This window comes from Schistocerca nitens, chromosome 5 (assembly GCF_023898315.1).
Source record: "Schistocerca nitens isolate TAMUIC-IGC-003100 chromosome 5, iqSchNite1.1, whole genome shotgun sequence".
NCBI lineage: Eukaryota > Metazoa > Arthropoda > Insecta > Orthoptera > Acrididae > Schistocerca > Schistocerca nitens.
The window spans coordinates 47,077,141-47,221,319 of NC_064618.1; the positions used below are offsets into that span (position 1 = coordinate 47,077,141).

Here is a 144,179-nt window from a genome sequence, read left to right on the forward strand (position 1 = left end):
AAAAGAAAATTAGATTAGATGACTTACCCACAAACCAAACAGTTTGTTAACTGTATGCCATGAATTAAAAACTGTGATGGAAGTTCAAACAGAAGTTTCTAAACTCCAAAAAATTTTGCAAATATCTTTCCAAAAAGATACAAAAACTATAGGAGGAGGTTAGATTAATAAAGCTTTAACAAAATTGCAAAGGAACTAGATGACCACGCATGCACAAGAATTGCTAATACAACATAAAACTTATGTTGACGAGGTAGAAAAATTGATGATGGGGAGTGAAAAGAAAATTGTTGACAAAGTAGACACCACTATCAAAATTGCAGTGTAAAAGGTATGTTCGGAATTGAACACTGAAAGGATCAGTTTGAGTGAACCAAAGTTAACACAGGAGACATAGTGGACAGTTTGCTAGGCAGATGAGAGGATAACTCTCTACTCTTACAGATTTACAACATTAACAAGAGAAATTCTGGCACATATAATCAATTGCCATTGTTGACAAATCAAACAAGTTACCACACACTACAACTGATGTCAATGTTACACACACCAGGAGCAAATTTGTATCTTTTGTCAATATCAACTGATGAAAGCCTACTAAAACACAAATTTCATTTTTTTACTGCTGGATCAAGAAAGGTACACTCAGTAATATTTATTAGACGATTTCATAATGAATTACCATGTAGCTGATCTGAAGAACAAAAAATATATTATGTGGTGAGGTGATGCCTTGACTTGGGCTGCAGATGTAGCACACAGATGTCAAATGTATGACTAATTTGAGCAAGCCTTTTTCGACAGATTTTGGTTGATATCTGTTCAAGACCTTTACAATTGGAAATATTTGATGACTGTTCAGTAGCAAATGGAGGGTTAAGAAAGTATTTTGAAAAATACATTAACAAAGGGGACATTTGAGAAAACCTCTATCCCATGTGGACATACTGAAAATTTTGAAATGTCAACTGCCGGCTCATACTTGAGAAGAGCTCACCATGCCAGAAACAGACCTGGAATACTTTTCCATATAGGACTTCATTGATTACATTTACAAGGATAGTCAAAGCCAAACAAATAACTTGTTTCTGCCACACGAACACAATACAAAACACATAGTCGGGGTAGTCAATAATGGTAACGCTGTTCCACTGTCACAGATGGAAAACAATGATCAGTTTTGTGCGGTAAGCCTCCCAGCAACAGCCAATAGATGCAGTGAGGGTATATAGAATGAACAAATACTTTTTTATACAAATATGACCAAGATGAAGATACAGAGATGAATTGCATTATTAGGAGACTTGTAACAGTAGTAATAAATGCAGAAGTAGGGAACGTATGTGCTTCATTATTGATGACACACATGCTTCAGGAAATGCAATGTCAGTTTGTTTCAAGGAAATCGGGAGAAATATTCATGTACCTAGCCTACTTGTGTAGAATTCTAACATCAGTGGGTAACAAATCACAAATAGTGAGAACACAAGCACATATACCTATTACGATAAACGATACTGAAATGGTGAACTGTACTTTAGGTATTAATTATTTTCAGCAGTATGAAGTGAAAATAGATTTAGGTAAAGGCAGGTGTCATTTTCAAGTTGAAGGTTGTACAGTCTCCCTTGATTTGGTCAAGAAGAGTACTAGTGAAGATACCATCAAATATGAAGTAGATGTAAAAGTCACTTTTCCCGGGATATTTTTCATAGATGAAATGTGTGCTAATCAGTCATCAGATACATGTATCGATGTGCAAACCATACAGGATAAGGTGCAAGAGACTTCTTACCTATCTGTACGCTAGAGAAATGAATTAAGTGAACTACTCCTACAATATAACTTTTTCAAAAGTGCTGGTAACATAAGGGTCACCCTTCATATACAATACCACGGGTGACAAGGAAAACAGTATGTAAAGAAATATCAAGAATGATAAACTGGGGAATAATGGGATCTTCAGTCACCATATTGTAGCCCCTCTTCTGGCAGTCATGAAACTGAATGTTGCTGCCCACCTAGTTTTAGATGCCAGATGAATCAACAAGATCATGTCCCCAGTTAGGATGAAGCCAGAAAATTTAGATGAGCAGTTACTGAAATTACAGAATGTAAAATACTTAGCTAGCATAGACTTGTGTACATTATAGTGGCAGGTAGCACCTCATCCTTAAAGTAGGAAATCTATGCGATTAGTCTGTACTGGTAGTAGTTACTAATTCCAACTATTTCCCTTTAGATTAACTGTCAGTGCAAGGGTATTCTTAGCAGCTCAGGATACAGTTTTGGGTCCAGAGTTACTAAGTAGACCGACATGCATGTATGTGTGTGACCTACTGGTTGCCATCACACGTGGAATTGCTTATGAAAGTGTTACATCAAATCAGAGAGCATAAAGTCACAATAATCTTATGAAGATCTGATTTTTGACATCAGGAAGTATAGTAGCAGACTAAGGAAAGATCAATGCTATAAAAAATTTTCCAGCACCACAAAACAGAAGAGAACTCTAAGCGCCCTTAGGATTAATGTTCTTTTTCAGAAAGTTCTTGCCAAATCAATTTCTGAATAATGATGCTCTCTTACACCCAAACAATACATGGTTGTGGACAGCACAATGACAAAAAGATTTTCATGCAGTTAAAGAGACCTTTGTTAACGCTAACTTGTTACATCAGCCAAGACTTTCTGTTCTTGTAAGAATTCAGTTTTGAAATAGTACACACAAAAGGAGAGCAGAGTAGTGTAGCAGATACATTTTCACATTTGAATTCAGTGAGTTGATGGAACAAACTCAAGACTATCGTGTTTTTCTAATGTATGTCAACACCTACTAACCACAATATCTAAGGATGTACCAAATGACGTGTAAATTACTGGAAGAAGCGGAATGCTGGTGAAATCTAAAGCAGAGACTACAAGATGAAAATAGTGAAGAACTGGGCAAGTTCTGTAATCTGCACCAAAGAGTGCCATGTCATCATAGCACACCAGAGTGCATATGTTTACCTGAGGCATACATCAGTGTTTTTATCAAATACACCCACCAAGCTTGGGAATATTGTGGGGTATCAAAGTGCACAAATAATCATTTCATATTATTTCTGTAATGACCAATGTAGAGTACACAGTCATAAGAAAATATCATCTGTCAAAAAAGGTGAAGCATCCAAATCGATCTAGTTTAACAGAAATATACCAAATTATTCATACTAAACCACTGGAGTCAGTCAGTGTCCCTAGAAGCAGCTGGCCCCTACCACAAGCTAGAGGTGGGATAAAATACATAATTGCATTATATGATGCTTTCACTAAGTACTGTAACATGTATGTTGTTAAAACAGTTACTTCTACATCTGTAATACCTTCGCCGCGCAGTGCCGATGGTACTGTTACCGACGACTGTGCCGCTAAAGCGGAGTTATTGAACGCAGGTTTCCAAAATTCCTTCACCAGGGAAGACGAATGGAATATTCCAGAAATTGAAACATGAACAGCTGCTAGCATGAGTTTCTTAGAAGTAGATACCTTAGGGGTTGTGAAGCAACTCAAATCGCTTGATACGGGCAACTCTTCAGGTCCAGATTGTATACCGATTAGGTTCCTTTCAGATTATGCTGATACAATAGCTCCCTACTTAGCAATCGTATACAACCGCTCGCTCACCGATAGATCTGTACCTACAGGTTGGAAAATTGCGCAGGTCGCACCAGTGTTTAAGAAAGGTAGTAGGAGTAATCCATCGAACTACAGACCTATATCATTGACGTCGGTTTGCAGTAGGGTTTTGGAGCATATACTGTATTCAAACATTATGAATCACCTCGAAGGAAACAATCTATTGATACGTAATCAGCGTGGTTTCAGAAAACATCGTTCACGTGCAACGCAGCTAGCTCTTTATTCGCACGAAGAAATGGCCGCTATCTACAGGGGGATCTCAAGTTGATACTGTATTTCTAGATTTCCGGAAAGCTTTTGACACTGTTCCTCACAAGCGACTTCTCATCAAGCTGCGGGCCAATGGGGTATCGTCTCAGTTGTGCGACTGGATTCATGATTTCCTGTCAGGAAGGTCGCAGTTCGTAGTAATAGATGACAAATCATCGAGTAAAACTGAAGTAATATCAGGTGTTCCCCAGGGAAGTGTCCTGGGACCTCCGCTGTTCCTGACATATATAAATGACATGGGTGACAATCTGAGCAGTTCTCTTAGGTTGTTCGCAGATGATGCTGTAATTTACCGTCTAGTAAGGTCATCCGAAGACCAGTATCAGTTGCAAAGCAATTTAGAAAAGATTTCTGTATGGTGTGGCAGATGGCATTTGATGCTAAATAACGAAAAGTGTGAGGTGATCCACATGAGTTCCAAAAGAAATCTGTTGGAATTCGATTATTCAATAAATAGTACAATTCTCAAGGCTGTCAATTCAACTAAGTACCTGGGTGTTAAAATTACGAACAACTTCAGTTGGAAAGACCACATAGATAATATTGTGGGAAGGCGAGCCAAAGGTTGCGTTTCATTGGCAGGACACTTAGATGATGCAACAAGTCCACTAAAGAGACAGCTTACACTACACTCGTTCGTCCTCTGTTAGAATATCGCTGCGCGGTGTGGGATCCTTACCAGGTGGGATTGACAGAGGACATCGAAAGGGTGCAAAAAAAAGGGCAGCTCGTTTTGTATTATCACGCAATAGGGGGTAGAGTGTGGCAGATATGATAGGCAAGTTGGGATGGAAGTCATTAAAGCAAAGACGTTTTTCGTTGCGGCGAGATCTATTTTCGAAATTTCGGTCACCAACTTTCTATTCTGAATGCGAAAATATTTTGTTGAGCCCAAACTACATAGATAGGAATGATAATCAAAATAAAATAAGAGAAATCAGAGCTGGAACAGAACGGTTTAGGTGTTCATTTTTCCCGCGCGCTGTTCGGTAATGGAATGCTAGAGAGATAGTGTGATGGTGGTTCGATGAACCCTCTGCCAAGCACTTAAATGTGAATTGCAGAGTAATCATGTAGATGTAATCAGATGAATTACAAATGATTATTTACTGAGAGTTGATCAGCCAGTAGCTTTACAAGCAACAAATAGAAAGACTTTTTTGAAGGAACAACACATTAAACATTCTAATTTCACACTTCCACCCAGAAACAATCTAGTAAAGAGAGTGTTAAGTGTGTGACAATTCATTGGGACATATGCTCCTCACAAACTAAATGGATAAAATGTGGCCCCATTTGAGCAATAAGCTTTGTGCCTCTACAGGATTCACACAGAGTTAATTTTGGAAAAACAAACTGACGAGTGGGTCAAACCACTACCATGATTGCTGCAAAATGAAATATTTGTAGAAGAAAAGATTTGGGCATAAATGCACTTTTCAAATCGGAGAGAAGATACTCTTATGCACGCACCCTAAATCCACCAAACTAAAAAAACTAAATTTCACGTGGCAGCTACTATATGCAGGGCAATACACAATAATCAATAACCCACACCCTGGATGCTATTGCTTGGGTCAATCCAGTTCAGGAGAAACACGGGGTTTATATTGACATAAAGAAATTTGTGAGATGAAGCCAACAGGAGTAGTACAAATTATCCTATTCCAGGTTCAAGTAATAATAAAAAAAATCTGTACATATGTCAATATTAATTTTAAGATTAGATTAAGGAACTAAACTAGAAATAAAGATGGAGGAAAAGCAACTATGTACAAAAGATTAACTATATTACACTAAAAGTTATCCAGAAGTATATTTACATAACCACTGCCATGAGTAACCACAAATAATGAAAAATGACTGAACACTACAATGCACCTAGGGAGAAAGAAATGAATTTTCTATCAGTAAACATTAATTTCTATTGAAACCATCATTAGGCTATTTGAAGAGTAAAGTGTCTAAAAGGTAAGTTTTTACTCTATATAAATGCAGTTTTGTTCCACAAAGCTGCCAACACATGAAAGATAGATGCATAACGTCACTACCCAGAATTTTGTCTAAACTCAATTTTAGTACATATGCACTGTAAGACATGAAAAATGTTTCGCAAAAAATGGAGAATAGTGCGGTCCTAAACCACTCTATAAATATTGTGCATAGGTATGAGTAATGAGCTGACTACATTTAGTTGAGCACTTAAGTTTTATTTAGTATTGATTATATGGAAATGAAGTGCATGTCCCAATGGAGAGAGGATATACGAATAGCAGTGGTAGGTACCAAGAAATGACTGCTGGTTGAGAATATTATTGTGTGTGAGTACGTATGATAATTAGTCCTGAACACAAGGTAAGAAAATGTTCTATTTCTGGTGCATGTACAATAAATTGCGTATGAACAACTACTTGTGCTTTTCCTGATTAGCATAAAATCTTTTGCAGAAAAGAGTTAACCTACACCTTTTCCCCCTGGTGATACAGTCTCAAAATGGCACAAAAGGTTATGCATATAACCTCTTGTAGATAGAGAAATGTTTACACAAAATTACTTTTTATTTTTGCAATACTGAAGTAAAATGACCAATGCTGTGTACTGCAAATAGTTGAAATCAGTGCATCAGTATCCTTGATACCATGGAGAGCTAGCAAATGAATATTCATAGTTACAAGAATATTTGGTACAGAGTAAATAAAACAGGCAAACATTTTTGTCATTATCTAAAAGATTGAATGATCCTTGCAGTGAGAATCACAGTCACACACATTGCAGTTCTGTGTAGCTCTGATAAGAAGAAAATTCACAAATCATTCACCATTTCCTATCCTCCAGTCTCATGATAAAGGATATTTCCCCAGACCGTCTATACACCTTACTTACAGTAATGAGTGTCCAAAGAAAATATGTATGCAAAATGTAAATTTGGGTAAACACAATAACAGCTGTTACTGTTTGCTATCACATTAAAGGACTGAAATATGCCCTTCCAGCAAACAGAGGCAGATGTGGTGTTGATAGATCATGAAAATTTCATAAGTAGAGTAGATTATTCTGCAAAGGTGTTTAAGAAAATAAGTATTTATTGGGGGTACATAGCTGTATCTGGTGTAACATATGCATTAGAATCATGGGAGTTGGCAGAGAATAGTTGTAAATGTGAAGATGAAGCTGTACAATGCTTTTTTGTCAGACTCATTATCCTGTTATATTCAGCTTGTTAGAGATGGTTTTCTTGTCCTTTGGATTCTAGCTAACCTAAGAAAAACAAAACTGATCTGCAGGAGTCAATGAATAAGTATATTGTTTACATATATATAATACAAAATTTGTTTGTCGTGAATGTATTTATTGAATAATAATACAGCAAGTCAATGCTAAACCAATGCGGTGTAAAATGAAAATGTGCGCTTTGCCTCCATTAAAGCCACATGGAAAATTGTTAAAAATAATTACTGACAACTTAGATGACCCCAGAGGGGGGGAAAAAAAGAAAACAAAAGGTAAAAGGTTGGAATTTACAATATTTATGGATGCTGGAGTAAATGAGTGCATCAAGAATTTTTGTGCATAGCTTAGCACTACGCAAACTAAGAAAATCCATCATCACAATATTTTATTCACTTGTATTAATACATTTATATTTTATCCTCTCTCTTTTTTTTTTAAATATCTTGTATAGGACAAAGAAGTATGACTGATTCATAAATGTGGTCTCTATGGCAGTTGTGGACGACGACCATGATGTGATATATAACACATGAGGTTGAAAGAAAAGCAAGACAGCAGTTTATGGCAGCCAGAGCTGTTGGACAGAGTACGCAATAGATAGCAACCATGAATGGCAGCCCCATAAGGCAGGAGATAGAGAATGTTGAAGAAAAGGTATATTAATCTTTAGCACCAATCTCTGCCACCACCCAAATATGCTAGGAATAATGGACTTGGCCAACTCAGATTAATGCCACAGGCATCAATCAATCACCCAGCAGCCAACCAATGCAGGTATGACCAACTCCTCTGTCAGGTATAACACCTAACAAGAAAGAAATTTGGAGGACATACAACAACCTGGTATGTTTCCACTGCAAACACATTGTATACTACTGCAGAGAAAAAGTTTTCGACTACTACACTGCTAGACATAGACTGTCGCAACCATGCTATTCATGCGAGTCAACTGTAGATGATTATGGTCAACCTGTGGGACAAAGCCTATTGCTGCACCATGGAAGGGGTGTGTCCCCCCCCCGTAACACACCATAGTTGTTCGGTGTCTCCCAACAGAGGGGATACAACTTCTTGTCTAGCTGCCGAATTTAAGAAAATTCACGCAAGGTGTCCATCTGTGGAACTGAAGTTGCCTCTAATGAGATTCCACCTTGACTGACAGACATCAAGATTTCAGGTGTCTTCATTGACTGCCAACTTGTTCAGGTGCTAATTGACTCAGGGACTTACTTTGCGTAATGTTGAATGTTTATTGTCCCAACTGAAGATGATTGTTCTGTGATACAAAAGTGATTGTGCTGAAAGTCACCAGGAAGATATATTGCAAGCATAACTATCAATAACAGAATAATCTTCCTTTGAATGTGTCATTTTGTTGGAATGTAATCATAATATTGTTCTTGGAAGGACTGCTTGTAGGCATCAGAAACAGTCATAGACTGTAGAAGATCGGAGCTCCAGACTTCCATGAGCAGCCACAATTCTTCCCTAAAGATATTTCTGTAGAAACAGCTGAAACAGTCCAAGAAGATTTGTGCTTTGCTACCCCCACAAACAACGCAGTGGAGGAAGCTGCCCATATGATATAGCCAGATTGAGGAACAATATTGGTGTATTTTAGCTGTTCTGCAACCATTTGCAGATGCTGTAAAACCTAAAGATGCCAAAAGGGTTCATGGTAAAACACCATGTTGTTGTTGTTGTCTTCAGTCCTGAGACTGGTTTGATGCAGCTCTCCATGCTACTCTATCATAAAACACCATATTAACACTGGAACTTGCCAGTTAGCCAGTGCCCATATAGGGTATCTCCAGCTGAACAACAGGTAATCTGGGTGGAAGTGCAGAAAATGCTACAAGAAGAGATTACTGAACTGACAGAAAGTTGCTTCCTGGGGTCCTTGTGAAGGAAGGTGGCATTTCTGCATAGACTGCTGACAACGGAACAAAATCACAAGAAAAGGTGTCTGTCCTCCGCTGTGCCTTGCACTTGACTACTTGAAAGAAGCAAATTATTTTTCAGCTATGGGCATGCAGACAGGATTCAGGAAATTTGAGTTTAATGTGGCTGACATGGAAAAAGATTGCATTCATAGTTCCTGACGGCCTGTTTGAGTTCTACGTTATGCTGTTTGTACTGTGTAACACTCTAGCCACCTTTGAGCATATGAACCTGCTTTGACACAAATGGACAAAATGTCTTTACTATCTGAAGGATATCTAAGATTCCTGACAATCACACTGAAGTGTGTTCAGACTACAGGCCTCTGCCAGAATCCAAAAAAACACCTTTTGGCCACCTAAGGAAAAATCTTGCAGAACATAATGAATGTTGATTAGTCCGTTGCAGTATATAGAAAATGAGAGCAATCACAGATTTTCTGACCCCTTGGCATATTTGTGATGGGAAAAGTTTTCTCAGAATGTGCACAGACGGACAATTCATAAAAGACTTCTGTACCAAGGCATGTCCCTTGCAAGAAATACTATAAAGTGATGCCAAATTTTACTTGAATGAGGTGCAAGAAAGATCTCGAATGAAATTTTCACTCTACAGCGGAGTGTGCGCTGATACGAAACTTCTTGGCAGATTAAAACTGTGTGCCGGACCGAGACTCGAACTCGGGACCTATGCCTTTTGCGGGCAAGTGCTCTACCAACTGAGCTACCCAAGCACGACTCGCGCCCCGTCCTCACAGCTTTACTTCTGCCAGTACCTCGTCTCCTACATTCCAAACTTTACAGAAGCTCTCCTGCGAACCTTGCAGAACTAGCACTCCTGAAAGAAAGGATATTGCGGCAACATGGCTTAGCCACAGCCTGGGGGATGTTTCTAGAATGAAATTTTCACTCTACAGCAGAGTGTGCGCTGATATGAAACTTCCTGGCAGATTAAAACTGTGTTTCGGACCGAGACTCAAACTCAAGTTCGAGTCTCGGTCCGGCACACAGTTTTAATCTGCCAGGAAGTTTCAAGATAGATCTTCACTTCTCCTGTAGGAGACGCTGTCATCATATCCTGGGCTAGCATTATATGGCCAGAAAGCCGAAACAGAACTTCACAACAGAACTTCACATCATGGGATGTGTGTAGTACAAATTCAGAAAGGTGCTGAAAAGGTGATAGCTTATGATTGAAGAGCACTCCCAAGTCTGAGAGCCAAGAAAGATTGCCTTGCAGTTATTTTGGGTCATCAAGTTCTGACCAACGATCCACCATTATTATGGTTCACCATTCTCTATGCCAGCTGACAAAAATGGATGCAAAGACAAGGATGGTGACTACCTTTCAAGGAAATCTTTTGCAGAACACAGCAGCATGGATGAATTTTCAGTCATCACTGCATTAAATGACACTGCTGCTGAATAGAGGGAAGATGCGACTTTACAGAAAACCATAAAGGTCATGAAGAAGAAGAAACAACCAAAAAAGCATTCCATTTAGTAAATAGAACATAGTATAAGAGGACTTGTAATCTGATGGGGCACAAATGGTTACTTGTCATCCCAGCTCATCTACAGGCAACTATCTTGAAGTTAGTCCACGACACTCCTACATCTGGTCACTTGGGATTTGTGAAGACTCCCAGACAGAATCAGATGCAGGTATCATTGGTGAGGTCTCTGCTGATACGTTAAGACACCAAGTAAGCCACTTTATAGAATGCCAATGACTGAAGCACCTGTCACAGTTATCCTCGTGGCATCTGATATCAGTTCTGCCTGCAGCAGTACTATTCCACCAATTTGGAATCGACCCCTTGGGGAGGCTCCCGAAGTTGACATATGGGAATCAACTGATAATAGTCTGTAATGACTGCCTCACAAGCTATACTTTCACCAAAGCTGAGGCAACTGCAGAAGCTCCGGAAGTGCATGGTTACTTGTAGAATGTGTCATTCTGAAGCAAGGAGCACCCCATATCATGATCTAACAAGAGCGCATAACTAAGGTGGTGAAGAATTCAAATTTGCCAAGGTGCCATCAATCCTTGAAAGGGGATAATTATCTGGTTTCATGACCTTATTGACTGCTCTCATGTTTATACAAATGTGGTAAGCCATTTGTCCATTACTGGTTTTCTTGGGGACAGTCCTTAAAGGTGAGGCCCAGGGACTGGAAGAACTTTGGATGACTCCTGCTTGTAGCAAATCTGAAATATTATTCCCTACTGCAGGCTGAAAATGATAGGGAAGTGATGTGGCTTGTGGGCTGTAGGCCTAGCATCACCTGTAAGAATCTCATCATACTTTAAGAAGGTTGCTGGAAGATCTTTCTTTTCTTCATGCAAAGTTGCAAATACTGTTTATACAGGTGTTCAAGCTCTTTTCAATTTTTGCTTTTATAGGTGATGTAACTGGAGTTCATGTAAACTGTTTTTGAGGCTGTTCATTTATTGGGTATGCTGTTATGTCATCGGCATTTATTATGTGCGCCTTGGTGAATACGGTACTCTGTAGAATTTTTATGTCTCTCCCAAAATTTAACTATGCCCATTGGTAAAACTGTGCCCTCTTCTGATACATTTGTTTACTGTCCAAAACTTATTTTTTTAATGGATCCATTAACAAGAAATTATCACCTATAAAAAATCTTTCTTCACCTCTATCCAAAAGATATCCTTGCACCGCCTATTATTTTCTCAGTTTTAACTTCAGTGCTATGGTACATGGCTTAATGGATTGTCTGAATGTAGGAATTCATTCTGGTCTCCCTTGCATCCTTACAGCGACAACCTGCCAAATTGGTGGACATTTCCTCCAACTTGGACTTCCTGTGTATGGAAGTTGACTATGACTCAAGGTCCTGTTTCTAAACCCCCTTGAATGTTAATCGGCGCTTCCTTCTGGCTATTTCCAGGTCCACATATTATGAACCTATTACCTTTTTTCCAATCCATTCAATCCACAATGTGGCTGTTTTACATCTAGACCAAGTGTAGATTTAACAACACTTATCTGTGTGCCTTTTATCAGTGACAAATGTAGACCGTGTATCACTGATTTTGTCTTGCAAAGTTACGTTTGCTACCTGAGTAAATTGTACCTCTGTTATAAAACCACTCCCATTTGCAAGCCCCATGTTCCCATTCCTTCGAGCACCTCAGTAACCTATCTCGTTGGAGTGAAGATATATGGATCTCAGGAAGCCCCCTTCCAAGCAACTAATGGAAAGGTTGGCATAGGAAGGAGCCATTCTGGTTTCTGTGGCTGTGCCCCTGATCTGTCTGTCTGCCCCTCAAAGGTAAAGCAGTTGGTTAAGTATAAAGTTGATTAAGGTGAGCAGGAAGAATGTTATAAGTTTGGAATCAGGTGTGTGCTAACTGAGGAAATGTTCAGCAGCAGACACACCATGTACAAGGCAGATGTTGGACAAGCAAGGTGTGTGGTGAGAATCAATCGGCACAGATTTCAGTCTTGGTTGGTGTCTTTAATACAGGATGGAAGTCTTTATACTATTGGTTGCAGGCACTGATATACGATCAGTGGGTGCTTTGATCTTAGGGAGAAGATAAAAGGTGGGGGTTGCATGGTTTGTGTGGGATAAGAATTTCTATGGACTGAGGAGTTAGTCTTTGTGGAGGGGTATGAGGTTTTAAGGAGGGACTGCAGGTCATTTTGAATCAAAGGGATGGCATCCTGATGAAAGATGCTATATCTCAACACCTGCAACCATAATAGAAAGCTTCCCTCCTTTATTAAAGATGTCAACCATTTCCTATATCATCTGAAATCCGTGCCCATCCAAATCCCACCACACATCTTGCTTGTCACCATCTCCCTCTATATCACGTCTCCCGTGTACACAGTCTGTCCGCTGCTGAACATTTCCTCACTGAACTCATTGCTTTTCTTGGGAGTCCCAGTATGTCCAGTACATCATTATATGAAGCTGTTTCTTATGTTCATATATCTAGTGCAGTGCAGTACTAATCATTGGAGATTAGTTAACCACAGTCAAGTGTGTCTGGGAACGATATTGGGGATATGAATTATGATTCCTCACCCAACGGTAATTTATGTAGTACATCTTAAGTCCACCCTCATACTGGCCAGCAGTTCGTGTATCCTGGAGCCATTGACAATAAAGGAGGAGGAGGAGGAGGAGGAGGAGGAGGAGGAGGAGGAGGAGATTAGTGTTTAACGTCCCGTCGACAATGAGGTCATTACAGACCGAGCGCAAGCTCGGGTGAGGGAAGGATGGGGAAGGAAATTGGCCGTGCCCTTTCAAAGGAACCATCCCGGCATTTGCCTGAAGCGATTTAGGGAAATCAGTGAAAACCTAAATCGGGACGGCCGGAGACGGGATTGAACTGTCGTCCTCCCGAATGCGAGTCCAGTGTGCTAACCACTGCACCACCTCGCTTGGTCATTGACAATAAAGTCCCAGACACACTGCTATATGTCTAAACAGCACTGATTTACATATACATGTACATACATACTTCACAAGCCACCATATGGTGCATGGTGGAGGGTACCATTACTAGTCATTTCTGTTCAAGTTCCATTTGCAAACTGAGCAGGGGAAAACAATGGTATGTATGTCTCCATAAGAGACCTAATTTATCAACTTCAAGATACTTACGTGAAATGTACATTGGCAAGCAGTAGAATCATTCTGCAGTCAGCTAAAATGTAAGCTCTGTAAATTTTTCTCAATAGTGTTCCACAAAAAGAATGTTGTCTTCCCTCCAGGAATTCCCACTTGAGTTCATGAAGCGTCTCTGTAAGTCACATGTTCATCAAATCTACCAGTAACAAATCTAGCTGCCCACCTCTGAATTCCTCCTGTCAATCTGATTGGGGGCATCCCAAACCCTCAAGCAGCATTCAAGAATGGGTCCATTAGCATACTATATGTGGTCTTCTTTACAGATGAACCATGCTTTCCTAAAATTCTCCCAATAAACCAAAGTTGACCACTCACCTTCCCGGCTACCACCCTTATGTGGTCAATCCGTTTCATATCGCTTTGCAACATTAACCTAGATATTTAATTGATATGACTGGATCAAGCAGTACTCAGCTAATGCTGTAGTTTAACATTACGTGATTGTTTTCCTACTATTGTGCAGTAACTTAAATTTCTCTACATTTAGAGCAAAATGCCATTCATCGCGCAAATTAGAAATTTTATCCAAGTCATCTTGTATCAACCTGCAGTCACTCAATTTGACACCTTTCCCTACACCACAGATGTGCTCTTACAGTATGCAATGGATGTCCGCAATTAGCACTGCCTATACTGATTAGACCATCAAGTCTCAATAGAGATGTGCCATGAAGCTCCTCTTCTCATTCAGTTGTGTTACTCTATTGGAAAGCAAAATCCTCATCAGAAGTAGACAGGTAATCTTATTAATCACTACTTGTAATTTGTCTGTGTACCACCTATCTTTCTGAGCACATACTTCACCTTCTCCAGACACCACAACAAAAAATCAGTGGAAGCAACAATGGCACAAACCAACAGCTCCTGCGAGGGTTTAGTGGCTAAGAATCAAATGATGAGGCCACTTATGGACCTTTTGGAAAACCATATGAGATTTTCTTCATTACAATGTTAGAAGCGTGGATCGTTATCTATGTACTTTATGACAAAACCAAAATACACAGATCAAACCTGTCCATCCTAGGAATTTTTCAGATACTTGTTGCTTCTTTCACCTACAGGAATGATCTGTTACTGTGAAAAATGCTAAGTAGCACTGTGGTTTGGATTCCACTCTAAATTTACTTCCTCCTATAATGGGCTGGGTCAATTCAAAGGAAAGCTAAATTGTGCACCCAGGAAGCATCGTGGTATCCAAACCAACTTTCAGGTTGGGGATAATTTTATCTTACTTTCTTAGAATGTGTGTGTTACTCAAGCCCCCACCTAATAAAATAATCAACAATACTGTCATATAGGGAAGATGGAATTTGGAGGTTATGTAACTGGGCAAACATAGCAATCCACAGTGGGTCACTGAGTGCTCATGCTGTGTCAGCCATAATGCCGACAGCATATTTCCTCAGTGAGCAGTCAGCAATATGGAGAGCTTCATTGATAGAATAAGCAGTACATCTTCCTACCCCAAAATCAGAATGCCTCTTTGGCTAATTCAGTGTGTGCTTGTAAACAGTCATGCAAGAGGTTCTCCTGGACATTCACCAAACATTCCAGACAGACGTTTTCGGCTCTGGAGGATCTTCGACTGAACTTTCCTTACTGTTGACAGTACATGTATTCTTTCCAGCACCAGTCAGTCATTAAGGGGGCAGTACATGTTTTCTTCCATACAACTGGTACTCTTCTTACCGCAAGACAGTCATTAAGGAGTTAGTCTGAACATGGGCAAACTTTTTTATGGTCTTTTGGAGTGATCCCTACTGCAAGAGAGGCTTTTTCAAACAAACTGACTTATTGCTTTCATTACCTCATCTGCAGAAAGGATTGTGATGTCATTCATTAGATACAGTTCAGTTGTCAGTATCCTTAGTTGTGTGTGTAGTTCAGGATCCATCTTGTCATTGTCATATGGGGGCAATGAAGCAGATACTTTGCAGAATCTCTCCTACTGTTTGTCATGATTTCTGTCTTTTTATTTGAAATGGTCAGGTCCAATATTTATTTGAATCTGGGGTTTCTTTATTTAGAAATCTCTCCCAGCAGTTTACAATCACAGAAAACAATTTTCATTTATACTACAGCTTCAAAATTATTTGTTATTTCCTCTACAGCCACGAGCTCTCTAGGGACCTCAAAGATTTGATAGATCATCAGTCCAGTGTACCAACTGTCAACATACAGTGTATGATATTAACCTAAGTAGTGTTCTACTAAAGTAAGAACAATACTTCCAGGCATTCTAGCATTTACACCAAACTTATTTTCTTTTTTATGTCCTTTGCTGCACCCATACAAATAATAAAGAAAAGAATATATCCAGTTTCACTATCACACAGCACAAAAGATTTTACACCAAATGTGTAATGTACTGTTTGAGGAAGACACAACCTTTGTGGAGAACTAAACTTTCGTCAGTGCACAAGTTTTTTATTTTTTATTTATTTATTTTTTTAAGGTATGGAATGCATCTGGAAATGATTTTCTTAGATGATCCACAATCTGCCTAATTTTCCAGATTTTGTCATCTCCAGAGTCCTCATTGTCATCAAAACAAAGCGTATCATTGTTAGTAACAGAAGATTGACAGTAAGGTCAATATTTGCACGAACACTGGAGTAGACAGTAATGGATCGTTGCCCCTGTAACTGTTTACTTCATTTTTTTTCCACTTTAGCTAGAAAACAGTAAATTTCATCACTGTTCACGTGTTTCCAACGTTGTAGTTATAAATTTTCACTGGAGTTGTCGCAAAGGTACTCATAATATAAATTACATCACTCAGCTACATAGTTTACAATTTTTTGCCTAAAAACTGGAAGTGGTCACATACAGTAGATGAAGTGTCTAAACTGGCATTTTGCAACCAGACTGACTGTTCTGGAGATTGTACACTTTGGGTTTCAAATCAGTCTTTCCATCTAATTTTTATTTATTTATTTATTTATTTATTTATTTATTTTTTTTTTTTGCTAGAAGATTTGTCAGGCATATGCTCAGACTCTTTGGAATTGGAGGAAGAAGCAATGTTTCCTCAAACTTGGCTCAGTCTTTGCCTTTGTACCAGCTCCAGCTAAAGGTGTTGAAAATTAACTTCTTGTTCTCATTCATTCCACACATAAATAAGAAGTGAGATGCAATTCACCTTCTTATATTATCTTGAAAATTACAGCTCAATGCATGATATATACTGCCTCTCTGTACTATTTAAATAACAAATCTGATACTCAACTTGAAATCAACAAGAACCATACATATATTATCTTTAATATTTTGTGTTCTTCGATTTCATGGAGCTCTTTCATCCACACCACCTGCTCCGTAGAGCTCCTATCTCCAGTTTAGCAGGTAGGGTTATCTGACTGCTACCCACTTCTGTACAGTCACCCGATCGCTAGCTCTAGTATCAGCACCTATGATTTAAATTAAGTGCATCACATAGGTTTTTTACTATTATTTTGAGTATTCCAGTTCTTCCTCATTCTGTTTTTCTTTTTCCTATCTCTACATCCCATACCAGACTTCTAGATACTTCCAATTTTCTCTGGACAGTTTACCTGCTTGACTGATCTTCCTATTGCTCCTCTCCTCCAAAACACTTTTCCTTCTACATGTTAGCTTGTCACTTTTATTTTTGGGTTATTCTGATATGTGGCCCCTTTATTACTCCCCTCAAAAAAGTGACAACAGTAACTCCTAGGAAAAACTATTTTTGCTGTGAATAAAATTAATTAAATCGCACTCCAACTGCTTGTGTTATACATAATCTCCATTTTAGTCTAACTTTCTTGATTCAAAATAACACATTCCTTAGGTCACATCATTGTTGTTTCAACCGTTCTCCCAGATATTCAGCCACTTGGCAATAATTTATTTCTCGTTTCTTTTGAAACTTTTGGTTAAACTTGCAATTTTCATTACCTGTATCTTTCTGATATAGACTATACTTTTCGTTATTTATAGTATCTAGATTTTCCACAAATGAAAATTCTTATACAGTAGCCCAACGCCGGTACAAAATTTCTTTATGTACATAATATGGTAACCATCTCACTAATACTTAAATAGCTAAATGAACTTCGTCCACTGGGTTATCTAAATATTTAGATCATGTTAAATGCCACTCAATATATTTTTAAAACTTCCCCAAGAACTATAATAGTGCTTTGGACCAAGTAATTCCAAAGTTAATTTTTTCTTGTATTGTTTGTGACCAGTGTTTGCATCTAAATTTCTCTCGAAAATCCTTCCATGAAGTAAATTCTTCTGAGTGAGAATACATCCACTCAGTAGCATCCCCTACTAGATAACTTAATGTAAAATCTTTTTTCTGAGAATCCTATCCTTTTAGAGGTACAGATCCTGAAAAAACTCTTAAGAAGTATGTTGGGTGTACATCTCCATCAGATTTAAACTTTGTGAAATGCTTGTAGAGGTTCATGCTATTGCCTAATTCTAGCTCTTCTAATGAATTATTTGTATCTAAAGATTTCCCTCTAAACAGACTTTCTGTGATTTCTTGTCTCATTTTAGCTAACTCATCCCACAATCATTTAAATTCATTATTTGGATGAGTTACTTCATCTCCGAAAAGCTGCACATTATTTAAAGTTTGTGCACTCTCTTCAAATTTTTGATCTAAGGCCAGGACTTTTTCCTCCAAAGCTATGTAACGTGTGAAGAAACTGAATATCCATTCTTCCTCGTTTTCTCTAAAAGTTCAATATGATTTTGTGCATTTGAGATCTGATCCTTAATAACTTTACAATCATTGACCACCAGTGGGAGATAACTTCATACGATTCATTTGCAGCACATCCACCAAGGTGCCACCCACTCCAAATGGGCGCTGTCTCCAGGAGCGCCACCCAGCCTCAGCAAAGGTTACTTGGCCAGCAATCCATTGCTTTGAGTCCCCATGCTCCAGTCACAATGAGCATGTACGCCTTCACATACTTGCAGAGTTTTCAGCTCAATAGGGCTATCCCTGTGTGGTCAGCAGGTCTATGCAGGTATTTGACGACTCCCTTCACAACGTGATGGCGAATGTGCTGGGTTTTGGGCATATTACTGTATTAAAGGGAAGGGTGCATAGATGAGAAGGCACAAAGGTGGAGCACACACCACATTTGGTGACCTTCCCTGCACGATCAACACTTCTGGAGAATTTTGAAAATCAGTGGCAGTTCAAACCCAAATAATGTGTTTATTTAATGAAAAGTTGTAGAAAACACCAGAAGTTGAAACTTTAGTCCCAAATCATAAGCCAGGTTCTAACAGGGTCTGCACCAAGTATACCATACGATAGAAGAGCAGAGGGGAAAAGGATGAATTAAAGTATAAGCTTGCAGTACAAAAAGGAAGTTATGCTGCAATGGCTGGGGCTCTGTGGTAGCCAAGCATGTGCTCACGGAGTGGTGAGGCTCTTGCTGTGGCCAATAAAGAAACTACTACCAAATGACCAAGTACATATGTCAAATATCCCACTAGGTGATCACATATCCATTCCCCCCATTAAATAAATAAAAAATGTGAGCGCACCCACCCACACAAATATGCAGATGAATAAATATAAATAAACGAGCCTGGGTAAGGCTAACATACATCAAGAGCAGGAAGGTAGCACTAGGGGAAAATACTAGAGTGCAAATTCCCACACTTCAGAGTTCAGGGAAACGAGTTCTGCACCACACGACAAAAATGGCTCAAGCTGTAAGGCTTGACAAATTAAGAGTAATCAATATGGCCAGCTTATTTGTGGGCGTTCATGCATTCTGCAAGTTTATTGAAGGACTGACAATGGAATCTGTGGATTTCAAAATATTCTGCTGTACTAATATTATCACTTGAAGCAGGTATTTGCACTTACATATTTGAACTGAAGTTGTTTGCATCTAAGAAAATTTGAATTGGGTTATTCCACATGAGGAGTGTGTAATATGGCTCGAGACCCTGCGTATTAAAAGTTTGGAATAACTGTATTCAAAGTGCCAAATGCAGAAGAATGCAAGATATTCCCTACTGCACTGAAGTATTTGCAATCCAGTATACACAGCGAACTGGACCTGCATCATATTAAATACACTACATGTTTGCATGGTTCTGTACAACACTGTGACTGTGCTTTTGAGTAACAGTGCTTAGCACATTGTTTGGAAACTTAGTCAGTGTTGGCAGCTACTGATTCACACGCAGCATGGTGCAAATAATGTCAGATGCAGGTGGCCTGTCAAATGCCGGACAAAAAAAGTGAAATTACTCCTCCTCAATACTTCGATGTGGCATGCAAATTCATTAGAAGCAAAACTTGCTCTATTTGCTAAAAATACTCAGTTTAACAACTTGTTATAAGTTGTATTATATTTGGGATTATTTCCAAAATGTTTTAAGCGGCTTTCATTTGCCAAAAATGAAACTAACCACTGCTGTAAATTTTATGTAACTCCTTAACAGAATATTAAAAAAATTTATACCAAAATGATTGTCATGAAAGAAAACACCAGTCAGCTCTTCAAACTTTTAACTTCTCTTTAGGAGTCCTTCCTACAACCTTCCATTAACAACATCTAAAACATGAAAACATTTCGTATGGGAATCATATGAAAGATCATATTCTCAAGCATTTCAACAAACTTCAAATATTAGCTAAAAACAAAGCAAATAACAAACCTGATAAATGTTTTAACTGGTATTTGCACTGAACACACATAGGTGCTAACTGTTTTATGGACACCAACAAACAACGTCTACTAGTCTCTCGTTTCACTATAATACTGTTACGGACAGGAGGCAAGAATGCAATGGTTTATATCTGAAGAACAAAAACATTAAAATTTTGCATAATGTGAATTTATAAAACATGCTCTGTATCAGTGGAGTGCAGTGTGACATAAACCTAATTCTTGGATATAGAAGAAAATTTAAAAAGGAATTTGATGAAAAAAAAAGGAAAAAAAAATGACCATTGAAGATGTTTAAAATAAAGTGAAATGCGTCTGGCCCAAATGAGATTTAATAGTCACGAAGGTGGAATACATTCCATATTTATTTATTGATTTTTTTTTTTTTGGAAAGGGGATAAAAAAACCACCATCAAAAAAGTCTCATTGCCCATATTCACCTGATTTATGACCTAATACAAAAAGAAAAAAACTTCAGATATAACAACCATTTGAATTGACCATATTATATACTGACCTTATAACCTTCACATTACACAATCTGCTTCAGTCCTGACATTAAATAAATTTATTTCATAACACGCAGCACCGACAGGTGTTGGTACTGCTACTGTAGTAACAGGGCTACACAAATATTAATCTCAGATTTTACTGTAATTCCTCTGATTTCTATTTTGCTACACAATGAAATACAACAAATCAGTCTGCATTAAGTAAAGGAGGACTAAAAAAATAAAAAATGCAAAACTTGTAATAGCAGTCCAGTCAATTTATAACATGTGTTAAAAATACAAACTTAAAGAAAACTTTCAAATTAAACAGTTATCAAATAATCGACATCGAAAGCATGATACAACACTGCGTTTTCCACCCTACAGCATCATTCTGTTTCTATTTTAACTACCATTAATATTTGTTTAAACAAAAGCTCTGTATACAAATACTTGAGAAACTCTAACAAGATAAAACATTAACTGCAAAAAACATTTAGCTAACTCATTTATCTATGTCTCCAAAATTAAACAAATTCCCATGAAATATGGGTGACAGGCCAGACTTTATAAACATTCCTGGGAACCAGCTGTATTTGAATTACAGAAAGATCTAATGTTGCACTTGAGAGTAACTTTTGAAAGAAGTTTTTCAGGAATGTCATGTCAGAAAGAAGCCTGTTACTCTAAACTTAATTCTTCTTCATTGTGTGTGTGTGCTGAAGAAGGGAAATTGGTATTCAAACCATCAACAATACACAATGAATAATAAAAACAAATACTAAAACAACCACTTGCCATATTAGTACATTAGATAATAAGAAATTATCTTACAATATATCAGATATGTTCCTACATAAGACATAGTTCACCAAATTTCAAAACATACTTCTGAGTAAGTCTTAAATGCACCAATTTATACATTGATCTTTGAATCACTGCAATATAAAAGGACATCTTCCTAAACATTACCCCCAACCTTACAGCCATGTCTTTCCTGTACAAGGCATCATGACTATTTCAACATATTATGGTTTTCTTAAATACAGAGCAATTGTGTTTATGCATGTAATGAGATTACTTGCAGTAAAAAATAAAACAATTCCCTTAAATTGTTATCTAAGAAACAACTTGATCAATATATTATAGACAGTGAAATAAGTAGTTTAATTTTTTTTTGTTACATGTGCTGAAAAAAAATTTGGAAGAAACCAACTATCTGAACATACTAAAGTACGTTGTGAAATTGCAATCTTTCCCCATCCCTTCCTCTTAAAACTGAAGACACAAAGCTGTCAGGAATATTCTAGAAATAGATTCCCACCAGCAGGACAAACTTGTCAATCGATACACACACATGCAGTATAGTTGTGCCCCCAAGGACGAAACTACTTTTTCGTCCCAGGGGGCAGTAACGGTTGGCCCTTGTCCTTTCCTCGGAGTTTTATTCCTGAAAGATAAACAGACACTATATCAGTACAAGATTTCCAGCAACTTCTATTGCTACTTTGCATTAGGTAAACTTTAACAGCAAATTTCAGCTCTCTTATGGATTAACTGTAGTAAGAGCTTCCTATCTAACATTTATTGCTTAAACTGTATGTCAAAAAATATGATACCATTACTTTTATTACAATCTTTCATGAAACAGTATGTGAGATACAAACAGTCATCTTACACTTTTTAGAGTGACAGTGGATATGTGAAAAAAAGGAAACAAGATTCAACATTTCACCAGCTGAATGATGGTGAAGAATTGCGGCAGTCAACAGCACCCTTTGCATAGTATGAATACATGAGAAACAAAAAACAAGAGGGATAGTGTACAGGTTGGGGGAAAAGAAAATGCTGTCTGGCAGATTGAGAAGGAACTAGGAGGAGGGAGGTCAAAGCTGCCTGGCACAGCACTGGGAGGCTGTGCAACGGGAGAGGAGGGGGAAATGAGGATCAGAAAAGAATAGAAGCAGAAAAGGGATAAAAACTGGTGGGTGCCTTGTCCTAGAGCAGCATACAATGCGGGTGATGGGACGTCGATTGGGAGTAGGTGATATACTACAGGGGATTAAAACTATTAGGTGGAGGGTGTGGGGACAGTAGATTACTGTAGGTTGAGCCTGGGATTTTTTTCAGGAGCAGAAAATGTGTTGTAAGGGTAACTCCCATCTGGACAGTTCAGAAAAACTGGTGGTGGAAGACAGGATCCATATTGCAGTCAACCACAATATGTACAGCTGCATAGTTTACCACAGGGTGGTCCACTTTGTTCTTGGCCAGTCTGGCAATGGCATTCATTCTGGTGGACAGCTGGTTGATAGTCATGCCTATATAAAAGGCCGTGCAATTTCACTGATGGTCCGGTCTCTGATGTGGTAGGATAAGTCTGCAATAGGACTGGAACAGAAAGTGTTGGGTGAGTGAGTTTGGAAGGTCTTCCACCTGGGTCTCCAACAGTAATAAAAATCCCTGTGGCAAAGGGCTAGGATTGAGTTAGTTGGTTGGTTGTTTTGTAGTGAAAGGGACTAAACTGCAAGGTCATCAGCCCCTTCATCCGTTACATGGCAAACCAGAAGCAGTCAACAAAGGAAGGAGGCAAAAGGCAAATGCTGGAAAGCTTGAGTGTAACTGAAAACATAAAAACCATGATAAAAGTCCAGGAAACAGACAGCACACACAAGTCAATAAAAGATCAGTCACCACACGTCATTAGAACCAAGAAATGAAAAATAATAAAGAGAATAAAAAGGTGGGAAGGTTAGAGGCCAGGCAAGGGCCACCAAGGGGCTCTGGGGGAGGGGGGATCCAAAGAAGGGCACCCCGTCAACCCCATGACAGTCGATGACTCCAAGAACCCCTACCTTACAGGGATGAATAGAAACCACCTTTGCAGGTAAAATGGTAGCCCCAGGTCAGCCTAGTTGTCGTTGTCTGCTAGCACCAAAGGGAGTGAATCAGGAAGATTATAATGCCGCCTCAAAGTAGCTGAATCCGGGCAGTCTGCAAGTAAGTGGGGCACTGTCAGGCAGGCTCTGCATTGGCAGTGAGAAGGATCCTCACATCTGAGAATGTGACCATGGGTCGGCCAAGAGTGGCAAATCCAGTCTACAGAGGACAGTGTATTCCCTGCGAGAAGCATGCAAGGAAGACTGCCATGTGGTAGTGACTTCCTTAATTGTTCTGTTTGTTTGGGCGATAAGGTCAAACCATTCTGGGTTCCAAGCTTCCAGCAATCAATGGCGTATAAACAGCCAAAAGTCCGGTTCTGGGACCCCAATTTCCAGAATCTGCTTCCTGCTGGCCAGCTCGTTCATTTCCCCAAATCCCAACATGACCAGGCCTCGAAATGAAAATGACTGGCTGCCCAGCTTGATGGAAGTCAGAGACAAGATCCTGGACAGCCATACCCAGTGGGTTAGGAGAGTAGCACTGGTCTATAGCCTGAGGGCTGCCAAGGGAGTCACTACAGATTATGATACTCTTGTCGGTGCAAGAACAAACATGGATAAGTACTAATTTAATAGCCATCAACTCAGCTGTGAAGACAATGCAGCCGTTTGGCAGAGAGTGGAGTTCACTGCTCTGTGCATGTGTGTATACAAAGCCTGTTCGGCCATCAACCATTGAGCTGTCAGTGAATATGCTTCAGAACCCAGATACTTCTGGAGGGCAGCCAGAACAAGCAGCGAAAAATTGTGGGTCAACGGAATCTTTTGGATGATAGGAGACTTCCAAGGCAAATTCGGGGTCGGGGCACAAGCCATGGGGACAGATGCAATGTCTCCCTGACCAGAGGTGACAGTGGAGGAAGTTACAGTTCCGAACAGAGACACTGGAGGCATGCAGCAACTGTAAACCCAATTCTGGGTCACTGCGGTGGGAGGTGGTGCTCCCTTCATAGAAAAGGACCAGGATTCTTGCTTTCATCATTTTATAAGGTAACGAACATGGGACGGAGCCGTTAAAGGCAATAAGGTGCACTGGTGATGGTGTTGGAGGGGGGGGGGGGGCGTGCTTGTAGAGCTCACCTATAATCTCTAATGGCTGCAGTGATCTCTGGGGTCCACCTGGTCTTCCAAGGGGGGGGGGGGGGCAGTGAGGAAGAGGGGATGGGTTGGTTGGCTGCCAGAACTGCTGCCATTGTATGCTGAATAACCGAATCCTTGTGACAGGGAGCTAAGGATGATAGCAGAGATGAACCCATCCCAGTCAGCATTAAGGAGAACCCATCTGGGAGGCCATCTAGGGGAGCAATGCTGAGGGAGGGACAGCAAGATTGGCAAAAGGGCACTACAATAGAGGTCACCTTGGACCCTCAGTAGACAGATGAGAGAAGACCATGACTGCAAAAGGAGAGCTCAATGTTTGAATAAGTTTCACGTGCCACACTGAAAGTGTGGGGACACCACAGTTCAAGAGACAAAGATCCAGTTGTGCCAGTAAAGTTTCAATGTCTTCATCATGGCCAGTGATCACTGTTCCACTCCACAGAGGGTTATGGGTACTGAAATCACCCATGACTAGGAAAGGTGGCAGAAGCTTAAAAAGTAATGCAGACAGTATATCCTGGGACACATCATCATCATCATCATCATCATCATCAGGGAGATGAACATTACAGATCCTGATATGCCTGTTCCCAGACAGACACAGCCTCCAATGGAGTATCATGAGAGGCAAGATCAATGTATACAGAGTTCAGCACAAAGGTACAAACTCCACCCAGTACCCTCTCATTTTGTACAATTCCAGTACCCTCTTAGTTTGTACAATTCTGAAAATCACTTCAGTAGCCACGAAGGGCACAGGTCTGAGTTGCTGGAAAGCATGTATCCTGGATGGCAACATAGAATGCAGGGTATGTGCTTAAAAGCTGCCATAGCCCATCTAGGTGGTGGAAAAATCTGGTATAGTCCCACCGGAGGATAAGAGCATCTGAATACTATTGGGGTATTAAATGACTGGAGGGGTGCAGGTTATGACCCAGGGTATGTACTGCCACCAGCTGAGATGTCAGGGGATCTGCTGACATAGGTTCTGTGGAACATTGCCTGAGAGATCTGGTGTCTCAGTGGCCACCAGCATCTCCATCTTGGGCACAGAAGTAGTAAATGCAGAGACCAATGGTGTGGGGGGCCACCGAAGTTTCCTTCATCTTCGAGGACTTTTGTTTGTCCTCCTCCTCCTCCTCCTCCTCCTCAGAAGATGAGGACTGAGGTTTTCCTGAACTGGTTTCAGGGACAGAGGAAGAATAAAAGTCCAACAGCCAGCAGGGACCATGAAAGGAAGAGCCCCAGGGACCTCTTCCTAGGTAGAGAAGCTGGAGATGGTTTTGGCACCTCTGGCTGGAGGATGAGCACCAGTGTCCCTGGCAGTTGGGGAGCCAATGGTCCCGAAGCGGGTGCGATGGTAACACCAGAAGGACCTCCAGCCACCTGGGAGGCAGGCATCAGCAGGCAGCCCTTATGGTTCGCTGTAAGAGGCACAACAGAGAAAGGCACTGTCGACTGAGAAGGCGACGATGTTACAGCTGTTGCACAAGATTGCGTCAACTGTCTGGGATTTGGACACTTATACTTTATGGCCTCTTGACATGTAAGCTTGTTCAGGGTCTTACACTCTTGGATTTTCTGGTCACATTTAATAACAGAGCAATCTGGTGAGCAGGGAGTGTGGAGCTCACCACAGTTTACGAAGATTGGGGGGAAGGGGGGAGGGACGAGGAACGTTCACGTGCAACAGACATCCGTAATCCCTGTAGACATGGGAAGCAGTGCAACGGGAAGACATATGTCTGAACTTCATATACCGGAAGCATCTAACAGGAGGAGGAACATAGGTTTTCACGTCATAATGTTAGACCCTGACTTTCTCAGGCAAGATGAAGGTCCTGGTAGCAACTCTGTTTTCCCTTGCTCCCCTATGGTCACAACGGATGAAGCATGCACCCCTTCACTCCAGTTTGGCCTGCAGCTCATTGTGTCAGATTGCAGAAGAAGATCACAGTGAAAGATGATGTGCTGGACCATACTGAGCCTCTTGTCTGGAGTGACAGTCATGGGAATGTCACCCAACTTTTCACAAGAGAGCACCTGTGACTGGGCAGGAGATGACATTTTTATCAGGAGGGAGCCGCTCTCCGTCTTAGGGATGGCGGCAACTTCCCTATATTTGTCCTGAATGTTTTACACAAGAAGTAAAGGCTTTGTGGCCAATAGCTGTGTCCCCATCAATCCCCACACAGACCAGGTACTGGGGGAAGAATTTTGATCCTTGTTGTTTAACCTTGAGTTCCTCCTACAGCACGGCATGGGAAGGGAACACATTGGGATCATACATAGTGGCATCATACGAGGCCTTTACACTGCTGGGGCCATGTGAGCACCAGTGAGATAAAGTTTATGTCTCTTCATGTGTGAACTATCTGCCATGGTACCACCCACTCTGAACAGGGGCTCTCCCGATGGTTGCCACCCAGCCACAGCTGCAGCTACCTGGCCAGTAACCTGTTGCCAGGAGTCCCCATACCCTAGTCATGACGGGCACATACACTATGTGATCAAAAGTATCTGAACACCCCCAAAAATAAACATTACTATTATTAGGTGCATTGTGCTGCCACCTACTGCCAGGTACTCCATATCAGCGACCTCAGTAGTCATTAGAGTGTCATTAGAAGTGGGAGAGAGCAGAATAGGGTGCTCCGAGGAACTCGCGCACTTCGAACATGGTCAGGTGATTGGGTGTCACTTCGTGTCGTACATCTGTTCACAAGATTTCCACACTTGTAAACATCCCAAGCTCCACTGTTTCCAATGTGATAGTGAAGTGGAAACATGAAGGCACACATACAGCACAAAAGCGTACAGGCCGACCTCGTCTATTGACTGACAGACTGCCGACAGTTTAAGAGGATCGTAATATGTAATAGGCAGACGTCTATGCAGACCATCAAGCAAGTATCCCAAACTGCATCAGGATTCCGTGCAAGTACTATGACAGTTAGGCAGGAGCTGAGAAAACTTGGGTTTCATAGTCTAATGGCTGCTCATAAGCCACACATCACGCTGGTAAATGCCAAATGACGCCGTGCTTGGTGTAAGGAGTGTGAACACAGGACGACTGAACAGTGGAAAAAATCTTGTGTGAAGTGACAAATCACGGTACATAATGTGACAATCCGATGGCAGAGTGTGAGTATGGTGAATGCCCAGTGAACATCATCTGCCAGAATGTGTAGTGCCAATAGTAAAATTCGTAGGCAGTGGTGTTATGGTGTGATCGTGTTTTTCATGGAAGGGGCTTGCACCCCTTATTTTGCATGGAACTATTACAGCACAGGCCTACATTGACGTTTGAAGCACCTTCCTGCTTCCCACTGCTGAAAGGCAATTTGGAGATGGCAATTGCATCTTTCAACACGATCGAACAACTGTTCATAATGCACAGCCTGTGGCAGAATGGTTACACAACAATAACATCCCCGTAATAGACTGGCCTGCACAGAGTCCTGATCTGAATCCTATAGAACACCTTTGGGATCTTTTGGAATGCCGACTTCGTGCCAGGCCTCACATCAATACCTGGGCTTCCATTCCCCAAGAAACCTTACAGCACCTGATTGAACATATGCCAGTGAGAGTGGAAGCGGTCATCAAGGCTAAGGGTGAGCCAACACCACATCGAATTCCAGCATTACCGATGGAGGGCACCACGAACTTTTAAGTAATTTTCAGCCAGGTGTCCGGATACTTTTGATCACGTAGTGTACTCCATGGCTTATATGGGGAGTGTGCAGTGCAGGAATTGACAGTGCCACCTCTGCTTGGTCAAGGGCCTACCATCTGGTGGGTACCTGACAACCCCTCCCCTGCCAACAATGGGACAGCTAATGTGCTGTATTTTGGACGTACTACAACAACAGGAAGGAAGGGTGCCGGGGTGGAAGGGCACAGTGGGTGACAACCTCTGCACGATTCTCACTTCTGCAAGATATGGAAAAGGTGGCACATCAAACCCAATACTGGAAACCCCATAATCATTACTAGAAGGTGAAGATAGCACTGGGAGTGAAACTAGAAATCAAGACCAAACTCATGAACCAAGTCCGAGCAAGGTCTGCACTAAAAGGACCATATTACAAAGTGATAGGAGGAAAGGGGGGGTAAGCCAGAAGAGGAAAGAGAGAGGAGAGTGGCACAGGAATGGGCCAGGATGTTGTGGAGGTTGAGTGGATCTCTGAGAGGATGTCCCCCATTTCACAGAATGATTATAGATAATCAAAGCTCTGACAAAGGGGATGTGGTTCAGTTGTTCCAGTCTGGGGTGGTACTGGATGATGCAGTGGGCACACTTTTGCAGCTGGTCCTTGGAAGTGGTGGGAGGATTGGCAGGGAATGAGAATATGGCAGGGGAAATGTTTGTGGACAAAGTCTGGGCAACAGTGCTGGTCTGCAAAGGCCTTTTGTCAGGCCTTCAGCGAACTGAGCAAGGTAGTTCTTTTTATTACATATGTACTAACCCCAGGTGGCTAGACTGTATGGGAGGTACTTTTTTGTGTGGAAGAGATGGCAGCTGTCGAAATGTGGGTACTCTTGGTGACTTTAATGTTGACAGTTGTGTGGATGGAGCCATTAGAGAGGAGATGGTCAGTGTTGAAGAAGATGGCATACAGCATTGAGGAAGACCAAGTGAAGCAGGTAGGAGAGAAGGTGTTGAGGTTGTGAAGGAATGAGGTTGGGTGTCTTGGTCACAAGTCCAGATAATGTTCGCAGCAACATGAAGTCAATATTGATCATATTTTTCGACATTTGGGGAACAGTGTGTAAGGAGTTTGTTCCACATGGTCAGACTGAACAGGCAATTTTACTGCGAGGTTTTGAGGCGACTGAGGGAAAATATTCAGTGCAAGTGGGCAGAGTTGTGGAAAAGAAAGACTGGTTGGTGCACCATGACAACACACCCAGGCACACCTCCCTGGTTGTGAAGGAATTCCTGGCCAGAAACAAGATAGCAATTGCCCTCACCGTGCCTGCTCACCAGATCTAGCCCTATGTGACTTCTATCTGCTCCCGAAATTAAAAATCACATTGAAAGGGTGACTGAATCAATTGAAGACATCCATGTGGAACCCAACAGATCCTGAACACCCTTAACTCTGCAGATTTCCAGAAGTGCTTCCAAAAATGTGAACACTGGAATCGCTCCATACATGACCAAGGTGACTATTCTGAAAGTGACAGAGGACATTATGATGTGAGTATAGTTTTCCGATTTTTACAATGAAATTCTCTGGTATTTTGGGTAGAACCTCATATGGTCTATCTCCTGGCACAAACCTGTTATTTGAAGATAACCTCCTGACGTTACCACAACCAATTTGTCATTTGAACTATTTTTCTCCACAGTTTCCTGTTGACCAGTGACCAAGTCATCAAACGAATCCACACCAGGAAATGGTCACTGGAATGCAAATTTGTGGCCACTTCCCACTGAGCCGTCTGCAACAGCTATGGAGTAAAACCAGGGGACAATGGCTGAAGATGACCCTGTAGCTCTAAAAAAGTGTGTCATCTGACCAGAGTTCAAAATGCAGATATTACTTAAATGGACAAATCACACAATAATTCGACTCCTGGAGCAAGTGGTAGCCAAGTCCTACCGCACACTGTGTGCATCGAGGTCCCCCATGAGGAGGAACGGATGGGGGAAGTGTCCAGAAGAATTTAGTTAGTGCATCTGCATCCAACCAACTATGAGGTGGAAGACATAAAGAACAAACTGTGATTTTTAACTGGTACAAGAACACCCACTGCAACTGCTTGTATGGGTGTGGCTAGAGGGACAGGAAAGGAGTGGCATCTGTCAAACAAAACCGCCAATCCATCCTTAGTTGTATCTCCAATATAATCATATTTGATGCACCGCAGGGGTGGTAGCCCCATAATGCCGGTGTGTCGATGGCTTCAAACTGAGTTTCTTGTAAGCATATGCAGAGCAGTCTTTCCTGGGCTAGCAGTTGTAATTCTTCCAAATGTGATTGGTATCCATTTAAGTTCAACTGCAACACGGAAGCCACTGTGGGAGCCATTGATTGGAAATGGCTGTCCTGTCTTCCTTCCCCGGTGGCAGTGATTTACCAGAGATGTCAGGGGGAACGTTAGATGGTGCCTGGATTTTCAGTTCCTCCATGTGGATGTGAATATCCTCGACAATAAAATCACCATCACAAAGGGAGAGCACTCAATAATCCGAACATTTAGCTACCTTTGATTTCTAATGACTTTTTGTATGATATTTTTTTACTTAGGGGACGAGTTGCTTGCACGGTAGTGAGAAAAGTTTACAGGGCTTCTGATGATATGCAGTGGTATGTGGCTGAGGTTCGAAGTCCATTGTTGACATCTTCCGAATGATTTCAGGCTCGAGTGTAGCTTTTACTCCCACACGTACGCTACCAAGTGCACGTACTCTTAACTTTAATCTGTGGTATGAGTTTGTGTGGTGGAATCACACTTGGTGACTAGCTTTGTCAGAGGCGATGCAACAGTACTTAGTGAACATCGCAGATTGCACAGTTTTGAATGCCTTTATAGCTTCACTATAGGGTGCTGGTTGTTGTGGTCTTCAATCCAGAGACTAGTTTGATGCAGCTCCCCATGCTACTCTATCCTGTGCAAGCTTCTTCATCTCCCAGTACCTACTGCAACCCACATCCTTCTCAATCTGCTTAGTGTATTCATCTCTTGGTCTCCCTCTACGATTTTTACCCTCCACGCTGCCCTCCAATACTAAATTGGTGATCCCTTGATGCCTCAGAACATCGTCCTACCAACTGATCCCTTCTTATAGTCAAGTTGTACCACAAATTTCTCTTCTGCCCAATTCTATTCAATACCTCCTCATTAGTCATGTGATCTACCCATCTAATATTCAGCATTCTTCTGTAGCACCACATTTCAAAAGCTTCTATTCTCTTCTTGTCCAAACTATTTATCGTCCATGTTTCACTTCCATACATGGCTACATTCCATACAAATAGTTTCAGAAACGACGTCCTGACACTTAAATCAATACTCAATGTTAACAAATTTCTCTTCTTCAGAAACGCTTTCCTTGCCATTGCCAGTCTACAGTTAATATCCTCTCTACTTCGACCAACATCAGTTATTTTGATCCCCAAATAGCAAACCTCATTTACTACTTTAAGCGTCTCATTTCCTAATCTAATTCCCTCAGCATCCCCCGACTTAATTCAACTACAATCCATTATCCTCATTTTGCTTTTGTTGATTTTCATCTTATATCCTCCTTTCAAAACACTGTCCATTCCATTCAACTGCTCTTGCAAGTCCTTTGCTGTCTCTGACGAAATTACAAAGTCATCAGCGAACCTCAAAGTTTTTATTTCTTCTCCATGGATTTTAATTCGTACTCCAAACTTTTCTTGTTTGCTTTGTTGCTTGCTCAATATACAGATTGAATAACATCAGGGATATGCTACAACCCTGTCTCACTTCCTTCCCAACCACTGCTTCCCTTTCATGCCCCTTGACTCAGAACTGCCATCTGGTTTCTGTACAAATTGTAAATAGTCTTTCGATCCCTGTATTTTACCCCTGTCACCTTCAGAAGTTGAAAAAGAGTTTTCCAGTCAACATTGTCAAAAGCAAGTCTACAAATACCAGAAACATAGGTTTGCCTCTCCTTAATCTATCTTCTAACATACGTCGTAGGGTCAGTATTGCCTCAAGTGTTCCAACATTTCTACGGAATCCAAACTAATCTTCCCCGAGGTTGGCTTCTACCAGTTTTTCCACTCGTCTGTAAAGAATTCGCGTTAGTATTTTGCAGCCGTGATTTATTAAACTGATAGTTCGGTAATTTTCACGTCTGCCGACACCTGCTTTCTTTGGGATTATAATTATTATATTCTTTAAGTCTGAGGGTATTTCACCTGTCTCATACATGTTGCTCACCAGATGGTAGAGTTTTGCCAGGACTGGCTCTCCCAAGGTAGTTCTAATGGAATGTTGTCTACTCCCAGGGCCTTGTTTTGACTTAAGTCTTTCAGTGCTCTGTCAAACTCTTCATGCAGTATCATATCTCCCATTTCACCTACATCTATGTCCTCTTCGATTTCCATAATATTGTCCTTAAGTACATTGCCCTTGTACAGACCCTCTATATACTCCTTCCACCTTTCCGCTTTCCCCTCTTTGCTTAGAACTGGTTTTCCATCTGAGCTCTTGATATTCATACAAGTGGATCTCCTTTCTCCAAAGGTCTCTCTAATTTTCCTGTAGGCAGTATCTATCTTACCCCTACATCCTTACATTTGTGTCTAGCCATTGCACTTCCTGTCGATCTCGTTTTTTAAATGTTTGTATTCCTTTTTGCCTGCTTCATTTACTGCATTTTTGTATTTTCTCCTTTCATCGATTAAATTCAATATACCTTCTGTTACCAAGGATTTCTACTAGCCCTCGTCTTTTTACCAACTTGATCCTCTGCTGCCTTCACTATTTCATCCCTCAAAGCTACCCATTCTTCTTCTTCTACTGTATTTCTTTCCCCCATTCCTGTCAATCGTTCCCTTATGCTCTCCCTGAAACACTCTACAACCTCCGGTTTAGTCAGTTTATCCAGGTCCCATCTCCTTAAATTCCCACCTTTTCGTAGTTTCTTCAGTTAATCTACATTTCATAACCAATAGATTGTGGTCAGAGTCCACATCTGCTCCTGGAAATGTCTTACAATTTAAAACCTGGTTCCTAAAACTCTGTCTAACCATTATATAATCTATCTGAAACTTTCCAGTACCTCCAGGCCTCTTCCATGTATACAACCCTCTTTCATAATTCTTGAACCAAGTTGTGCTCTGTGCAAAATTCTACCAGGTGGCTTCCTCTTTCATTTCTTACCCCTATTCCATATTCACCTAATAGATTTCCTTCTCTTCATTTTCCTACTGTCGAATTCCAGTCCCCCATGACTATTAAATTTTCGCTTCCCTTCACTATCTGAATAATTTCTTTTATCTCAGCATACATTTCATCAACCTCTTCGTCATCTGCGGAGCTAGTTGACATATAGACTTTTACTACTGTAGTAGGGGTGGGCTTCGTGTCTACCTTGGCCACAATAATACATTCACTATGCTGTTTGTAGTAGCTTACCCACACTCCTATTTTTTATTCATTATTAAACCTACTCCTGCATTACCCCTATTTGATTTTGTATTTTTCACCATAGGGTATCCATCTCTCTAACTTTCAATTCCAGTTTTCCTTTCTTCATTATGAACCCCATACTTTGTTTCATAGTGGGTGATCCCCACAACAATTTAATACATTTCAGAAGAACTGTACAAGAATGGCCCAACTTGCAAGCTGAGCCTCTAAAATTTGCAAACGTAGCCACCCTGTCACATGCCACAGTGGTATGACCAAATCTTTGGCACCTGAGTCATCGCACTGGACTGGGAGCAAACAGTCAAACCTTTAAGATGGATATAACCTGCAAGGATTTGTTAGGCAATTCTGAAGTACTGTACGTTAGAATAGATGTTGCAGTTTATTCCAATGTGCCATTAACTCTCCTCATATAGTACTTTAGTTCTGTGCCACCCACATTTTTCCATTCATCACTTAAGTCCTCAATGGCGATCTCACTTGTATCAGAGCAAGAAACCATACCTATACAGAAATTAAGGGTGTTACGAAACTCAGCCACCACAGTCACCTAAGGCCATGCAGTCCAGAAGCTTAGATACTTTGGTTTGAAATGGTGGCTTCAACTAGAAGTGTTGCATTATGAAGTCACTTCTCACTTTAAAGATCCACCAATACCTTCCAACACCTTGCAAGTATAGAACGGGGAGACTTCCTCAAAGGTCCCCTCTGCTCTCTTGATTACAATAGAAGTTTTATGGCAGGCCGGTGCCCTGTTACTATAACTCTGAGACTGCTTCTTGGGCAGACTGACCAACTGAGTGCTCTATATTGTGTATTGATATTGTGTATTGTGTGGGAGTAGGTACTACGCAACGGTACACCCATCCCACCAGGAGTAGATGCAGTTTTATGTCGCTCCACACGGATGCCCCGAGCCGCTAGGGAAACAAATTTTGACACAGAGCCCCATGTGCCTAAGCAAGTCTTGTATAATTGGGGGGGGGGGGGGGGGGGGAGTAGTTGTTGTGATGGCGGCAGTGGTTGCAGTGGGGGGGGGGGGGGGCGCCAAGACTTGGTTTGCTTCACCAACCATTCACCTAAACAGTACATAGCTCATCTTGAGGTTTAAACCAAACAATGGAAACTCCAGGTAGGAATATCAACAATGTAGGAAAAGATAGATTGTTACTTACCACAAAGAAGACAAGTCAAGCTTCAGACAGGCACAACTAAGACACGCACTTACATCTTTTAATTATGCCTGCCTTCAACTTCGTGTGTCTTCTTTAGTGTGAGTACCAATCTGTCTTTTCCTCCATTGTTAATGCAGCTTGAGGTTGAGGTTTTTATAGTGTTATCTACCTTCCTCACTGTGCAGGCGGTGAAACCAAGGTTCTTATTCTCCGAAACACCCAACATCCACCCACCACACTTAACAATTGACCCTGAAGTATGCCCAGAGTTTACAGTACAAGATGTCTGGCAGTGTTGTCCAGTTCCCAGTTCAGGAAACCCATGGTCACTGTATCCACACCCTGCCACTGCTGGCAGAGCTCCCTGCCTGAGAAAAACACTGCCCACTTTTCCCTTGGTTGTAGGACGCATCGTCAGGACCCTCCGCAGAAGGCTGTCTGGCTTGAGTTTTCCTGCCAGTAGCTATGCTAGTGCCTGCATAGCCGTCAATGTCACTGAGGCCCCAAGTCCTGTTAAGGTGGTGTCCCCTGTGAGACATGTATTTTCTGTAACTCTAAAACTAAGGCCACTAGCAAAGTTCTATGAAGTGAAGGTGTCCAAAGGTTGATGAACTTTTCTCCCACATATTCCCCACAGTCTAGTTGACAGTGGTGGGGGCCTTTGTTCACAGGTATGAAGATGATACAGCAGTAAAGAATAGCTTGGAAACCAGCAGAGCAATTCGTCGAGCCTCATTTCATGATACTCTATTAGGGTTTGAGATTTCTCAGAGTTATTCAGGAAGGATTGAGAGGTGACTTAATTACAAAGTTTCTCAAATGCCTTGAGAGGTGGTGAGGAGGAGGAATACTTTGGGGTGGAAATGCTGCAGGCAGAGACTGATGCTTCCTCTGTTGCTGTGGGCTAGTACTAAGTAGTAAAGTGGCATTTCCAACAGAAGCCGTGAATAAATCAGTTACCTTTAACTAGGGCAGCGTGACTGGATATGTATGTGGGTCTGCAGGTTAGGCAGTTTGATATAATTCTGTCTCCTCATCAGAGAGGTGTCTTGATGACAAGTTTCTGTCTGAAATTGGCCTGGGATGGTGGTTGGTTGGTTGGTTGGTTTGGGGAAGGAGACCAGACAGCGTGGTCATCGGTCTCATCGGATTAGGGAAGGATTGGGAAGGAAGTCGGCCGTGCCCTTTCAGAGGAACCATCCCGGCATTTGCCTGGAGTGATTTAGGGAAATCACGGAAAACCTAAATCAGGATGGCCGGACGCGGGATTGAACCGTCGTCCTCCCGAATGCGAGTCCAGTGTCTAACCACTGCGCCACCCCGCTCGGTCCTGGGATGGTGGGGTATCAGAGGGTGGTTATGGCTATCGCTGCGATTGTGTGGGAGACATAGTGGGAAAGGGATTTCAAGCTGGACTTTTTGTTTTAGAATAGGGAAGAGAGGTTTGGTAAAGGGCAGTGTCGTGGATGGTGGTTGCGAGAGTGGTAAAACAGATGTCACTTTTGATGTATTTGACCAACACAGTTAAAAGCTACCTCAGTTGGTGTGAAGTGTTTTGTTTAAATTTACAGCTGGATTCAACAGAACTATACTGAATGAGTTCAGAAAACAAGGAGCTGGAAGGTGGATTTTAAACAGAGACAGAAACTGATCATAATGGTGGTTGGCTGAGGCAATGTACAGATCAAGTGCAAGATGGGAAAGAACCAAGGATTCATCAGTTTGAAATTTAAGAAGAGATAGTTGGAAAAATGTGTTGCTGCCAGAGGTGAGAACTTTCAGTTGAAAGTTTTAGGACTATTGACAAATGTGGAGCCAGACTAGAGGAAAAGTATGTGGGACTGTATTCTGGCCACGGACAGAGAGAGTCTGAAGTAACTATCCCATTTATACAGGATAACACACTATCATGAACATTTCAAGATACTGAAACGAAATTGGAAACTTAAGGATCCAGAGGGATAGGTAAATATGTTTATGTATAATCCACTACACTTTTTAATGGCATTTGAAAGCTCTTAAAATAACGAGCATGGTGATATAACACTTGTGATTAAACCTTTGGCAAAAATATTTGACAAATGTGAGAATTTGAAGACAAGGCAGCAGGAAGTGACTATTGTAGTGTAAACACTATCAAGTGGGAATCTCGTAGCAAGTCTGCTGTTGTTACAGGCCTTTTGACTGATTACTTGTTTCCACAAAAACTGTCCACTTACACAGGATTGTGTGCAACTACTTGGAATTTTCTTCCTAAGACATTTTTGTAACACTAGAGGTTATCACACAGTTCTATTTACAAAGATGGTAGCTGCCCCTGCATCTGTGTTACATACAGTAGTGCCAGGTGGCAATATGTTTTATAATAGTAGCATAGGCCTATTTTATGCCACAGGTAACGATGGAGCCTCACACGAGTGCTCCCACTTGTCTGCATTTACACTGTGATTGCTGTTTCTAGCCATCTTGCCTTTCAATTTTAGGAAATTAAGCTAATATTTTAGCAAAAAGTTTCAAAACCAACTTTCACAAGAGCTATATCATTGTTCTCTTTTTTTCCCGAGCTTTTAAATGCCTTTAAAGAAGTATATCGTTTGATTACAAAAATTACTAGTAACTTCAATATTTCAAGTGATACAAGAGTTAAGCACCAAAATTATGTCTCCTCTGCCTGCTATCATTTGCCAAATACCTTGTTTTGATCTTTAACCATTCACAAAATAACAGGGGTTTTATGTCTTACACAAATTACCCTTATTAAGCCTTCAACTTCATTTATGGTCTCATTGGTCAACTTCAGACACTCTCTTAATCACTGTGCCTTTATAAATCAAACATAAAAATAGGCAGACATCTACGGGAACTATGGTGGACACGTCCAATGCCAACCTTTCAATAGGCTGTATGGTAGAGAAGTTATCAACATCAGATATTTGGCTCCCTGGTTTTGACAGCTCTCCAGTCTAGACTAACAGTGAGAAAATAGTTCTCCACTTTCCTGCAACAGTAACTCCTTTCCCTAACTCAAATTCATACGGTCCATTTCCAGAGACAGAGCAGCCTACATTGACATAACCCTCCCTCTCACTGGAGCTTTCATCCAAAACTCAGTTCACATAAAATAACCCAATAAGCAGCAATACTTCGCTCAAAAGTTGCCACTGATTCACTACAAACCTAGGCATCTGTGGCAAACATTTCTGGACCAACAAAAAAATTCTTCTACACAGACAACAGCTGCCTTCCCCAGGCTTTCCTCTACTGCAGCTACCAAACTGATGTTGTCCAGACAAATCTCAGCAGTCTTCTCCTTCAATAAATACAGCTTCCATTTTGAAAAATCGGACACGCGATGCTTAATACCCAGTAGCACACATTATATAGCCAGGTCCCTACTTAAATTGAGAATCTCTACAAGATATCCTTACCATGCTATCACTGCCTCCTTCCGTAGCCTTTGTAACCTACACAGTGTCCTAATCAAGTGTCCCTTGTCTTTATTTCCACCCTTATAATTGTTCCCCCAATAAAACTTGCCCCCTCCGCACCCACCCATGAACACTCCAACTCCACCACAAGCAAATTCTATAAATTTGAAAGTGGAGCATATGTATGTTATCTACCAGCTAATGTGATCTCTGTATTTGTTTTTGTTAGAATGGTATGGCTGGTAGAGTGTATGACTGCAAATGAACTGCCTAGTTAAGATACACCCAATATCCAGTTGCCTAGTATATTCTACAGCCCATGTGGGCAACCGGCAGCCCATGGTCTGCTCCTGGCCCATAAAAATAACTTCGTGCCTACATCTGTGCTTCACACTGGTAGTAGGTGACAATGGCACATGAATTACTGACTCCTTGTGAAATGTGCTGATTTGAGCAATGGCAGCAGGGTCCATAACTTGGTGAATAACTAGTACTCTGCTGTCAGTCCACATGCAAAGCTCTGTGCTAGTTGTTTGTTAATTTCGTATCAGTCTTTCCGTGCATCTTACTGAGTTTATTCACATAATGTCTGACATTCATGAAAGTAGATGCTAAAGATCACCAACTCAAGCAGAAATAGATAAAGAGTATTATTTCTTTACCAAGTGTAGAGAGAAAAGTTTCTGCTGCTTGTGCAGTTAACCACTATCTGTTATTGAGGAATATACAGTAAAACCCCATTTTTATGTTCCTGCACCCTGCATTTTGTTTCCCTGCTTTTTACATTTATTGTTTTGGTCCCAACACAAGTCCTATTCTTTCCGTACAATGCTTTCCCATCATTAATGACTGTGTTACAATGTTTCTTGGAATTTAAGTTTTCTTTGATGTTATAATGGCCTTTAACATTAATTTTCACACAGATTTATTTAAAAAATGTGTTATATTCCTGCTCAAATTCAGTCTTGGAACAAAGCAGAAAACACAGACTATAACGAAGTTATTGATCATGTAACATACCAGTAGCACGTTAAGCAAAATTTTCCATTGTCAGCATGTTGGGTCACAGGTTTTTAGTGTTTGGAAGGGTGGGAAAGTATGCTGTGTCACAGCCTTAACGATAATCATGATCTGATGGTAGTGACTAGTAGCAACCATGCTCCAGCTCAATGCATTTTATTACAGTAGCCTTAATTTAATTTCACAGTCATCTACAAAAATAAACACTTTGAAGACAGCCATCTCTATAATGGGCTTTCATCGTCATTACTTCTATGTGAAATACACTAATCCGAGGCATGCAGTAGGGTTGCCAACCCCCCCCCCTTTTTTTTGTCAAAATAAAGGAGACTTTGACCCAACAAAATTAATAGGCCTAACACAACTTATTTAAATCTTAAAGCAGGTTTATTGCATGGACCAACCAAAAATCTTCTTCATAACAATTATAAGCTGAAGGCCTACAGAATTTTTTACTTAAAACTATATTTGTTTACACTTTTGACAGCAGTCTGAAGTTTGTGACCCTTCTTTACAAATTGGACAAATTAATCACACGTGTAACAAAAATTAACACTTACTTTTAGTTAAGCTTTCATTAAATATAGATTGCAACGGTTCCTATCATCAGACCACTTGCTGATCATCAAAGAAAAAATTCTTTCAATGTGAGCATTAGATGCCAGTATACTGAGAACGAAGCCAAGAATCTTATTTATCTCCTTGGTTTTAATTCCTTTGACCTCTGCCTCAATCATCATGGATACCCACTTTTCAACAGTGCTACCATCAGTGGCAATTTTAGCATTTATTAAATTTTCGAACAACAAAATTCATTGTACAGGTTATCCTCATTTATGTCTACCTGAATATGAGTACGCATGTTCTGAAAATCATTAAAATTAACTGAAAACTTTAGGGACTGCGGGAGCAAGGACTGAAATGTAGCATTGTCAGAAATGTTTACATTTTTTACAATGTAAGTATGAAAGGTATTATAAAATTCAACAAGATTATTTTGAATTTCTCCACCTCCACACCAGGATCAAGGAGCATAAGCGACATTGCAGGTTGGGGCAGGTGGAGAAATCGGCCGTGGCAGAACACGCACTGAATGAGACCGACCACGTAATAAAATTCGCCGACACGGAAGTTCTGGCTGTAGAGAACCACTATCACACGCGCTTGTTCAGAGAAGCTGTAGAAATACAAAAACACGCGAACAGTTTGAACAAGAAAGAGGAAAGCCTTAAGGTAAACGGATCCTGGCTTCCCGTACTGCAGCGAACGACCGTCGCAGGTAGCAAGAGGAGAACCGCACCGGAAATGACCGCGGAGAAGCCCTCGGACGTTGGCGCGGCAGGTACATATAGTCTGCGGCCGCGAGCTCGGCTCCAGTTCACCACCGGCAATGGAGGGTGAAGCTTTGACAATGCCAGCCACTCGTGCTGGCGAAACGTCAGAAATATCATTAGATGAACGTCGGCCGAAGAACCCGAGACAGAAGCCAATAGGCAGTTTGTTAATTTCATCATGGACTTATTTGTGCCATAATTGACACTAGCATTATCGCCACTATAAGAAGAAATGCTATTTACATTTAATGAATGAGATTCAAGACTGTTTTCTATCAAAGCATGAACACCATGAGCACTCTCAACTGCTTGTTCCACAAAATCTAATAGTTGGATCATTCCATGTCAGTTCTACCAGGGGCTCCAGCTCACAGTCTCAGATTTGACTGAAATTCAGTACACTAATTCTACCATGTGTGGAACACCCAGGTACAAAGTATTAGTTTCCCATTAGTTCCAGAATTATGACTTGTGAAAGAAGGTGGCGTGACCTGGAAATTGGTTGGTTGGTTGGTTTTGGGGTTTGACGGGGGCTTAACATCGAGGTCATCAGTCCCCAGTTCCAAATAGACATACTTGTAAAAGGCCTACACAGTAAAAGCGTAACCTCTACACCCGAGGGCAGGAACACCAAGGGGTACAGAGCTAAAATGAACACCGCAGTAACACAAAATAGAGGACACTTAAAAGGAGCAGAGCAAATAGTTGACTAGAGTAAAACAGACTACAGTGGTTGATGGATCAGGTGAAAGGTCAACCACCTAACTACAAATGAAGAACCTCCAGCTGGAAAGTGTCGATCGAGGTACCAACACAACTTTTTACCATAAAAGAAACTATTTTGGCAGCCATGTCACAATTAAAAGTCGCTGGAGTGGGTGTAGCCTGAGAAATCATGCAAGAGCGCCCACACTAGAGTAAGTGATAAAACCCAGCTGCACGGATAAAACTTAAAACTGTGTCAGCTATAGAGGCATCGTCACCGAGAATTAAAGAAAGTGCAGCTGGTAAATTAAGGACTGCCGCAAGGGGGTTAAAAGGGGGCAGTCCATCAGAAGATGGACCACTGTCAGTCCTGCATCACAGCGACACTTGGGCAGGTTCTCACGACGAAGGAGATAGCTGTGGGTCAACCGCGTATGTCCAATTCGGAGACGGCAGAGGACAATTGAGTCCCTACGATGCCCCTCAAGGATGAGTTCCATACAGCCGTGGACGACTTGACCATGCGGAGCTTATTTGGCGTGTTCAAGACAGACCATTCAGAGCTCCAGACATCGCGGACCTTGCAATGTAGGGCTGACCAGAGGTCTCGTTCCACGAGACCAAGCTCCAGGGGTGGCGAAGTGGTGGCCTGCTTGGGCAACCGATCGACACGTTCGTTTCCTGGAATTCCGATGTGGCCCGGGGTCCACAGAAACGTCACTGAACGACCACACTTGGTGAGAGCAAAAACAGCATCTTGAATACCTGGAAAATGCAACCCGCACCTGGCAATCTATCTTCAGACCCAACTTCAGGGCTTAATAACTTTTGAACTGTTCCACACAGTCCAGTGAAATTTTTACAACCCAGTAACATCCATTTAGAGAACACACACTATGAATCAAAACATCAACAACATATTTCTGATGGAAAAAAAAATCCAAAAATGGGATTAAAAAAATGTAATATGTAAAAAGGTACCTATTGTAGGTGCCCTCTAAGCCAAGTATAATTCACTCAAAAATGGTATAAATTTTTTTGTGGTAAGCTTAATGTGGTCTAAACACACACAGAACTTATCATGCTGAAATCAGTCACAAAAACTGAGTTACATGCACACGAAAATACAAAAATTTGAAAAATTACCTGAAAAACATGGATTTTTGAAGTGTGGTAGCACAAAAGGGACAAGTGGTATCCAAGCCAAATTTCACACACTGCATAAGTATACCATAATGATATATATCTCAAAATTTCAGCATGTTATTGCAAGACATTTGTGTACAATGGAAGTTGACAGATGTATTTGGTGATGTGGCCATTGTTCCACAACACAATTTTGTAAAAACATATCATAAACTGTTCTGGGTCTTCTTATCCGCTCCCACAACTGTTTAATCACTAAGCAACAACATATAGATGGATTACCACAACCTTAACTGCTAAAAACCAGTCAATTGTGCTTCGAACAGAAGTTCTCCCACACTTTAGCTACTGTACTCTGTACATTGAGTGGCAAATTGTACTGTCTTCCTGACACTGTGGTAGCAACTGGAACTGTCACAAGAATATGTTCAAAAGGAATCCAACACCTGTCTGCCAAACGTGGCCAATGAAATGCTCTTGCTGGTCCTGCTGGTGCCATGAAGTTCACAAATACATCACCTTCTGCTTCACAGCACTCTGCAACACATCCTAAGTACCATTTGCCATCATAAACAGCAATAACATAGCAACCTGGTTGTAAGTTGCTGCTTTTGCTTCTGAATCCTGAGTCAGACACACTGTGAAGATACATGTTGTACACGAACCTATAGTTATAACCGGACAGTCTGCTCATCTGCACATTGTCAGAGTCCGCTGGAGAGAAGTGATGATGGCTCCTTGTGCCTGCAACAGTTTAAATGTGCTCTAGTCTGCTTTTTAGCAACTCTTCGAATGATTTCACCCCATATTTCGAAACATAGAATGACTGTATGCCAGAGAGATTTTCTGTACCCAGGCAAATAATTGAAGAGGTGTTAGAAGGTGACCTTCTGTAGGGTGCTGCAGACTAGCTCGTGATGCCATGCACTTAATGGTAGCACCAATACCATCACATACATTTTTACCATGACTTGTTGCGAAAAAATTCCATTCTGTGTGAATCTGAAAATCATGGTAATGCATGCATAAATTTTTGAGATTTTTACAGTTTTTTGACTAGCTGCCCCATCACTTAAGTATTTCGCAAAATGCATGTGAGGCAGCTTGTTTTTCACATATGCCATGACAGTGTGAATGTGGGCATGAACTGCAATGGCATCATGAATTAAACAGTCACTAAAAATGCACAGGTTCATGACAGACACATCACCTGATTCACCTCTATAGTAAATCGCAAATGGTTGGAGAGTTGCTTGACTGTTGTCCCAATGGTATCCTTGGATGGCATCTTTAACTATAAATGCATAATTTTCAGAAAAGTCTAGTATTACTACAATTTCATTTTGTTTCAAATTATCCTTACAAAACTGGAGATAAGCCGATTGTGCTGTTGCTGTGAAGCTGTTTGTGGTCAATTTATCTGTTTTTTGACAACACATTTCAAGAAAATCTTCCACTTTGCTTTGTTTCAAGAATTGTGCGATCCGTGTGTGTCCATTGTTTATAAGAAACAAGTTCATCATCATCCATAAGGAGTTCACCATACAGTTTGTTATTCATGTGTTCTGCAAGATTTGCCTTTTCACACCTGTGTATCATGCACCGGTAGGAACTGAGTCACACACTAGCAGCTTCATTGCACCTCTGTAATCCAGACCAGAATCCTTTATAGCAGCAAACATCAGCTTAGCATTTTGATGGGTCTCACATACACAAACATTGTGTGTGCCCCTTGCACTTACAGGCACAACCCATTTTGTCCGAAGATTGAAAAAAGATGGTAAACCTACTTTGGTACTGGGATACCTTTCCTTGAATTCTACATATAGTTCTGATATGTTGCATAGCAGCAGTCTTTTTTGCATCTGTGCACGTACATTTCCCATTTTCACCGTTACATAGTCTTTTTTTTCCAGGCATTATTCGGCTGTAGTCATTATTTTCATAAAACTCCGACACTAGCAACTTTATTTCTGAACTAAATTGCTTACCCTGAGCCTGCTTAAGTTGTGAAAGCACTCCTTGGGTTGCTTTTATTTTCCTACCTTGCTTTACCATATATGTAGGAACATTGAATTCCTTTGCAGTGAAGTAAACAGACCAGCTGGAAGGTGCAAGGGTAAGAATAGCTACTTTTTTTCTGGCGTGTGGACATGGCACATTTTTCTTTCAAATCACGCACAATTTTGTCCAAATCAGAGCATTTCTGGCATGATTTCTGTTCCTTTGGAGCAGATAGTTCTTCCTCTTCCACCATTAGTGTGTCAGCTATTTTGTGTTTTAATTCCATTTGAGCTTCTTGTAGTTTTCTTCTACCATAGCTGGGCCTGTCTCTTTTTCCCAAGTTTGTGTGTCTTCATGGGAGACAAACCAAGAGCAGTCACTTAAGTACTTAATTGCTCATCTGCTTTGGTTGTAGGTGGCTGATACTCTTCATCACTGTCATGTAAATTATCAGAATATTCTTCATTTTTTAGCAGTGTACCACACCTGGAACATAACTTTCGTCCTGGTTTTGTGTGAAGTCCCATGCACTGATTCACTTTCAATACTGATTTTATATCAATTTCTCTGAGGCTACACTTCACTGTCTTTTTATGAATCCGAAATGGATCAAAACAACAACTTTGTAGGAAAGAATACTTATCCAGAAACACTTTCATATGATGATAAACACTAAAGTTTCCTTGAACTGTACTTCTTGTGCCCATAGAGTGTATCCCGCATCTCCATAGCAACAAATCTTGGTCCGATTCATCCGGATCATACAGTACAAAGATGATGCCACATTTTGTCCCATATGTTGTTTTATCACAATCAGATGCTTGTGCTCTACCAATACTGCACCTTGTTTGAACAAAAGCACCACTAGTACACTCTTCTGCCTCCATACTGACTTTCCACAACAGTACTAACCAGTCTGAACTAGAATCTTAAAAACATTAGTAACCTGTAATTGTTGCTTGTTTCCTTTGTTGTTCCTGCCTAACAATGACTCATTCTGTCCCTGAAAACTACTATTGTTTAACTTTCTGTTGCTTAATGGTTCCCAACAATTGCTGCAGCTTTATCTGAAACAAGCTGTCTGCATCATCACTATTACTAGCTAAATCGTGTTAAAAGAAACGTAACCAAATACATCTCTGTCAACCTTTATTGTACACAAATGCCTTGCAATAACAAGTTGAAATTTTGCCACATATTATATTATGGTCTACTTATGCAGTATTTGAAATTTGGCTTGGATATCACTTGTCCCTTTTGTGATACCACACTTCAAAAATCCATGTTTTTCAGGTAATCTTTGAAATTTTCGTATTTTCGTGTGCATGTAACTCTGTTTGTGTGACTGATACAGGCAAGATGAGTTCTGTGCATGTTTAGGCCACATTAAGCTTACCACAAAAAAATTCATACCCTTTTTGAGTGAATTATATTTGGCATAGAGGGCACCTACAATATGTACCTTTTTATGTATTACATTTTTTTAAATAACATTTTGGAATTTTTTATTTTCCCTCAGAAATATGTTGTTGGTGTTTTGATTCATAGAGTGTGTTCTCTAAGTGGATGTTACTGGGTTGCAAAAATTTCACTGGACTGTGTGGAATAGTTCTAAAGTTATTAAGACCATGAAGTTGGGTCGGAAGATAGATTGCCAGATGCGGGTTGCAATTTCCGGGTCACGCCACCTTCTTTCATAAGCCATAATTCTGGAACTAATTGGCAGGGGAACTTAAAATTTTGCACACGAGTGTTCCACACTTGGTAGCATTGCTGTGCTAAATTTCAGCCACATCTGAGATTATCAGCTGGAACATTTTCTCAAATTGGTTGAATTGACATGGAATGACCCAGTTTATTTCTAATGCCAACCCAAGGTTCAAAGTACCTGTTACTACAGGAAACATTTTCCTGTTCTTGAAATTCGACACACCTGAAGCCACAGAAAAAAAGGTGCTACACTCCTCTGGATCATTAAGCACAGCTAGAAGATCACTTACACTTCTAGGCATTAATGCGTTTTTTGCAATAGACTCTGCTTTTGTCCAACCACAACGTATTTTTTTGGTCACATCCGAATCCATAAATACGTTCTTTGCAAGTTTATTTGCAGAGTCCATACTAATATAACTTAGGTTGTGTTTCACTGTAGGATACACAAACGATAACTCACCCATCGCAACTCTGTCAGATTCACCACTAGTGGGACTATCACTCAGGCATTGAAAATAGCTGGATATCTTAGAAGTGTTACTTCCCCTAACTCTGCTTTTGTGTCCTTTGGTGTTGGCGTGCTGCTGATCAACCTGTATTACCACCATGTGCTACGCTGAATTCATGCTTGCAAAGGGTGCAATACGCTCTAGAATTGTTTCCTTTTACAGGATTAACCCACAAATGCGTTTCTTCCCATTTCTTCTGATAAGTACAGAAGCACTTTCCGCACTTTTTATGCAGATATTTGGATTCTTCAATTTCGCATAACTCGGACTAGGCTGAATGACAAAGAAACAACATAAACGCAACGTGACTTGTGACACCATGATGTGTTTTGTGTTCCCTACATATCGATGTAGTAACTGTATCAGTAATACTATACCGTAACGATCGTCCAGCAAGGGTATTCAAAAAATATGCAGCAGGTTTAAATCTTAATTGGTGTCTTTTTCTCAAATACGGCAGATTGTATCTCCCATATAAAATAAAAACGGGAGACGGGAGTATGCTTAAAATTCAGAATAATACGGGAGTTCCTCTATAATATGGGAAAGTTGGTAACTCTAGTATGAGGTCTTAGGCTGGTTCAACCTGATATCATACGTAAACATTCCTCCTAAAGATGCTCCGCAACAAGTCAATTTCCGTACTCTTTCTCACCCTGAACTGAGTGACGACCTTGTTGGTAGCAAACCATAGATTTTGTGCTTATTATTCTCCGTTTACGAAGACCGCCAACTGTTTCAACAAAAATTTTGTCACAACTTTTATTTACCATAATTTTATAATGATTATGAATAATAAGTCTTATGCTAGGAAATATCTTTTAAATGTGGTTTCATTAAATACTTTTGCTCCTGTGCTTTATTTACACTATTCACAGGATCAGAATGAACAGCATTCAGCCACTGCCTTTGTTGCGATTATCAACTGAACGTGACTGCAACAAAGAAGGGAACGTACGTACGTGTGTGTGTGTGTGTGTGTGTGTGTGTGTGTGTGTGTGTGTGTGTGTGTGTGTGTGTGTGTGCGCGCGCGCACGCGCGCCTGTGCGTGCGCGCATTAGCACAAAGCCACTGCTTTTGTGATAATCATAAGAGTACTAAAACGTACAAACGTGCATTTCCTTCCTTGTTTCAATCATGTCGAATGGTGTAAATAAAACACGAAAACAGAAGTCTTTCATGAAACCACAGTAAAAAGACGTTCATGTTTTAATGTGAGACGACTTATCAATAACCCTTTAAGGGGAGCCAGAGGTGGTAAAAAAAGGATTTTTTTTTTTGCTACCGAAAATTAATTGGAACATTCCTCTTTAATGTAAACTTTGAATTATTGTTCTACTCGCCCTAGAAGTGGAGTTATTACCATTTTCCCCCATGCCTGCAGAGGAAATGGGCGGCTGCTGAATGCATCTAACACCCTCTCGTGACTTCCTGGTGAACTGCTTGGGATTTTCTCAGCCTGTTACGCATACAGCGCCGTATGTTACGCATACAGCGAGTGTGCGAGGGTTGGCTACATTATTTTCTGTGACAAATATTACCCGTATTTCCTTACAGCTTACTCCCTTTTTCCTCAGAATTTCGAACATCTTGCTCCATTTAATATTGTCGTACACTTTTGTTCTGGTTACGATGCCATGTTTTAGTAACCGTGTATATAAGAAGAGGTGGAATGTAGAGAAAAGAAAATTAACACTAATACCAAGTTGCGATACTACAATGAATAAGAGTGCGGAACATCGTCTCTTTGCTGTTTACCGTTTCAAATTAGTTCAGTGTTGTGACTGTTGTTGGTAGTATTATACTTCTTGTGTAAAGCGGGTAATATGCAGTATGTACAAGAATCAGGAGGGAACAATAAAACCAATTTTTCATGACTTAGCACAGCCAGAATTGTTACACAAATGTCTACACGGAAAGACGCAGAATCCTAATGAGAGCGTAAACAATTTGATTTGGAAAGTGATTCCTAAAAGGGTGTTTGTAAGCATAAAAACATTGCACTTTGGCATTTATGATGCAATAGCAACCTACAACCAAGGGAACAGTGTGAAGTGTGAAGTTCTGAAGGCATTAGGATTTACATCTGGGGTGAACACTGTAAGAGCACTAAGAAATATTGACAGAGAAAGGATAAGAGGAGCAGAAAGAAGAGAAAGGCATATGAAGTATGATGGAACAACAGGCCAGAAAAGAAGACAGAAGAGGAAGCTTTTGGAGGATGAAGAAGAAGACCCTGATAATCCATCCTATAGTGCAGGAATGTATTGAGAAACTTTGATAGCCATTTCCCGTAAATTAGAATTTTTTGAATATAAGGAACATTTTCTCAAAATCCACTCAAGCTAGAGAGATGAAATTTTTATACAGCACTCCTAGTGGTCAAACTTACATTGTAACACAGCCATTTGGCAATATGTTCAGTAGTTTCATTTCAGTTTAATTGTAAAGCAATTATTTGTAAAAAAATTTGGGTCATTAATAAAAAAAATAATTGGAAGGAAACTAGAAAAGATACTCCAAAATCCCTCTGTCATAACTGCAATACTAAACCACTCTATATGTAAAAAAAATTCAAATTTTTCTATTTGGTAGTTTATTCATAAATGTTCCTCAAACTTAGTGATTTTAACATGGGCAGCATAGGCACCTCCGGCTCCCCTTAAAATTACGGCGAATAAAACTTGTAATACAATAATGGTTAAAATACTAAAGATGGCAGTCTTCGTAAACCAAGAATGAAAGTTATGAAATCTATAGCTTCTTGTATTTCCTATGCTTTGCTATATTTTATATTTTCCTGCATTTAAGACTTCTTTGACTCAGTCTGCTGAAAAGTGTAAAAAGGGTTTTTTACTATAATATGAAAAGGCACTTTCTACAAAATACATAGTTGAACAACAGGGCTATTATGGAAAGACAAAATTAAAATATTAATTTCCAATAATGGGACAACCAACAGAAAATGACTGCCAAACTGAGGACACAGTGCAACAATTCGGAAAATACAAGTTGTATAGCGAGTAGAAAAATTGTGAAATCATTAAAGACTACTGCTGAAGATGGACATGTGAAGAAGTGCCTCTTTGACACTGCAGCAGATGTAATTAAAAAAAGTTGTTAAACACTTGCAAATATAAAATGGGATCTACATATGCTGAACTGAATAATTAAATAATGCTAACAACATGAAAGACTCACCAATGGCTCTTTCTATTTTTCCGAGTACTATCTGGTTGGGAATACCACGGCCGGCTTCATAATCATTGATAACTTGCGGCTTCTCATTAACTTTCTGAAACAGAACACATACATACATCACTGTGGAAAAACAACAACATTTTTATGATTTCTTTCAGTCTGAAGAAATCTGTTTACATGACTTTTAAATAACAAAATAGTCACAGAGTTACAGTAAATTTTACATTTCCCAACTGAGATGCACAACCGTAAATAGGTTGAAGTTGGATACATCCGGAAATAGGCAAGGTGGTGTCAGGATGAACAGGATTTCTGGTCAGGTGAGTACACTGTTATCAACACAAAATCAAACACAAGTAACAAAGGAATAAGACAAACTGTGACTGTTATTCATCAATAAGTTGAAAAACCAGAAATGCTTGAGTGCTTCAATGGAGCACTAAGTAATTATTGGCTGAAACAAATATGGTCTTTGTGACAGTGTCTGTGATATTTCAGCAGTAAAACACAGTGCAGTTATTTGCCAAAGAACTTACATCATTTAGCTGGTGAACCTAAACCAGAGTTGTGGAACAAATATACCGAAGATTAATAAATGATAATGAGCAGTTTAGCAACATGCCTATTAAATTCCATGTTTATACATCTTTACAAGAATGATAAATATTGTTCACTCCTTTAGATCAGACCACTACATTCTGAAACTTATTTACGTGAGTAATGCACAGAAGAAAGTCATGTCACTACACTAAATATCGCTCCCACAGGTACTACAGAAATAAGAGTAGACTCGTTATAGTGCGTGTGTGTGTAAATAGTATTGTGGTATAGTGGTTATAGTCAATGGCTGGCAATGTGTGATCAATGGTAAAACTTGTGTCAGGTCTTCATTATTAATTCGTGTCAGATCTTAGGTTTAATAACAGTGGGAACAATGAGACCTTGAGAAAACACACACACACACACACACACACACACACACACACACACACACACACACACACACACACAGTGATTGCCAAGGGTGGATGTAGATGTTTGAGTGCTTTTAAATTAGTTCAGCAGATTTTTCTCAAGGACTCATTGTTCCCACTGTTATTAAAACTAAGACCTGGCACGAATTGATAATGAAGGCCTGGCACGAGTTGATAATGAAGACCAGACAAGTTTTACCAGTGATAACACATTGCCAACCAATGACTATAACCACTACACCAAAATACTATTTACAGTAAATGAAACCAACCAATGTTATTTGTAAACTAAGACGAATTTGAAGAACTTGTTTGTTATTACTCACAAGAAATCAACAACTTCAGCTCATTTTTTTAAAAAAAACACTTCTAACACATTAGCCTCTGCAATCTATCCTGCATGAAAATTTGGGCCATAATTCTGATAGTAGCCTGTTATGATCTGAAAGTATAAATTTTAAACTTTCATACACACCTGTGTCACTTGTTTCACCCCAAAATTACTGTTTTGACATGGGTAACATGCTTTGTTCATTGTGCTGAAGTGTGCGGTTTTTAACCTGTGGCTAGTGCCTGAGATACCTTTCCTTTGAACATTTTTATGTTGGGATCCACAAATGCAGTGTAAATGAATGAAACAAATTAGTGTGTCATTAAAGAAGTAGTGTAACACTGTTTAGTTACTAACCTTGCTGTTGTATGTTTTCTTTTCTTTGGAATTTAATGTTGGCACTGTTAAATGAAGTACATCTGCTGGACAGTGCAATTCTTCAATGTGACTGGCACAATTAAATTGTAGATCTAAAATCATTACTTTCATTTCAAAATAATTCTCCTGTCGCTCAGGTTTATTCATTTTGATTTTGAAGCAGATATATAGCTGCATGATATCAATACAAGAGTACCGTCAAAATTAAAAATTAAAATGACTGAAAATGTGTATGACATTTAAATCTTGCTACTGATATTACTTTCTATTTTTCGCATAGAGTAACATTTTCTCAATCAAGATTCCAGAACATATGAGCAGATTGGTCCACCACCAGTCTTCTCTTCCCCACTAATCAAAATCACACGAAGAAGGCGCTGGTTGTCACTCTGCTTTACAGTACTTCACGCTTGGGCACTGGCAGCTGTAGTACAGCAGAGTGAGTGACAAATGACCAGTGCACACAAAGTTTAAAAGCTGCTCTTTCAGAAGGCCGTAACTGCCATTATCAGAATTGTGGACCAAATTTTCATGCAGGATTGATTGCTGGAGCCGATTTCTTGTAAGTGTACTTGTCTCTCCTTAAACTATGAGGTCAAGTTGATGATTTTTTCTTTAATTATTCAAACCAAATGAAATAGTCTTGTGTCAACAGCTGGTATTCAGAGTCCAGAGTAGTTCCTAGCTTCACAATTATTGAACAACCACACTTGGTGCTGTGAATATGAGATCAGATGAAAACTGCAGGTGGAAATGAATCTAGGATAAACTGAGTTTGTGCCAACTTGACAATCAAGTTGCATGATAAGAAGAACATGGATGTTGACTGCATGCAACAACACAGACACGACAGATGGAAAAAGACTGACCAATGAAAAAATTACGGTACTTCAATATGTCAATAAAACTCTAGTACAAGACAATTAATCTCCGACAGGTTACTGGGATTATCAGATTAATCCCTAAGAATTGCACAGAAAGTTCATGCCTCATACTCTGAACCAGAGTATTTTAATTTCTCGCACATGCTGACAGTAACAGAGCAACATGCATCCACAGCAAAACTTCCTCTTTAAAACAGGGAAGAAGACATTTAGAAATTTATGCAACAGGATGTGGAAGAGCTCACAAAGGTAGAGGCTCTGAGGAAGAGAAGCCTCTAAAGCAATGCATTTTCCTTTTCTTTTTTTGTGAATAAACAGTCCTAGAGAAGTGTACTCATACGTAGTTCGATAAAAACAAACTGTAATGAGAAATCTGAGAAATGAAATGTGTAACATATCCTTATGTTTTTTTACACCCTGTTTCATGGCTTGCTGAGCAGAGAAATTACTGACCATGACTACCAGGCCAAGAAATATGCAACATTTCTAAAAGGAAGAGTATAAATGAAAACACCAACAAAACACAAATATGCTCATAACTTTAACAATTCCAGTAAAGAGAGAAGCAAAGGAAAAATTACACACTTATGTAAACAGCCTTTCGACTGTTCAAGAGTTTCTGACATTTAATGTCATCTACAGATGAATTCCTGCACTGAAACTCAAAGAACTGGTCATTTCAGTTTATATATTTCTCACATGAAACAAAATCTGAAAACAAAGCCTTTACTGCATCATTTCGTATCAAATTTGGCCAACAGTGGACCACACAAAACAAATACTCTAATCAGGTTCTGCCCCTACTTTTTCACTCATTTATTAGTTCCTACACGTGGTCTAGGGGTAGCGTCTTTGATTCATAATCAAAAAACGTCTTCGGTCCCGGGTTCGATCCCCGCCACTGCCTAAATTTTGATAAATAATCAGCATTGGCGGCCGAAGACTTCCGGCATAAGAAGTCAGCCTCATTCTGCCAACGGCCTTGTCAAAGAGGGCGGAGGAGCGGATCGAGGTTCAGGGCACTCTCTTGTCCTAGGGGTGGGAAATTGCCCCTAAAGGCAGAAGAATCAGCAATGATCAACGACACGAGGATGCCGAAGGCAATGGAAACCATTGCATTAAAGACACGTAACGTGTATCCACAGGACATGTGGCCTGTAATTGAAGAAGTGTCATGATGATCTCTCCATTGGCAAAAGATTCCGGAATAGTCCCCCATTCGGATCTCCAGGAGGGGACTGCCAAGGGGGAGGTTACCATGAGAAAAGTTTGAATAATCAATGAAAGGATAACGTTCTATGAGTTGAGGCGTGGAATGTCAGAAGCTTGAACGTGGTAGGGAAACTAGAAAATCTAAAAAGGGAAATGCAAAGGCTCAATCTAGATATAGTAGGGGTCAGTGAAGTGAAGTGGAAGGAAGACAAGGATTTCAGGTCAGATGAGTATCGGGTAAGATCAACAGCAGCAGAAAATGGTATAACAGGTGTAGGATTCGTTATGAATAGGAAGGTAGGGCAGAGGGTGTGTTACTGTGAACAGTTCAGTGACCGAGTTGTTCTAATCAGAGTCGAAAGCAGACCAATACCGACAACGATAGTTCAGGTATACATGCCGACGTCACAAGCTGAAGATGAACAGATAAAGTGTATGAGGATACTGAAAGGGTAATGCAGTATGTAAAGGGGGACGAAAATCTAATAGTCATGGGCAACTGGAATGCAGTTCTAGGGGAAGGAGTAGAAGAAAAGGTTACAGGAGAATATGGGCTTGGGACAAGGAATGAAAGAGGAGAAAGACTAATTGAGTTCTGTAACAAGTTTCAGCTAGTAATAGCGAATACCCTGTTCAAGAATCACAAGAGGAGGAGGTATACTTGGAAAAGGCCGGGAGATACGGGTAGATTTCAATTAGATTACATCATGGTCAGACAGAGATTCCGAAATCAGATACTGGACTGTAAGGCGTACCCAGGAGCAGATATAGACTCAGATCACAATACAGTAGTGATGAAGAGTAGGCTGAAGTTCAAGACATTAGTCAGGAAGAATCAATACGCAAAGAAGTGGGATACGGAAGTATTAAGGAATGACTAGATACGTTTGAAGTTCTCTAACGCTATAGATACAGCAATAAGGAATAGCGCAGTAGGCAGTACAGTTGAAGAGGAATGGACATCTCTAAAAAGGGCCATCACAGAAGTTGGGAAGGAAAACATAGGTACAAAGAAGGTAGCTGCGAAGAAACCATGGGTAACAGAAGAAATAATTCAGTTGATTGATGAAAGGAGGAAGTACAAACATGTTCCGGGAACAATCAGGAATACAGAAATACAAGTCGCTGAGGAATGAAATAAATAGGAAGTGCAGGGAAGCTAAGACAAAATGGCTGCAGGAAAAATGTGAAGACATCGAAAAAGATATGATTGTCGGAAGGACAGACTCAGCATACAGGAAAGTCAAAACAACCTTTGGTGACATTAAAAGCAACAGTGGTAACATTAAGAGTGCAACGGGAATTCCACTGTTAAATGCAGAGGAGAGAGCAGATAGGTGGAAAGAATACATTGAACGCCTCTATGAGGGTGAAGATTTGTCTGATGTGATAGAAGAAGAAACAGGAGTCGATTTAGAAGAGATAGGGGATCCAGTATTAGAATCGGAATTTAAAAGAGCTTTGGAGGACTTACGGTCAAGTAAGGCAGAAGGGACAGATAACATTCCATCAGAATTTCTAAAATCATTGAGGGAAGTGGCAACAAAACGACTATTCACATTGGTGTGTAGAATATATGAGTCTGGCGACATACCATCTGACTTTCGGAAAAGCATCATCCACACAATTCCGAAGACGGCAAGAGCTGACAAGTGCGAGAATTATAGCACAATCAGCTTAACAGCTCATGCATCGAAGCTGCTTACAAGAATAATATACAGAAGAATGGAAAAGAAAATTGAGAATGCGCTAGGTGACGATCAGTTTGGCTTTAGGAAAAGTAAAGGGACGAGAGAGGCAATTCTGACGTTACGGCTAATAATGGAAGCAAGGCTAAAGAAAAATCAAGACACTTTCATCGGATTTGTCGACCTGGAAAAAGCGTTCGACAATATAAAATGGTGCAAGCTCTTCGAGATTCTGAAAAAAGTAGGGGTAAGCTATAGGGAGAGATGGGTCATATACAATATGTACAACAACCAAGAGGGAATAATAAGAGTGGACGATCAAGAACGAAGTGCTCATATTAAGAAGGGTGTAAGACAAGACTGTAGCCTTTCGCCCCTACTCTTCAATCTGTACATCGAGGAAGCAATGATGGAAATAAAAGAAAGGTTCAGGAGTGGAATTAAAATACAAGGTGAAAGGATATCAATGATATGATTCGCTGATGACATTGCTATCCTGAGTGAAAGTGAAGAAGAATTAAATGATCTGCTGAATGGAATGAACAGTCTAATGAGTACACAGTATGGTTTGAGAGTAAATCGGAGAAAGACGAAGGTAATGAGAAGTAGTAAAAATGAGAACAGCGAGAAACTTAGCATCAGGATTGATGGTCACGAAGTCAATGAAGTTAAGGAATTCTGCTACCTAGGCAGTAAAATAACAAATGACGGACGGAGCAAGGAGGACATCAAAAGCAGACTCGCTATGGCAAAAAAGGCATTTCTGGCCAAGAGAAGTCTACTAATATCAAATACCGGCCTTAATTTGAGGGAGAAATTTCTGAGGATGTACGTCTGGAGTACAGGATTGTATGGTAGTGAAACACGGACTGTGGGAAAACCAGAACAGAAGAGAATCGAAGCATTTGAGATGTGGTGCTATAGACGAATGTTGAAAATTAGGTGGACTGATAAGGTACGGAATGAGGAGGTTCTACGCAGAATCTGAGAGGAAAGGAATATGTGGAAAACACTGATAAGGAGAAGGGACAGGATGATAGGACATCTGTTAAGGCATGAGGGAATGACTTCCATGGTACTAGAGGGAGCTGTAGAGGGCAAAAACTGTAGAGGAAGACAGAGATTGGAATACGTCAAGCAAATAATTGAGGACGTAGGTTGCAAGTGCTACTCTGAGATGAAGAGGTTAGCACAGGAAAGGAATTCGTGGCGGGCCGCATCAAACCAGTCAGTAGACTGATGACCAAAAAAAACACGTTCAGACAGTACTGTTATATCAATAATTGTATAGTCAAATAATAGGCCCCCCAGTTGTTGATACAAACTAAGTATAATACCTATTTCAGTCTTCACATCCCTGCCAATTTCAAATGGGTCTGAAAATTGTGCTATGATGAATCAATGTCAAACTGTCTCATTCTTTCACTCTGCTATTGTTTTTGTTATTGTCCACTTTTCTTGAAAACACTGAAATTTTTCATTTTGGTTCCGAAGTTTTCTGTTTTTAACATCTTACTCAAATAATTTGATCTTTTCTACATCACTGAGTATCTTTCTTTCATCTACTGATTTTTGTTCCTCCTATTATTCGAATACTACAAAATTCTTTTAGTTACTCTGTTGTCCTACTTTCTCCAGATTGTGTCAAGAGTTTGGAGATTATTTGTTAACACAGTTCTTTGTTGCATCTTAATTTATAATTGTCTTCTCTGTCTACAGTGGGTCCCTGAATTTTTTAAAGTAGTGTCCTCTTTTTCCTTGAATTTTGCTATTTCTCCTACTTCATGTGTGGCAATGCACTCTGCAACATGAAGTGCTTGTGGTTTTACAAATGTTCTAAAGTACTGTAATCTCCCCACGGAAAATTACCCTCTACCAAGCAATAATTAGTAATTATCAATCAAATCATCCACATTTATTCACTTTTGGAAAGTATCTGATCGGATTTTCTAGTAATATATGCGCCGACAGCTCGTCGACGCCAAGGTATTTTTCTAGTACGTTTATTCTTTGGAAGAACAGAGATACATATGTATTCTCCATGGTTGTTAGGGAGGAATAAGGAGAACAGCTTCGGAAGTATCTGTTGGAAGATTGTCGGGCTGCTGAAAGGGACATATTTGCTCTTCTTCTCGCTAAAGCGAGCTATTAACGTTTGTGCCACTAGCGGGTTATTTGGAGAGAGAGAAAAACTGTAAACGCAAATTAAGTAAGACTTGGAATCAACAGAAAACTGAACATGTACTGGAGATGGATTGAATATACAATTTTTCCTCAGAAATAAGGTTTGTGACCTTTTTATTCTAGAGTGAATGACGAATGAGTTCTCTGGCTGAATCATTGATGATTATCTTGGCCCTGTAATTAGTGGGGAAGTTTCAGTTGTGACGAAGAGAGCCTGCAATCACCGCTATTTTATAAAATCGCCCAAAAAGGCTTCGGACACATCTGAAATTCTAAATCTGTCGTAAAATGAACAAATTGTTCAAACGATCGATTTTCCCAACTGAATGCAGCGCTTAACAATAATAATAGATTAAAGATCTTTTACAGCAAGCCAGCCTCTGAATATTAAGACGAAGGGCTCCACCAGAGATTCTATTGGGCTGAGTTCACGTAATTAAATAATATATTTAAAACTGTATATAGATAAAGGACAGAGAGAGAGAGAGAGAGAGAGAGAGAGAGAGAGCGCGAATGAAATGAGAGAAAATACGCAGAATCCTCCATTAGTATAATTGTTTGCCTGTCTTATCACGGATCAGCCTAAAGATAGAAACAGGAGGCCCTTACTTTGCTGTACAGGTTCATGTGTGAGAGACATTACACCAAGTTAGCGGCAAGCTGCATTCACATACTTTCATCATTTACAGTATAAAAGCAATTATAGTACCTAATATTTTCTTGTTAATGGAGTAAATTTTTTACTGTAGGTGTTCTCTTTGAGTCGCTGTGATATCTTCTGGAAAATGGTGTTATTTGCCTCTTTGGTCAGCCCAATGACTTTTTCCTCGGTATTTAAAGTCTTTAATTCCTTAATTTCATTAATTTTTCCAAAACTTTTTTTTTTTTTGCAATGTGGGGGGAACTACAATATTTGTCATAGATTGCATCAATTTTATAAAAATTGAAAGTAACTGTTTACTCATTGTGGAATAATCAGGATATCGCCAAGTATACAGATGACACCACGTTTTGACTCTGAAGGTTTCCTGTAACATACAGCAAAATATATTGGTACCCTTCCAATAAGTGATCCAACACAAGACTCCTGGCTTGAGAAGATTTCTATGAATGAATTACTGTGCTAGTACATTAACAGGACGCTTGACTGGACATTTAGAATTATACTGCATTTTAATAATAATAAAAAGGACATCAAGGTCAGCACTCAAACAGCCAACGCAAGAGTGAGACATCCCACCAGGGTAGCTCTGATGCAAAGAGTAACAGGTTCAATCAGCAAGATAGATACAGAATTTAAGAAACTGTGATAAGCTATAAAGTACAGATGATTCTGTTTACATACCCATACCAGGCTCTGAGAAGGAAACAAACTATTTGTCATGTTGACAAATAAATCAATATGTACAGATGTATCTTTAGAAGATTTTGCGAACATACAAGGTGGATGTAAAAGTGTAATGGACCCAAAAGATGAAAATCATAAAGGATGTACAAACTCATGCTGAAAACTTAATACCAAACTTTTTGGCATGCTTTTTTATAACTTACCATATTAGGCATGGAAATGAGACATCTACATTTGGCGAACTATTTTAGTGTGGTTAACAAGTACTAATATAATATCAGTACTATCCAAAGGGCATTTTAGTGTATTATGTTACTATCCTCCTCTTCAAAATCTCACAAGCCTGGTACAAGAACTGTGGTAGGTGACAGGACTCCTCAGAGAATGATTGTCTTGCTGCTGTTCGCTTGTCTCACAAAATGTCACACCCAAATTGAGCACAGAAAACTGACAATAGTGGTTAAGCAAGTGATGTTCACTTTGCTGACCAGAATACAAATGGAGCACAAAATCAGCTAATGAGTAAAAGAAGCCTGCATCAAATCTGTGGGTCATTCCACGTAAACACACACACTTTGTTGGATCCTAAGGCGACCAATTCAAAATTTAGTCATATTCGGTACATTATTACTTTCATGTCTAATAGTAAAACTGTCAAAAAGCGCTGTCCTAACTCTTAATTATTTTTCATAAATTCTGGTTTAAAGACTCAAGGATGCGTACCCGATCATCGGTCAGGCACCAATTACCTATTTTCAGAGATCTACTACTTAGTAGTGAGTTGATACACAGACCTCAGTCTTTTATTTGCATTTAGAGTATAGGCCATTAAGTTGATATGATGTACAAAAGGTAGGCTACATTGTTCAGATTTTTTCTGAAATATGTTGCAAAACCCTTTTTCCATACTGCTCTTAAAATTGGTGATTTTGTGAAAAAACCGTAACTTTGTACCGAAAAACAGTACATACCTCAGCTTGTTTACTGTAACGTTTTAGGCCTAGTATTAAGTAGAAATAATACTGAAAACATTTGGCACCAGAATTAATGGTTCTTACCTCCACTTGAAGTTGGTTCCGATAGGGAAAAAAACAGCTAGGGTCATACATGCCCATGTCAGAACTGTAGAAAACAAAGACTAAAAAGGAGTTAAAAGTGACTACACATTTAGCCCAATCAACAGAAGGAAAGACAGTTGAAACAGGGACTTTCTCTTGGCAAAAGGGCCATAAAATATGCCTTAGAGACAGCGGAGGTTCTGAACTAAAAATTAACTGTCTTTCGCAATATTACTATGATGGATAAAAAGTAAAACTTGAGCAATAGCCTGTGCATCGTTCACTAAAACAGCTGATAACTCAGAAAGAAAACATAAATGAGAACGTTAAGTGTTTAAAAAATGGCATTGTCAGGAAATGTCAAACCATCAAAGTTAGAGAACAGTGAGCACAAAGTGGTGGGGGATCACCACTTAACAAATGGTGACTGCTAAAAAGACAGTGGTCAATACACAACATAGATAAAATGACCTGCTCATGGTGAGAGGGATGAAGGGAGGTCAGCCAAGCTGCTGGAGAGGTTTAATTCCCCGTAGCTCGTTCCCATGAATGGAAGACCAGTGCTGATGCCAAAGTGACACCATCTGTCGATAGGTGACAACACAGATATCATCAGAAGGAATGACAGAACTATTGGGCTGAGGTAGCAGGAATGCAGCCTTGGCAGCAGCGTCAGCAGCCTCATTTCCAATCACATTGACATGACCAGGGATCAATGTAAACATCACAGTGGTTCCATCAACAGTGAGCAAGTGAAAGCTTTCCTGGACCCGTTGCACTACGGGATGGACAGTGTACAGCACACACAGACTCTGAAGGGAGCAACATGTCGGAGTATATGACACAATTGAAAAGCCTGTGTCACCGGACGTACTGCATGGTATGATACAGGGTGAAGAGCTCCATTGTAAATACTGAGCAGAGTTCCAGAAGCAGATAACAAATCTGTCAGTGCCAACAACGAACGCACACCGGACACAGTCAGTCCAAGAGCCATTAGTGTACAAAAAAGTACTATCATGAAGTTCTGTGCAAAGGTCGAGAAACTTACGGCGATACAGCGAGTCTGGAGTAGTGACCTTTGTAAATGAATGAAGTCCAAGATGAACACAGGCTGCTGGACGAAGCCAAGGTGATGAAGAGCTAACACCCACTGGGAAAGTGGCAGTTAGTGTGAAGGTAAGCTACCGGAGCAAGCGCCAAAAGTGAACTCCAGGAGGTAACAGAACAGGGCGCATAGTGGCGATCAAAGGAGTCATCGAAAAAGGATGCGTAGGATGGGTGGCAAATGTCAAGCGTATCTGCTGAGGAGATCATGACAGTATAACAACAGTAGTTCAGCAGCTTCTGTACACAGACACTCAACCAGACTAGTGTAAAATGTGCCAGTGGCCAAACGGATGCCACAACTGTGGAATGTATTGTGATGGATTAAGATGGACCAACACCCAGTCTAGTTTCGAATGGATGAGGGACCGATACAAACGGAGGAGGGTGGTTCGATCCACTCCCCAGGAAGTACCGCTGAGGACATGGACATTGAGGGACTCCGTACAGTGAGTGGCCAGGTAAGTCATGTGGGAGGACCACAAATGCATGAGCCCAAGGAATTTTGGGGTTTCAATAAATGGAAGAGCAACAGGCCAAGATGTAAAGACAGTGGAAGAAGCAAATTCCACCGCCAAAAATTCAAGCAAATGGTTTTGTCAATGGAAAAGTGAAAGCCACTCTTGAAGCTCCACAAAGAAAGACGATAGGGACAACACTGAAGATGCAGCTCAAGGAGACAAGTCCATGGAGAACTGCAATAGATTGAAAAATCGTTGACAAAAAGAGAGCCAGAGATGCCTGGCAGGAGACAGGCCACAACAGAGTTGCCTGGCAGGAGACAGGCCACAACAGAGTTAATGTCGATAGCAAAGAGGATAACGCTCAGGATAAATCCCTGAGGCACACTGGTTTCCTGGATAAAGTTGTCTGACAAGGCAGAACCCACACGTGCCTTATAAACATGTTTTCTTTTTTTTTTTAAATCCCTGAAGGAAACAGAGCAGCCAACCATGGAAGCCCCATGTGTAGAGACTACGGAGGATACCAGTCCTCCAGCTCATGTCACAGGCTTTCTCCAAATCAAAAAACAGTCTAGTATTTCTGCAGAAAACCATTCGGGACATGGGTTGACAAAAGTGACAAGATGTGCAACTGCAGAATGGCACACTCAAAATCAACACTGTGCAGTGGTTAGTAAATGGCAAGACTCGAACCACCACACCAGTCAGGCATGAACAGCACATTCCATCACCTTGCAAACCCAGCTGGTAACAGAAATTGGGTAGTAGCTAGAAAGGTGTTTGTCTTTACTGGGTTTAGGTATGGGTATGACAGTGACTTCTTGCCAGTGTCTGGGAAACGTGCCCTCTACATAGATGCAATTGTACTTATGAAGGAGAAAGTGCTTGCCAGCAAGAGAAAGGAGCTGCAACATGTGAATGTTAACACCAACTGGCCCTTGGGCAGAGGATCCAGATGAAGTGAGAGCATGATCTAGCTCCTAGCTCCCTCATAGTAAAGGTGACATTGTATCACTCACGATTCTGAGAAGAGAAGGGTGTTGTCCAAGCCACCTCCACTTGTTTCCGATGGAGGAAGGCAGGGTGATAGTAGGTGGAGCTCAAAAACTCAGCAAAATAGCTGGCCAAGGTGTTGGAGCTAGCAAAAGGGTCCACTATGACATCATCTGCTACATCAGGCTGGAAATTCGGGAATGGACCTTGTCCCACCTGAGAGCTGTCAAAGGTTGGCCCACACAATTTAAGAGGGAGTGGAACTGTTGAAAGAACTAGTAAATGAAATCCAGCTAACTTTGTTGCTATCGTTCAGAATGTGATGACACTGTGTATGCAAATTTAATAGAGAATGCAGACAACATAGGATGACTGTAATTAAATGCGGGGAGCATCTCTCTGTGCACAAATTGCATCGCAACATGGCTCAGTCCACCAAGGGACTGGGACACGGTGCAGTAAAGATGGAGTGTGAGGAATGGAACAGTCTGCGGTGGTAAGGATAACATTTGTAAGGTATTCTAGCTGGTCATCACAACTGGGGAAATGTTGTTCATCGAAGGTCACCAAGATGGAATAAAGCATCCAGTGGGCCTTAGAAAGCTGTCATTTGGCTGTACATGTACGTGGGGTAGGTGTCAGCAAACTGATAGCACACAGGAAATGATCGCTTGCATACGTGTCAGAGAGAATGGACCACTCGAGATGACAGGCAAGCTGGGCAGTGCAGGAGAGGTGTATGTTGAGTCTGGAAGGAACATGGGTGCTCCAATGTTAAGGCAGTTGAGGTTAAGGTGATTGAGGTCAGCCAAGAGGGTACCTCTGACAGCTTCTGGGAGAACCCCAAAGGGCACATTGTATTCGCAGAGCAGCAGAATGGGGTCAGGGAGTTTCCCAATAAGCTGGTGGAAGTCTGACCTTGTGACACTGAATGACAAAGGGGTGTAAACGGTACATACGGAAAAGGTGAAGTAAGTAAGGAAAATGCAGACTGCAACAACTTGAAGCCGGGTAGTCAGGGAGATAGTTTGACTATGAATGTCATCCCAGATGTGCAGCACAACTGCCCCACGAGATGGAATGCTGTCAGAGGTCAAGGCAGTGGTGAGGATGCAATTTTGTTTCCTGGAGGCAGAGAACAAGTGGATACTGCAATTCTATGAGCAGCCGTAATTCCTCTTTGTTGTATCTAAGGCTGTGAATGTTCCCTTGGAGGAGAGTCATAATGAGGAAAGGGGGGAGGGGGAGGGGGGTGTCACCTTGACAGCTGCTGAATGACAACCTTGAAGACTCAGTGCTACAGGTCACATAGGCTGGAGGATCCTGCTCCATAAGATCTACAGAGGTGTCGGTATTCTCCCCGTCGGTCTGTGGAACCTAGGGCAGAATAACGGTTGGTGTTGTGACCAGCAACACGGTAGTCAGCTTAGTGAGGGTATCACGTGGTGACACCATTGAAGAGGATCTCTGTGTTTGATTTCTTAGAGCCTTTGCAGGTGGCCGATGATTCAGAAGTTTGTTGGCTGGAAGGATGTAAAAAGTCTTTGTGGGAGTTTTCCTTCTGTCCTTTCCAGCCTGCCTATTGCGTAGCAGGTGTTTTTGCCCTTGGAGGTGAAAGTTTGGTGGTTTGTTGCACAGCTGGAGGAGGATGAGACATGAATGTGACATACTGGGAGATTTTACAACACAGTGCTGAATTTTAGGTCACATGTCTGTGTGGACATGTCCTTCGTGGAGTGAGATGTAGAAAGAACATTACTGTAAGTGCCTGATGGTAAAACACAGTGTTTCCCACTAGCCAAAACCTTCAACCAACAAGGTAAGGCACTTTTTCCTTCACCCAGATCTCTTGGATGGCCTGTTCATCGAGATACATGGGACAATCTCAGGAGGAGGCTACATAGTTGCCATTGCAATTGATACAGCGGAGAGGAGCCGGACAATTGCCCTCATGAGCATCCCTACCACAGGTTACACATTTGGTCGGGTGTAGGTTGGTTGGCTTGGGTATAATGGGACCAAACTACAAGGTCATCATCCCTGCCCCCCCCCCCCCCCCCCGACGCAAGCAAAGCTCAAGGTACAAAAACACCCAACACCACATCTAAAAAGAAAACGAATGGAACGAACAAAGAAGGGGAAAACTTACACCACAAGGAAAAGCAGAAGAAGGCATTAAAATCATACAGCATATAGTCTGGGCTGGCTGATCACAATAATAAAAGAGGATGAGAAGCCACTCTGCAACACATTAAAAATGTCCACCCCAAAAAGACAAGGCGAGATGAACTCATGTAGGGAAAAGATGACCACCAAGACAAACAGATGCAAAGAAAGTGTGACAAGAGTTAAAATGGAGGGAGGGTGGCGACCTCAGAGAGAAGTGGGCAGTCCAGCAAGATGTGGACAACAGTCATATGTGAGCCACAGTGGTGGGTCCTCGCGATGGAGGAGGTAGCCACGTGTTAGCCACGTATGGCCAATGCAGAGCCGGCAGAGAACCAAAGAGTATCTGCAAGAGGCCCGCATGGAGGTTTTCCACACATTTGTAGTGACTTTAAGGACACGCAGTTTGTTGGGCATACTGAGATTATGCCATTCTGTCTCCCAAAGCTGAAAAACCTTGTGGCGTAATAATGGTCGCAGGTCTGTTACAGGGATGCCGATCTCCAGAAGCGGTTTCCGTGTAGCCTATTTGGCCAGCCTGCTGGCAAGTTCATTTCCTGGGATTCCAACAAGTCCTGGGTCCACAAAAACACCACGGAATGACTAGACCATTCCAGGGCATGGATGGACTCCTGGATGGTTGCTACCAAAGGATGGCAGGGTAGCACTGGACGACAGCTTGTAGGCTGCTCTAGAAGTCAGTACAGGGAATAAATGACTCGCCAAGGCATGAGCGGATGTGCTCAAGAGCATGAGAAATGGCTGCCAGCTCTGCAGTGAAAATATTGCAGCCATCTAGCAAGGAATGCTGTTCATTACATCCTCCATGAACATACGTAAAGCCAACGTCAACAACAGCCATCGAGCCGACAATGTAAACCACTTCATGGTCCTGCTACATGTCAAGAATCAACAGGAAGTGACAGCAGAGAGCTGCAGGGTTATCCGAGTTCTTAGGGCCATGTGAAAGGTCCAAGTGAAGCTTCAGCTGAGGTGTACACCATGTAGGTGTACATGAATGGACCTCGAGTATAGGTCTTAAGCCCTGACCTGGGCCTCCGACGATGCGGGATGGGATGGGAAAAGGAGACAGTAATTCGGATGCTCAGGAGAACTATGAATGTGTGCCAAGTAACTGGTGAGCAGTTGTGCACGCCTAACCTTCAATGGAGGGACTCTGGCCTCCACCAGGACACTGGTCACCAGACTTGTCCTAAAAGCTCCTGTTGCCAGTCCAACGCCACAATGGTGCACTGGGCCGAGAAAACACAACAGTCAGGACACTGCCGAACCATAAACCAGACTCCCATAGTCAAGGCGGGATTGAACAAGGGCTCCGTAGAGCTGCAGCAGCGTAGAGCGATCTGCACCCCAGTTGGTGTTGCTCAGGCAGTGGACGGCATTGAGGTGCTGCCAGCACTTCCACTTCAGCTGATGAAGCCACATCAATCGGGTATCGAAAACCAGTCCTAAGAATCGATATGTCTCCACTACAGTGAGTGTATCACAATTAAGGTAAAGTTCTGATTCTGGATGAATGGTATGACACTGACAGAAGTGCATGACACATGCCTTCGTGGCTGAAAACTGCAAGCCATGGGCTAGAGCCCAGGACTGCTCCTCGTGGATGGCTCCCTGGAGGTGCCGCTCGGCAACAACATTACTGGAGGAGCAGAACAAAATGCAGAAGTCATCTGCATACAAAGAAGGCGAGAGCGACAGCTATTGCTAGACTGTTAATGGTCACTAAAAACAGACACATTCAATACAGAGCCCTGCGGGACCCTATTCTCCTGGATATGGAGGGAACTATGGGAGGCACCAAATTGGACACGGAAACTAAAGAGTGACAGGAAATTTTGGATAAAATTTGGGAGCAGGCCCTGGAGACACCACTCATATAATGTGGCAAGGATATGTCGTCACCAGTTCATGTCATAAGCTTTTCGAAAATCAAAAAAGACAGCAACCAGGTGTTGGTGTCAGGAAAAGGCTGTTCGGCTGGCAGACTCGAAGGAAACTAGATTATCAATGGTAGACCGACCCTGGCGGAATTCGCCCTGGCATGGAGCCAGTAGGCCATTTGACTCCAGAACTCAACACAACCGTTCTAACAGCTTACAAAGAATGTTGGTTGGGCTGATGGGCTGATAGCTATCCACATCAAACAGGTTTTTACCTGGTCTGAGCACTGGTGCTCTCCTGCCATTTTGACGGAAACATGCCATCCCACTAGATCCTCTTGAAGATGACGAGGAGATGTTGCTTGTAGTTGGATGAGAGATGTTTGATCATCTGACTGTGGATCCGATCTGGCCCCTTCAGCTGTGTCAGGGCAAGTGCAAGGATGCTGAGTAGCTCCCACTCTGTAAATGGAGCATTATAGGGTTCACTGTGACGTTCAGTGAACAAGAGAGCTCTCATTTCCATCTGCCATTTGAGGGTGCGAAATGCTGACGGATAATTTTCTGATGCGATGGCCTGAGCATAGCGCTCAGCAATTGAGTTTGCATTGGTGGATAACACGCCACTGATGTTAATGCCAGTAACACCTGTCAGGGTCTGGTACCCACAAACAACGTCTGATCTTCATCCAGACTTGGGAAGGCGACGTCTCAGGGTGTATACGTGGAAGAGGGAAAAAAAATTCCCGCATTTTTCCCGGATTTCCCTGTTAAAGATACACTTTCTCCCAGATGGTTGTGTTTTATATACCAGCGTAGAATTTCCCATCACTTTAGAAAATGAAAATCAGAGGAAAAAAAACACATTTTGGAAAGATGTGATGTGCATCAACATGAACAGGAGTGTAAGCCAGTTGTAGCTCATGTCAAGCAATCTCGCCAGCCGGTGACAGCGAATATTCAGAGCACAGGACATGTGATGTAGTCAGCCAACAGCAACATAACTTAAGTAGCGTGAACACACAAATAGAAAAGGTAATGGTTTAAATTAATATACATAGTGTTGCTACAAGAAAAGAAAAGCTTTCATGTATAATATTGGTCTCTAAGATTAATAAGCTGCAAGAGACGCTAAGCTTTCACACATAATGTTGATATATTTTGCGCGTGTTACACTTTAAGATACATCACACAAATGTGCCGGTAAAATTTTTAATGACATAAATGTCTGGTCTTCTGGGCTCGAAATTATTCTGAATGGTCACTTTCAAAGAGTTGATTTTTGAATGAGAGGTAAATGCTCTGTGATTTAAGAAATTCATCGTACATTCGAGCACAGAGTTCATCTTGCGTAAAAGGAAATTTACTTGGAAAGTAACGCTTTTCAAACAACCATTCGGAATATTTTTCCACAACCTATAAGAAATAGGTTCACTTTAGCAGTTGCCAGAGAGCGCCAGATAACCTGTGTTCTGTGCTTACACAGCTACGATGCCACAGGAAGATCTTTCATTATGTCACAAAAGAAACAAGACATTAGAGGATACTCCAAGAGCATGGGAGCTTTGTGAACCACAGTAAAATGCATAATTCGGCTTAAAGTGCACATTCGAAAGTCCAGATTTGGATGTAAATTTTCTGGGAGTACCAGTACTGTGTTACCTCAGGTTTGGTTCTTTATTATGACATAATGCCATACGTGCTAGAAGATGAAAATGTGCACTTTAAATGCAGCGGAAAGTTGAAACTAGCCAATAGTGTGGAATTAAACACACTGCCTCTGCAGAAAAGATTAATGAAAGTGAAATTTCTTTAACAAACCGACAAAAACAACTTCATTGTTCTGCAAGGCGATTAATGCTTGACTGTCAGAAGGTGGAAATAAAATAAAAGCTGAAACTAATAACGTATTTTAGCCTTCCATAATTATGTGAATGTATTTTAATTCGCTTGATAGCTCCCGGCCACAGAAATCCGTTTTGTTTTCATTTGATGTGAGAGCAATAAACGAAGAGTAAACAGCAAAATCACTTAACGTAAACACGGGACACGTGGAAAATACCATCTCCCCACTACAACTCAGACTGCTCTGTGCATCGGGTCCGCATCTACGATATTTCCAAACTGGGGCAATATGGTGCTCCCCTCCCTCGAGTGTTTCATGTACGAAGCCAAAAATGTAAGAAATCGACTTTTCAAAAAATCTTCATTTTGTAGCACACATCTTTCTGAAGAATCTCATACATAAAACACATATGTTCGAGGGAACGTAAGACATGTTATTTGGTCGTATGTGTGCCAAAGTGCAGTGCCATGCCTCTTCACACAGCTTTCTTCCATCACACGTTTCTGTATTTCGGTCTGTGGAATTCAAACGTGTAATATTTTGTAATGGGTGCCATCAAACTATATTTAGGCCAGAGGAAGTTAAAATGTCCTGTGGTGCTCCCAGTCGGCCAGTTTGACATCCTGCCCCTCTAAAAAAAACTCTCAATTGATACTGGATGGGATTATTTGTAACCAGCAGAACAAGAAACTCTTCAGAAAATTTGCAGTCTTTACGGCCTATTAGCTAATAACTTGCCGTTTTGTGTGACGTAAAATTAAATATAGGATACATGAAACCATTAAAGACAAGCAAGACAGTACACATGTCTTCATTCCTTAAATCTTAGCATTTTTTCCTCTCTCATCTTGCCACTGCTTCATATGAAGTACTTTCCTTTCTGCGAAAGAAAATCAACTCAAAGTTCGTCAATGTTTCGCTAAAGAAAAAAATGAAATGTCGTTGTCTAATATTATAAATGCTGTTAATGCAGGTAGTACCCAAGACTGGTGTGGTTTCTCGATCTGATTACATATATTTTGTCATTGTCTGCTAGATAAAACGAAATAGGCCTGCCTAATATTGCAGCAATAGTTACACACATCAAATAAACGAGACTGTTTTGGCACAAATGGCCATTTTAATAACACGCCAGAATATAATTCACGAAGTACCAATATCAAATGCCTACTGGGCCTACTACAAGCAAAAAGTTTCATGTTAGGAAACAATTCCACATTTCATTCATACTCTCTGGCTTCTGAAGCATGAGATTGAAAAGTCACAGTACGAAATTTTTATATAAATTTGGAATAGTCACATTCTTCCGTAATTTGTGTTAGTCCCCGTTTCATCTTCTTCCTCGTTCTAACAAACTATGTTGTCATTACTAATTCTGTAACTATTCCTGCCAGTGTCAAAACTTATTCTCTTGGTTAACTTCACTAACCCTGCCACAATCACTGGTTTAGTTATCCTGCATTTATTCTCTGGTTAAGCTGTATTACGTGTTCATACAACGCGTTTTCCGTGCTTCTCCCAGAATAGAACTTTAGCGGCTGCTAGCCGGGGACTGTATAACTGGCCCTTATTAGTGTAGCGGTCTGCTGAAAAATTTTCTGTCAAAATTTCATCTTCTTGGATACACGGAGAAGATAATATGTAATCTTTGTGACCTGTTATTCCTGTTAGTCGTTTATTTCCGCTCTGGTAGTCTGAATCTATGGATTTCGCTAGTAATTTTAACAACGCTGATCATTTGCAAACCCAGTCAGCCACATAAATAGCAATTGGCATTCCCCCGTTCGACTTTATTCCGCTCAGCTCGTATAGCCCTGTCCCCTTTTGTCTGCAGGAAAGTTTATTTCTAGATGCAACGAGGATTCCCCTGGCAGAGATATCATGTACACTATGCACATATTCAAAAATTAACTTATGATTCATTCTGAAATCAACTTTGTATTTGTTCAAAAATGTTCAAAAACCAACAGGGATGCGCTTCAAAATTATATGATTAATCGATAGACCAACATGCACTGGATGCTAGGCGCTGTGTGAAACAAGGTCTTTTTCCTGACTGAAATTGCCGCCCATGGAAGATACACCAGTTTGTCCCCGCCCCCTAATCACACTCACCGGAGGCAATTTGTTGTTATGAAGCACTACATAGTCTTTCTAAAGCATTCGACACATTTTGCTGTTGGCAGACACTCGTATGAGCACTGTGTTTTGTTGTTGTATATCGCGCATTTCCTTTGCAACTTAAGTTTTATTTTCTCTCGTTCATGTTTTATTGCTGCATTATTATCCTTCAGTAGCGAGATACAGTAATATCCTTTGTTAGAGAATTGTTTCTTACCAGTCAAAGTTAAAAAATTTAATTGAAAACTAAGACAATAAAAAATTCCCAGGTTTTTCCCGGTTTTCTTCCGGATGAAAAATTCCCGAGTTTTTCCCAGATCTCCCGGTTGTCCCGGGTCGTATACACCCTGTGTATGGCACCCAGGGGTTGAGACATACCTCTCCCAATACGCCTGTTTCTGTCTCTTTATAAGCTAGCGAACACAGGCAGGGAGACATTTAAAAGCTATTAGGTGCTCTACAGAAGGATGCCGCTTTATGTTGCTGTAGAGCTCATCAACGATCTTGAATGGCCTCAGCGATTTTCCGGCGACAACCAAGGTACTAACTTTCACCAGGGGCACCCTAAAGAACAAGGGATCATGTTTTCCGCTGCAGAAACGATCGTTCTAGTGACCTGCTCAACTACCGCATTGATGGTACCACGTGGGGGAGATTAACGGTGACAGTAGAGGAGAAAGCTTCTCAGTCTGCCTTGTTTAAAGCCCATCATGGTAGACGTCCATGGGAATGGGGCTGGGGAAGTGGCAGGAAGATGGGAAAGTAGTCATTACCACACAAGTCATCGTGGGCTCTCCAGTGGACAGATGGGAGAAGTCCTGGGCTGCAGAGGGATAAATCAATTGCCGAGTATGTGCCATGAGCTACACTGAAATGTGTGTGGGGCCCAGCATTTAAGAGGCAGAAGTCGAGTTGAGACAGGAAAGTTTTAACATCTCTGCCTCGGCCAGTAAGCACAGTGCCACCCCACATGGGGTTATAGGCATTAAAATCTCCCAAAAGTAGTAAAGGTTTAGGGAGTTGTTGAATCAGTGCAGCCAATGCGTTCAGGGGTACTGCACCATCTGAAGGAAGATATATATGTTGCAGACAGTTATTTCCTGTATCATCCTTATCCTGACAGCCACAGCTTCAAGAGGCGTTTGAAGGGGCACGGTCACTGCATACCGAATTCAGGACATAGCCACAAACTACCTGACACTCTGTTATAGTCGCTATGGTTCTTGTAATATCCCCTATAGCTGCGAAGGGCAGGGGTCTGCATTGCTGGGAACCAAGGTTTCCTGGAGGGCAATGCAGAAGGCAGGTGTAAAGCTTAACAGTTGCCATAGCTCAGCCAGGTGGTGGATAAAACCGCAGCAATTCCAATGGAGGATGGCGTTATCATGAGGCTGGGAAGGCATGAAGCATGCAAGGAGGCAGGTTACACCCCAGGGTCACCTGCTGCCACTGATCGAGTATCTGTATACATTCTTATTGTGGATGAGGCATCAGTGAGATCCAGGTCCTCAGGGGCCGCTGAGATCTCCACCTCATCCGCAGGTGCAGAACTGGTAGGGAGTGGTGGTGTTGGGGTCCCGGAGGGTCCTTTTTCTTAGCAGACTTCTTTGTTTGCTTGCCCTCTCGCTTCTCTTTAGGTGCTCACTGAGAGGACTCCTCTGAAATGATTGCCATGACAATCAACACACACAGGAGGGGGAACACAGGAACTCCCCTCATGGAGTGGACGTCCACAGTCACCACAGAGAGGGGTCTGGGAACAGTGGGAAGACATGTGTCCAAAACGCAAGCACTTATAACATCTCATAGGTGGTGGGATGTACGGCTTCACGTCACATCGATTAACCATAATCTTGACTTCTCAGGGAGGGTATCCCTTCAAAGGCCAGGATAAAGGCACCAGTATCAATGCTATTGTCCTTTGGGGCCTTCTGAACACACCAAACAAAGTGAACACCCCACCGTCCTCGAGTGTCTGTAAGTTCCTCATCAGTTTGAAGGATGAGGTCCCTGTGAAAAATTACACCTTGAACCATATTCAAAGACTGGCAGGGGGTAATGGACACAGGAATTGTACCAAGATGGTCACAGGCACGAAGGGCCACAGACTTGGCAGCTGAAGCAGTTTCGATCAACAACAAACCAACCGCATCTTGCTCAGAGAGTCCACTTCGCCAAACTTGTCTTCAATGTGTTCCACAAAAAATAAAGGTTTGGTATTGGTGAAAGTATCCCCAGCAGTCCTGGTGCAAACCAGACACCAGGGGAAAGGTTTCGCCCCTAGCCGACTAACCTGACCCTCCTCCCAGGGGGTAGCCATGGAAGTGAAGGCCAAAGGCACAGAAGAAGCAGCAGCACTAAAAGAACCGTTTCCATTCAAAGAGACGGCTGTAGAAAAACGGCAAGAGTTCTGGACCCATATGCGTTTCATTTGCATAGCATCCACCCTGATACCATCCACTCTGATCATGAGCTCTCCCCACAGGCACCACCTACCCCAGCAAGGGCCGGCTGGCGCAGCGGCCATCACCAGGAGTTCCAATGCTCCAGGATGACAAGCAACTACTCCTAGGCTTACATGAGGAGGTTACAACTCTGGTATTATAAGTGTGATCCCTGTGTTTTCAGGGGGCTCGACCAGAAGGGTACATTGCAACCCCACCACAAGGGCTGGCTATCATGCTGGCTACGTACCCTAGCATCAGACAACGACGTGAAGGAAAAGATGGAACAAACTAGGAGGGCACACGCCATGAGACACTAGGTAAGGTGCTCTTCCCTAAATGGCTCACACTACAGAACACAAACTTATTAATGGAGGTCAAACCCCAGAGGGGGACCAGAGAATGCCAAAAGGATGAGGTAATTGTGGTGTCACCGCCAGACACCACACTTGCTAGGTGGTAGCCTTTAAATCGGCCGCGGTCCGGTAGTATACGCCGGACCCGCGTGTCGCCACTGTCAGTGATTGCAGACCGAGCGCCACCACACGGCAGGTCTAGAGAGACGTCCTTGCACTCGCCCCAGTTGTACAGCCGACGTTCATAGCAGTGGTTCACTGACAAATCACACTCTCATTTGCCGAGACGATAGTTAGCATAGCCTTCAGCTACGTCATTTACTACGACCTAGGAAGGCGCCATTACCAGTTATATTGAGCTTATTATACTTTTGTATCATCAAGAGCGATGTACTCCAATTATGGATTAAAGTTAAGTATTACATCATCTACATACTTTATTTGCAATTCTCAAGACATTGTCCTGTTCCAGACCTCACGCCAGTCAACGTGTAATTACACGCGTGCATTTCGGCCTCCTCTAGCAATACGGTGTTGGCTCTTCTGCCAACACTTCAGTAATTACGAAACAAAACCAAATCGCAAAGCCAACAGAACCAGGATGATAGCGGGGCCAACATAAACAAGGACATCACGAGGGGGAGAGGAGAGGGCAGAGGGGAAGGAGCAAGGATGGGATGGGATGGGAAGGGAAGGGAAATGCAACCCAGAGAAGAAGGAAGGCTGCAATAGTTCGGGGCCCTGTGCTTGCACGCACGTACTCATTAAAGGACCGTGAGCCCCCTGAGGGGATGCACCATGGACGTGAAAAGATGCTGCAAAGGTTGGAGCCCATGGGAGCCAAGCACGAACCTGCCGAAGAGTGTCGAGACCCCTGGAGGAAATGTCAAATTTGATAAACAACAAAGTCCTGAAGATGTATGTAGACAACTGAATCTCAGATCGATTTTTGCTGGAATTTTCATGTACCTGGTAGAAAAATTAGGCGCAAAGAATATCTTATCTCATTTTATTAATTGTCAAAGAATAAAACGAAAATGTCACACACAGCATCCACATTCAACACTAAAGGGGACTGGTAAATAAAAACCATGTGTATTCTTTGAAAACTTGTTCCTAAAATATTTGTTGTTGACCTGTAAGTCAGAACTGTGAACAGGTGAGAAGTGAAAAGAGTTGTCAGTTTTTTCTTAATGCATATGTTATATTTCAATGATAAATGTCTCTTTAGTGTAAGAAATTACAAGAGAGCTTGGGTGCAAAAATGTGGTGATATTCAGTTATTCTGTAAATACAAAGGCTAACTTCAGTTAAACAAAAGAAAAGATACAAGTAATAATGAGAGAGGACTTTTTCTTCCCCCCCCCCCCTTTTTTTTTTTTTTTTTTTTTTTTTTTGCATATATACCAGTATGTAGAGACACAAAAATTCTGCAAAGAACAGTTCCACAAGTAAATTCAAATATAAAGAAGAAAACTTTACTTGAAAAACTCTTCCACTTTGTATATAACATTGTTTTCCTTGACATAGTGATCCAAAAGCAAAACAAGTTCACTTAAAGGCGAGACACAATCGTTTGATAGCAGTTACTGTCAAGTTTATACAACCATGCACTGTGTCTCTGTAATGATGAGGCACTCACCTTACATATAACATCTGATTTCTGTTTGTTGTTGTTTCAGGGCCCAAACAGCTGACGTCGTAAGTGCCTACTTAAAATGGTTAATTACAGAATGAATCTGAAGTCACTCAGAGCTTAATCAACTGGAATAGAGGGATAGAGCGATAGCTAAAAACTATCGCTTCCTTTTTTAGGACGTTGCTCAAACAGATGAAAATTAAATTTCCTTCGCCATATTACTACGACAAATGAAATGAAAAACACAATCTACAGTTGTGCTATATCTGCTAAAATATCTGATAATTCAGATGGCAAACATGCATTAAAACAAATGGTTATAACACATGAGAAGGGGACCCAAATAGCACCTTTCCTACTGGGCCGTCAAAGGTATTGTGATTCAGCAGTTTATTTGAACATCTCTAAATCCATGTGATATCTGGGAAACGTGTCCTATGCACTTGTTTTCACTGTATTCGAAAGCAACTTACTGCCCGCACTTGCAGCTGTTCCAACAAAGCATTTTCACAAGCTGCCGTAGCAACAGGTGGAATAGTACATAGCTCTCAAATACGATGAGAACTGGTACACAGGACACATTTCCCGGGTATCACAAGAATTTGAAGATGTTTAAATAAACTGCTGAATCACAATTCCTTTGACGGACCAGTAGGAAACATACTGTCTGGATCCACATCTCACATGAAATGTGTTAGGTGGATGCCCCAACATTACAAAGAGACAGTGTACTGTTGTATTAACTTGAAAATAACTGCTGTGAAAAGACCGTATCCCTCACCTTTAAGTGGGCTTATTTCATTTTTTGATTGATATGTCAAGGAAAATGATGTTATATGCAAGGTGAACAGTGTTAAAAATATAATTTCCTTCTCTGTATTTGAATTTGTTTATGAAACTGTTCTTTGCAGAATTTTTATGTGTCTATATATCTACTTATTTGAAAAAAAAATCTCTCTCTCATTACTGCTTTTATTCTTTCATTTATTTTACTAAAGTTCTCTGTTAAATTTATAGTAACAGAATGATATATCACCACTTTTACGCACACAAGCTGTCTCTTGCAAATCTTTACACTGAATAGACATTTAACAATATAATATATGCATTAAGAAAAGGATTGACAATTCTTTTCAGCTCTCACCTGGTTACAGTTCTGACTTACAGGTCAACCACAAATGTTTTAGGAACAGTTTTTCAAGGAATACAACATGGTGTTTATCTACCAATTCCCTGTAGTGTTGAAAGTGGCATTTTCATTTTATTCTTTGACAATGAATAAAGTGTCAGGATATTATTCTTTTCACAATTCACAAATTTCAAGAACAGCTTGGAAAAAATGTGTTTCACAACGTTTTTCATAAAAGATCTGAATGATATATTCTACTTTTCATACATTACATCAACTTAGTGGGTTACATACTAGATGCATAAAAAAACTGGGACCTGTAGGGCAACTGATTACTGGGGAAATTTAAGTCTGTCAAATGACTGGGCACAGATTCCTGAGACTTCAAAACTGTATTTATCAAAAACGGTTGGAGTTTGGGCAGTGCTATTTGGCAGCTTTACTATTAAGGTAGGTATCCATGTACCAAATACGAAATAAATTCTGAAATGGTCAACTTATTACCCCCCATGCGATTACAAGGAATGACCCCTGGGCAATCTGCAAGTTATGCAGAAGTGGCAAAAGAAATTGAACACCATATGCTCATATGCACCAAAAATGCAGCTGTAATTTGGAGAGGTAGCATTGCCCATTTTCAGTAACTCCCACGTTTGAGCCCCTCTCCACCATCATGCACACCTCAAAGAAGTGAAGAGCACGCAACTTGGCCACGAGTCTGCAGTCCTTTACAATGTGGATGAATCCACCACTGAATGGAAACTCAAAATGCTCCTTAGTCAATGGTGTTAAGTGTAGGATGTACAGCGTATTTTCATCAAAACTTTATCTTGGACATACTGTTTGTATTTTTATTAAAGTTGGTAAAAATCATCGTTAGTTTACAATAGCTTAACTCTTTGCAATCTATATCACAAACGCTTGTTCTCTCCATGTGCTGCTATTTAAGCTGCTCCTGCCCAGGCAGCGAGCACGCCACAGAACTGCACGAGTCTCTCTGTGGAAACAATGTGGCGGCCACTGACGCACAACTAGGGTATACATTAAAACAAAAACTGTGCTTTCATTCAAATATTTACGTAAGCATTACAATACAAATCTTTTCACTGTGGGATATTTTTTGAAACTCTTCAAGGTGGAGACCTTCCATCGACATTTCATTCAAATTTTTTACAAATAAGTCACTGCCCATCATCAAAATCATTTTAACTCTCATTTTCACCTCCGGAAGCTCTACACTCTCTCTCTCTCTCTCTCTCTCTCTCTCTCTCTCTCTCTCTCTCTCAGGAAGGAATACAGATGAGAACTAGCCATTTCACACCTACTAACTTGAATGTAGGAATTACAACCTTGCTCTCAACACAACTGCTACAATTCTACACCAAGTTAACACAAGCTTCTCCAGAAGCAGTACTATGCAGCAATGATGCATCGTACAGTCAGAGTCAAGAATGGATCATGTGAGAGCTACGAAAAATCATGTCTAATGAGGCTTGACATCTGAGTGAAAAACAAAATTCACAATGTGAGCACCACTACCCGATGGAGTGGAAAAGGGTTAATGCTTTAATTTTAAAAAGTTTTTCCAGAAGTACTTACTGTAGCAAGATCTTTCTGGCTCCAATTCTTGGACTGGCGGCCTTGCTGTATGAGTTTTCCTAAATCCAGTGGTACTTTTTCATGCTTCAGTTCTTCAGTCTCTCTGTCTAGTTTTGCAGTGTTTTTTGTTGTGCCATGTTGCTTGTTAGTAGCTGCACCCCCTGCAAAACATCTAAAATCAATGCTAAGCTGCTTCACACTGCAATGAACATGGTAAGTGTGACATGGTACACACATATTGTATCCCTCTCAGTAAATGTTCCTTGTAAATTAAATTTGTGGATTAACAGAAGTGTTGACTACAGCTTCAATGACTCAACCAAACAGCCACCTTTCAATCCAACCTAGACCTTGGGCTTCATTACGTGTCGCTACAACAAACCTTCCAAAAATTAATATAGACGAAAAATAACTACTGCTAACATTCTCCTCTATATATGTCCATGCACAGAGGACATAAAATGTCTTTACATCATGGGATGAAGCAGACACATGCTGCTGGTAGGTTCAGTTTACACAAATTCATAAACATTGGTTAAACCCTATAATTCCCATGCTTTACAACCTGTCAACATTAATTGTGACTGACATGCCTCTGTTGCAAGCAAGCAACTGAACAAATAGTTTCTCAAAACAGGAACATATTTCTCGAGTCTTCTTTCTTCTTCTTTTTCTTGTGTCTTTGTCCCACATCAGTGCAGGGTTGGCATGGCTATTAATGGATAGGGAATAGATTGTTTAAGGGGTGGCCAAATGCCCTTCCTATCACAAACTCATTACCCACAGAATTAAATATATGCGTTCCAATTGTAATAGTATAGCATTATCCATGTCAAAGGGTCCAAAAGTTTTATAAATGTTGTAAAATTGTTACCAGAGACCAGCCTTGGTACCAGCCTGGTATTCACCTAGTGCAATGTAGGAAACTGCCTACAAACCACACCTCGCTGGTCGGCACACCACCCCTCAAATGTTAATCCACTGGGTGGATTCAATCCAGCACCAGCACGCTCCCCAGTCCTGGAAGTGGCGCTTTAACATGCATGGCTATCTGCGCAAATAAACAGACTTACAGGATAGAGAGGAATATTCAACACTAGTCGTCGGCTTTGACCAGTGGCATAGGAAACGTGAGACAAACCTTGTAAACAACATGGTGATTATAATATTATCATTGGCAGTATCTTCCCAAGATGTCCAGACAAATGCAAGGGTGAAACTGCTTGTCACCGGGAGCTCCAATGCCAGGCACGTGACGGAGCAGTGGGTAGATTGGGAGAAAAGGTCAGTGTCTGCTATACTTGCTTGCTGGGAGAGGGGTACTTGCCCAAGATGTGGAGGAAGCACCACCAGCAGCAACTAAGTGCAATGGGTCCAACCGCCTACAAATCATTGCTCATGTAAGCACAGATGACTCCTGCCATCTGATTCTGAGGCCATCTTTGGTTCCTACAGGTGGCTAGCTGCTTTGGTGGAGACCACTATCCTTGCCAGCAGGGTGGAAGCAGAGCTATCATTTTGCAGCATTGTTCTCAGTATCAATGCTCAGATGATTCTGTGACAATCTTTGATGTGGATTCCTTGACCTCCACTGCTGGGGGAATTGTAGAGCAGCCCCTCTCTTAACACGTCAGGTGTGCACTACACACAGGAAGCAGCTCCTAGTGCAGCTGAGCACATGTGGCATGCACATAGGCTTCTTTTTTTTTTTTTTTTAACAGGAAAGTCCGATTTCAAACAGGATAGCATTCATCATAACAGTTTGCAGAAAGAAAATGTTAATATAGTACTAGTAAACCGCAGGAGCATCTATGGAAAAGGTTCTGGAACTAGTCTCTTTTACCAATGGAAACAATACCCTCAAAGTACTAGACACAAAGCTGACACACCAGATGTTAAAAGCTATAAAATTCTAAATGTACATTGTAAAGATAGGATGAACACTGGTGTGGAGGCATGTTTATAGCCATAAAAAATACAATAATATTTAGTTGTATCAGTACCAATTCCAAATGCGAAATAATTTGAGTGAAGTCAAGTGTTACAAGTGGATCATGGTTATCACTCTTTTATAGACCCCCCTACTTAAAGAGCAGTAGTGGTGGAACATTGATGGATGGCTGGATTAATGTGGTTAAAGGGACCAAACTATGAGGTCATTAATCTATTAATCCTTTGTATGTCAAGTCAGGAATAGTCATCAGAGAGGAAGGACACAAAAGACAATTCCCAGTGGACTAGATATTATCTAAGAATCAAGCCGCCGAAGAGAGAGAAGCAAGAGAGGGGTAAAAGGGAGAAGGTGGGAGAGGTCCCCCACCCAGATAGCAGCTGGAAACATCTGGGAAATGTTATGCAACCGGAGACACACCACCTGCATCTGACTGTTGCTTCCACAATCCCAGGAAAGAGGACAATGGTGATTAGTCTGTCAAAAGAATAAGAAGAATTAAAAAAACAATAGATGTAAAAGAATAAGAAGAATTAAAAAGGCAGGAAGGGTAGGAGCCAGGTTGGACCACTGAGCAAGGGCAGTCATCAGCCACTTTGGTACCATCTGCTAGCACCAGAGGTAGCATGCCAGCAAGTTTAAGATTTTGCCATATGGTGGCCAAATTTGGGCAGCCCACTAGGATTTGGGCCACCACGGGACAGGTATCACACCGACAGTGGGTTGGATCCCCACATCAGAGGATGAGGCAGTGGGTCAGCCAAGTGCAGCCACCGCATAGCCGACAGAGCTCAGATGATTCCCTGTAGGAAGCATGCAGGGAAGACTGCCAAATGTCATGGTCTCCTTCAGGGTTCACAGTTTATCTGGAGAAACCAGGTCACACCAATGCACATTCCAATTCTCCAACAACTGTCAGTGTACAGTCAACTGCAGGTCCAGTTCCAGTACCTCATTTGCAAAGTCAACATCTTGGTACCTAACTGTGGTGACCAGTTAACATGTTTGTTCCCTGGGAACTCACTGTGACCATGGGTCCATACAAAGATGACCAACTGTCCAACATGCTGGAGAGCATACAGGATATCCAGGATGGTCCCAACCAATGAGTGGCGAGGGTAGCATTGGTCGAGTGACTGAAGACTACTGACACTGCCAATTAAGAATGGCTTGTCAGCACAAGAACAAAGGTGGCTGAGGGCTCGAGCAATGGCAACCAATTCTGCATTGAATGCAATGCAATCGTTCAGGAGGAAACATAGTTCACTGCATCTGCATGTGAGTACGCAAAACTGGTACATCTGTCAACTGTAGAGCCATCAGTGTATACCATGGCTGAGCCCGGAAGTACATCGAGGACATCCAGGAACAGCTACGAGAAACCATAGTGTCTACCGAGTACTTTTGTCCAACGGCAGCAAATCAGAGGACAGAGTATACACCATGGGGTGCAAGCAATTTCAGCCCGACAAGAAGCGTCAGTAGGGAAAGATGGGAGTTCAAAGCAGAGGCTCTGTACGTTAACTGTGATCGTGACATCAGACCTTGGCCTCTGTTATGGAAGGTAGATCTCCCTACCAGGAAAAAGGACATAGTAGTCTAGATGCTCAGGGGAGCAGCAAATGTGTGTTGCATAGAGAAACAGTAACTGTTAGCGCCTAACCTGTAGGGGAGGGATGCCAGCCTCTGCAAGTAGGCTGTTCACAGGGCTGGTCCAAAAGGCACATGTCGCAAATGGGACCCCACAATGGTGTGTCCGGTCCAGCATCTACAATGCTGAAGGCGATGCTGAGACATACACGAGGCTCCGATAATCAAGACACAACAGGATTAGAGCTTTGAAGAGCCACAAAAATGTAAATGGTCTGCAACCCAGCTGGTATTACAGAGACAGATTAAGGTGCTATCAGCATGTTCGCTAAGTTCGTGAAGATGGGAAAGCCATGTCAACCGCCATCAAAGATCAATCCCAAAAACTAAGACTACTACACAATGAGCATTTGGTCACAGAGGCAGATTTCTGGTTGAAAATGGACAGTATGACAGCGACAGAAGTGCACGACACGTTTTGCAGTGGATTTGTAGGACTCTCCTTGAGAGATCAGGAGTGCACTACACCATGGAAGCAGCTACTCGGGTAGCAGAATACTTGTAGAATGCACATGTGGCTAAGTAGTAGTTTAAGGTGTTCTGATGAACGCTCGCCAGTTGATATACAGCAATGGAAGCCAGGCGGCATTCAGAGTAAAGACACTTCGACTGTCAAAATTTTATAAATAAACTGTCGAAGTAATGATAATAATGTACCCGAATTTACTGCCCTTCAGGAATGTTCTCGCACTGAAATTATTCTTGTGAGAGAGTTGGCTGAAACCCGAAATGGAAAGCTTCGAGATGTTTAGCGGGTCATGGAATGTAAACTGGTAAGACAGATTAGAGGCCACAGGAGGAGGTGGTTCATTGCAGTTGACAAAAATATTGCCTCATTGAGGTCGAAGTTGAGTGAGACAGTGAAGTTATCTGGTTGCATATGACAGGTGTCAGTGAAACCAAGTTAATTGTTGGATGTTTTTACCGGCCACTCGATACCACTGTTAGAGTGAAAGTAAATCTAACTGGGATGTCTATGGACTCATTGCAGTGGGTACAATAGAGTCATGTGAAATACTTTTGAACGTGTTCTGAAAAGTGTCTCGAGCAGCTAGCTCGGCAGCTCACAGCTACTGAATATCTTAGACCTTTCAGCTACAAATAGGCTGGACGTTACTGAAAATGTTAGTACAGAAACGGGAATTAGCTATCAGGATGTCATAATAGCAACTATGTTTAAGAAAGTTAATAAATCAGTCAGGAGGCTAGGAGAGTTTCTGCTAAATACAGCAGAAAGCAGTTGTTAGCATCTCACTTAGACAGTGCATTGACATCACTTAGTTCCGATCAGATTGACGTACAGGAATTATGGGCAAAGTTTCAGCAGATTATAAATGTGGTCTGGAGAGCTATGTGCCTAATAAGGAAAAGACCCACCATGGTTTAACAACGAAATTTGGAAAATGCTGAGGAAGCAGGGGCTGCTGCACTCTCGGTTCAAAAGAGAACGCACAAATGACAACAAGAAAAGGTTGTCAGAGATTCGTGCATCAGTGAAACTATCTATGCATGAAGCTTACAACAGCTTACAACAGCTTACAACAGCTACAACCAGCCTTAGCAAAAGATCTGGCAGGAAACAGAAGAAAATTCTGGTTCTATGGAAAGGTTTAAATTTCACGACCAAGAAATCATCACACAGGAGAATCATACAAACATACTCTCATTTGACCACTGGACAGCCTCCAGCATGAACAATACTGTAGACCCCACAACTGCAGTTAGACCACCAACAGCCACACTCAATGCAGAGTCCTGTGAGATCCCATTCTATTGTGTATGGGAAGTGCTGTAGGAAGCACCAACTTTAACTCTGTAAGTATGGCAACACAAAAAGATCAGAATAAAAATCGGGAGTTGGCCCCGGACAACCTACTCGTGGAGAGTAATGAGGATATGGTGACACCATGCGATATCTTAAGCCTTTTGCAAGTAGAAGAAGAAAGCGATAAGGTGGTGATGCTGAGCAAAAGCTAAATGGATAGCAGATTCCAGGCTGATCAAATTGTCAACAGTAGAAAGGTTTTGGCAAAAACCGCCCTGCGACAGAGTCAGAAGACCCCAAGACTCAAAGTACCAACACGACCATTAGCTCATCATATGTTCAAGCAACTTGCACAGAACATTAGTGAGATTAATTTGGGTGATAGCTGTCCATCTCAAGGGGGCTATTTACCAGTTTCAGTGCTGGGACTATCATGCTTTCTCATCACTGAGACGGTAACTCACCCTCACTATGGATACTGTTGAAAATGGCAATGATGTGATGTTGGCAAACCACTGATGAGCGTTTGAGCATTTGGCTGAGGATGTTGTCTGGCCCCGAAGCCATCTCAAGGCAAAGGGCTAGGGCACTGAGCAATTCCCACTCACTGACCAGAGCATTGAGAGGTTCCAGGTGACATGTAGTAAATGGCAAACGAAGTCTCTCCATCCATTGTCTCAGGACACGAAATGCAGGCTGATGATCATCAGATGCAGAAACTCTAGCATAATGAAAAACAAAATGCAAAATGTTTGGCAGAGCATCTGGATCAGTGTAGGTATCACCATTCACAGAGATACCACGTAAACGCACAGGGTACCGGTGTCTATGGAGGTGTTGAATCTTTACCCAGATCTGCAAAGGAGGGTTACTTGGTAGAATGGTAGCAACAGCATTCTCATTTCTATCTTTTAAGAGGTGGTAGTCCTTGGCACGCAGTCATTTGAAGGCAATTAGTTGCTCCATCGATGGATGTTGCTATGGCACTGGAGAGCTCGGCTCCGATCTAATGGTCACAGCGATTTTGGGGGTCCGCAAAGGCAGTGTCTTCCGAAGGGAGATCCTCATGAATAAGGGACTGCTGAGTCAGCTGCTGACAGAATGGTTCCAGTTTTTCTCTGGAGAACTGAATTGATACCTTCATGTGGCAGGGTGTAAAAGGCAACAGGAAGGGCAAAAGCAACCCAATCGGCTTTGGGGAGAGCCGATCTGGGAGGACACTCAGGCAAGGTGTGCCAAGAGAATGTGAAAACAATTGGAAAATGATCACTGTTGCATAGGTCATAGCGGACTCTCCCCACTGGATGAAGACTTGGGCTGCAAATGGAAAGATCAAGGGCCAAATCAGACCCATATGCCACAATGAAGTGTGTGGTGACACCGATATTCAAGAGGCAAAGATAGAGCTCTTCAAACAAGTTTTCGACAGCTTTACTGTGGCCCGTGGTTGGAGTTCCAGCACACAAAGGGTTGTGAGCATTGAAGTCATTTAATATTAGGATGGGTGGGGGAAACTGAGGAAAAAAGTGCAGACACTTCATCAGGAGGGAGATACACCTTACAGATGGTGAATTCCAGAGATGTCTTCACCCAAATAGCCACAGCCTCCAACATTATATTGAGTAGCATTTATCTGCTGTACACAGAGTCCAGAACACACATGCAAACAACACCTGAAGCTCTTCAAAGAGTGATTCTTAAAATAGCCCTGACAGCCACAGACACCAGGGATCTGCACTGCCAGAAGACAAGTTTCCTGGAGAGCATTGCAAAAAAACAGGGGAATGCACAAAAGATGTCTTAGTTCAAGAAAGTGGCCAAAAAAACTGCTACACTTCCACTGGAGGATCAGGCTGTCTGTCTTTTGTGAGGGTGTAGAATGACCAAGGAGGCAGGTAATGTCTCTGGACCACCCATTGCCACTGGTTGTGAAGATACACCATTAACACACAGCGTTCCGAATCAGGTTATGTAGGGGTGTCAGGGGCCATAATAGCCATCAGGTACGCTGCCTTGGATACATAGGTGGAACATGCAGGTTCTGGCGGCACAGGGCCACCAGAATCTCCCCATTTTTTGGAGGACTACTTCTTGTCCTTGGACGATTTAGACCTTCTGTGGGGGTCTGTCTGCTGCAAATTATGGGACAGGGAAGGAAGGCGAAGTCCTAAAACTTGAAAGCTGTGGCTCCTTCAGCCACTTGCTGGCATCCAGTTGCAGGTCACCAGTGTTCAGGGAAGGGAGCGTCCCGAAGGATTCGTTCCTGATAAGGGGTGTCAGAAGAGCACATTGCTTCTCTGGCTGGGGATTGGGAACTGACGTCCCCAGCAGACAAGATTGTTGACAATCCTGAACAGGTTGTGGAGGAAGCAGTAGGAAGAGAACTCCCAGCCACAAGGGTGGGAGGTGTAGTTGAGCAGATCCAAGAGCCAGATGCAGACTACATGGAGGGCCAAGTCACAGTCACTAAAGAGGATGATGATGCCACAGCAGCAATCATAATACTGTAGGAAGTACAATCATAATACTGTAGGAAGTAGGTGACTATTTCTTCTTTGCATCTTTAAGTGTGAGGCGATAGAGAGTCTTGTATTCCTGACTTTTTTTTTCTCGTCTGAAAATTGTGCAGTCTGGTAAACAAGGAATGGTGCTCCTCGCATTTGACACGGATGAGGGGAGGGGCAAAAGAAGCATTCCTGTGCAACTTACCATTACAATCCCTACAGATGGGCTGGCATTACAATGCAAAGAGGGGTGTCCAATCACTTCTAGTCAAGTTGTGCCACAAACTTCTCTCCAGTCCTATTCAATACTTCCTCATTAGTTATGTGATCTACCCATCTAATCTTCAGCATTCTTCTGTAGCACCACATTTCGAAAGCTTCTATTCTCTTCTTGTCCAAACTATTTATCGTCCATGTTTCAATTCCATACATGGCTACACTCCATACAAATACTTTCAGAAACGACTTCCTGACACTTAAATCTATACTCGATGTTAACAAATTTCTCTTCTTCAGAAATGCTTTCCTTGCCATTGGCAGTCTACATTTTATATCCTCTCTACTTCGACCATCATCAGTTATTTTGCTCCCCAAATAGCAAAACTCCTTTACTAATTTAAGTGTCTCATTTCCTAATCTAATTCCCTCAGCATCACCCGACTTAATTAGACTACATTCCATTATCCTCGTTTTGATTTTGTTGATGTTCATCTTATATCCTCCTTTCAAGACACTATCCATTCCGTTCAACTGCTCTTCCAAGTCCTTTGCTGCCTCTGACAGAATTACAATGTCATCGGCAAACCTCAAAGTTTTTATTTCTTATCCGTGGATTTTAATACCTACTCCGAATTTTTCTTTTGTTTCCTCCACTGCTTGCTCAATATACAGATTGAATAACATCGGGGAGAGACTACAACCCTGTCTCACTCCCTTCCCAACCACTGCTTCCCTTTCATGTCCCTCATGTTAATGGCCTTCATTAACAAGTGGTAAAAGCGCCCCTTCATTAATAAAACATAAAACTACGTCAGCTGCTGAGAAACTGTCTCCTTATTTGTCACCCACACACTGTTAAGTCAGAATGAGCCATTCTGCATTCCAGATACCTTAAACTTTATGGTGTGATACTAATCGGAGGTCTGTTTCCGGAATACCTACCAAGAGTGTTTTCTGGTAGCCAGTTTAGCCAGGCTATAAGCGAGTTCATTCCCCAGGATCCCACCATGCCCCAGGTTCCAAACGAATATCACTGAGCATCCACACTGTTCAAAGGTATACAGGGAATCCTGGATAGCAATGACCAAGGGATGGCAAGGGAAACATTGGTCGAGAGCTTGTTGCTGCAGATAAGAAAGGACCCACTGGTGTAGGAATAGATATGCTCAGGAGCACAAGAGATGGCTGTCAACTCCACAGTGAAAACACTATAGGCACCTGGCAAGGAACACTTGTATAAGAAAAGCCTACATGACCAGCAATTATCAGACCATCAGTATAGGCTACTTCAGAACACTGGAATGGGGAAAAATTGGCAGAGGAGGGTCTCCAGATGGACCAAGCCTTTCGGAGCTTGTGATAGGTCAAGATGAAGCTGTGGCTGATGGATGCACCATGGAGGTGTATGTGAATGGGTCCAGAGTAGAGGTTGAAGAGGAAACAACTGAAGTCCAGAGAGGAGAGACCAGATGTGTATTGCGATTGTAATCCCCAATGTGTGAGATGGATTATGGCATTTGGAAAGAGGATGCAGTACTCCGAATACTTAGAGGAGCTGGAAATGTGGGGAACATAACTGACACACTGCTGTTGGCACCTGATCTGCAAAGGAGGAGGAGGAGGGGGGGGGGTGGGGGGGACTCCAGCCTCCATGAGTAAGCTATTCACAGGACTAGTTTGAAAAGCTCCTTTCACAAGTATAACCCCGCAGTAGTGTACTGGATCCAGTATCCACAATGCTGAGGGTGATGCCGAACTGTATGCCAGACTCTCACAATCAATGCAGGATTGTATCAGGGCTTTGCATTTCCTTGTGGATGCGGTCCGGCCCTGGGACTGTATCAATGCGGCAGGCTAGGACATTGACAAATTCCCACTCACTGAAGGGAGCATTATATGGCTCTACGTGGCATGCGGTAAGAGGTAATGGCTTTCACTCCACTTGCTGTTTTAGAACATGAAGGACAGGCTGATATTTCTGAGGCTGAGGCTCGAGCATAATGCAAATCAAAATGTCCAGTGACAGTGTCTGGGTCATTGCAGACAATACCTTTCAAGGTGATACCAGCTATACATGCAGGCATCTGGTATCCTTGGCCCAAACCTGTGAAGGAGAGGTACATGGTGCGATGGCTGAAGCATATTATTCCCAGCCTTCTATCTTCTGTCCTTCTATTAGATGGCAGACCTGGGCACAGAGCTGCTTAAAGCCAACGATGTGTTCCATTGACAGTTGCCGCCTGTAGTATTGAAGAGCCTGCCCCCAATCTCTAATGGCTTCTGTGATTTCCAATGACCACCAAGGTACTGTCTTCCATCAGGGCATGCCTGAGGCAAAGGGAATCACTAAATCAGCTGCTGAAAGAATGGCTGTAGCTGTACTCTGGCCTGCCTCATCGACATCTCCATGTGGTGGGGAGCCAAGGTCGACAGCGTAGGCAAAAGCATCCAGTTAGCACTGGTGAGAGCCAATCTGGGCAGGCGTCCAGGGGAGTGAAGCTGAGGGAGGGACAGGAAGATTGGGAAGTGGTCACTACCACATAAGTCATCATGGACTCTCCGTGAAAAGATGGGAGAAAACTATGACTGCTAATGGAAAGGTCAATGGTTGTGCAGTTCCATGCACCACAGTGAAGTATGTGGGGGTATCAGAATTTAAGAGGCAAAGGTCAGGTTGTGCCAGTACATTTTTGAGGCCTTTACCCCAGTCAATGATCGTGGTTCCACCTCTCACAAATGGTTATGGGTGTTGAAATCATTCAAGATAATGAAAGGTCAGAGGAGCTGAGAATCCAATGCAAATAATATGTTCTCAGACATGTCATCACCGGAAGGGAGGTAAACACTGCGGATGGTAACATCCTGAAATGCCCTTACCCGAACAGCCACAGCCTCCAGAGATGTGTAAAGAGGTGCAAGTTTGCTATATATAGAGCGTCTAGAACATATATGCAAACTCTGTCCGACACCCTGTCACACATAACATGAGTCTAATATCCACGAAGGACCAGGGTCCACATTGATGGAAACCAAGTTTCTTGAAGTGCAATGTAAGAGGCACAGGAAGTGCTTAAAAGATGTTGCAGCTCAGCCAGATGGTGGAAAAAACACTACAATTCCAATGGAGAATAATGTTGACAATGTACTGTGAGGCCATGAAGGGATCAAGGATGCAGGGTATGCCTTAGGGTCACCTGCTGCCAGTGGCTGAGGAGTTATGGCATTAACACACACAGGTTCCGGGTTCCTGTTTGTGTGGTGCAAAATAGGGCCTCAGGGGCCCCAGTATCTACGTCTTGGCCACAGGAGTAGGACAGGCAGGATCTGGTGGTGTGGTGGCCACCTTAATGTCCTCCTTAGAGAACTTTCTCTTGTCTTTCCTCTCCTCTGAATCAGTTACAAGTAAAGATGATGATTGCAAAGACCTGTGACCAGTTGTAGACCAGTGGAGGCCTTGGAAGAAAGTTTCCCAAGAGACCCTTCCCTGGTCAGAGAAGCCGGAGGAATGAGATTTTTCTACAGCTGGATGGTGGGGACCAACGTATCTGGTGATTGGGAAGCTATCAATCAGAAAATAGACATGGGGGAATCAGCAAGAGGGGAGCCCCCAACCATCAGGGAGGCAGGCATGGTCGAGTGGCCCTGGGGGCCCACTACAGTAGGTGTAATGGGCGGGAGTACTTTCACCAAAGGAGGTGACATTGTCCAAGCTGTAGCGTATGACATTGTTTTACATGCTGGGTGCAACTGCTTATATTAATTATTGGCCTCCTGGTGCTTTTATGCGATTATTTTCCTCCCTCTCTGAAAAACAGTGCAATCTGATGAGAAGGGAGAATGGTGCTTTCCACAGTTGACACAGATGGGGGAGGGGCACAAGGAGCATTCACATTCAGCACTTGCCCACAATTTCTACAGACGAGGCTAGCATTGCAAAATTAAGACATGTGGCCAAATTTCAAATTTCTGGCACTTTAAGCGCCACATTAGGGGAGGAGGGGACTGGGGGGGGGGGGGGGGCGACATGGTTTCACACTGCATTGGTATCCCATCACCTTGACCTTTTTGGGATAATGAAGCCCTCAAAGGCCAAGATGAAAGCACCGGTAGTGATCCAATTGTCCTTTGGCCCCTATGGACACTAAGTACAAAGTGTACACTCTGTCACGTCAAGTTGGTGCATACCTCATCACCAGATTGCAAGAGCAGGTCTCTGAACCAAATTTAGACTGTTATGGGGAGTGACAGTCACCTGTACATCATCACCCAGTTTGTTACAAGTGAGTCGTGCCCGTGACTGGACAGAAGATGATGTTTTTATCATAACTGAACCACTTTTCATTTTGGAGGTGGCTGCCATTTCCCTAAACTTGTATTTTAAGTTCTCCCCAAAGAATAAAGGTTTTGTGGCCAAGAAGGAATCACTATCAGTCCTCGTACAAAGCAGGTGCTGCGGGGATTATTGCTCTGCTTGTTGCTTGTCCATATGTTCCTCCCACAGCGCAGTCAGTGACAGGAACATTTTAGGGTCGTATCTCTTTGCATTACAAGTGGACTTTCCTCCCAGAGAGACTGCTGGGCCTGTATGGCCACCAGCAGGAGGTAATTTTTTCCACGTCATTTGTGTCTCATTCACCACAGTGACACCCACTCCAAACAGGGCTCTCCCCACAGGCACCAACCAGCCTCAGTAAAGGCTACCACTGCTTGGAGTCCCTGTGCCCCAGTCACAATGGACACATACTCCTTGGCATCCATGGAGACTTTTCAGCTCTGACACCATCAGTGCAGTACCTGTGTTGTCAGAGGACTCCACTGTGCAGGTACTTACTGACTCCACCCCCCCCCCCCCCCCCCCCCATGGGCAGCTACCGTACTTGGTTTTGGGTTTTACCATATTAAAGGGAAGGGTGCAAAGATGGAAAGGCACAAAGGTGGAGCATACACTGCATTTGGTGACCACCTCTGCACAATTCACACTTCTGGAGAGTTTTGAAAACTGGTGGCAGGTCAAACCCAACAATGGGGACCATGTGTTATTTCATGAAAAGTTGTAGAAAAGGCTGAAAGTGGAAATTCTAGTCCAAAACAATAAACCACATCCATGCAGGGTCAGCACCAACAACACCATCGAACAGAGAGGCAGAGGAGGAAAGGGAGAGTGGAAGTATAAGCTTTCAGCACAGAAAGGAAGTTAACACTGCAAAGGCTGAGGCCCCTTTGTAGTCAAGCATATGCTCACAAAAGAGTTGTGAGCCCCTGGGGGGAGGGGGATGGTGCCTGCAGAGCATCGACGGTGTCGAGCGTGGCACTTTACCCTCAACGTAATACACTGCATATATATAGACACATGTTGTGAAGGAGAAACTTTTTTCAATTTATTTTCAAATTTTACCTTGCTGTCTGTTAGACATTTTATATCACTGGGTAAGTGGTCAAATATTTTTGTTGCAGCATTGTGTGCCTTTCTGTGCTAAAGACAACCTTAATGTTGAGTAATAAATGTCATTTTTTCTTCTAGTATTGTAATTATGTACCTCGCTGTTCCTTTTGAACTGTAGTGGATTATTTACAACAAACTTCAAGTGGGGATAAGTATCCTGTGAAGCAGTAGTCAGAATGCCCAACTCCTTAAACAAATGTAAATGTCTACAAGATGACTGCGGGTGAGCACCACATATTATTCTTGCAGCATGTTTTTGGGCAATGAAGACCTTTCTTAAAGATGAGGTATCCCAGAACATTATTCCATATGACGTTACTGAACGAAAATAAGCAAAGTATGTGAACTTGCTGATTTCTCTCCCCCCAAAATTTGCTATGATTCTAAGTGCAAATGTGGCTGAGCTAGGTTGTTTAGGAGTTCCAAAAGGTGTTTTTTCCAATTTAAATTCTCGCCAATATGGACACTTAAGAATTTTGAAATTTCCACCCTATGTATCATTTCATTGCCATGTGTTACACTTATCACTGGTGCAGTACCCCTACAGGTGCAGAGCTGAATATGATGTGACCTTGTGAAATTCAGGGCGAGACCATTCGCAGAAAACCAGTCAATGATACTTTTGAGAACTTTGTTCACCATTTCTTCCATTTCTGTATGTGTACTGGAAGTGATAACAATACTGGTGTCATCTGCAAGAAGAACTAATTCTGCTTCTTGTACATTAGATGGTAGATCATTTACATGTATGAGAAACAGTAGTAGAACTAAGACTGAGCCTTTGGAAACCCCATACGTGCTTTCTACCCAGTCAGAATTATGTCCCTGGATTCTGTTGGTTGAATTACTACTAAGTACAACTTTCTGTATTCTTTTGGTCAGATATGACATGATCCATTGGTTGGCTATACCTTCAATCCCATAAAACTTCAATTTATCTCTGAGTATACTATCAGTCATACACTCAAATACTTTGGATACGTTACAGAAAATACTTACCGGTGTTATTTTGTTATTTAATGCTTGTAGTATCTGGTGTGTGAACATGTAAATGGTATTCTCAGTAGAGCAACCCTTCTGAAACCCAAACTGTGATTTGCTGAGGATATTACTGTTGCCAGGGTGAGATACTATTCTGGAATACATCACCTCTCAAGAATTTTGGAAAATGATGTCAGCAGTGAAATAGGTTAGTAGTTACTGACGTTTCTCTTATCACCTTTCTTAAAGAGGGTTTTAATAATGGCCTATTTTAGTCTCTCTGGAAAAAAGCCTTGAGTTAGTCATGCATTACATATTTCACACAATACTGTACTTATTATATGGGTACAAATCTTTAGCACTCTATTGGAAACACCATCAAAATCCGAAGAGGTTTTATTCTTGAGAGAATGTTGGTTGGTTGGTTGGTTGGTTGGTTGGTTTAAAAGAGGGGGGGAAGGGACCAAAGTACGAGGACATCGGTCTCTTGTTCCTAATAAAACAATGCCACAAGTGTGAGAATAAAACGGATGAAACATAACACAAAACGGAAACAAAGGAAAAACCACAAAAACATAGGAAAGGCAAGAAAATAACAGAGAGACACTAGAAACAGAAGAGAGTAAAACAGGAAAGCAGATTAAGGTGGCTGGCTGACCATGAGAATAAAAAGGAAACGCCAGCCACTCTGCAACATATTAAAACCTCCACCCTATAAGCACTAGGGTTGGAGGACACATAGGGACAAAGGACATGCGCTAAAACCTACATAGAAGTATAAAACCCACTCTCATTGGTTAAAACATAACTAAATCTGCTGTTGAGGAATTGTTGCCCAACACCGAAGGCAGGGTGCTGGGAAAGTTAAAAGTCTGCCGCAGAGCGGCTAAAACTGGGCAGTCCAGCAAGAGGTTGATGACTGTCATTTGGGAGACACAGCGACATGGAGGTGGGTGCTCATGACGGAGCAGGTAACCATGTGTTAGCCACTTATGGCCAATGCAAAGCAGGCAGAGGACAACTGATTCCCTGAGAGAGGACCGCATGGAAGACTTCCACACATTCGTAGTCTCCTTGATGACATGCAGTTTGTTGTGCGTCCTGTTATGCCATTCAGTCTCCCAAAGACGGAAAACCCTGCAGCATAAGACAGAACGCAAGTCAGTTTCGCCTGTTTGGCCAGCCTGTCGGAAAGTTCATTGGCGGGGATTCCAACGTGTCCTGGGATCCACACAAACACCACTGAATGGTGGGACCGTTCCAGGGCATGGATGGTCAGTACCAGGGGATGGTGAAGGTAGCACTTTCCGATAGCTTGTAGGCTGCTCAATGAGTCAGGAGAAACGACGTGCCAGGGCACGAGCGGATGTGCTCAAGAGCACAAGATGTTGCCGCCAGCTCAGCAGTGAAAACACTGCAGCTATCTGGCAAGGAGTGATGTTCAATGTGTCCTCCATGAACATATGCAAGGCCTACGTGACCATCAGCCATCAAGACATCAATGTAAGCCACATCAGCCCCGGAACATGTCAAGAATTGAGAGGAAGTGACAACCGAGGCCTTAGGGCCATGCAAAAGGTCCACACAAAGCTGCAGCCAAGGCATACACCTCGGAGGAGTACACGAACAGACAGCAAGTAGAGGTGGTAAAGGGAAGGCCTCCAGTTCGAAGAGAAGGGACCACCGGTTCGAAGAGAAGGGACCACTGCAAACCGCATTCGTTAGCCCCGACCTGGGCTGCCGATTCGGAAGATGGACTGCTGCGGAGACGGTAATTCGGATGTTCAGGAGAGCTATGAATGTGTGCAATGTAATTGGCGATCAGTTGTGCATGTCTGATCTTCAATGGCGGGACTCCTGCCTCCATCAGTATGCTTGTCACTGGACGCATTCTAAAAGCTGCTGTTGCTAGTCTAACTCTGCAATGGTGCAATGGGTCAAGCAAACAATGCTGAGAGCGCCGCCGAACCATAAATCACACTCCCATAGTCAAGAGAGGATTGAACAAGGGCTCGGTAGAGCTGCAGCAGCGTGGAGCAATCTGCACCCCAGTTGGTGTTGCTCAGGCAGCGGAGGGCATTGAGGTGCTGCCAACACTTTCATTTCAGCTGGACGAAGGTGAGGAAGTCAAATCAACCGAGCATCGAAAACCACACCTAAGAATCGATATGTCTCCCTACAGTGAGTGGATCGTCATTAAGATAAAGTGCTGCTTCCAGATGAATGATATGACGCCGACAGAAATGCATGACACACGTCTTCATGGTGGGAAACTGGAAGCCATGAGCTAGAGCCCATGACTGCGCCTTGTGGATGGCTCCCTGTAGGCAACACTCAGCGACACCAGTACTGGAGCAGCAGTACAAAACGCAGAAGTCGTCCGCGTACAGAGAAGGTGAAACGGAGGGCCTGGCAGTTGCTGCTAGACCGTTAATGGCCACTAAAAATAGAGAGACACTCAATACAAAGCCCTGCGGGACTCAATTCTCCTGGATATGGATGGAACTATGGGAGGCACCAACTTGGACACTGAAAGCACAGAGCGACAGGAAGTTTTGGATAAAAATGGGGAGTGGTCCCCGGATATCCCACTCGTTCAATGTGTCAAGGATCTGATGCCGCCAGGTCGTGTTGTATGCTTTAAATCAATCAAAAAATATGGCAACCAGGTGTTGGCGTCTGGAGAAGGTTGTTCGGATGGCAAACTCGTGGGACACGAAATTATCAGTGGTAGAGCGACCCTGGCGGAAGCCACCCTGACATGGAGCCAGGAAGCCACGTACTACAGGACCCAACCCAACCGCCGACACATGATACATTCCAGCAGCTTACAAAGAACGTTGCTGATGGGCCGATAGCTATCCACATCCAGCAGGTTTTTACCGGGTTTGAGCACCAGAATGATGGTGCTCTCCCTCCATTGCGATGGAAGATGCCATTGATATGTTTGAAGACAACGAAGATATGTCGCTTGTAGTCAGATGAGAGATGTTTAATCATCTGGATGTGGAGCCAATCAGGCCCAGGAGCTGTACTGGGGCAATGTGCAAGGGGAGCTCCCACTCTGTAAAGGGGACATTATAGGATTCACCGTGGCGTGTAGTGAATCAGAGGACTTTCCCATCCACCCGCCGTTTAGAGCGCAAAAGGCTGGGGGTAATTCTGTGATGCAGAGACTCAAGCAAAGTGCTCGGCAATCGTGTTTGTGTCTGTAGATAACACGCCATTTAAGTTAACACTGGGAACACCTGTTGGGATCTTGTACCCGAAAACACCTTTGATCTTTTTCCAGACTTGGGAAGGTGAGGTATGGCACCCAATGGTCGAGACGTATCTCTCCCAATGCTCCTGCTTCTATCATTTGATAAGTTGGCAAACATGGGCACGCAGCCGTTTAAAGGCTACGAGGTGCTCCAGGGAAGGGTGCCACTTATACCGCTGTAGAGCTCGCCATCGCTCCTGAACTGCTTCAGCGACTTCCAGCGTCCACCAAGGGACTGCCTTAAGGCGGGAGCACCCTAAAGAGCGAGGGATCACATTTTCTGCCGCAGACATAATTGTGGTAGTCACCTGCTCAACCATCATCATATCGATGTTACCATGATGGTACCACGTGAGGGAGATTAACGGTGACAGCGGAGGTGAAAGTTCCCCAGTCCACCTTGTTTAACGCCTATATGGGCAGGTGTCCGTGGGCCTGACACCGTGCAGTGACAGGAAGATGGGGAGATGGTCACTACCACACAGGTCGTCATGTGCTCTCCAGTGGATAGATGGGAGAAGTCCTGGGCTGCAAATTGATAAATCAATGGCCGAGTAACTACCATGAGCCACACTGAAATGTGTGGTGGCCCCAGTATTTAAGAGGCAGAGGTCGAACTGAGACAGTAAAGTTCCGACATCTCTGCCTTGGCCAGTAACCACAGTGCCACCCCACAAGGTGTTAAGGGCGTTAAAAATCTCCCAAAAGTAGGAAAGGTTTAGGGAGCTGATCAATCAGTGCAACTACTACATTCAGAGGTACTGCACCATCTGGAGGAAGGTACACATTGCAGAAAGTTATTTCCTGTCGTCCTTATTCTGACAGCCACAGCTTCAAGAGGGGTTTGTAGGGGCACAGTGTCACTACGGACTGAGTTTAGGACATAGATGCTAGCTCCACCTGACACTATTATAGTTGCTACGGTTCCTGTAATATCCCTTATAGCCGCGGAGAGCAGAGGTCCGCATTGCTGGGAACCAGGTTTCCTGGTGGGCAATGCAGAAAGCAGGTGTAAAGCTTAAACAGTTGCCGTAGCTCAGCCAGGCGGTGGAAAAAACTACCGCAATTCCACTGGAGGATGACGTCATGAGACACCAAAGAGTCACCTGCCGCCACCGACGTATTGTCTGAGCAGTCTATATCCATTGTGTCTGAGGTCCTGGCGAGATCTAGGTTTTCAACAGACTCCAGAATCTCCACCCGATTCTCAAGACGCAGAGCTTGTAGGTAGCAGTGGTGTGGGTGCCACCTCAATTTCCTTGGTCTTAGGGGTCTTCTTTCGGGATTTCTCTCGCTGCTCCTTGGGTTTCCCTGGCTGGGAGAATTTCACTGTCTCGGGGACTGAGGATGAGTGTGAAGCCCTACAACCAGCTGCTTTTGAGCTCTACAGCCACTGGTGGTGTAATCTTTCCCCTAACAGAAACCCAGGAAGGGAGCGACCCAACGGACCCCTTCCTAGCGAGAGGAGCCGAAGAAGGCTTACGATTCTCTGGCTTAGAAGTGGGGATGGACATCCCCGATGGTTGGGGGGGGAAGGGGTGTTGCTCCCGAAGTAGGTGGTGCAGGAGCAACAGGGAGGGAAATGCCCCCCCCCCCCCCCCATCAAGGGGGCAGGTGTAGTCTTCTGGCTGTGAGAGGTGACGGGGGTTGGCGGTGTCAGGCACATGGAGTATTGGGATATGATGGGCATCCGCAATCTTGACATGTGACACTGCAATTACAGCGGGAAGACATATGGCCAAACTTCAGCACTTAAAGCACCGCATTGTACGAGTGATATAGGGCTTTACATCACGCCGGTAGACCATCACCTTGACATTCTCAGGCAATGTATCACCCTCGAAGGCCAAGATGAAGGCACCGGTGGCAACCTGATTATCCCTTGGACCCCTGTGGACACGCCGGACGAAATGTCCACCTCACCACTCTAAATTGGCTCGCAGCTCATCGTCAGACTGCAAAAGAACGTTCCTGTGAAATATGATACCCCGGACCAAATTTAAGCTCTTATAGAGCGTGAAGGTTACAGGAACATCCCCCAGTTTGTCACAAGCGAGTAATGTCAGTGACTGGGCAGAGGATGCTGTTTTGATCAAGACTGACCCAGTTGTGATTTTGGACAATCCATCCACATCCCCAAACATGTCCTCTAAATGCTCAACAAAAAAACTGAGACTTTGTTGTCATGAAACATTCCCCATCACCTCTTGAAAATACAAGGTACTGGAATGAATAAGATCCGCTGTCATCCTTAGCCTGACGTTCCTCCCATGGTGTGGCCAGGGAGAGGAACAATTTGGGGTTGTACCTGTGTGCGCTGAATTAAGCTCTTGAATGCTTAAGAGACTGCTGGTGTTTGACCACCAGCAAAAGATGATGGACTACACCTCATCGCATGTCATTCGCCCTGATACCACACACTCTGACCAGGGGCCATCCCTATGAGTTCCACCCAGCCGCAGCAAAGGCCACCTGGCAGGGTGGCCATTGCCAGGAGTCCTGACGCCCCAGGGTGACGAGCATCTACTCCTTGGCATATGTGGGGAGTTAACGGCACAGGCATCAGCAGAGCGATCCCTGTGTGGTCAGGGGGGCCACAATCAACAGGGTACATGGCAGCCCCACAATGGACTGGATGCTGTGCTGGATATCAGGTGCAAAGACGTCCATGGTCATCGTCAACACAGAAAGGACACTGCTTAGTGCACGGTGGGAAACACACCCAGGACGGTGTCCTCGCCCAAGAGATGGAGAATGAGCGGGACTGAAGTGCGACGACGAGAAAGTGGGCTAAAGATCTCGATGCACGATGGACACAAGCACCATGTAAGGCGCCCTTCCCCAATTGGCTTGCTCTTCGGGAAAATTTTGAAGAATGGAGGTCAAACCCTACAGGGGACCATCACGTAAAGGCCGAAACATGTGAAACTTCTTTTAGTCACCTCTTACGACCAGGTAGGAATACCTCAGGCCTATTCTTACTCCCGGACCTACAGCGGGATTGAGAAAATGTACGACGCTCTTAATTTCAAAAGTAGAAGTTGGTGGTACATTTGTATGGTGTAATTTTATGAGAGTTACTTCAACATATTGCTGTGATCTCTCTCTTGAACTGTTGGTCCCTATGCTTTCTACTATGTTTAAGAAATTATTATTAAATACATTTGCTACCTGTGACTTGTCATTTACAACCCTTCCATTCATCTCTATTTTCTAATTATCTTTCTTAGCAATTTTGAGTACAAAGATTAAGTGGTAATCTTCTAACACACACAGTTTTTGAGTTGTATCAAAGCATTCTAGATTGTGGTCGAGTGTGGGACATGGAAGCCACATTGAAACTGCAATTACCAAGAGAGACTGAATGCATCTTGTCAAGCACCTGTTCACTAACCTTCAAAATAAGTTGCATACATTGCTGGTCGAACATACAGAAACATGGTGGTCCACAATAATCCTAGGGACAAACACTGCGAGTTTCATTATAAGAATGATAAAATTTTATCAGCACTGGGAAGAAAATTCTCATACTTGACACATATTATTACGTATCATGAATGTATAAGGAGGCAGTCAAATGGAAACAAGAAGCCCATCACAACAGACCCATGGAATGGTTCCATACAGAAGTTATCACCATATGCTTTAAGACTTTCATCCCACTGGGAGACAAGACACTCAATTTATGTTTCATAGGACTCAGCTGGTTCCTGACAACCCCACAACTACACCCATTCTTGCGTTCCTTGTCCAACAAACTGACATCCAAGAGCGTCTGCAGGGGTCCTATGCTCACAGAGTTCCTTGAGCATGGAACACCAATCAATGGGCACGGCTATGAAGGCACTTTGCAGAAACTGCAATGTGTCAAAATCAAAACGCACAGGAATGCTGTGACATGGGATCACCCTGTTGCACACTAATGCCTGCCCTCACACTGCCAATCTGTCGAACGCTACACTTAAGTTATTTGGTTGGGAAACACTGCAACATCCTCCATACATTCAAGATATTTCACCATACGGTTCTCACGTATTTGGTGACCTGGAAAAAAAAAACGCACATGGATGTCTGTTAGTCAGATGAGGAAATGAAAGAGTGGGTGTGGTTGTGTATCCTCCAGCGGCCGACCACATTCTATAAAATCTGAATTAATTGTCTCATCTCCTAGTGCGATACATGTCTTAACTTTTGACAGGAACCATTCCATGGTCCCTATGTGGCAGACATTCAGTTTTCAGTTGATTGCCCCTTATATGTCCCCATCCTATTATTAAGAGGTTTCAGCGTCATATGATCTTTTAGATACCATAAATGTGTCTTTAAACACCGCTAATGCATTGCGAATCGCCATTTCACCAAATATGACATATCACTTCTAGGCAACAATCAAAGAATAACCACCTGACTAACCTTGTTGCACATAACTCATACAGGTTGTAGGATATAAAGCAGCAAAATGCAAGGTCAGGTGTTTAGCAATGACAACAAACTTAATTTTGCCAAATTCCAACAATTTGCTGATAGGCCTAGAAAAAAAGGGGGGGGGGGGGAGTTGATTTCTTTTCCTTTGCACTGGTAGTGAAACCTGTGCATACCATACCTCTCATCAGTGGCAATATCAATTATCCAGCTTTATTCTGGGGATTAGTCATAATTAGTGATAATCAAATCAGCACAAGAGTTCGGGTAAGGGACAAGATGTGTCCCAGGGATGGATAGTCTGGTAGATGGCTTTAGCATTCTATTTGACTGGTCCTGCAATTCTTCCTCACTTTCATTGGCAATAGCAATGTCATCAGCAAATCTCGTTTATATTGTTTGAACTTTAATTTTAATCCAGACTCTGAATCATCTTATTTCCTTCATTGTATTTTCCATACGCAGATTGAAGACCAGAGAAGAAGATTTCATCACAACACTAACCCCCCAACCATCTCTTCTCTTATTTTTCCCTCTGTTCCTGCAGATATTGAAAATTACCCAGTTAAGATTTATCTATGGAGATTTCACTCTATACAGTCAAAATAATAATAATAATAATAATAATAATAATAATGCCTGAGAAAGGAAAGAAATAATAATAATAAATTTTTGGTCAACAAATTACATTAAAGTATTTTTGTTTTTCTTTAAGTATCAACAAGCAAAACTGTCTGCAGTGCAACTTTACATTTTCTAGTGTAAAAATGGCTGTCGCCTTTCAATTCTTTTGTGTATTATTTTGGTAAACAATTTGGATGCGTGAGCTGTCAAGCTGAATGTGTGACAGTTATCATTGATCTGTCTTGCTATCGTCAGTATTGTGTGGTGATATTCTTCTGAAAGACAGTATGCCTCCAATTTAATCACTTCTGGCTTGTTTGCAACAAATCTTTCAAAACTGTTTTTATCTGCGGAATTCCTTTTACACTCTTAAGGTCTTCGCTGTTAAAGTCTCCAAAAGTGATTAATGTTTCCAAATGCTAAATCTGTGCCTCTGACGATCAGTTGTTCTATTTCTTCACATTTTTAGTGCTTTACTCAAATATATCAGGCAATTTCTGTTACAATTATCTAACAAATGCACTGGATTAATTCGATTTTAACAAATTAGGAAAATAAATAAGATGATGTAAACCAAAAAGAAATTTCACTGAATGTAATGGATGTAAAAGTATGCAACATGTACAATAAGTAGAGCTGTTTAGTGCCAGTTAAAAATTACTCCATTACAATAATGTAACACCCATGGATACAACCATGTGCAAAAACCTATTCTTAAACAGAGAACTGAAAGAGCGAAACTTTATAATATAATATCATATGAGTTAGTTGAATTAATTACTACTCCACATATAATGGTATAGAGGCTTGCAAAGCACACATGTGGAAGGGATTATTACAAAATGTTCCCATGGCTCCACAAAAGATAAATTGCAAATAAAATGTGGTAGTGTAGAGTCATATACAAAAACTGAGCAAGTTACATAACACTGCTAGTGGCCATTATTAATCTTTGGTGCAAATTATGGATTTATTAAAACATATTTAAGTTTAAAAACAATTGTTAATTACTTGGGCCTCTACTAAATATCATGAAATCATCTGTAACTGGAAAAATAAATCCGAGATCTATTATTACTATTAATAATTCTTAGAGAAACTGCATCAAAGGCATTTTAAACGAAATTTCTTTTGTTCTCGATACGACCGATGGTCTAAGCAAATACCTTAACCCAGAATTTATTATAGTGTGTATTGCAATAATACTACAATATTTTATGGAAACATGAACACTTTTTAGGAACTGTGAGAATTTTTCATTGTGACAATGCTTGGACACACACTGTATCAACAGGGTTTGGTCATTTACTTTCACGTCTCCATTGTAGAAATATTTTACACGTTTCTGGTGCAGAAACGTTAAATTTTTGAGAGCTCTACATCAATTCAAAGGTCTTTTTAATAAACACACGCCACAGTATGTAATAGACAGTTTTGTTATTCACTGCAATTCCTCGTTTCGGGTGCAATTATGGTATAACCATTACCTTGGATTACCTACATTCAAGGTTGATAACAGCACTTAATTACTGAGAACTCACAGTTGAAATTCTGGCTACGAAGTCTCTTTGTGAAAGGGAGGTTGCTCTTACTACTTCGACAATATTTAATTTTTAGATACTAACGTAGAATGTTTCTCTACTAATATCGTACGGATACTCACACTTTACTTGCGTATCCACAGCGACCCCTTGACGGCGGGCAGCATTTACAGCCTGAAATTGAACACGCTTGTAAATTCAAATCCAAAACAAGACACACGATATTGTTTTGAAACTACTATTACCTGTTCGGATTTCAATGCTGAGGCCTTTGGAGGTCTCTTTCGTAGAACGGTAACAGTTTCCCAATCGGACATTGTGTTATTTTTCTGAATAGTCTAACAAAAGTTGATAATCACCACGTTGCAAACTGTACAAACAGCTAGAAATTTACCTGACACTTATACCGAACCACACAACAGATTATCGCCTTTCAATGACTACTAACATTGCATCACACTGTTGAAATGTATATCGCAGAGTAGCCAACTCTGCCAAAACGTGTTCAAGGAGCCTCGTTGCGGCTGTCAGTACGTATTACACTGAACTATTATTGAAGAAATATTTCTAAGTTATCTGCACCACAATTTTCATTTTTCGAGTATGTGTAGAAGTATCTGAAACATAAGCCATAGGGAGGAACTACAGATGTAGAGACCTCTACATTATATACGTTTCATTACTGTCAACATATAGTTGCGTCTTGGAGTGCACATTTGGTGCTGTTGTGGCAACATTACTTCACTGTTGTGCAATGCCAAGAACGATAATACGTGAGCATAAAAATAAATCGAATGAATGCCTACCATTTTATTCATTCCATTGACAACAGGATTCCATATTTTAATAATGATAGGTTTCTGTTCGCCTACTGCCTGAGATAATGATTCTTAAAATTGTTATTCACTTCGTAGTTTATTTATAACATGGTCTCGTTTTTAGCTGATCTACTAATATATACGGGACGGAGTTTATTGCTCTGGACCTACCAAGAATTCGAATTCACAGGAATGTTTCCACTGACCTACATAGTTTCACTTTCAAGGCCAATTCGCACTTGAAAGAACGAAATGTCATGCCACGTCACATCATAACATTCAACAACACAGTTCAAAGGGCGGCATTCACACAGGTCGCCAACGGCACGGAATGTCACCATCGAGGTTTTTCGTAAAGAAAGTTTAATTTCTGTTCGGTGAAATCCACCCATCAATCAAATACTTTGTTTACACATCAGGTCAAGTTTTAAAATTTACGGCTTACGTATCCTGATATACTCCGTCCATAACAAATTGAAATTAGATATCAATGTGACAAACATATGTAACCATTCGAAACAATTGTGACTGAATATTGAAGTCTGTGTCTTTCAGATACTTTCCTATAATACGGTAAATCCTGATGTTATTCTCACTCTTTTATGGCAGTAATGGATGTCGACACTGGAATCTTCAGCTGATTCAATTTGCGATATTATTTCGTTTGGTATCTGATATTCGTTGCATGCTAAAATTAAATGATATAAGTCGGCTCCTTCTTCACTTTCTTGGCTGCACTTAGCCAAGTCAACAACTTTAATTTTATAAAGGTGACTAGGGTAACATCCAGTCGCTTTCTTATTACAGAGCTCTGGTGCCGTTTACTCTTTCTGACTCCGTCAAAAAACGGTTTCCTCGGCAGTTTCAATTGAATATTGTTATAAAAACGTCCTTTGTTCCTTTTAGTAATTGTCCACAGCCTGCCCCATTATTTCTGTGCTTCGTTTTGTATCTTCCGTATTACATGGACTGTCGCCTGTAGACTTGGCCACTGTTTCTATGTTTCGATACAGTGTATCGATACGTGGAACTGTTTCAGTGTTTCGGAACGGATGTGGTTCACTGTTTCGAAACTGTGGTGTTTCATTCCGCCCCTGTCTCGGATAACCGGACCAGATTCGATCTCGAGCCAGACACAGAAACTGTATCGTTGTTTCAAAATAAGGCTGTTTCAGTCCACCTGTGCTTGGAACAGACTAATTGTATCGAAACAGTGATGTTTCATTCCGCTCTGTGTCGGACGAGATTAGGGCTCGGCACAGGTACTGAAACACAACATACCACTTCATGAAACACTTTCAAGAGTGTCGAAGTCTTTTTGACAAGCAGTAGCATGAAGCTTAAGATATCCGAAAATAAAGCTTTATAAACACTAACCAAACAATAAAACAACGCATACTATTCACATTCAAAATAATAAATATGTGAAAATCATTCATTTAAATTACACTTTTTTTATATAACATACGCTTCTCTGTTCATGTACAGTAATCATATTAAGAAACGCAAGTAAGCCTACAACATTCTGATTAAAAAGGCGTAGATTGACAGTTATTAGAGGCCTATACATAAATTTGATGTAGGTATAATTGCAAGCAATCTGTTTGACATATCACTGATAGTGTAATGGTGAACAGGAAGGGCTGGGAAGCATGGTGAATTTATAGTAACGGTTCGAAAGACCTTGAAAGACAAAATTTTTTATTGTTATATTTTGTTATTTATTCGAATTATTTGGCGTTATTTGTGAGTCTATAGTCACTATGCCTATTATCCACAATGATTCCCTTTGTGTGCATGCAAATTAACAGGATGGGTATATTACCCATACTAAGGGAATGTGAGAATCCCAGTAGCATATCCGTTGTTTCTGCAGTTTGCTCCCACCTCCAGTTCCGTTCGTGGAGGTTCTTCTGTCTTCAGCTATGGCTGTCCTGAGTCAATTGAAAAGTATGAAAGTCACACGACATGAAAGCAGCGCATTTGCTGCAGGAAAGACGAAACTGCCAAGACGCGTAAGTCATAGTTTCATACTTTCTGCGACATGATTAGCGCTCTCGCACCTCATTTGTGTGTATATGGACATACTTATACAGTAGAGATTCAAGATGATAAAATATGTAGGTTTATTAGATTACAAAACACAAACTGTTTCACTGTTTCGAAACAGCATATCGAAACATTACATTGTACTGTTTCATTTGTTTCAAAACAGTTACGTGTTTTACTTTGCCCATATCTAGTGGCCTGAGTTAAACTTACTTTGACATATATGTCAGCAATTTTGTTTCCATAGATGACTGCACGCCCTTCGATCCACACCAAATTGACATCCATATTAACTTTTCTCGCAGTAGGATCAGACTCAGTGGATATTGTATGTAATGAGGTGTGACCACATTCCGATATGAAGTTTCTGTCCTTTGGAGAGTACTTGAAGAATCCTTTTATAAAAATATCATTCCCTACTCCATAGGTAACTGCTTCGTCAACTGCTAACATTACAACAGCGTGAATAGATGCTTCATTAGGTTTAGCGTATCTCCCTGTAACGTTTGTTAATGGACAACAGAAATCTCTTCTAGTGTCTTGGAGCATTTCGTGTAAATTTGGACGTAATTTGGCCACCTGTTATCCAAGACATACATGTACAATGCAGTCTGTTCTCTGCATCGTTTTTCGGCGTATGCAAATAACATACCTTGTTGTCCCAAGTTATTGGCGTCCGTGTGTCGGTTTATTAAGTATTTCTGTACTAGTAACTGTAGTCGAATTTATAGTAGCATTTATTTTCCCTCTAGAAAGTGTGCATTTATCAGTGATGTCGACCACATTGGTATAAAATACATGAAGGTATAATTATCTCTATGATAGAATAATTATTTTGACACTTTCATTGCGAACAAATCTGGGCTACTTTGTTACTTGTATCGCAGCGCATTTTTCTCTCGTACGATTTCAGATTTTCGAAAGATGAAGATCAGAATTCTGTGAGGAGAAGGAACAGGTAAACGTCTCCATGGGACACTATATATTCTCAGTATTTTCGAGAAGAGGACATCGGCCAAATATCGCTTTCAACTGATCTTCTTAGGGAAACTGTTGTGCCATAAAATTTTCGTGCTTACCCAAAACATTCTCAAAAGTTTCATTAATTCCTAGATTCGAAGTTCATTTTTCTGTACTAACAAAAGTCATGGGATACCTTCTAATATAGCGTAGGATCTCCTTTTGTCCGGCATAGTTCAGCAACTCGACGTGGCATGGATTCAAGAAATGGTTGAAGTCCCCTAAGGAAATAGTGAGCCGTGCTAGCTTTAAAGTCATCCATAATTGCGAAAGTATTGCCAGTGCAGAATTTTATGCACGAAGTAATCTCTCGATTATGTCCCACAAATTTTCGGTGGGATTCATGTTGGGTGATGTAGATGGCAAAATTATTCTCTCAAGTTACCCGTAATGTTCTTTAAACCATTCATTAACAGTTTTTGCCCAGTGACATGATGCACTGTGGTTCATAAAAATTCCATCGTTGTTTGGGTACATGAAGTCCATGAATAGCTCCAAATGGTCTCCAAGTAACCGAACATAATCATTTCCAGTCAATGATCGGTTTGTTTGAACCAAAGGACACAGACCATAACATTTAAACACAGCCCTCACCATTGTGGAGTCACCACCAGCTTGAACAGCGCCTTATTGATAACTTGGGTTCATGGCTTCTTGGGATGTACACCCTTCCCCCTCCGTAATCCTACCATCAACTCTTGCCAACTGAAATCGGGAGTCATCTGACCAAGCCACGATTTTCCCATCTTCTAGGCTCCACCTGGTCATGATCCCAGCAGAGGCGCTGCAGGTGAGGTCACACTGCTAGCAAAGGCACTCACGTCGGTCTTCTGCTGCCATAGCCCATTAAGGCCAGATTTCGCTGCACTGTCCTAATGGATACGTTCGTCGTTGATGTAATCCATCGAATGACTAGACAACAAATTATTCATTTAAAATTTTCACCATATTAATTCTCTTTTGTGTATATATTATTATTCTTCCCTGTGCTAATCGTTATGTTGAAAGACTTTTCTTTCTTTTGTCAACTGCTCCTCGAGAAAGTGATGATAATTTATGAGCATCAAAAGCTTTGAGATGTAATGATAATTTTAAGCATCTGTCTGTTTTCAGGTGTAGTCAAAAGGCATTCCCCATACTCCAGATGCACCATCTCAAGACACAGTTGTTAACATTGAGAGAAAGTTGTACACTGTGTTTGGAGTAAACGTACAAAACAGGACAAAAATCAAGTTTCTTCGCCAAATAAACTGACGCCTTAGGCAGCGAAATAGTCATTTGGATCATGTGATAAAGACCTCACAGAAGTACATAGATGAAGAATAATTTAGCACTTAAAAGTGTATCCAGTGTAGCCTAAATAAAGAGTTATCACAACATCCTAGAACAATAAGTGGTATTAAAGTGCAAGTGATGCAATAAGTATGTCCACAGAATTCCTTTGGTTTAATGGTAAGTGAAGTTACAAGAAACTGTTTAAACAAGACTTAATTTCTGCCCTTGAGTACTCACATGAAACATTTCTGATCACTTGATAATCACTGGTATTATAGGCTTGGAATGTGGATGCTGAAAGTCTTTTTCACACAGAAACGAAAATGAATGCAAATACAGGAATCTAGTTATATTTGAAGGGCAGTTAACTAGATTTGTGATAAAACACACTTGTTATTAAGTTACAAGCTTGTTTTGTTTGAGAAAGTGAATAAAGATCTAATTTCACAAAACAATGGAGCATTGTTTTCTTGAATGAAAATTGATCAGTTTGTTGTAGAAATTCCATTTTACAGACATAATTTTCTAATATGTGTGCACTGTCGATTGTAAAGGTTAGTTAAAATCATGACTGAACTATTTATTCCCTCTTCTGCAAAATTGTTAAACGAAATTGATGGTATGTAGAATGATCTAAACTTTCTTAGAAGGTGAAAAGTATGTGAGAGATACAATGATAGACTTCACTTGATATTAAGTCTAAGCTTTTGATTATAATGGTAATGCTTAACTGCACCTAAGATCAGTCGTTAATTTTCATACAATATTGTCATGTACCTCTGCTAAAAAGTGTCATTTCAGTGCTTAGATTCTGATAGTCATACATTTTGGTATTGAAATTATTGGAAGGATCTTATGTCATTTGTACTGTTAACAATTACTGGTAATAGTCTGACTTCAGTTAAAATGATCGGCTTTTTTTAGTGTGGCGTAGGCGATGTTTAAAGAATGTGACTTTGCATCAATCAATTAAATTCTCAACTATCTAATTATGAGCATGCCTCCACAAAAGTATGTCATATCTAAGTACATACTAAGAGGTGACTGTCAATCCAGTGGCTTTAAGTAGAGAGAGCAAGTTTCACAAAGTGTTTTAGAGGAGAAACCCTTGTTTTGGTTTTAACAATTTGGCTGACTGCCCCACCCCCTGGTTACAGCCAATGCCTGCTCTCAGTCTAGGTAATTCTATCTCCCTTCATTTTTGCCATCATTATGTCAACATAGCCCCAAAGATGCTCTCATTGCTCTGTATTCTAGTATGTACAATTTCTTTAACATGTATTTTGCTGCATTCCCATTGGGTATACACCCATAATCAAGTATACAATATATTAGCAACTTGTAGAACATCAGGAGAGTTCCAGACTCAGCTCTGCACCAGATGCATCTACTCTACATCTACATATATACTCCGCAATCCAGCACACGGTGCGTGGCGGAGGGTACCTCATACCACAACTAGCATCTACTCTCCCTGTTCCACTCCCAAATAGAACGAAGGAAAAAGGACTGCCTATATGCCTCTGTATGAGCCTCAATCTCTCTTATCTTATCTTTGTGGTCTTTCCGCAAAATATAAGTTGGCGGCAGTAAAGTTGTACTGCAGTCAGCCTCAAATGCTGGTTCTCTAAATTTCCTCAGTAGCGATTCACGAAAAGAACGCCTCCTTTCCTCCAGAGATTCCCACGCGAGTTCCTGAATCATTTCCATAACACTCGGATGATGATCAAACCTACCAGTAACAAATCTAGCAGCCCGCCTCTGAATTGCTTCTATGTCCTCCCTCATTCCGACATGATAGGGATCCCAAATGCTCCAGCAGTACTCAAGAATAGGTCGTATTAGTGTTTTATAAGCGGTCTCCTTTACGGATGAACCACATCTTCCCAAAATTCTACCAATGAACCGAAGACGACTATCCGCCTTCCCCACAACTGCCATTACATGCTTGTCCCACTTCATATCACTCTGCAATGTTACACCCAAATATTTAATCGACGTGACTGTGTCAAGCGCTACACTACTAATGGAGTATTCAAACATTACGGGATTCTTTTTCCTATTCATCTGCATTAATTTACATTTATCTGTATTTAGAATTAGCTGTCATTCTTTACACCAATCACAAATCCTGTCCAAGTCATCTTGTATCCTCCTACAGTCACTCAACGACGACACCTTTCCGTACACCACAGCATCATCAGCGAACAGCCGCACATTGCTATCCACCCTATCCAAAAGATCATTTATGTAGATAGTGAAACACGTATGTTGTGTAGCGGCGATGGTGAGGCATAGGAGGGTCTTTGACCAGAGAGCGTGCAGTCGCGAGTTAGCTTTTCGAGAGAGTTCAGTTGCGAGCTAGTGGTTGCGAGTAGCGCGTCGGAGATGACGCAGTCGCGGTCTAGATGCGAGAGAGTTTAGTTGTGTGTGAGCGGTCGGCGGGCGTCGACATGGCACTCTGGTCAAGATTCAGGATGAGGTATATTATTTTTAAATAAGCAGCATTGCGCTCAGCTAATGATGTAAATTAACTGTAACTAATTTGTGTAAGAATCGCCCCCAATAATAATTTTGATTTCAAAGCAATTTTTAACAAAAGAATCATTTGATTCCCTTGCATTTCCTTAAACAAATTTTCAGTTAATTTAAAAAAAAAAAGGGTACATGCAATGCATTTCCTCCAAGCCGCGGCCAACAATAAGATCAGAACTTTGACATGCAGTTATACTGAGGTAAGAAATTAATTCTGATTTCGCACAGGGCCAAAGACTGATATTTCGGTCTATTTGTTTTCATTGTCACTGAGATTTTATTATCACTGAATTGACTTATATTTTTGTGAGGAACTTATACTTGGGTCAGATTGCTAATTTTTATTTAATTGTCTTTGCCATTAATATTTTGCGGGAGCTTACACTTAGCTCTGGCTCCATTTCTAATAATTATTCTCATTTCATTTTTTGTGGGAAAGTTACACTTGGCGACATCCGGTCCAGGATCGTATTTCGTGAGAATCTTTTGAAAAACAGTCAGATATCTGCTCTTATTTGCTTAAATATAATTACAATTTGGCGCAACACTTTTACTAATTTGTGAATTTCTCTCCTCAGATCATCGGCAATTCTTTGCTCTGTTGTAATTGTGTGTTGCTTTTGCATTGTGCTTATTTGTTTTGTGATTAATTGTGACCATTGTAAAAATGCCGCGAAAGACTATGAATAGTGTATCGCGAGGTATTATGAACGAAATGACCGAATTATATAACTTCACCAATAGTACTAGTGACACGCAGTGTAATGATGACAATCCTGCGTTCACTGACAATCAGTGCGTTCCAACCACTAACGATTACTTTTGTCTTAATGATGAACAAACGAACTCGGTTATGTCCTCTGTTGATTTGACGACAATCGATGACGCGGGACGCTCTATTGTAATGAGCGCTGCCCAGCCTAACACACCCGGTTTGGTAAATTCACGTGACGAACACACAAATTTGTGTAATGAAAAAGAACAGGATACACAAAGTACGACGGATTTATTTAATTCCGAAATAATGTGTGACAGTGTACATCCGACTGACAAACCTTTTTGTGAATCTCAGAATAAGCAAATGGTTACGGAAAATGAGACAATTCCAGATCCAGCATTAATTAACAAAGAGAACAGAAATGCTAATTTTCTATCGGATCCAATTATGGCATTTTTGCAACAAAATTTCAGACAATTTAAAGACAGTTTCAGACAACAGAGCGAAGATTTCAGACAACTTAGAGAACAGAACAAACGAGATAACGAAAATCTCAAACAACACTTAAATGAAAAATTAGACAATAATTCCAGGGAGCTTAGTGAACAAATTAGAGCCGTTGCCGCGCAGTGTCATGATACTAAGGTACAGTTACGCGTGGAAATTGAGGCTTGTTCAAAGAAAAATAGCGAAGAAATTAGATCTGTTGCTCAAGAATTAAGGGAAATGCAAACAGCTACAACAGAAACACTTAGAGCTGAAATTAGCGGAGTCGCTAAACAATGCTCTGAAAAAGCTACACAATTACGTGACGAGTTTAAAGCAATGACGGTAGAACTTTCGCGCACAATGGACGCAAAGATAGACGCGAAATTCGAGCAACAGAACACACAGATTAACGAACGTCTTACTCTTCACATACAAAACGGTGATACGCGTTTCCGCAAATTTATTGAGGATCAAAATAAAGTAAAACGTCAAGTAATGGAAAAAATCACTGCTCAGAGACAGGAAGACAAACGTAAAATGTTTGCAAAGGCAAAAACATATGTAGACAACAATATTGCCACAGTGTCCGACGAAATTAATACCATCAAACAGTCGAACACAGAATTACGTGACGAAATTTCGGATCTTAAATCGAAGACAGACACATACACAAACGATTTTCAAACAATGACCGACAGACTCGAACAATTAGAACTAACACAGGATTCCGATGTGGTCAAAGCTGACGTTAAAAAACTGAACGAAACTACACGTAATTTGCAAAAACAGATTAATACGTCTGATTCTAAAACCAATGATCAGGCAAAAATACTGACTGAAAAATATGATGAATTGGCCAGTCGTATTGATGATATCGAAAGTAGTAACGACAATAAATCAGATGATACTTCACCGGTTTCATGTAATCAAACACCGGAATTTCAAAATCTACAGCAGACAATTAATGAGATCGATTCGTCTAATAACACGTTGCGTAGAAAGTTGTCAAGTTTACAACAAGAAGTAACACAGATGAAAAATATTTCAGTTAATAACACATCACAGCAGACGCCACTTTTCGAACATTTGTCAGACTCACGCAGTGCGTATAATTCAGGAAATCAGCAGAGAGTACACGACTTTGATTCCGAACAACCACAGTTCAATAGATTCTCATACAATCATGAACCTGTTCCATCACACAGAGACGATAATTTCGATTACAAACACTTTCTGTCAGTAAGAAAATTTAAAGTGTTTAAGAATGACAGAACACAGATTCATCCGCTAGATTGGATACAACAGTTTAGCTTTGCTTTTCCACCGACTTGGCCCGTAACACACAAACTTGAATTTATTTGCAGCTTTTTGGAAGGCGAACCGGCAACTCGTATGAGACCGATCGCGAGGCAATGTTACTCGATAGATGAATTTCAGAATGCCTTTCTGTCAGCGTACTGGTCGAAGACGACACAGCGCGGAATTAAAGATCAGTTAATTAGCTTACCGAATTATGAGAACTCGAATTTCCCTAGTGTCATGCAATTTTTTGGGCACATGGTGCAACAAAACCAGTATTTAAGTGAACCTTATAGTGAATCTGCACTCATACAATTATGCATTTCTAAGTTACCACGGTCATTAAGAGTGTCACTTCTGACGGGTCAACAAAAAGAAAATATTTCGGCGTTCAGGGATCTGTTGCAGCTTTTAGAAATGCAGCAATCTGATTATTCTTTTGTAAACAAAAACTTTTCGTATAGTAACCAAGGTCAACAAACTTACAGTAATTATGATCAGGGACGTAATTTCAATAGGAAAAGTAACAGACGCTTTAGGAACGACAACTACCAGAACTTAAATCACAGACAAAATTCTAATTATCAATATCGTCAAAATTTTGAGCAACAGGAATCACATTTTGGTAACAATAGACGCTTTCCACCACAACAGCATGACAGTCAGCCGGTTGGAATACATAACCAACAATGTAATGCACAAGGTCAACCAGGGTTTAATGTTTCGCCGCGTGCACGTATAGTCCCTGATACAACCAATAGTAACGCACGGCAGCAAAGAAACAACTATGTACAGAAAACACACTATTTCAATTCCTATCGCAATGCACCGTATAGGAATGAGTATCACGACAGACGTAAAAATGATGAACACAATTATCATCGTACGTTTAATAACAGTCGGTCCTACCAACAGCAAAATTATCCACAAGAACCTATTCTCATGAATGAACCCGACAGTAGGTATCATCCAGAGCGTAATACGTCTGGAAGAAGTAATAGAACTGTTCAAATAGTAGAAATGTCGCAACATCCTCCAGAAAGTAATAACACGTCAGATAGAATCTGACTAGATACTGTACAGGACGCATCTTCCAATAACACAAGCACTACATTTGACACGCAAAATGTTGTTCACGAAAATGTTATTACTTTCGACGACATCCGAGACACTCTTTTACAGGAAAGACCAGTTGTTCAGAAAACTATTTCACATCCTGTCATCGAAATTAAAATTGGTTCATCGAAATTTTCAGCAGTAATCGATTCCGGATCACCTATGTCAGTAATAAATGAAGAAACTTTTAACGAGTGTAACAAAGAGAACACCTATCCCACATTACCTTTAGGCAAAACGAAAGTAAAAGGAGCAGTATCGAGTAAAGGAGTAGACGTTAAATTACAGACACATTTATCATTTTGTATTGGCGGTCATACTTTCCACTCAAATTTTTGGATTGTTCCCTTATTGACAACAGACGTAATTTTAGGTACTAATTTTCTCGTACAACACGACGCAGTGGTTGATTTTCAAAATTCCTATTTAATGCTAAAGGATGAAAATGTGCAATTGGCCTTAGAATTTCAGCACTCATTATCGGCAGAAGAGGAAACAATTAATTGTACACAGGTCATTTCCGTGTTACGTAACATAGACTGTAATTCCACATTGTTCACGGATACGTACGTACATAACTATAACACTCCAGACGAAGCTGACTACGACGTAATGCAAATGATTTATGATAAAGTTAAACAAAGCAGTGCAAATACAGATGACGAACGAACGCAATTACACAAAATTCTTTTACAGCAAGCTCCAGTTTTCGACAACATTCCTGGTACTATGTCCGGATTTATGTACGAATTTCAAGTCAAACAGCACGACACATTTAAAGCAAAGCATTATCCCATTCCATATATCCACAGAGAACAATTTAAGAAAGAATTGCAAGATATGCTCGACCAAGGAAGTATAGAACCAGCAGTTAGTCCGTACATAAACCCGCTACATATTGTTAAGAAAAAAGATGGCTCACTTCGCCTCGTACTTGATTCCCGTCACATCAATGACATAATTATTAATGAAACAGATCGACCACAGACATTAGAAGAATTACTACAGAAATTTCACGGTACAGCTATTTATTCTACACTAGATTTGAAATCGGGATTTTGGCAAATTCAACTTCATCCGAATTGCAGAAAATATACAGCTTTTCTCTGTTTTGGTGACTTATCAGTTTTGCAAATTCGGCTTAACTATTTCTTCTGCAGCTTTTATTCGCGGTTTGAACACAATACTTCCGACAGAACTTAAAGACAGAATTACGACGTACGTAGACGACATTCTTATCGCAGAAGCTAACTGGTCTGAACACAATCTGATTTTAGAACGACTATTGCAAACTTTTCATGCACAAGGACTCACAGTTAACCTCAGTAAATCGCACTTTGGGAAAACTTCTATAAAATTTCTTGGACACGTGATTTCAGCAGAAGGCATTGCGCCTGATCCAGAAAAACTTCAAGCTCTACGTGACATTACTGTTCCTACAATGAAGAAACAATTACGCAGTTTTTTGGGTTTAATTAACTTTTTTCGCAAATTTATTCATCACTCTGCTTTAGACACGCCTAGATTATGCCAATTAACAGGTAAAAACACTATTTGGTCATGGGATAAGCAAGCACATTCTGAATTCGTGAACCTGAAACATGCTTTGTTGAATGCTCCACTTTTATCGCACCCAGATCTTACTCGAAATTTTTCTATTGCCACCGACAGTTCCAACACAGCTTTAGGCGTACATATTTTTCAGGAAATTGAAGAAGATGGGTCTACAGTAATCAAAAACATCGCGTTTGCAAGCCGCATTTTGTCACCTGCTGAACGAAATTATTCCGTTACTGAACTAGAAACATTATGTGTTGTATGGGCTTTTACGAGATTTAGGCATTTTCTTTATGGCAGACATACCACCGTTTACACAGACCATAGAGCTATACAATTCTTACTTTCGGCTAAATTCACACACGATAGATTAAGCAGATGGAAACTGTATTTACAGGAATTTAATTTTACGATTGTTCACATTCCCGGCACACAAAATGTTATAGCAGACGCACTATCGCGTTCCCTCAACAACAATCAGCAAGACCTAGCAACCAACTTCTGCAGAGCAAATTTCAGTGTCATGTACATTCAGCAAGTTGCATTTGAAAATTTTATTTCATCGTCATTACAGGATATAGCAAAAGAGCAAAGTAAAGACAATGTGTGGAAAGAAATTAAACACCTTTGGCAAAATAAGAATAATGTTACGATTAGGAACCACTACACTGTACGCAATGACATTCTGTTTCGCCGCTCTCATCCAGACAGCAACAATTGGTTATTATGCATTCCTGACGAACTTGTTAACAAATTAATCTGGTACACTCATTTAAGCTACGCACATTACGGAGCAAGAAAATGTTTTCTTATACTGAGACAGAACTGTTATTTTACAAACATGGAAAAACGTATACGACCAGTTTTAGCGTCATGTAAAATTTGCCAGAAAGCTAAGTCTGACACCACTTCACATATTCCTCCATTGTATCCCATTATATCTGTTAAATTAAGACATATGGCCGCAGTAGACATTTTTGGTCCAATTCCGAGAACTAACAGAGGTTTTTGCTACATCTTTTTCGCTGTTGAACTCACTTCAAAATTTGTTACCTTCACTCCGTTACGCAAAGCTACTGCTAAAACTGTTTCGAAAGCATTTGTAAAACATTTTCTATTTCATGTAGGGCATGTGATGAGAGTAATTTCAGATAATGGATCACAATTTCGATCTGCTATATGGACACGCATGTTACGAGCTAGAAACATTTCTCCGATCTGTATATCCAAGTACCATGCTTCTTCGAACCCCTGTGAACGATTAATGAAAGAAATTGGTAAACTGTGTAGAATATACTGCCACAAAAGACATATTGATTGGGACACACACATACACTCATTCCAAGATGTAATTAATTCCATTCCAAATGAATCCACTATGCTATCTCCGTCTGTAATACTGAAAAACGTTGAACCACCAAACAAAATTAAAGAATTAGTAACATTTCCTACATCTCGTCGATTACGACACCACGAAATAATTGACATTGCGCTGAACAACATCAAACGTGCCGCAGAGCGCCGGAGAAGACAGCAAAAACAGGTTTGTAGACGCCGAGACTTTCACGTTGGACAGAAGACATTAGTACGTACACACTATTTATCCAGCAAATTAAAAGGTAAGTGCAGTAAATTTGAACTTCTGTACGCAGGTCCATATCGGATTCGCAGCATTCCTCACCCCAATGTTGTACACGTCGAAACTCTGAGAACCAGGAAATCGAAAGGCAACCACCATTGGTCAAACATAAAACCCTTTATTGAGTGAACATACTTTATGATTTATCACGCCGTAATGCTATTTGCTAATTTTTATGAACATTTCTGCAATTATATTCACATGACTACTTGTTGATGATTATCATATTTTTTCTTGGCAAGTGCCCGGCAAGGTAAGGTTAGCAGGTCGCTCTTCTTGTCGTTACACACTAGACCGTGCATATTTTCCAGATGAACTTACGCATTTTATGAATAATTATGCAATTCTCTGTAGTGACGCATTAATTTTATCAAATTCTCTCTCCATTAAAGTCTTTAATTATCGCCTCTATTAACTACACTACATACAAGCTGAACACAACGAATGTCACATTTTGTCTTTCTTATGTATGTACGATTGTTTTCATGTTTTGTTTGTATGCACTGTGAACTAGTTAAGGTATAACACACACCAGTTGACTTTGACATTTTTTGCCCTATGATATCTCAACATCGTGACTGTTTTACATTTTCCTTTTTTTTTGCTGCTGCATTATGATATTCTCTGTACACTTTTTGCCTTTGAACACTGTCTATGCTTTTGACATATTACGTTTTCTGTCATGTTATGCTGTATGCTTAATTGTGTCACCATTAACCAGTCATTATCTAATGGGTATATGATTTAAATACAAGACATTAATCTTTGTTCCTCAGTTTCAGAAAGAAATGATGCGTAAAGGAAATAAATTAAACAGAATGGGAATTTCACCTACGGAATAGATGAAAGAAAATACAAAACCTTATGAGGACGAGTAAATGGATCAGAATTAACAAGCATTAACAAGAATATACTATACACATCGCAGAATAGCAGTCTTAACTAATCTTTTCTTTCAGAATACAAGGCGATTGATGCAAGCTGTCAGACAGAACTACACATCTTAGTTTTAAGTGATGAAATATGCTAGAGATAAGGAATAGTTGTGTGATGAATAATGAAGTGATTTTTGCAGATGATAATGAATGCTGATGATGAATAATGATGAAGAATATACTAATATGGATAATGAAGTTTTTCTTTACAGGTGATGACGATAATGAAGTTATGATAATATGGATAATGAAGTTTTTTTTCTTTACAGATGAGGATGATGTTGAAGTTTATGTATTTATGCTATGTAGTTATTTAAGTATTTGTTGCAGTTTGCTTTGACAGCAGGTGTTAAATTGCGTAGTAGGATGACTGAAGGTTTTGGAAAGGACAGCTATGGAACACATTTTTTATACACATTTCACTACCTGTTAATTCGAAGTTCACTACTTTTCAGCATAGTCTGCGTTTCTTCATTCAGCTCAATAATCCATTTTGTATTTTTTTTCAGGAGAAGCCTTTCATGATACTTACTAAACTTGTTACTTATTAAGCCTATACTAGTACTTGCATTTTATTTTTACCCATTTGTGTCTATAATTTACAAATGTGATCACATATACTGCCTTGTGTCACAACCTTGCTACAGCTGACTCATGACGAATGACGTTACACATTTTTCATTTTACAGGAACAACCCAGAAGCAATTTTTTTTCTTTTTTCTCTTGCTTTCCCTTATAATTACCCAAAGCAATGCATTGCTAGCACAAAAAAAAAAAAACAAAATGTATTACCAGTCTCATATAATGTCACTAGTTTATGATAATTCTGAATAATACTGATCAGCTCTGAATAGTATGTCACTTGAATAATGACTTCTTAATGATACAAAAAAATATATAAAAAAAATATAATGCTTTGTAACTGGCTAATAATTGCCACTGTTTATTGTAATGAGACTACTTATTATGCCCATGATTATTAATGCTATGATTGTAATTAACTGATTTTAATAATGACTTCTTAATTATCTGAATAATAATGCTTTGTAACTGGCTAATAATTGCCACTGTTTATTGTAATGAGACTACTTATTATGCCCATGATTATTAATGCTATGATTGTAATTAACTGATTTTAATAATGATTTCTTAATTATCTGAATAATAATGCTTTGTAACCGGCTAATAACTGCCACTGTTTATTGTAATGAGACTACTTATAATGCCCATGATTATTAATGCTATGATTATAATTAACTGATTTTTTAATAATGACTTCTTAATGATCTGAATAATACTGAATGATGAACAATGTTTTATACTATTCAATACTTGCTGGCCACTGAGTGCCCATAATTAATGTAACTATATAAATTGTTATTAATTATGCCATTAATTAGCTCTTGTTTTCAATAATGATTTTAGTAAATGGCCACTGAGTGCCAATAATTAATGTAATTAAGACTTCTGATTCTGTGGAAAGATATGGACTTTCAGTGCAGCTGTGTGCAAACTGAAGTGCTACAACCATGATGCAATCCTTTCCTTTCCTATCCTAATAGTGAAAATCATTTTGGCTAACATCATTTATGTTCATGGCCTATACATTTCTTTTCGATTTGTTGAACTCCAGTGAAAGTACACTTATGTCACCTGTCGACATGATTTTTTGGCATTATGTTTATTTATTGTGAAAATACTGAAGACATTTTTCGATTTGTTCTGAAGTGCAGTATATGTGCACTCTTGTCATCTATATTGTATATACTTTTTGTGATTTGATGATTTTTTTACCCTTGCGTTTATTTGTTATAAAAATGTTCAAAAGTTTCCAGTGCATGTGCATTTATGTGTTAATATGTTTTCTACTGAACTTCAGTGACTGTGCACTTCTCTCATTTTTCAACATGATTTGTGTTCATTCTGCATACCTTTTATGATTTATGTCATTTGTTCCTCATTGTAAATACATTTCGTCTTTTGCTGATATGTTCTCCACTGCAGTGCATGTGCACTCATGTCACTTGTCAACATGATTTTTTTTGCCATTCTGTTTATTTGTTCTGAAAATGCTAAAGAATTTTTCAGTGTGTGTGCACTTTGTTATCTGTCAAATAATTTGTATATACATTTTTCTGATTTGCTAATATGTTTTGTACTCACATTTAACTCATGTACTACATATGAATATTTTGTAATTTGTAAAAGTTAATTAATTAAAGAAAAAATTTTGCCGCGCTTGGCAAGTCCAAATGACTCACCATCGCTGCCAAATTTTTGCCCTCCAGTGGAGGGTTATGAAACACGTATGTTGTGTAGCGGCGATGGTGAGGCATAGGAGGGTCTTTGACCAGAGAGCGTGCAGTCGCGAGTGAGCTTTTCGAGAGAGTTCAGTTGCGAGCTAGTGGTTGCGAGTAGCGCGTCGGAGATGACGCAGTCGCGGTCTAGATGCGAGAGAGTTTAGTTGTGTGTGAGCGGTCGGCGGGCGTCGACATGGCACTCTGGTCAAGATTCAGGATGAGTTATATTATTTTTAAATAAGCAGCATTGCGCTCAGCTAATGATGTAAATTAACTGTAACTAATTTGTGTAAGAATCGCCCCCAATAATAATTTTGATTTCAAAGCAATTTTTAACAAAAGAATCATTTGATTCCCTTGCATTTCCTTAAACAAATTTTCAGTTAATTAAAAAAAAAAAGGGTACATGCAATGCATTTCCTCCAAGCCACGGCCAACAATAAGAGCAGAACTTTGACATGCAGTTATACTGAGGTAAGAAATTAATTCTGATTTCGCACAGGGCCAAAGACTGATATTTCGGTATATTCGTTTTCATTGTCACTGAGATTTTATTATCACTGAATTGACTTATATTTTTGTGAGGAACTTATACTTGGGTCAGATTGCTAATTTTTATTTAATTGTCTTTGTCATTAATATTTTGCGGGAGCTTACACTTAGCTCTGGCTCCATTTCTAATAATTTTTCTCATTTCATTTTATGTGGGAAAGTTACAATAGAAAACAACAGTGGACCTACCACACTTCCCTGGGGCTCTCCAGATGATACCCTCACCTCTGATGATCACTCGCCATCGAGGACAACGTACTGGATTCTATTACTTAAGAAGTCTTCGAGCCACTCACATTTTTGGGAACCAATCCCATATGCTCGTACTGTAGTTAGGAGTCTGCAGTAGGGCACCGAGTCAAACGCTTTCCAGAAGTCAAGGAATATGGCATCTGTCTGATACCCTTCATCCATGGTTCGCAGGATATCATGTGAAAAAAGAGCGAGTAGCGTTTCGCAGGAGCGATGCTTTCTAAAGCTGTGCTGATGCATGGACAGCAACTTCTCTGTCTCAAGGAAATTCATTATATTCGAACTGAGAATATGTTCGAGAATCCTGCAGCAAACCGATGTTAAGGATATTGGTGTGTAATTTTGAGGATCTGTCTTTCTACCCTTCTTATATACAGGCGTCACCTGCGCTTTTTTTTCCAGTCGCTCGGGGCTTTACGTTGGGCAAGAGATTCGCGTTAATGCAAGCTAAGTAAGAAGCCAATGCAGCAGAGTACTCTCTGTAAAACCGAATTGGAATCCCATGAGGAGCTGGCGATTTATTTATTTTCAACCCATTCTATCACTATGTCCTCCATACGGGAATCTGTATGAGACTCAAACGGCGGTATGTTTGTACGATCCTCCTGCGTGAAAGATTTCTCAAATGCTAAATTTAAAATTTCAGCTTTCGTTTTGCTGTCTTCCGTTGCCAGGCCAGACTGATCAGTGAGTGACTGGATGGAAGCCTTCGACCCACTTACCGATTTTACGTAAGACCAGAATTTCTTTGGGTTTTCAGCAAGATCTTTCGCTAAGGTATGACGATGGTAGTAGTTGTATGCTTCGCACATCGCTCTTTTTACAGCAGCACGAATCTCTACTAACTTTTGCCTGTCCTCATTCTCCCGATCTTTCTTGTACCGCGAGTGCACATGGTGGATCAGCGAATGTTCAGTCTTTGATTAATTTGTAATATTAATTTGTCAATGTATCTGTACCAATTCAATCTGCTGTCTAGGTACATCCCTAAGAAACCTGACTGATGGTTTATTAGAGAAGATATATGGTCACAGTGGTGTATTATCTGGTGTTGGTGTCAGCTACTTCCTTGCAAAGATGATTCATCTGCCGATAGTGTGAGCCCAGTTTCTAGAGACTATGCATGCACTGTTGACATTGCACCATTATGCTAAAACAATTTTTCCTTAAAGATGATGAGTATGTGTAAATGCATATATCATCTACGTACTGGAGGACTTTGATATTAGCAGAAAAAATGTTTTTGAGATCAGCTACATTCAAAGTATATAATATAGGACTCAGAACGGCCTCTTGAGGTAGTCCTTTAATTGCAATGGCTAAAAACGTGTGTTATACTTCTGTCATATATGCAGTATTAGTTCTGGGAGCAGGACATAACCTTATAATTTAGATTATTTTTATCAGGATTAGTATCTTCACATTACCAAAAGCTTCACTTACACCAAGAAATGCCACTTTTGAATGCTCTAGCACTACAAACGTTTTTTTCATGTTACTATCCTGAGATTATCTACATGTACATGTACATGATTACTCTGAAATTCACACTTAGGTGCCTGGCAGAGGGTTCATTGAAACATCTTTAACCTATTCTCTAATGTTCTGCTCTGGAACAGCATGTAGGAAAAACGAACATTTAAATCTTTCTGTGATGACTCTGATATCTCTTATTTTATTATAATGATAATGTCTCCCTGTGCAGGTTGGTACCTACAAAATATTCCATACTCTGAGGAGAAAGTTGGAGATTGAAATTTCTTCTGAGTATCTCGCTGCAATGAAAAATGGCTTTGTTTTAAAGACTACCTGTCACTTTATCTATGTGATGATTGCACTTTAAGTTATTCGTAATTGTAGTCTCTAAGTATTTCACTGAGTTTACAGCCTTTAGATTAGTGTGATTTATCGTGTGACTGAAACTTAGCGGATTCTTTTTAGTGATCATGTGGATGACTTCAAACTTTTCAGACTTTCCTACATTTTGCAATATACAAATATCTCGTCTAAACCATTTTGCAATTTGTTTTGATCATCTGATAACTTTCAGCGACGCTAAATGACAGCAACATCTGTAAACAATATACGAGAGCTGCTCAGATTCCCTCCTTGATTCTTTGGGGAGCGCCAGATACTACTTCTGTTTTATCAATAACTTTCTGTCAGTTATTATGAACTGTGACTTTTCTGACAAGAAATGACATTTCTAGTCACCCAATTGAGATGATATTCCATAGGCATGCAATTTAGTTTGAAGCCACTTGTGAGGAGCCATGTCAAAAGGCTTCTGGAAATCTAAAAATATGGAATCGATTTGATGTCCCCTGTCAATAGAACTCAAGATCTCATTACTTCCTGAGAATAAAGAGCTAGCTGTGTTTCACAAGAACGATGGTATCTGAATCCGTGTTGGCTGTTTGTCAATAAATCGTTTCCTCCAATGTGATTCAGAATGTTCGAGCATAGTATATGTTCCAAAATCCTACTGAAACTTGACGTTACTGATATGGTTCTGTAATTTAGCGGATTAGTACGATATCATTTCTTGGTTATTAGTGTCACCTGTGTAACTTTACAGTTTCTGGGTACAGATCTTTCTACGAATGAACAGTTGTTTACGATTCATAAGAATGGAGTCATTTTATTAGCATACTTTGAAAGGAACTGATTTGGTATACAGTCTGGATCGGAAGCCTTGCCTTTCTTAAAAGTTTTAAGCTGCTTTGGCACACTGATGATATCTTCTTCCAAGTTACTCATGTTGGCAGTTGTTCTTGATTCTAATTCTGAAGTATTTACTTCGACTTCTTTTGTGAAAGATTTCGGAAAACCGTGTTTATTAACTCTACTTTAAAGGCATTGTCATCAATAACATCGCCACTGTTATCGCTCAAAGAAGGTATTGATTGTGTCTAGCCACTGGTGTACTTTACATCCAACAACAATCTCTTTCGGTTTTCTGCCAGATTTCGAGACAAAGCTTCGGTGTGGAAACTATTAAAGAATATCGTGTTGAAGTTCACGCTAAATTTCGAGCTTCTGCAAACCTCCGACAATCGTGTTGATTTTGCATTCTTTTAGATTTGGCACGCTCTTTTCGTTGCTTCTGCAGTAGTGCTCTGATCTGTTTTGTGTAGCATAGGAGACCAGTGCCATCTGCTGTTAATTTATTTGGTATATATTTTTCAATCATTGTCGATACTATTTTTCTCAATTTAAACTGTATCTGGTCTCTGCTTACTTGTTCAGATTGGAAGGACAGGAGACTGTCCCTTTGGAAGACGTCAAGCGAATTTTTATCTGCTTTTAAATAAATGTATTATTTGTGTTATCTCTTCCTTTCCGAAAACCATGTTGTGTCTCTGATAACAGAGTGCATTTTCCTTGCTACGATTCTAAATGAGCTTTGAGAATCCCATAAGATGTTTTACAGATGCAAAGTGAAAAGGAAACGGTTCGACAAGGAGAGACGATGAAGCAATCCTCTTATTACTTGAGAATAGGGTCGACTACATGTATGATCCATTCCGTCGGAAATATGCAGGTATTCCACAGCGCATTATAGATTTTTGAGATCTCAGCTGTCTAAGGATCATTGAGTTGGTTGGGCGATCGACTTCTGGAGTAGTACCAGCCCTTGACTTCAGTGCTTATTCCAACACTGCAACAGTAAAAAGACTTTCCAGAATTGGTGCTGGTTGCTCATGGGTGTCAGGTGGATCAAATGTAGGCATCCTATAGACAGTTATTGAAGGCACAAATCTGTCCACGGTTTTCTCCGTTTTAGAGAGCGATCTTTATTTGGTTTCTTATTTATGCATTTGGTCATAGACAAAATGTCAGACAAAGGAGTGTCTTTACTGATCTTCTGGCAATAATCACACCAACTACTTTGCTTTAGCTGCTTAAATGTGTGTCCTGCTTGAGCATCTACTTTTTACATTTAACAAAACTTTCCCAAGTAGAAGTTTGTTTGAATTTTTTAACAATACACTTATGAAGATGTTTACAGTATTTTTTAACAGTAATTCTATTTACAATAAAATATATTTTTGAAAATGTCTGCTTGTATGCTGAGATACATTTGTTTTTCTTCACATTAATACTAATAGATATACAGGGTGGTCCATTGATAGTGACCAGGCCAAATTTCTCACGAAATAAGCATCAAACGAAAAAACTACAAAAAACGAAACTTGTCTAACTTGAAGGGGGAAACCAGATGGCGCTATGGTTGCCCTGCTAGGTGGCGCTGCCATAGGTCAAATGGATATCAACTCCGTTTTTTTTAAATAGGAACTCCCATTTTTTAATACATATTCGTGTAATATGTAAAGAAATATGGATGTTTTAGTTGGACCACTTTTTTCGCTTTGTGATAGATGGCGCTGTATAAGTACGTGATATCACTCAACATTCCGCCAGTGTGGACAGTATTTGCTTCGTGATACATTACCCATGTTAAAATCGACCGTTTACCAATTGTGGAAAAGGTCGATATCGTGTTGATGTATGGCTATTGTGATCCAAATTCCCAACGGGCGTGTGCTATATATGCTGCTCGGTATCCTGGACGACATCATCCAAGTGTCCGGACCGTTCGCCGGATAGTTACGGTATTTAAGGAAACACGAAGTGTTCAGCCACATGTGAAACGTCAACCACGACCTGCAACAAATGATGATGCCCAAGTAGGTGTTTTAGCTGCTGTCGAGGCTAATCCGCACATCAGTAGCAGACAAATTGCGCGAGAATCGGGAATCTCAAAAACGTCGTTGTTGAGAATGCTACATCAACATCGATTGCATCCGTACCATATTTCTATGCACCAGGAATTGCATGGCGACGACTTTGAGCGTTATGTACAGTTCTGCCACTGGACACAAGAGAAATTACGGGACGATGATAGATTTTTTGCACGCGTTCTATTTAGCGACGAAGCGTCATTCACCAACAGCAGTAACGTAAACCGGCATAATATGCAATATTGGGCAACGGAAAATCCACGATGGCTGCAACAAGTGGAACATCAGCGACGTTGACAGGTTAATGTATGGTGCGGCATTAATGGAGGAAAGATAATTGGCCCCCATTTTATCGATGGCAATCTAAATGTTGCAATGTATGCTGATTTCCTACGTAATGTTCTACCGATGTTACTGCAAGATGTTTCACTGCATGCCAGAATGGCGATGTACTTCCGACATGATGGATGTCTGGCACATAGCTCGCATGCGGTTGAAGCGGTATTGAATAGCATATTTCATGACAGGTGGATTGGTCATTGAAGCACCATACCACGGCCCACACGTTCACCTGATCTGACGTCCCCGGATTTCTTTCTGTGGGGAAAGTTGGAGGATATTTGCTATCGTGATTCACCGACAATGCCTGACAACATGCATCAGTGCATTTTCAATGCATGTGCGAACATTACGGAAGGCGAACTACTCGCTGTTGAGAGAATGTCGTCACACGTATTGTCAAATGCATTGAGGTTGATAGATATCATTTTGAGCATTTATTGCATTAATGTGGTATTTACAGGTAATCATGCTGTAACAGCATGCGTTCTCAGATATGATAAGTTCACAAAGGTACATGTATCACATTGGAACAACCGAAATAAAATGTTGAAACTACCTACATTCTGTATTTTAATTTAAAAAACCTACCTGTTACCAAATGTTCATCTAAAACTGTGAGCCATACGTTTGTGACTATCACAGCGCCATCTATCACAAAGCGAAAAAAGTGGTCCAACTAAAACATTCATATTTCTTTATGTACTACACGAATACGTAATAAAAAAATGTGGGTTCCTATTCAAAAAAACGCAGTTGATATGCGTTTGACCTATGGCAGTGCCATCTAGCGGGCTAACCATAGCGCCATCTGGTTTCCCCCTACAAGCTAGACAAGTTTCGTACTTTGTAGTTTTTTCGTTTGACGCTTATTTTGTGAGATATTTGGCCCGGTCACGATCAATGGTCTACCCTGTATATACAAGCACACACAGTCTGCACAATATTTTTTTACAATTTGCACTCACACATAGTGTGGAATCATTCACACACACACATTGCACATCACAAATGTTTGATCTATCTGTTACACACACACACACACACACACACACACACACACACACACAGTGTGCAGTCTCATCACTCTCCAGCTAATAGTATGCAAACTGTAATCAGGAGATTCTGGGTTCAAGTGCCAGTCTTACACACATTTTCAGTCATTGCCGTTGATTTCCCACAAAGTCCTAATGCAGCTGCAACCATAAGTTCCTTTCCTTTGAATTTCTTTTCTTCGTCCTACCCCTTCAATTTGCGTAATAGTATGAGTATCTCATCTGCACAGATGAAGCATTTATCTTCATAGCGCAACTTCATAGCCAACTTTCTCGTGCAGTGTAGTATGTTCCTCATGACCTTGTGACTGTAAGGGTACTTGGTGTACCATATGCGACAAAGCATTGGAACCACCACCGCACAGCCACTCATTGTAGTCTTCAATTGTGAGAGCCTGTGAGGCCACATGCTACACACCCTTAGTCTATCTTTGGGTGGAACCCCATCTATATAGCATGCATACATTTTGGATCTGAGCCACACAAACACCACAATGTGTGAGGCATTCACCTTGTCTTTCATCAGGTCGATAACCTTTTTTTTCTGTGGTGTTATACTCTAAGGATTATCAGCCAATTATCTTGATGTGTCGAATTTCTCATGACTGTATTTAATTAGCTCATATGGATCACAGCCTTACAGTAGGTGTAACTGATCCATATAAAGTATCTCCAGATCATCAAAGTTTGGTTTTTCTAAACTCATAGTGGAATCGATACATGTGAAATTTACTGAGGCCCACAATAGACCTACGAATATAGGCAGGCATCTTGAAATGCACTGAAACTATAGCCATCTCCACAGTGATTAGCCCATAATGGAAGACTGTGTCCCCTTGAAATTTCGCCTGGCAGTGTAATCTCTCGCCCATACAATAAATGAATTTTGCATTGTTTCTATCATTTTCCCTGGTTTTGCCGAAAACAGAACTACTCACTAATTTATAAAAGCCCTTTTCAAAGTCACAGATCACAAGATCCCTCTTTTCAGCATCTGCATCGCTGTACTACACCAACCAGGTACACTGGTTGAAGGACATGTCTCACGTGGTTGTAATAAGGCGCATCTCCAAACTGAGTCAATTTTGGAGTTTTCTATAATATAGAATATATCCCTGCTTATTCCCCAGCATTGTCATTAGCTTTGGGATGGAACCATTCCATGGGACCAGGCGCTCTGGACACAGCAGCAAGTCGCTATGTGTATCATGCAAGTCGGTGGGATATGCCAGGTCTGTCTTCAAAGTATGTATGTACCTCACCACAATCCATAACCACATCTTGCATTTTTTTTCAAGGTCACGGTTTTCTCTTTGGACAGGCAATGGAGACCTCCAAATGGCAGAGACTGTTCCGTGGCCTGCCCATTGGGATTGTTTACATCCAAGTATCAAATTGTCAGATGGATTGTACACCTCTTTACTCATTTGCTGGTTAGTCTCCTTGGTTGTACCTGTGCAAGCACTGGCATTTGAAAAAAACCAACATATCAACATTGGTCAACAGTTCAATGTTGATACAGGTCTTTTTTTAACATTATGTCCCACGAAAACCCTGGCGTGATGTAATACAAGCCATGATCTGGAGTGTATGTGTCCACACATACACACCAGTATTTCTGAAAAATGTCTGTAGACACGTACACATTTGTGTCCATGTACAATTTAGCATATCCATCTAAATCAGAGATAATGAACTGCTGCCAAGCATTCACTGCATGCCTATACTTCACATCCGTTATGGCAGTGTCTGTGAGTTTACTGCTGAATGTAGTTATATTAGGCAATGTGTAAAACATTTTACATTTGCTTTCAACCTTTTCTTCCTTTAAGCACAAAGAAAATCTTACCCTAGCTTAATATTATATTTCTATCCTTCTTATTTTTACATTTTACTCTAAAATCTCTTACTTACTGTATGAATCAATTCTAAAGGAATTTCATGAACTGTTGTTCCCATTGCATGATTTATTCTCTTCCTGAGACAAAAATAGAGTGCACAAATAAAGACTAGTGTCACTATAACACTAGTGGTTGATTCACTGATTATAATGTTATTTTGTTTATACCTCTCCTGATATTTCCACACATCCTGTAACATTTGCTCTACCGAAATGTATCCTTTTTCTTCAATGACTAATTCATCTATTCCACATAGCAAAGTGGGATCTACAGCATTATTCACAAAGTTTCGATTTTCGTTGGGTACAGGCTAAAGGTTTCTCCAGCCAGTACAACACTGGTCGAGTTCATGTACTTAACAGAGTATTTATAATCACAGCAGGTTGGTGAAACTTCGTTCTGGCTATATCCCACTTTGTACAGGTTACTAATAAACCACTTTGCTTTAACTCTTATTATGTCGTTCCTGTAAATATCTTATTACTGTAGCAATTCAATGTAGACAGTACACACCAAACCACTGAAAACGTGGTTGCGACTTAATGCTACTTATTTGTACTTTGGTGCTTCCATATTCCCGGTTCTTGAAGATTTTTCTAGGCAGTTTAAAGGAAGATGGCCAACAAAGTTTCATTTAGCTAATCTAAAAAGGCTAAATGTGAATGACAAAACAATTGTTGTACAGATAGATGCTTTAGCTTACAGTGAACTTTTGTAAGAACTATCCATTCTCCTCTCCGTGAGAGCAGAGAATCTGTCAATGATGAAATCACTGAAGTCTATAATGTTGCCAAGAAAGTGCTTCACAGTAGAGAGCACTGCTAGTGCTGTTAGCCGCTTTACTTGTTAGTTTTCTTGACTAATTTGACTCCAGCATTAGTCTCCTCAGGGCCTTGATCTGGAGTGTATCTTTAAGCGACACAGAATAGAAATTAGTTTCCCTAAGCCTATGTAAATCTTTGATTGCTATGTGTCAATTAGGTATGTGGTATGTGCTGTAACCTGTGCAAATTTTGTATTATGACTCATTTATTCTGGATTAATGCCGTTAGGGGAATTAGCAAAAGCAATGTCGTTGGCAGAGGATAAAGACTTGAGGGTGGCTTCAGAGCAGAGTGTGCAGGAGACTTACTTGGTTGTGAGGTGTGAACACACGCAAATGGCGTGCTGTCGAGTCTAAGTGAGGCGAAATTGTTACTAGCGAGGCACCAAGAGCATGACGAGTGTGGGCAGATGTAAGAGGCTCCAATAACATCAAGATCCTGGCCCATAACTGGTCATTGGTAATCAAGGTGCGCCCACAGCATTACCTGGAGCAATGGGAGCATTGTAGATGACAACAAAGGTGAGGGCTTAATGTCTACAATGAACTATAAGGCTGTTTTATTTTCATTTTCGTAAGAGTTTTTGTGAGCCAATACCCAGTGACATTCTCAGGGAATTTTATTTCAGTAATAAGTGTTGCGCAAAAAAACTGTAGCCATTTGATCTTGTCATTATCCTCAGTCATTGTCACCTTTTTGAGTTATGCTATTGTGTACTGGTTTGGTTTGTATTTCAGGGTTGTCAATCTGTTGTATACCAACAGTTGATTATTTGATACAGTAAATTTTCATAGCAATTGCAATCTATCCGAAGCAAGCAGCTTGCCACATCTGGGAACCTAGTGCATGTAAGTAATCATTAATCTGAGGTTACATAAATCCCTGTTGTAACAAAAGAGCTACGTCAAGTCAAACATTTACTTTCAAGTAATGAGTTTAAACACATTTTTCCAAGTTAACATGTTTGAATATTAACGATTTAAGACAATTGCTATCTTTATCCATTATTATTTTGTAATGTGTTGCATTGTTACAAACGTGTGTCAACCTTCTGTCGCCACTTGCACAGTCAAACGTTTATGTATAACTGCTGTCAACATTATTGAACAGATGTTGGACAGACAATGGCAAATTGGGCTGACAACCATATTAATTAATTTCTGTATTCTTTCAAGCAGATTTATTTTGGATTCTTTGAGACGTGTGGTCCCCTTTTTCATTTCATATTTTATGTGAGTGATGGTACTGTTTTAACTATTAAATCAACCCAAGTAAGTAGAAAGTGTAGTAAAAGAATAGGCTGTTCATTGGAACAACTTGTCGTGCACTTCTCTCTATTAACAGTCAAAAGTTCTTTGGTGATGATAGTCTAGTCCAAAATCAAATTTATTAAGCATGTGCGATTATGGTCATACGATCACATTAACTGAACATAAGGGGGAACTTCACAAAAGGTTTCACTGGTGAGAGGGCAATATCAGTTTTGCTGTTGACTATTGGACCGAAATTTTGCAGCTACTGCAAGTTTGTATGCGAATAAAAACTTTTCAGTACTGAGAAAAAGTCACTCATGTAAGGCAACAGTAAGTGGTGAAAAGAAATCACAACAACAAAATTTATATTAATCAATAAAGGAAACAATATGATGAAGAAAAACTAAGTAAGTAATTGAGTTGAATTTCACAGAGAACAGTCTGTCGAACAGAGGATCTCGCTTGCAGCGGAATCCATTGTTGAAGACCCAGTGGCAATCATCACTAGTGGTGCTACAGAGATACAAGCACTCACAAAAACGGAATTTTTAGCACCTTCGAATGCTGTGGAATATACATTAAAACTGGACCAACTAACTATGGAAACGGTGATGAAATTATTAGGGAAGCAGATTCGCAGCACAGTCACAGATAGACCCTTCTTTGACTATCAAATAAAATGAATGCTGAGACTGAACTGATCAAAAGTAAAATGGAGCTCAGAGAAAAACGATCGAAATTGTTGAAGGCAACATTATAGTAGTGGCAGGATGTAGTGAAAACAGAGTACGCGAAAGAACTTGCCCCCCTTCTAACAGCCGTGTACCGCAAGTCTCTAGAGGAACGGAGGGTTCCAAATGATTGGAAAAGAGCACAGGTAGTCCCAGTCTTCAAGAAGGGTCGTCGAGCAGATGCGCGAAACTATAGACCTATATCTCTGACGTCGATCTGTTGTAGAATTTTAGAACATGTTTTTTGCTCGAGTATCATGTCGTTTTTGGAAACCCAGAATCTACTATGTAGGAATCAACATGGATTCCGGAAACAGCGATCGTGTGAGACCCAACTCGCGTTATTTGTTCATGAGACCCAGAAAATATTAGATACAGGCTCCCAGGTAGATGCTATTTCTCTTGACTTCCGGAAGGCGTTCGATACAGTTCCGCACTGTCGCCTGATAAACAAAGTAAGAGCCTACGGAATATCAGACCAGCTGTGTGGCTGGATTGAAGATTTTTTAGCAAACAGAACACAGCATGTTGTTATCAATGGAGAGACGTCTACAGACGTGAAGGTAACCTCTGGCGTGCCATAGGGAAGTGTTATGGGACCATTGCTTTTCACAATATATACAAATGACCTAGTAGATAGTGTCGGAAGTTCCATGCGGCTTTTCGCGGATGATGCTGTAGTATACAGAGAAGTTGCAGCATTAGAAAATTGTAGCGAAATGCAGGAAGATCTGCAGCGGATAGGCACTTGGTTCAGGGAGTGGCAACTGTCCCTTAACATAGACAAATGTAATGTATTGCGAATACATAGAAAGAAGGATCCTTTATTGTATGATTATATGATAGCGGAACAAACACTGGTAGCAGTTACTTCTGTAAAATATCTGGGAGTATGCGTGCGGAACGATTTGAAGTGGAATGATGATATAAAATTAATTGTTGGTAAGGCGGGTACCAGGTTGAGATTCATTGGGAGAGTGCTTAGAAAATGTAGTCCAGCAACAAAGGAGGTGGCTTACAAAACACTCGTTCGACCTATACTTGAGTATTGCTCATCAGTGTGGGATCCGTACCAGATCGGGTTGACGGAGGAGACAGAGAAGATCCAAAGAAGAGCGGCGCGTTTCGTCACAGGGTTATTTGGTAACCGTGATAGCGTTACGGAGATGTTTAATAAACTCAAGTGGCAGACTCTGCAAGAGAGGCGCTCTGCATCGCGGTGTAGCTTGCTCGCCAGGTTTCGAGAGGGTGCGTTTCTGGATGAGGTATCGACTATATTGCTTCCCCCTACTTATACCTCCCGAGGAGATCACGAATGTAAAATTAGAGAGATTAGAGCGCGCACGGAGGCTTTCAGACAGTCGTTCTTCCCGCGAACCATACGCGACTGGAACAGGAAAGGGAGGTAATGACAGTGGCACGTAAAGTGCCCTCCGCCACACACCGTTGGTTGGCTTGCGGAGTATGAATGTAGATGTAGATGTAGATGAACCATAACCACTTGCAAGGTAATAACTAAAGGGGCAAAATTAGAATTGAAATTGCAGAAAAGGTATAACTATGAATCGCGTCATCATGAAGGTAGTACAGAGATACTGGCGAATAGGAGCACTTTGAGACACTCAAAAAGCAGAGTCGATTCCATGTGGCTGATTTTATTTAGAATTGTGAAAGGGTTTTGCTATCAGTGTGGACAGACGCACAAAAAATCAATTCCGTTATTGACTTGCGTGCCTGAGTGGTTAAGAAATGGGGTTTAAACCTCGATATTAATAACATGAGTTTTAAAGAATATAATTGCATTCTTGAAGGAATATTAGTCGGAACAGAAGCAAGAGAGTACGTAGTGGGATTTTGTAGTACCAAGGTCCAATGATGCCAGTGTGCGTATCTTGATGAGTTTTGCGAAAAATGGGTCCAAAAATTAGAGTACTTGGGCGAAAGCCGTTCAGAAAGATCATTTTGGAGCTATGGAAGAAGCATCCTGACACACAAAGCGATATATTGGTACTAATAACAGAACGATTACTGCATTTTTAGAGGAAGAGGAAGACAAAGACAACTGATGGAATAAGCACGAAAATTTCAGGAACCGTGCTAATAATTACAACATTAGTAACAACAGTAATAGTGACAGGAATGAAACAGGCCAGTATCAGGTAAACATGGCACGAGGACCTTGAAGAGAGGTAAATGGAATAGAGGAATCAAAATTCAGGCAGGCTGTGGGAAGTGGTGTTAACAATACAAATCAGGAAAACAGTTAAGGGCGCAGTGGGCATGGGTAGCACTGGTGGCTCAGAAACAAACAACTAAAGTATCGTTATGATAAACCAGATTGGGTGAAACAAGAATCAGAGATAGAGTGGGTTAGCATATTGTGTAATGTGCCCACAGTTACAATTATCGAGTTAGGTGCACGCAGAAGCAAAGAGCTTACTGTGCATAAAGATGAGATAGTACCAGTCATAAAAGATGTGTTCAAAAATTATTCAAATGGCTCTGAGCACTATGGGAGTTAACATCTGAGGTCATCAGTCCCCTAGACAAAACTACTTAAATCTAACTAACCTAAGGACATCACACACATCCATGCCGGAGGCAGGATTCGAACCTGCGACCGCAGCAGCAGCGCAGTTCCGGACTGAACCAATGGGCCACAACAGCCGGCAAAAGAAGTGTCACACGTTGTTAAAGTACCAACCAAATTGCAAGCTCCAGTATGGAGTGATAGCAAAACAGTAGAAGATAAAATGTTTGTTACCGATCAAGATGAAGTGGCAAGTAAGGGCGTTTGGTTAAACCAATTCTGTCGGATATACAACAGATTGAGGGAGTTTGGGTGAATATATTGTAGTTGCGCAAATGAGGAGAGTGGAAAACATCACACTTCTCAACCCTGATCAGATTATCAAATTTAAAGAGGGAAGTGCTGTACAGAAGGTGTAGGCATTTCTGGAAGGAGTGGAGGAGTTGACTGAACGTAGCAAAGTTAGTCGTCGCAAATTCAATGTGAAAATAGGGAGAAGGAGCATTGTGACTTTTCGTGGGATGACTGGACATTACTTCTACAAAGCCAAGTAGATTATAGTATTTATGAGGTAAAAGAGGACTTAGTACAGTCAGATTACTCTGAAGAGGTTACAATATCTCCTTTATGGCACAGAATAGTAAGGGGTAGAAGATCGAAAAAAAAATTAAAACTCATTCACACTGCCATTGGCAAATTCAAGTCATGCCAGAGACAGAGGAAGAGGCAGGATGCGATCCAATATGTCCCAAGTGGTTCACATCGTTGACACATTACGACACCATCTGCCAAGTGAGGATATGCATTCGATGGAAAGGAGACTGTAACAGAAAATGAAAGGAAGTGAGACAAACATATTCTTTAGCTCATAAGATATGTTGGGAGAAACTCTATCTCTTCCCCCAAGAGCACATAGCGAGGAACTGACACAGCACTTAGCAATGTGTTAAGTGAATACAGCAGAATAAGGAGTATACATGGTGTAATTATGAACCGAACATTGCATCTTAACCTCATGCTGGCTCCCTTTAAATATGCCAGCTCTCCAGCTCTCGTCATGAGTTGATCATTGAGATCGATGGCATTAACAGTAATAGCATTTGATTCCATGATTACAATACTGTAGTGAATCTATGTCCTGTTATTATTTTGTTTGGTCAGGGACAACACAGCTCGTTTTTGGTATTGGAACTATAGAGTTTCGTGAGCATATGGAAGTCTTGTGTCGAGGGTATTTCGTGATTCTTGGTTTGACTTCCGGGATCGGCAGCATGCGAAAATTAATCTTGCACAGTGCACAGTTGAAATCGGCGGGAATTCGTTTCTGATAAGTCCAAAACTGTAAATGTTTCAATGTCGCACTTTACACCTATTGGTAAGGTGTCACCAAATGAACTGCATACATATACATTAAAGATAATTAAGCATTCCAAAGTACCTACTGGATCTGGGAAGTTGGTTTGGGTATCTGCAAGTGACAATAGGTCACAACAGAGGGATGTGTCACTGCAGAACAACGAAGCGTTAGAAGAAATGTATTGTTGTATATGAAGAAAGTTGTGCCTGTAACCCATGTTAACAGGGAACTGATGGTTGTGGCAGGCACTGATAATTTTAGGACAGATGAATTGAATCTCCGAAAATCATTAATTATAGCGAGTTTAGAGGTACTCGAGGATGACGATGTCGATGGGTCATGAGGTGTTCGAATCAAACAAACCTAAAATGCATCTGCACTGCTTGTCAAGATTCATCTTTTGAAAGACAGTATATGGCAAGTCATGGAGGCTTTGTTGTTAGGGTCTTCAGCTTTGGGAGTATTCAGTTCAGATAATCCACTACTAACAACTCCTATTACACTATGCTGCACACCAACAGGCAGTAATCCACCAGTCTATAGGAAATCATCTATAGGAAATCATACTGAAAAGCTGAAACACCTACACGCACTAGCAGACGAATTTATACGTCAACAGTTATATGAGGATACTATCGAGCACAGCGATAGCATGTGGTCAGCAAATCTTGTTGTTGTATCCAAGAAGATGAGTTGATGGTAAGTTACTCGAAAACATCCATTTTGTTGTGAGTGCCATTACACAAACACATGGACCACAACAAATGCATATCTTAACCCAGACATCACAAATACATTAGACAACCTAGGAAGATGTAAATATATTTCAATGATTGATCTTAAAAGTGGTTATCACCAAGTGGTAATGTTTCCTGAAGACAAACCCAAAACTGCTTTCACAATACATTCACAACATTACCAATACTGAAGAATGCCATTTGGACTGAAAAATATTTCGGCTACATCAACACCTATTAAATGAGGTACTTCATGGATTAAAACCAAGAATCTGTATGGTATATCTTCATGATAGAATCGTGTATTCGAGAACTATAGAATATCATGTTAGACATCTGGATGAAGTATTTAGTAGATTGAGGGCAGCACATCCTATATTTAGTGTGGAGAAATGCCGTTTTGCCCAGACACAAGTAGGTTATCTTTGGCATATTATCAGTCAGGATAGGGTGACTTACTTCCATGATACGTGACTTTTCAATGCCACAAACTACTAACAATTACAGTTGTTCATTGGAATATGCAATTGTTATCGTAAGTTCGTGAGTGGATTCGATGAAACTGCACAGCCATTAATTACATATCTATGTAAAGGTGTTGGTTTTCAGTGAGCAACACAGAGTCAAGAAGCATTCGAGAAACTCAAGAAGATATTAATATCAGATCCTGTGTTAATAATTCTTGACTTAGAATGGGAACTCATACTCTCGCATGATGCCTTCAACAATGTCTGGGGTTATATTTTAAGTCATTATATTGATGGAAAAGAAATACGGTGGCATATGCCCCCAGGCAATCGAATAAGCCTGGAACTAATTATTTGACAACTGAAAATGAAATGTTACGAATTATTTACAGAATCTCTATTCTTTAATGCTATTTATGTGGTCGAAAATTCAAAGTAATTACAGGCTACACAACTTTGAAATCGTTATTAGGGTTAAAAGATTCATCAAGTCGAGATAGGCGTTAAAATCATGTGAGTTCGACCATGAAGTAATTCATAAGCCAAGAGTCAAACATACAAATCATACAAATGCTGATACCCTAAGTGGAAGATACCAGTTTTACAAGTAGTATGTAGAAGCCAGGTAAATTGGATAAAGGTACTATCAGCTGTCAGTGAGAGTTAATTGTTTCGAATGCAAACTCAGTTTGAAAGGCTTGCTATGCAGATCTACAAAGTATGGAACTTGTGTTGTAGTTCCTGGAGAGATGAGACTGGAAATATTACATCAAGCACATGTCCACGTCTTATCAGATCATGAAGGGAAAAGAACAACTGGTAGACATGTAGCTGAAAGATTTGGCGGAAAGCGCACTGAAGTGACTGCATTCTGGTTCTGGGATACCCAGAGCCCACTGATATGGTCCTCGATTGGCCACCATATTCTACATATCTGGGGCAAATATGACTCCTTTTGTGAGGCTGTATTAAAGACAAGGTGTACAGCAATAACCCCAAAACCATTGCTGTGCTGAAAGTAGCCATTCAGGAGGTCATCGACAGCAACGATGTTCTGACACTTTAGTGGGCCTTGCAGAACTTCGCTATTCGTCTGCACCACATCATCAGCAATGATGGCAGGCACATCGAACATGCCATAACTTAAATACGAATATCTGTGGTGACATTTACGTGTTGAATAAAGTGTATGTACGCCGTAGCTTGTACCTAATTTAAGTTTTTTTTCATGTAGTTTAATAACTGTCACCCTGTACATCTCTTGTAAATGGCCTGAGTGTGACCAACTGCTTATAACATTGCTTTAGTTAAATATTGTTGTGATAGATTAGTTTATTGCGGAAAATGGTCGATCAGAAACATGTCTGTAGAACATAAGCACAATATGTCTGTGGTGGGGATGGCCTTCAGCCAGTGAAGGAGACACCAGCAGAACACTGCTGGAATCAAGTGGAGATGGTCACTTTTCGAGTGGTGCCCTCAAGGGAGCGATTGGGCCATTTTTACATTAGATTTTGAAGAAGATGGACACTTTGCATTGAGATAATGAAGATGACACTTCCAGGTTTGATTGGAAAGCAGGCAGATCTGCCTGTGGTACCGTTTGTTATTTGGTCGTCTTGGTCATAGATTCTGGGCGTTGTATGGCCGCTACAACTTTGAAGGGACACTGGTTTTCGTGAGGTCTGAATGTGCTCCAGTGTAGAACTGTGCAGTAGAATTGAAAATAGAAACTGTATGAGCTTCTACTAGTTATCGCTCTAGTGTTATTGTGCAAATTGTCATACTGAATTCTGAATTATTTTGAGCTGGTGAATATTTCGTGTATTGTGATCACAAAATGGACTTAGTTCTCCTGAGTATTGGATGGCTATTTAGCTTGAGGAGTCAGCTACCATTCTTGCAATACCCTCAACGTAACTTTACTGCATTTAATAAGTTTACTATTCTGTCTTTAATACAGTTGGTTATCCTATGACCACTTTCCATTTATTTGACATTTACTTTCTTGAACAAACATTATTCACCTGGGGTGAATCTCTGGGGTGGTCTACGTTAATTTCAGACTTTAGAACAGAATGCTTTTTATTAATTATTCATTTATCTTTTGTTTAATATATCTGTTTGTTTTATTAATTCACAGTTCTAGCCCATGCACAGAATATTTGACTGCATAATCACAGCTACAGATTACTATTTTTTAGCAAGTTAGCTTCTTGGCATTAAAGCAGATGTGTGTGGTTTATCTAATGGCATTATCAAGCTATTCATTTTAAATGGAGCTGTGCATACCCGAATTAATGAAGATACCAGCAACATCAGATGATGGTTTGCTAGTATGGAATGCTGGTTACAGAAGCTAATAATCAACAGAATATCTATTTGGTAATATTGCAATTGGGATCTTCTCATCTGGAACATAAATTTAACCCCATTAGAACTGCTATTGTAGTTCTTACACATAACAATATTCTGTGATACAGGTCCCAAATCCATTGCGAGATGGGACGTGTGGGATCGTGCCACTCGTCTCGTATAGGGTGCCTAAAGGATGCTGCATTCTTGGAATGCTATACAACAATTCAAGCAAATAACGTTAGCAGTTTTATTTCAGTAAAGCAAATTGACAATATTTAGCTTTGAATTTACAATTGTGTTGCAATGGGCGACTTGCAAACAAGTCAGAGTCCTTTGCTGTATACGAGGTCCATGTAAGCAGTTGGTATTGATCACACGTCACTGCTATCATAGTGCTCTCCGAGTCCTGTCTGAATACTGTCCAGCCGAGGCTGGCAGAAGCGGCGCTTATGTTCTCTTCAGCTAGAGGGCGTTCCTGTCGTGGTGCGGTCCTAATCAGCACACCATTGGCCGACATCACCTCACTGCCTTCTCTGCTCTTGCATTCTTCATCTTCGCTCCAGCGCTTGTGGTTACGCCAGAACAGGAAGTTTGCGTGGAGCTTACACACATTAGATTTTGCAGCAGTTGCATGTGTGAGAATTAGTTGCAGTAATTAGGTGTGGGGATTTCAGCTGTGGAACTTTAAGAAAAAAGAATCTACGAAGAGGAGTCCAGAGACCCATTCTACATCAGCCAGTGGCAGTTGCTTTGACAGTGGTGCGAGCAGCAGCTGCGGACACAGCAATACTAGCTACCGGATGCAACTTTAAGTTCATCAGCATCGGCAATGACATCAGGATCAGCAATGGCATCAGCATCAGCAGCACCTATACTTTGGGTAGTGGTTGTATAGCAGTAGCAGATAGGACAACCGACAAGTAAAGTACATACACTGATGGTGTTAATATGTGTTAACTGCAGGGTTACTGTCAGTGATGGAGAGTAAAATGAATGAACAACCACCCAGTCTGAGTAGTTCAGATTATACTAGTCTTCCAATTAGACCTAAATATGAATGTGTTAATGTCAAAATGGAACTTACTGATGAGGCACATGGTCCAAAATCAGAGTGGGGAAGTAGGCTTTCCAACAATACATCATTACAATTAATGCAAATTTTTCTAGAAATACGATCTAGTATGGGCGCATTGGGTACAGACCTAAGTTCAGCAAAAATGGAGTTAGGGTTACTAGGGGCAGAAAATGGAGAATATAACGACAAAAACTGAGAATGTAAAATGTAGAGTCTTGTACTGTGGGAAGCAAGGGAGATGATGTTGTTATAAGTGGCCAGTATCCACTTTCTATGACACAAATGCACACGTGAATTAATACAGTTCTTTATATACAAGAACATGAAGTTGTTACCAAACTTGAATAGAGTCCACATGTTGTCGTACAAGCTCATCAGTAACAATCCTCTTGCAGACAATATCGGTAATCTTGCTATTCTGGTCACCGTGTACTATAGTAACTTGTGACCCACTTTGTGATGGGACTGACTGGAGTGTGAGGCGACAGCTGCCTAAATTTATGCTGTCGAGAGGGCGTTGGTGGCGTGTTGCTTATCGGTGTGTTACTGGCCTCTGTCATGATAGGCGCACTTGATATCGATTTTTGCTGTCGACAGATTATGCCAGCACATAAAGATAAATCTAGAAAGCCGGCCGGTGTGGCCATGTGGTTCTAGGTGCTTCAGTCTGGAACCGCGTGACTGCTATGGTCGCAGGTTCGAATCCTTCCTCGGGCTTGAATGTGTGTGATATCCTTAGGTTAGTTAGGTTTAATTAGTTCTAAGTTCTAGGCGACTGATGACCTCAGAAGTTAAGTCACATAGTGCTCAGAGTCATTTGAACCATTTGAACCAAATCTAGAAAGTGTAAAAGCAGAGTTGGGAAAGAGTAAAGCAGATACTGAATCAATGATTCATACAAAATAGAGACTATTAGGGTAGAAATGGGCAAAATTTCTGAGGAGGTTGGCCTGGTTAACACCAGGGACAGTCCAGTGGCAAAAGATTTTGGGAACAAGTAGGAAAAGGTAGAGGGGGAACTGGGTGGCGATTTTATGAATTGTGTGCTGAGCCAAAATATGTTTGAGGAAATGACCACTAAATTTGTTAATAATTTGTTGGGTAGAGTGGTAGAGTGTGAAAAAGAGTTGCTGATAAATAGACAACAATTGAAAGTGGGGATTAATAACAGTACTGTGCAGCAGGAACAGCAAATTAAAGATGAATGGGTATAATTAAATTCCATAGTAGTGAATAATGTTTTACTAAGGATGGAAAATACCATCCAGTTGATTATATTGCTGCGTACAGAGATGGTTTTGTGAGATGCATGATCGAAGACGATCTTAATTAAGTTCGCAAAAAGGCATCTTGGGAGCAACACATAATCATGGGAAATTTAATGAGTGCTTCATTTACAACCAATGAAGTGTTTGAGAGTTGTATCCTAAACAAACTCTAGAGTGAAGCAAAGCAAACGAAACTTCAGAATATGTTACTGAATGGCTCAAATTTCGAACATGGATGTGGATTGATGCAGGATTTCTGTGTGTCTTAACTGGCTAAACGCATGCATATAAATCTTCCGCTGTGATTGTTAATGGAAATCATGACACTCAAGAGATACTTACTAGAATTTTTACATGGGATATTAGTAGTAGGGAAAAGAGGGTATGACCTCATTCTGCATTGTTAGCAAATTTATTTAAGATGGCGCATCTAAGATGGCGGCGATTGATGTGGCAACACCCCAATGACATCATGGCTGGAATTCAAATTTTGGTGGGAAAATAAGTCAGTTTGGCTACCTCCACTAACCTAACCCTCTCCCCCATTCCTCCTCCTCCTCTCCCCTCCCCAAGTAAATGGCGGGAAAAAATGGCGGGAGAAAGGCCACTTGGGCTACCTCCACGAACCTGAGAAAATGGTGTGAAAAGTTTTGTCGGAAAATGGATCAACTGGGTTACCTCCGCTAACCTAAATCATCCAACCACCATCTCATCCTTGGTATTGGCATTGTTTATTTAAACAATTCAAGTTGTCGTATGCAGTAGCTCCATCCAGTGTGTTCACCATGAGGTCCGCAGTCCAACTGACCTAGTACACAGAACAGCACTGTCGTCCCTCCCCCTCTCCCCTCCTATGACGTAATCCAAGACGGCAGTCTAGGGAAAAATAGCGGGAAAAAGACTCGGTCTTTCTTCCAGCTGCTGGAGAGGACGGAGTGTACTTCATTTATTTCTAATGGGAAGCTGGAACAATTTATTTAGGGGGTGGAGCGCATGTAGTTTATTTATTTATTACACTGATACAAAATACTCGCCATGACGTGCTTGGAAACACAATACATAGTCTACAGACATGCAAACTACTCTTAAATTACCGAAATAATGCAATACACTGATGTACTGACATGCAAACAACTCGTAAATTATCAAAATAATGCATGTAAAACGCTGCGTAAACACGATCACTAATTCTAAACTGTCGAAATAACGTACTGCACAGCTTACAAACATGTTCACAAAATAATGCAGCACACTGATGTACAGAAACGTTCACTATGCGTAAAACTGTTAAAATAATGCATGTATAACGCTCTGCAAACACGCTCAAGGCGCTTGAACAGCTGAAATAATGCTGTGCACAAACACCCATTGAAGTAAAAACGTTTTCGAACTATCGTTAAGAAATTCAACCACGATGTATCAGCGATCTGTTCCCTACAGAGGTCCAAGGCGGAATGACGACTGGATGTGTCAGGTGCACTCGTCGGTCCAGCCTGCCCCACATGTGAGATGCGTTTTGGCACACACATGTTTACCTGGCAACCGTGGCTGGTACACTGATGTGTCGCCTTTGTACCTGCGCATTCAGCACCGGCCTAATAGGCCTAGCGATCCACCCTCATAGACGCAGATAAAAGGGTGTCAGTGTTATACTGACATCTCATGTCTATGTAAATGACAGTCAAGTCTCTCTCTGGACACGCTATAGAGATCTTTTGCAATACTATCAGTGTTTACGAAAATATCCCAGAATAACACAGTGTGCATTCTTCCTAGCAGTCCTAATGGGACAGCCTGTCCATTACATATCAGCACCTTCCCAGGAATCGTTCATGGTCCTTATGAGGCATCCCATCCATCAAATGTTATACTTTCTGGAAATCGTGACGTCATGCTTTCAACAAACGTCTCAGAAACGGTAAACGTTCGCTCTTGTTCTCACCGCTAAAAGCCTTCATCATGTCAGTACATACTTGCAAAAACACTGTTAATAATAAAAGCATTCTTGCGTTCTTATTATTTGGAAAGAGAGAGACAATGGTCACATCAAGCCCTCCAGGAAATAGTGATGTTCCATAAAGGTTTCTCATTGGCTGTCCACTCGAATGAAGCTCTCTCATTGGTTGCCTCGGTCTATACATAAACCCAGAACCAGTCCGCTGCTGTCCGCCTTGTAAATACCTTCATCTCTGTGTGTGCATGCATGTTTGTCACCAAGATGAAGAGAAGTAGCAGCAATGATTCAGAGTATAGCGCCAAGAGGCGTAGAGATCTGGAGGCAGTATTACTAAGTGAGTAAATAATTTGTATTTTGAGTGTATATTTTCGTGTGTGTGTGTTAAATTCACCCTATTAACTCCGTCTCCTTGATATTTGTACGGCTCCAGGATTTTATCTTGGACTGTGAG

General features: G+C 41.0%; 1 protein-coding gene across 1 annotated transcript; it reads right to left on the bottom strand.

The window, feature by feature from the left end:
* Positions 1-21,224: 21,224 nt before the first annotated feature.
* On the bottom strand, positions 21,225-103,204 carry LOC126259855 (endothelial differentiation-related factor 1 homolog). Its single transcript, XM_049956911.1, has 5 exons — positions 102,822-103,204; positions 102,699-102,750; positions 78,215-78,375; positions 50,390-50,483; positions 21,225-22,417 (listed from the first exon to the last, which is right to left on the bottom strand). The coding sequence occupies exons 1-5, from the start codon at positions 102,891-102,893 to the stop codon at positions 22,356-22,358; spliced, it is 441 nt and encodes a 146-aa protein (XP_049812868.1). The 5' UTR covers positions 102,894-103,204; the 3' UTR covers positions 21,225-22,355.
* Between the last annotated feature and the right edge of the window lie 40,975 nt (positions 103,205-144,179).

Coding starts and splice junctions, on each gene's coding strand:
- LOC126259855 (XM_049956911.1), bottom strand. CDS start 102,893: ATGTCCGATTGGGAAACTGTTACCGTTCTACGAAAGAGACCTCCAAAG. Junction 102,751..102,821: donor CAGCATTGAAATCCGAACAG/GTAATAGTAGTT, acceptor GTTCAATTTCAG/GCTGTAAATGCTGCCCGCCG. Junction 22,418..50,389: donor AAAAATAGAAAGAGCCATTG/GTGAGTCTTTCA, acceptor TTTATCTTTCAG/GAATAAAACTCCGAGGAAAG.